The following is a 144,179-nucleotide window of genomic DNA, read 5'->3' on the forward strand; positions in this document are numbered from 1 at the left end:
TTCAACTTTTCCTCAAAAATATTTTTTGAAAACCTTGATTTTCAAGGAAAATTGATACTTTCAACTTTTCCTCAAAAACCCTTTTTTGAAAATTTATTTTTAAGGAAAATTGATACTTTCAACTTTTCCCCAAAAATATTTTTTTGAAACTTTTATTTTCAAGAAAAATTAATACTTTCAACTTTTCCTCAAAAACCTTTTTTTGAAATTTTATTTTTAAGGAAAATTGATACTTTCAACTTTTCCCCAAAAATATTTTTTTTGAAATTTTGATTTTCAAGGAAAATTGATACTTTCAACTTTTCCCCAAAAATATTCTTTGGAAACTTTGATTTTCAAGAAAAATTGATACTTTCAACTTTTCCTCAAAAACCCTTTTTTGAAATTTTATTTTTTTAAGGAAAAAAAATAAAACAAAATAAAAGTGAAAAGAAAAAAATAAAATAAAATAAAAAAATAAAAAAAAGTAAAAAAAAAAAATAAATATAAAAAGAATATTAAATAAACCTAATCTAATAAATAAATAAATAAATAAATAAAATAAATAAATAAACAAATAAATAAATAAATTCAAAAAAAAAAAAAACTTGGAGTGGCTCGGCTCGGCTCAAGGAAGAAAAAACGGCTCGGAGAAGCGGCTTTGGAGCTCGGCTTGGCTCGGCTCGGAAGGGGGCAGACACGAGCGTGTCAGGACGCGGGTCGATGCTCGGGTCGGGTCGATATCGGTAAAACGCGCAGATCCTCTGGGTCACTTAAGGCCAAAACGACGTCGTTTTGGGAGGGTATATAAGGCTCTTCCCTCTGTTTTTCGACAGAACGCTCCTCCCTTCTCTCTCTCTTCTTTCCTTTTTCTCCCGTTTCTCTCTAAAAAGCTGAAGAACTCCGGTTGAATATTCACCGGATTCTGGGATTTTTAGCCGAAATCTGGGTTTTTCGTCGGAATTTCACCGGAAGTTAGTCGGTTTCTGGGTTGCTTCGTCGGAAACTTCAAAGTTGACCGGAATTTTCGCCAAAAAATTCAAGTTTCGTCAAAAAATTCAATCGGAATCTAGAATTTTTCAGAAATTTCTAGAAAAAAACGCCAAAAATCTTCGAAAAATTTTTTGTTAATTCCCAGAACACTTCTAAACCTTTCTATACTCTTCTATCTCTCAGATCAATAGCTTTACTCACTGTTTTTTTTGTGTTCTGCTTCTGTTCTAGGAGGTCCCTTTTATAGGGATTGATCAGGAGTTTCTGATCAATCCCAATTTCTCTTTGGACGGGGATTCAATCTTTGAATCCAATCTGAACTCTTCTGATTGAATCCCCATTCCCAGTAGGATTCTTCAGCCTTCAATCTCAACCTTCCAAAATAAAAATCAAATAAAAAGAATAATAGATAATTAGAAAAGATAAATCAAAAAAAATATTATAGGATAAATAAAAAAATAATAATAATAACAGATATATAATTAGATAAATAAAAATACAAAAATAAATAAAATATAAAATAATAATAATAATAATAAATAAATTATAATATAATAATAAATATATAACTATATAAATAAAATACATATAAATATTAACAGAAAATAAATAAATAAATAAATAAATAAATAAATAAAGATATACATATATTAATACATAGTAATAAGAAATAAATAATAAAATACATAAAATACAAAAAAAAAAATAAAAATAATACAAAATAGAAACCGAATTGGGCTTACCCATTTGGGCCAGGCCCAATTGATCCGGGCCTGGACCAAATTGGGTGTCTACAATAATAATATATCAAATTATTTTTTTTAACTGATAATAAAATAGTTACATAAATTGATTATAATATAAAAGATAATAACATTTTTATACTAAAATAATTGTTATCTTTTATTTAAATCAGAGTTTTAAAAAATACAAAAGAGAGAAAATAATGAAAAAAAGGTTGTGTCTTATAGTTTCAAAGGAAAAAAAAAATTAAAGTAAGGGTGTTTTTGAAAAAAGGCCTGCGGTGTGAATGAAAAATCCCATCGAAATGGGGTGCTGGTGGGATCTAAATACAACCTTAGATAGCAGAAAATTAATGTTGTTCAAATTTTATTTGAAAAAAGTTTATAAAAAGTGTTTGGTATATGGAGATTCATTTAGAAATTACGATAATTTGTACTAGTAATTATATTATCTTATTATATAATAATTTAGAAATATTATATGACGATAATTTTAAATTACTGTGGTTATAAAATCACTATATCAGTGAGCAATCAAGTTCTCAACCTAAAATATGAAAAAAGTTTATTACCATGGGAAATTAATTCTTAATATTATTTTTTGACTAATTTACCTTTCTAAAAATTAGAGTTAACATTTGCCCCCAAAAAACTGGCCACTAAAAATTAAAAAAAAAAAAAAAACTAATTTTTTTAATCATTGATTCTAGAAAAGATTTTATGTTATAAATTATATTGATTTGAAAAAAGATAATTAATTTATTTAATATTTTTAGAAATTATTTTTATAAAATTTGATTTATATTTTGTAATTTTTTATAAATTAACGTTTAAGTATTTTATAAATTATTGATTTAATAAGTATTAAATATTTTACTTTTTTTGTAAGGTTATTTTGAATATTTTATACTATATAATTTATTTTTCATATAATACTAAGCATAGTAATATAAAAGTACTAATGATTTATAATATTATACAAAACATAATAATCTAAGATCGGTGATAATCAAATCATCTTAGTGACCTCATCACTATGATAATTAGATCATGGTGATGATATTAAAAATGATATCAAATGTTACCATAGTATTATTTAAATAAATGTATAAATTTTAGATAAATTCCATCGTTGTCTATCATTTTTTTATTCAATATATTTTTTGTCTTATTCACTAGTTTTATAAATTAGAGATCACAATAGACACAGCAATTTATTTTTTCATGTCGTGTCTTAGGTCATATTTGGTACATATAATGATATGAATTTTTAAAATATGAATATGATACGAATTATAAAACGTACTTCAATCTTAAACACGTATATGACATGTTTATTATATGTATTAAATACAATATGACACGACTAACATGTGTAAAATTAATCTATTCAAACGCGACACAAATAAATAAGAACAATACGGATATATATGAATAAAAATGACTAACATTGATATATATGAATAGGCACGACTAACATGAATATATACAAAAATATAACTAAAATAATAAATAATTATAAACTATTTATCATTTATAATTTAATAAGCTTGACATATTAATAATATAAAAAGTACTGCATATTAAAAAGAATAAAAAAAATTTGATACCCATTTAATAAGTATTTAATATATATTTAAAATTTAATATATATTACATAATTATATTTGTTTTTAGTTTCAAATTCAAAATGATAAACTACTAAAAATTAATAAATAAAATAATGATGTATAGGACTAATATTAATATTTATTAAATGAGTACCATATTTAAATGTTTTAAAAAAGTAATGTTGTATAGAACTAATATTATTAATATAAAAAATTTTATAATAATTATTAAATTAGTATCATAATTAAATGTTTTAAAAAATATTTATGTGATATGGAATGCTAAATAAGTATCATAATTAAAAACTACAAATTAAAACAATCTTTATATGTTTATATTAAATTAAAATAAATATAAAAATATGTTAAACGTGTTAAACATTTATTTGTATGACAAGATTAAATTAAATATATTTCTTGTTCATATCATGTGTTAAATATGTATCCATATGATACATTTTATTTAAACATATTTTTCATATCTTATACATATTTAGACGTATCAACATGTATAAAACATGAATAATATCGTGTCAAAATTTATGTCAATATGAATAAATATAAAACACGTTTTTTTAAAATTTATATATATATATTTTTATATCATTTTCATATCGTATCTAAAATTATTAGATTTAAATCACAAAAACATGATAAGCATTAACCATTGCTGCAACGTACTTATGTTTGTATCAATTTTTTCAATAATATTATGCACTGAAATATTTGATTTACACATGTTCGCTTTATGGGCAAGGATCGCATCAAGTTTAGATGGGTTATTATAAGATAAAATTAAAAATGAAATTTTAGAGAAAATTCATGAAGTTTTTTTTTAAAATTGATTTAAATAAAAATTTTAATAAAATTTTAAATTGATAGACTGATTGATTTTAATTAATATGTAAAAAAATTTATTAAAAATTATTTATAATTTAAAATTGATCAATATTTATTCAAAACTAAAAATTATATCAAAATTTTTTTAACAAATATTTATTAAAAATATATATCAATTTTTTTTTAAATTACACACTTAATCTATATAATAAAACCTCTCAATTTATCAATTTAATTTTTAATTTTTATTTAATTACTTTTACTAAAAATTTTACGAATTTCGTCTAAAAAATTTATCTAAATATTTCTCGAGTATTATTAGCTCAACATTCTTAAGAGTCAAACCTTGGCCTTTTCCTCTACTCATTTATTAGTACGAGGTTTATTCCTGAGGAATGCCGTAAGATAAGTTTAAAGGGTAATTAATATATTATTTATAATTATTTTTAATTATAAATAATATTAACAGTGAGATTAATTATTACAACAATGAAATTAAATTTATATCATTGAATTATCTTGAAAAAAATAGCAATGAAATTAAAATCATCATGAAAAAATATATGTTTAATAAAATAACTGTGATAATGAGGTGAAAATGAAAAATGATAGACAATAATTTAAAACTGTATAAATGAATCAATTATATATATATATATATATATTAATTTTATGTAACATTTAAAATCTTGAAAATTATGTTAAACAAAAATATTGACACATTATTTTATTTTAAAATTGATCATATATTTAATGGTAATTTATTCAATTATTTTTTGAGTTATATATGTATTTAACTATATAATTATATATTTTTATATTCTTATGATTTATAATGTGTAACTATTTATATTTACATACATATGTAATTACTATTATATATGTATAAATAATATATTAATTTATGTGTTTATTCAAAATTTTTATCATTTACTTATTTATTTGTTTACTGTATAATAATTTGGAAACCTTGTACCATCAGGATTATGATTTTCGAAAGCTACAAGGTGACCGACTTAGACAGAAAATCCTTGCCCTATATATTCTCCCAATTCTCGGCTGAAAGAAATTCTTCAATCCTGCATTCAAGAAAGATTAAAGTCTCTAGTCTTGCCATGGCTGATACAGACCAAGTTATGGAGCCCTCCATTGATAATCCTCTTATCAGTTCTCCAGCCCTCCATCCTCGTCCAACCCTTCAGAACGTGGTTTCCACGGTGAACTTTGGTTGCACGTTGGACCTCAAGGCCATCGTCCGCCATGCACGAAACACTGAATACAACCCCAAAAGGTTTGCTGCTGCAATGATGAGGATCAGGGAACCCAAAACCACTGCTCTCATATTTTCATCAGGGAAGATCGTTTGCACTGGAGCCAAAACCGAGAAACAATCGTTAACGGCTGCCCGCAAGTACGCTCGAATCATTCAAAAACTTGGTTTCGATATCACCTTCAATGATTTCAAGATTCAGAACATTGTTGCTTCATGTGATGTTGGATGCCCTTTAAGCCTTGTACGCATGTCAACTTTCCATGGTGAGTTTTCGGTGTACGAGCCAGAGCTGTTTCCAGGGTTGATTTATCGAATGAAAAAACCCAAAGTTGCGATCCTGGTTTTTCCTTCGGGAAAGATTGTTATTGCTGGAGCTCAGAAGACAGAAGAGATTTTTGAAGCCTTTAAGAATATATATCCAGTTCTTATGTCTTTCAGGAAAACCAAGTGAAAGAGTTCAAGAACAGCCTGATCAAGTTTCAATTCCTTCTAGCATTAGGGTCTAGTAATCAATTAATATGATTTTTTTTTGTTTTTAATTTGATGGTTAATTAATTGTACATTCTCATGGATGGAGATGATCATATGGTGCTTTGAATGTACTTGAACTCTCAGTAAGTTTCTTGCTTCTAATGAAAGCTATTTAATTTCGTAACATAGTTTGCTCTACTCTGCATTTTAAGGTTAAAGATTTAAATTGATATATTCCTATAGTTATTTGTCCGACTTCTTTGTGTTTATGAAAAATAAAATTAAAATTCTTAGTATGTTTCAATGTCTAAAAGTTGATTATTTTTGCTCAAAGGGGGGAATAAGATTATTGGAATTGTGGAAAGTACTCTGAAATGTAAAATTTTGAATTCATGGTATCGTGGAGAGTGAGCCTTTAAAATCGACTGAAAAGAAGATTAAGGCCCAGATAAAACTTGAAAAAATATTTTTGATCGTATTAAAATTTTTTTTTTTTGAGATAATCTTTGTTCACTTTAATTATTGAACTCATCCATATTTTGTAGACCTAATTTTATTTTAGAGTCTAGGATAACAAAATTAATTTTAGTAAAATTAAAAATAACGATGATGATAAAATAAGTTATTATAATAATGAGATTAAAAATCGTTGTTAAACTTGATTGAAGTGAATTGACTTTTTTTATTATTAAAGCCCACAAAGATCACAAGAATTTAAAGAAGTTGGAGTAATTCCATATTCGCCTGATTATTAAAATGATTGTTGAGCTTTTAAAATTATATATCAATTATATTGTAAAATAACTAGACTCAAAATAATATAAATGAGTATTTTTATTTTTGGTATTGCATTTTAGTTTTCCTTACAAATATATCATCCATATTTGGATGACAAAATTATTCTTTAATTTTAAATTATATTCAAAACTTTTAAACCTATATTCAAATATTTATTTTTAGGAAATTTATAATTTTATTTATTTAATTTATATAAATATTTTTATTAAATATTAATAATATAAAGATAAAAATATCACCCTTGCATGGAATTAAAGAGAGTTTATTTTAATAGTTAATAAAAACTACAAAATTTAATCTTAAGTTCAAGCAGCTCTTTTCCATGCTGCATTTGTTAGAGAATGATGTCTATCTGATGATTGGTGGAACATGCACATTAACTTTTGCTCACAGATCGATGATTTTAATTCTATATTTTTTTCCGCTTTCTCCTTTTATAATTTTGCAACTGAAATTCCTAAAGTAATTTCAAACGATGTGTCCTTGTATTGTTTTGTTTATTTATTCTTTGATGTCATCATTGTTTCTTTTTGTCAGATTCCCATAATTTGCCTATGTTGTTGAGTTACTTGAATATTGTTAGTTTTGTTTGACTTACTTTTAAAACAATTGGTATAGCTAGCTTTAAACTTGTAAACTGAATTTCCTAAAGTAGTTTGAAACTTGCTCTTTTCTATTGATTTTTCGTTTTGAGGTGATCAAGGTTCTGGTTTTCTTTTTCTCATATTTGCATAATTTGTTTGCGATGTTTTGAATTCTTAGCTAAGTTTGAATTCCTTTAAACAATTGGTACATCTAGTTTTAAATTTGTGATATTTGACATGGTAAAAGAAATAAATCAGTCATTTTTCCCTTGGTGCTTCATTTGCTTTTTCGTTTGTTGTTCTTGTGCATGTTGCAACTTTTTATGTAAATATAATAAACCAAAAAAAACCCTGTTCAGTAAGGGGTCAAAGCCTTGAAGATGAAGCAACTGATTCTCTATAGAGAAATTTGTCCTCTCTTCACTCTGAAAATAATAGAATCTTAACCAAATATTATTAAATTCAATCTTGTTGTCTCTAGTGTTAGTGTTCTTTAGCTTTATTATCTTTCCTGTAGTTGATTTTCTCTATAAATTTCATTGTTCTGACATATTATGAATTATATATCTCTCCAGGTAACCAAGCTTTAGACAGATTAGAAAATAACTCCCGCACAGTTAATGGCGCACAAATTATTGGTCAGGATACTGAAGCATTGGCATTTGTTTTGTTGCCAATCAAAAGATGGTCAGAAGGACCACAAAATGGTTGCAGGTAACCTTGAGTTTTATGGATCATTTCATTTGTATTTTCTAACTTGATTGCTTGTTGTTTGTTAGTTATTACTCAAATGCAACTTTATTTTCTTCTTTTTCCTATGTAGCAAAACATATTCAAAGTCGGTTGGCTATTTCCTTTGGGTTGCCTGCTGAGAATATGACCAGATTCCATTTCAAGACAATTTTTTGGCTTAGATATGAATGTGAAATTGCTAAGAATGGTTTATGATAAATCTAAACTGTTATATCTCTTTTTGTGAGTGTTCTATCACAAATTTATTATAGATTCACAAATTGGCTGTTTTCGAGGCCTTTATTTTGGACACAGTTTTGGTAACTAGTTTCTCTTTCATGTTGGCTGAGTTTTTTTTTTTTTTTTTTTAATCTTTTTTGCAGCAGTCCCTACCATGATTTAGAAACTAAGACTTATGTATGTATGCTAAGCAGTTAAAACTGAACCAGAAAAGGGGCAAAAGAGGTGGTACTTAGTGGAACATTTAACTAATAACAATCAGCATAAAAAAGAAAGTGTAACTAATTCCACTCTGGAAGTAAAATACTTAGTATTTGCAAGCATTATGTTAGATTTATTTCTCAATTTCTCATTTTCTCCAATTGGTGATTGTTGTAACCATCCTTACCAAGTTGTGTTGATAAGCACTAGATTCCAGGATGAAATTCACGCATTAAAATGGCATAGGATAAAACTGACAATGCATGTCCACGACTCCTAGGGATGCATTCATACATTATCAATGAAATAAAACAATTGGAAAAATATAGTTATTGCCAAGTCTTTAACCACAAAACTCAAAGATTTCAAGACCAAGAAGCAGGACTGGGAAGCTGGAATTATAATTCATGTTCATCATGGTGCAGTTAGGGCAATGGTTTGTTTCATGATGGTTCAGGTAGATTTTCTTGAAAGATAAAGCTTGTAATATTTTTATCAAATTTATTTACCAGAGTTATTATTTTGGGAGGTTGGGTATAATGTTGCTCTGCCATTTGGTCATTTTGTTTTACACTATTCAGTGTTGCTGAATTATTCTATACTCAATATAAAATTCCTTGAATTGAGTACCAGATATCTGTTGATGCTTTCTTGAAGTCAGTTCTCATTTTAACTTAGTTCTACAGGGGTCATGTTCTCCATTCAAGTCAGTCATTGAGAATTCTTTCAAATTTAGTTGCGGCTGGTGCCCTACATTCTGGAGGAATTATTGACGAAATAATGTGTGAACTTCTTAATTTCACTGTGATTTTAGTTGGTTTGATATCATCTGGTGTTAATGAGTTAGTAGCAAAGGTAAACAACAAATTTCTGACCCCATTTCTAGCACCGATGTATTATGTGCCATGCTAACTTCGCCTTTGGTTTTATGAATAAAATTAGCCATGCTCATGATTATTCTGATTTTGGAGATGCCCGTCCAATTTTTTGTAACTATAAGCATGCTGCTTCCTCCAGGCTCCAGTTTTCACATTGTTTTCTTTTCTGCAATTGTGTTGAACTTTCTCTACTGATTTTCTGAAAACTAATGACTTTATCATGAAAGTTATTGAAGAGCCATGCGAACATTGACCATTAAACCATTTACAAAGTCAAATGCTCCTTTCTATTATTATATCTAGCTGAAGCTTCTCTAGTAACTTTGCAGAGTTTTTCAGTTATTAAAATGCTGTTGGCAGAAAATAATGGAAGTGGTGTTGCCAATTCATATTTCAAGCACTGGTTTGTCCTGGTTGAAATTTTCCCACAGGTTTAATTTTCTGTGGTTTATATTGGTCTCTGCCAACAACTCAGAAACCTTATCCAAGCTCCCTCATTTTGTGTGTATAGGTTGTTGGCCACATTGAAGATGCCTCTGGGACAGTTTTCTCGGAGTCTTGTGCGTGCATCACAACTATTTTAGCTGGAGTAGCTCAGGGTCTTAGAGCATATACTTTGAATCAGGTTTCTAAGGGAATCTCTTTCCCTCTGTGGTGAATGAAACATCGAAACAGATTTTGGACCATACTGTGACGTCCTGTTTGGTGGACCATTTGTGTTTATGTTTGGCAACTTCGGGCTCAAATCTTAGTTCTGGATCCACATATATGCTGCATGCTGTTTGTGAAGCATGTAGGGCTATCTGGTCATTGATGGACGCTCTAGAAATTCTTTTTGTGAAGGAAAATCCCAATTTGTTTCCCTTGAATGCTTTGAGGAGTCATTCTTTGGTTTGACTTGACATCAGAGATCATGCTCGATGTTTGCTGGCTGGAGAATCAGCAAAAGTTCTGGATGCAGTAACTATGGCATTTGTCAGATCAAAAGCTGTGCAGTTTGCTTTAGTCCATTGCCTTCATGAACGTGTAGAGCCAGCACTATCTGCTGCTATTCTGGTATTTCTTCACGTTTCTGAAAATTCTTCCATGCTGAGGAGCAGCTAAAGACTTAATTATAATTTATTTATGTCCTGATTTGGTTGCCTAGTGTTGCATAATATATTACATATATTTATTTCTTAACTTGTTTCAGATTTGTCAAGATGTTGCCTCCACAATGGAATTATCCCGACTGTTCTATGTGGCCTTCCCAATTCCCTGCATGTTACTACTGTTGTTAGTGGTGGAGCGGATGGAACCATTGTTTCAGAGATATTCTCTATATTATCTTTATGTTCATCATTAATCAAAGATGCACAACCTGAGACATCTAACTTGAAGTGTAAAAAAAGCAATCCGCCTGTCTTGGTTCTGCATTCGTACCTTCTCCTTGCTACAAGTGCTCAATGTTTAAAGTCTACTGGAAGAAATTCTGCTTTATTTATGCTTACAACCTCCCCAAAGAAGCAACTCTCTCGACTTTCAATCCTTGCTCACCGTTGTTTCTTATAATGATACAACTATAACTTCATTACAGCCTCATTCTGCATCAGCCATGCTGGCTCTTGCTTCCATTCTTTCACTTGAAGGTGGACTGTCCGTTGAGTCTTCCATATCTGAAATTTCGATGCCCTTGATTCCTCAAACTAGCACACTTTGTGATCACCTTAAAATTTCATCAGACAGTGAAATTGAAGTTGGCCCTAAGAAGCCTAAAGTGGTTCTCTCATACTGGCATGGTCTTAGGGATGAATGTGTAGGCTTGTTATAATTCAAACTAAAATGGGGAGGACCATTGGCTGTAAAACAATTGATTTCAAGTGGTGTCCCTTTGCTTCTTATTAATTTGTTGGCCAGCAACCATTCAAGCGCTTCAAGTCAAGGAGTTGGTGGCCCAAATAGTGGAGTTGGCTTATCCCCTATAGGGGTTGTATGGGCAGTTTCATCAGTATGTCAGTGCCTTTCAGGTGTAGTTTTAACCTTTCGCCAAACTTTGCTCTGCAGTGAACATGTGAAACTCATCTACACTTTGATATCTGCTGTTCATCTCAAGCTTGTGAGGTCCTGGTTTGGGCCTGGTGGAGGGAAGGATGGAGTCAGAGATGTAATAAATGCAGTAATTGATTTCTTAGCGTTTCCTTTGGTTGCTGTACAAAATGCTACTGGGTTGCCACTTGCTACTACTTTGTAAATAGCGGGTTCATTCTCAACATGGGCTCAGCTGCTTGGAAAGTATGCGTGGAAGACAAGGACATGGTGAAAGCAATTGAGGAAGATATGGGGAAATATATTAAAATCCTCCTGGAGGTTAGATCCTATCCCTTTCTTTTCTGGACCATAGGTTGGCATCGGAAGGCTGTTCTCTTGCCTGCTTTCTTGTAATCAATGAGTTTTTCTAGCTGAATGGTTCTTGGTTAAAAGGAGGCAGTTTAGAACTGGCATCTGGCTGTTTAGTGCACAAGACTGTCTGCACTGCTTTAAATAAGCAACTTATTAACTTTCTAGAGATTGATTCTTTTATCTTTAAGTGCTCTTTGCGCTCTCAATCCAAAAAAAAAAAAAAAGATCATGTAAAACAGCACACCTTTGATGAGTATGTCTTCTTTTCCGGTCTTAGTTTTGATGTGAATGATGCTTAAGGCACCAAGATGGCCTCAAGGTATTGGAAGCCTATGCTTTCTCATCTATTATCTTCTGAAATTCTCAGGTGGGAGTACCTGGCATCATTATTCGTTGTTTGGAACAACTAAAGTCAAAGGATCTGGGAAGGCCTGTTGCCTTTCTTGCCAAAATGATAGGACATCGACCACTTGCAGTTCAACTTGTTAGAAAAGAGTTGTCGAATCCAAATAGAATGAGATGGTTGCTTGATTCTTCAAGTCCAAAAGAAGCCACGCTGGACACCCTGATGATTGTTTCTGATGTAGCTCGCATGGATAAGGTCAGGTTATGTTTTCATCAAATAGTTTCTGCTGCATCATGAGATGTGGAAGTTAACATAGGTCCCTTCAATAGTTAAATTTAGCTTTCTAAAACAGTGCTTGAAACTTGTTTTCCAGAATTCAATGAACGGCTCAGCTACCAACTTAACATGAAAACTTTTTTCATATTTGAGCAGTCTTATAAAGTTGATCTTGTAATTTTCTATTTGAAGCTTTGTTTTGATAATGGTGCCTTTTCTTGCCATGGCCGAGTTCTTAATCTTTCATTTCCTTCGCAATCATCATGTGTGATCTAAGTTTAATTCCTCAAATTATTTAATTGATTCCTTTCCTCCATTGTACCTTTTTTTTGTTTGATTTACGGCTTTTCTTCAACGAGATGGAAATGACTGTTGTCTCCCACGAAATTTGTGGTCTTTTAGATGCCCTTTAAAGAGAGATGAGCCAGTACTAAGCCCATGGTCTGACTAATGAATTTTGGATAATGTGATCATGCAGGGTTTCCATGAATTCATTAATGGAGCTTCGATTTTAGATAGTCTGCGGGGCTTTCTCACACATGAAGATCCCAAAGTCCGAGCCAAAGCTTCCAATGCTCTAGGCAACATGTGTCGCTATAGCGCATACTTTTATGCTGCACTGGTAAGTGCTAAACCATAGATTGTTTTGTGCCAGCTGAACTGAATAGGAACCATTATTCAATAATATTTTGTCAACGTTTTACAATTCATTACTTGGACTTTGGAAACTATGTTGGAGATAAACATCGTATGGTTGTTGGTCATTGAACACAAGCACCATCTGACAAATTATGTTGCAGGCTATATCAGTTATCTGATTCTCACTGACCGACATAATGCTGTAGGCAAGACATCAGATCATTGGGCTCCTTATTGATCGATGTGCTGATCCAGACGGACGAACAAGGAAATTTGCATGTTTAGGGGTAAGATCTGTTCTTAACTATTAGGAAATTGAGTCAATTACAAATTTTTTATGTGAATTTCAAGAAAATATATAAATTGATATTTAAAAAAGTAAAATGTAAAATTTTTATTTTGAATTTTTAAATTTTGTATCATGTTAATTTAAACTCTAATCTCGATAATTATATCAACTTATATATGAGGCATTTGATAAATATTATCAAGTTGTATTCACAATACATATTATCAACATCTTTTTTAATATAAATTTAAAAATATATATTTTCACTTAAACTGTAAGAATTGTTTACAATTGGTGAATTATTATTTATCCAATGGTATTCACATAAAGTTTTTACAAAATATTTAATACTTTTAGGCCATATTTAATGTATAAGATTGGCTTTTATCTAAAAAAAAGGATAGAATTAAAAAGAGTATTAATTATCTTCTTGATATAAGATGCTTTAATCCTTTCAAAGTGAAAAGGATAATTTTTAATCAATGGAATTGAACTTACATGTTTTATTATATTTTAAAAAATTACATCAATAATTTAAATTATATAAATTTTAAGAAAAGATAATTTTAATCAATAAATAAAATTATTTTATTATAATTTAATTCTATTTATAATATCATTTTATTTTATCATAATTTTATATATTAAATATACTCTTATTTAACAAATAATATGCAAATAATAAAATTATACTAGTCAGAAGTTATATAGGCAAATTAGTTAATAATATTAAATTTTAGTTTAAAATAATAATTATTTAAAAATTTAAGGTGCAAATTTTACATTTTATTTTTTTACATGATATTTTGTACATCTTCTCAAAATTCAAGTATTAAAATTATAATTAACTCTAAGAAATAGTAGCAGCACCATGTCTTTGGCTCTGTTGCTATGGCATAAATGCATGTAACTTGCAGCTGCCTATTAATTCTCTCCTCAGATTGGGAATGCGTCCTGCCATAATGATACGTTGTACGAACAACTCAGAAGATCCATACCTCAACTGGCAAAACTGTTGCTTTCAGCAGAGGAAGACAAGACTAAAGTAAATGCTGCAGGTGCACTGGGTAATCTTGTACGCAACTCGAACAAGCTGTGCGAAGAATCATCACCGGGGAAGCCATGCAGGTGTGTTGACGTAGTGCATTAATCATAGTTATTTGACAATAATACATCAAACAAACTCTGCGAAGCAGTGCCGAACTTTTAGATTAGACCCCCAAGAAGACATTTTTTAGTCATTTAAGTAACATTTGGTTTCAATGACGTGAATGCTTTTCAATTTTTTCTTGTGGAAAAACCGTTTTACATAACTTAATTTCTTAAATGGATATGGATGCAATGCCAAACATGGTTTATTATATATTGTGACTGCAATAGCAACAGAATTTACAATTTATTATCATGATTTAACAAGTCATATTTTTATATCGTATTTATTTTATATTAAATATATATAAAATATAAAAATTATTATATTAAATTTGTGTCGACGTATTAAAACAAAACACATTGTTTTTATGCCAAACTTATATACTGTTTTGGTTAAAATTCTAAATCATGTTGTTTTTATAATTTTTGTGTCATTTAACATTGCCATATAATACTGATTACGGATTTCTGCTTGCCTTTTTTTTTCTTCCTTCTTATTGGCAGGCTTTATTAAAACTGGTAGCTGACTGTTCCGTAGTTGCTTTAAACGCAAGCAATATTAATGAGTCACCTCTAGGAATAGCTCTTCTTTCCCTGGGAAAGATGTGTGCATATCCACATTGCCGACTGTTCCTCCGTTCATCAGGGTTGTTCCCTCCGGCAATCCCCAGAACCAAGCATTGCAAAGCTTGCCGTAGCAATCGTCAGCAAAATTACTGATACATGAAATCTGAAGGTAAAAACTATTGATGGTCATTTCTTTTGACCTCACCAACTTGATTTACACTAAATCAAGATTCCTATTTCTCCCTTTGGGCTTTCATTCTCGCATAAAATTCTCGTCTCTGTAATTCAAAATGTAGGAGAAGTTTTTACTAATGAATCCATAATCAAAATCATTCCATTATGAATCCCTTTTTCGATGAAGGCATCGGGTTTCTAAATTCTCATAGGGACCCTTGGAATTCCTTTAGTTTTTGGTCAGTAAAGTTGAGTCTTAAAGAGAACATTGAAAATGGTGAATAATCATAATCTTGTGATTGCAGAAATATTTTGAGCTATACATACTGCAAATATATATTAGAGCTAATTTGAATTGAGAAAAATATAAGAAAAAATCGTTTAAAATGATTTGGATGTGTAACATAAATCTATTTGTACGATAATTACAAGAAATGAATTTTTAAAATTTTTAGAGATAAATTACAAAAGATGTATTTTGGTATTTCATATAGGTAACCTCATAAATAAGAAATAAAAATTTAATTTGTTATTATTGTATATTCTGTATATACAAATCAACTGACATAAATTTTTTTAATTATTAATTTTAATGGATCTAAAAGTTAAGATTAAACTTTTTTTTTATTTTAACTTGCTTTCTCATCTTTGGATCTATTAAAATCTAGTAATCCCTCATTTATATACATATATATATATATATATATATATTAGTATTATAATGCATGAAGTTATTGTCCATTCAAGCTTGTAAGAATATGTATTTTTTTTTTTCCTAGAGAAAAACATGACTGTTTCATCTCACACTAACGTAGGTTTTCGGTACTGCCATCGCTTTGATGCATTCACCCGTCGGCAGGTTAGGGTCAGACAATCGTTTTTTGTGACCCTGAAGTCCTGTTCCCAACTGATGTTAGCTTAGCCAGAAAGCAATCCGCCTTGTTATGTCAAATTGCCAAATGACTTTGGCTTGGTGTTGTTTAATAAACCGAATAAAATTTAACTTTAAATGTTAAAATTTTAATCTTAAAATGTTTAAGTACGAATTTTTTATATATAATTAATTTATATTAAATAATAATAAGGTTAGGTAATGTTCAGTGCAATTTGTTTCTTATGCTTTTTTTTAGAAAAAAAGTGGATTATTAGCAGATTCGGCACTATACAGGATTATAATATCTATTGATCATGTGATTCAATTTCATTATAACTATTAGGTATATGGATTAGGTGTGTCAATTTTTTTTGGTACAAAATGTAAAGAGTTGTAGGTTTGAAAATTAAAATTAAAATTTATTAAATATTATTTTTTAAAATAATTGTATTAATTAATTAAATTAAGTTTTAAATTTAGGTATACGATTTGTCCATCATAATTATCATTTGATATCATGTTAACAAATTAGGTCTATGGTAATTAATAGAATGAAAATGTAAATATATTTAAAATATATTTTAATTTTAATTTTAATTAATGACAAGAAGGCAATCTAAAACATTCGGGTGAATTTGGGTTTTAAATTAGTTGATTCATTTAATTATTTTTTAAAAAGAATGATATTTAGTAACTTTAAAATTTAAATTTCAATATTTATAATTATTTATCTATTCCAGATTACGATCTCAATTATATAAAAAATATATATGTTTAGACATAATAAATTAATAATACATCATCTTAATTTTCCTTTTTTCTTTTACGTTATCAAAAATTTAATTTGATTACTAAAATTACAAGTCCAACACTTAATGGACAAATCAAATAATTGTTGGCATCTCAATTTTTGTATGCTTTCTTGATTATCAGCTTAATTCATTTGTAAATAATTTTCTTCCCAATGGATTATAAAATAACTGAGTTCATACTTAAGGTGTCTGAGCAATATTTGATGCATCAAAAATTAGCTATAACTATAAAGTTAAAGTTTTCACTTTATCAATTAGTTATGTAATTTACACAAGTTTAGGTGTTATCTTTCATTATTATTCTTGGACATCTACATCAACCCATTATCATTTTAAGGATATATGATGTTTTTAAACAAGGTGTGAATCCAAATCCAATGGATAAGTATAGAATCTTAAAATCTATTGAAAGAGTTGGTAAACCAAAAAAAATAAATAATAATAATAACCCACTAATCAAGATTCCTCATGAACATAATGCTTGCCACTAAATCCTTCACCTTCCATAATGCCTTCCACTGCATCTTTAGCCATTAACATCACCAATTCAAACTAGACTATAATCTAGATAAAGTTGAAAAGATTTAGGAAAAAAAACTAAATAATCCGACTTTTTTAAAATCAAAACAGCTTAAAATTTTATAATTTATATTAAAGTGATGTTATTCTATATTTATTTTTTTATGATTTATTTTATCTTTATTAAATATTAAATTTCTTACGATTTTATATTCAAATTGGATCTGTATACTTATTACTAATTGATTTTACATTAAATATTTAATATGATATTAAAATTAAAATTCTGTTCTATTGTTCTTTCTCAGTACTTTTACCTGTTATCCCTTTAGAATAGCATTGTGAAATGGATGGTTGGAATTTATAAAACGAGAGAAGACCTTTCTAGATTATGTAGCTAATATGACATGTAAAAAAAAATAAATTGATACTCCAAAATTGAACAATCTAGGCATCTCAACCTCTATAGAGATATGTAACTAAATCTTTGTGCAAAAATTAGTTAAGTGCTGAGTGGCTGTAATTCATTCAAAGAATAGTCTGAAATTGACTCATTGTATTTGGATCGATGAGTATAATGGGTAGAATGCCAAGACTGAAAGCAAATGGCAAGCAAGCATGATAGAAAATAGGGGCATATTGGTAGCCAAAGCAATGTAAAATGACAGTTGTCAACCTAACGTATATATATTAAGAAAGAGGACAATTCCACTACCTATTCTAAGAGAGGGGGAATTTGGGTAGGTGAGTTTGTGTGTGTATATATTTAAAGCCTTTGATTTTTAGGTATCCCAAAAATATAATGTATCGAATATGACCAACACCATGATATCATCATTCTTGATCCGCGTAGGGCTACAAGGTCTTGAAACATCCCTCTTTTCAATTTGGATTTTTTATAGGATTAAAATATTATTTGAAGTTTTGCCATTTATATATATATATATATAAAATACAGATAATTAATGGACGTTGAGTCAAGTGATAAGAGAGTTTATTTTTCTTTTATTGTTTCAAATTTAAATTTGTTAAAAAATTATAAAATAATAATTTTTTATGAATTCATTAAGTTTGACAAACATCCCTCTTTTCAATTTGGATTTTTTATAAGATTAAAATATTATTTGAAGTTTTGCCATTTATATATATATATATATATATATATATATAAAATACAGATAATTAATGGACGTTGGGTCAAGTGACAAGAGAGTTTATTTTTCTTTTATTGTTTCGAATTTAAATTCGTTAAAAAATTATAAAATAATAATATTTTTATGAATTCATTAAGTTTGACATAAATTAATTTATTTAAATCGATATAAAAAATGAAAAGATAACTCTATCATCAACAAGTGAGGGACCGAATATTCAAAAACTATACATATATATATATATACATATTTACATTCTAGAACGCCATGTGTTTATCATTTAGTTTTCAGTTTTAAACATGTTTTAGTGGCCATTATAATCATTTGTTTATCAAGATTATACTTGATCATTAACAGTTATTAGTGCCTGATTGATGAGGTTGTTAAAAACATCGAAATTACATTCTACATTACTTGATTTTTATATGTGGCACGACCATGACAAGTATAAATTGTTTAGCAAACTATGTAATGAGGTAAAACATGCTTTATTACTATTTAGAGCAAATTACATATTTGATCCTCTAATTTTTTTGATATTTTTTATTTGGGTAATTGAACTTTAGAAAACAACATTTTAGCCACTAACCTTTATGAGTTTTGTTGTTTTAATCATTCAGTATTTTAAAGACAATGAATCTTTAACCTGAAATTTCTTATCACTTCGTTGTCAAGTTTATAATGAATTTCTAGTCGATATGATGATGACATATATCAAGTGAAAGATCTATAATTTGAGTCACCAAAACTGCAATACTTGTAATGGTCAAAAAATTTTATTTTTAGAATTACATAACATAAAAAATTGACATATTGAGTGACCAAAATGTAATTTACTCAATTATGTACAACAAAAAAAAAAGGGAGTATCACGTTTTTGTACAATCTCATAGCCTCTTGTCTTACCATTTAGCCTATTAAGAGAAATAATAATAATAATAAAGGAGGGCAATTCTGGGATGTTAGAATGAGTCTAATTTTCTGTTAATCTAAGTGATAGCAAAATCATAACTTACAAAGACAACTTCACATTGTATTATTACAATTAATTATTTCATAATTTTACAGAAAAGATTGCAAAATATAAAAAGGAGTAATTCGTTGTGAATGTCACGATTTAAATTTTAAATTTGTTGGATAAAATTTTGATTGTATTAATCTTAAATTTTGAGCTCAAATTAATTATTTGATTGTTATGATGTAATTAAAGATTTGTGGTGCATAGGAAGTTCATGCACCCAACCCAATTCGGCATCCAAATATGAACAGAGAACAGAAGACAAAAAAAAAAAAAAGAAAAATGAAAAATAAATGCATCCTCAATTAGTGCAATTCCCAAAGTATATATTTTTATAGGACCTTAAGTCAAAAGTGGTATAGAATCAAAATTTAATACTGAAATTGCATGCAGAAACAAGACAGCAGTCCACCATCACTGCCAACTACACCACTAACAATCCCAAGAGCAAGAGCAGGAGACACGTTCTCCCAATCGTCATCATCATCTGATCTCTAACTTCTTTTAGTGATAGAAGCAGCTAGAATTTCAGTTTAAAGGTTTCTTTTTTTCTCCTTTGCTGTTGCAATGCCTATAAATAGAGACCCTGGCTTTTAGCCTTTTTTTCAACCAAAGCAAGGCTTGTTAATTTTTCTGGTATTGTGAGTGGGAATATATATGCATTGATTTTAAAGCTACATTAAGCGAGCTTCAAAATAATGAGGAGTTCAAGGGTTATCGGTGCTGCATTCTTGGTTTTGCTTCTTGTGGACTTGGCCTTTGCAACTAGGCCATTTAACGCTGTTGGAAAAGGAGGAGGAGGTGGTGGAGGAGGAGGAAGTGGTGGAGGTGGGGGTGGTGCCAATGGTTTGGGGTCAGGTTTTGGATATGGTTCAGGGTATGGTTCTGGAAGTGGCTCCGGGTATGGTTCAGGAGCTTATGGTAGTGGAGGTGGGGGTGGAGGTGGTGGTGGTGGCGGAGGAGGTGGTGGAGGTGGCTTTGGACCAGGCAGTGGGTCTGGGTCTGGATATGGGTCCGGACATGGGTCTGGTAGTGGGACAGGAGGTGGTGGAGGTGGCGGTGGTGGTAGAGGAGGTGGTGGTGGTGGAGGTGGAGGCAATGGAGGAGGAGGTGGGTCAGGCTATGGATCTGGATCTGGGTATGGAAGTGGGTCTGGATATGGAAACGGTGGTGGTAGAGGTGGAGGAGGTGGAGAAGGTGGAGGTGGTGGTGGTGGCAGTCGCAATGGTTCAGGCTATGGCAGTGGATCTGGCTATGGTTCAGGGTATGGCAGTGGTGGAGATGATGATTACTCACCATAAATATATTCTATTTAGGCAGAGGTATAGACAAAAAATCTGTCATTTGTAATTTTGAAAATAAAATTGCAATGTCACTGCAGGCATTTGCATGGAGTACGTTGCTACATAAAATGATTCGTTAAGAGTTCAAGTCTTTTGTAAGGCTAAATATGACATCATTTTATGTGTCATTATAATTATTATTATTATTAGTGTATCATCGTCAATATAATAATAACAATAATATTCTATTTAACTTCTTAAACCTAGTTTAAGATTGCCATTGAAAGTATTTTGTTTCATCTTCAATACTCAACAACAAAAAAATTGTAACTTTTCAATCTAAAAAATAATGTTCAAACCAAAATAAAAGAACTCTTGTTTTTTAGTGAAAAAGTGTGTTTAAGATAAAAAAAAGTATTATGTTATCTTATATTTTTAATAGTTTATTATTTTATAAATATTTTTTAGATATTTCAATTATTTTTAATATTTTTTCATATTAATATTAAACAATTAAATTTTTTAACCATAACTTTTTCACTTCACTTTTTAAATGAACTTTTTTCAATCCAAAATTTTTTAATCGCATCGGCAGTATTAGATTAATCCAAAATATGTTTAGGGATGTCTAATTGTAGAATCTTTCATTCCTAATCATTGTTTTCTTCCTATGACTTGACTTAAATTTAAAGATTCTTAAACCTTGATTTGAGATAAGCCCGTCCATTTAATTTACAAATATTATTAAAATATTTTATGTTCATATTTTAATATTTTAAAAGATATTTTAAACTAAAATTAAATAAAATAATTATAAATATTTTATGTTAACATTTCAACCTTTGGTGTTTCCTACCCTCCCCAAAGTTGTTTATGTAAAGGAAGAAAGAGATGCAATCCTCAATAATTGAGCATACACTTGGATCTAACTCAAAGTTTGCATAAATTTAATGTCAAAAAATGTATCATCCCAAAATTATAATAATTCAGATGTCCAATAACGAAGCACCCAACATGATGATATACCAGAACTAAACAGTTATCTGTTACAATTATATAATCAAAGGAAATGATGTTCATTTGAATTCTCATTCAAGAAATGATAGCCTATTCCAACATCTTTGTTCCATTTTTAAATCAATAAATTTAGTCTGTATGTTCCGAAGAATACCTCATAAGAGCTCCGCTTGATACAAATTTCCCGTTCTTGCTGCTACCATTGGTACTCTCAGCTTTGCCAATTCATGGCATGCCGATCAATGTGGATATGTTTCAAGTCAAATTGTATGAGGAAGTCATTCGCGGCTCCATCAAAAGACTCAACAAGAATGGTTCTGATAACCGGAAAACTAATCCATCACCCTCTCAGTGGCGTATGCTACCTTCTGCATTATCATGGATTCAGCTTGACGAATTGCTCTTTGTGATCCCGTGATAGTTACTTTCCTGCACACAAGGTAGAAGATAGAAAAGGGTTTTAAGAAAAGAAAAAAAAAATACCTTGGAACTCAATGCTTGGTAGCAGATTGATAAGATTGGGAATGTTATACCTATCGGTTGTTCCAGATATGAAATCACCTCTATCCGAGATTTTTATCCTGGCCCCACTTACCTGGAACGACAAAATGCTCAAATTCAGAACATAAGCAAAATGATGGAACCATACGGGATCTATTTATCATTTATAAACCTGACTAATTTCCATGATATTCCTTCCACCACGGCCAAGAACCAGCCCAATATGCCCATCTGAAACACCAATCGTGACAGAGTTGCTATGATCCTCCTGGATAGACATATGAAAGACTTCTGTCAAGCAAGACTTATTAACTACTGTCTACACGTATAGCATAAGTCCTTGAATTCAAAAAATCAGTCATCACTTGCTAAAATAAATAATAAGGGTTTAGGGAGATATTAAAAATGGATATGACACAATAAATACTGCAATACATCAATTCTAGAAGAAACATGATACAATTAGACAGAAATGAATTAATAATTATTGTATGTGTTTGCAAAAAATAAGCGAAACAAGCATATGACTGGCCTCAACAGATGCCAAAGTAAAACAACAAATTAATATATTTTGCTGAGCAGTGAACAAAGTAAATAGCATCTGTTAGTAGGCAGAATAGATAAAGCATATAGAAAGAGATGAACCTTCTGATTCTGAAACTTCTCTCCATTCCCATTTGGTGCATAGCTCATTGAGTAAGTCGCTGTTGCAACAGAAGGAAGCACATATGCATACGGAATACCATGAAAACCAGAGAAGAAAATACCTAAAATTTCAAGTTAAAGAAATCTTACTAGGACCAAATTAAAGAAATCTTACTAGTAATATATAGTAAGAACTCCACACAGGGCATAATACCAAGATAAATAACAATTGCATGTTAAGGACAACTCACATCATAAATGCACAAAGAAAAATGACCATTAAGAATCAGAGTACTTGACAACTGAAAATTTCGTTACAGCATTCCAAAAAAAACCCTTCCAAAGAAGTGAATGACTGGAATTTAAACACACAAAGGAACTTCAATAATATCTCATGTACAATGTTGCAAGAGGCATCGTGACTTTTTTGGCCACAGTTTCTTGAAGACTATGCTTACTTCCAATCATTTGACCACAATCAGGAGAAATCATTCTGCAGTTAGGATAAATTATATAGATGCAACACCTTCCAATTTGTTGTGTTCATTATGCGCCTTTGCTTTAAGGTTTGTGTGATCAGACTAAATGGATCAGGTCCAGTGAAGAATAATAATATAAGAACAGTCCTCTAAGCATTCAGCCTATCCCCCTCAAGAGCATAAAAAACTTTTCCAGAGAATAAATGTGATGGCAAAAGCATGTGAAAACATCAGAAAATGAGATGGAAGACTTCTGTCAGACTTGGGCTTAGTGATAGGTGCAATACTGCAAAAATGATTATTACAGAATTAAAATTGTGTTTTATTCAGAAAACAATGTTAGAAAAACATCATGCTGACAGCTAAGCTTTAATGTTTAATTCATAGCACGGCTGAAAGGCTTCAATAAGATAGAAGACCAGTGTCAGGCTTGGGCTTAGTGATAGATAGTATAAAAATAATAATAATGTATGACCCTCCCCTCCCCCCCCCCCCCCCCCAAAAAAAAAAAAAAAAAAAAGTTGGAAACACATCATGCCAACAGCTAAGCTTTAATGTTTAATATCACAGCACAGCTAAAAAGCTCTCTTTGCCAAATATGAAATGGCAAACAAACAACTGTTTGCATATCAGAATTATGATATAACTCTTAAGGAGATGGGGAGATAAAAAGCAATAACAGGGTTAATAAAGCAGAGAAAATTTATGCAAATGTGGGAGTTTCTTTAGCCTTGGTAGCCAAATAAGAAGAGAACACACCTGCATATGAAAATGGGGCATGCATAGCTTGTGAGTAATGAGGGTCTTCACAAAGCTTGGAAACAATCAAATCAATTGCTCGCATCTGCTCATCTAGAGTACCAGTAAGTGTCACTAGCCTATCATTCAAGCCATAAAAATTATTATCCTGTGGAGATATCTTAATGCCAGCTTGGGAGTCTTCAATAAATGACCTAAAACAGGCATAAATAATAAAGACTTGTCATCTGTTTAAGGCAGCCAATACTCAAATAAAGGACCAATAAAACTTCAATAGTAACTAACCACAGACCACACACATATAACATAAGACTATTTTTAACAACATTTTATGCATACATATTGTTTCCCATTTCCTATAATGCATTCACCAAAAACAATTATGTTGGCAATGACAGTGTTCTTACAAGGCAAGGAGGATGTTAAGGATATATGAGCTTCAAATAACCAATTATAACTTCTTGCAGGAATCAAGCCACAAGTAGCATCTATAATCCACTAAGGGAGCAGTCATACTTCCAGTTTCAGAATGACTTCTCAGTCAAATCGGGCTCACTTATGTGGAAGTAGTAGATAAGTGTAGAAAAGCACAGGCCTGTTAACAGCACCATTTTCCTGCATGTAAGTTACTTTTAAGAGGTTGGTCCACCTCAAAGAACATGTCCTCAATCCAATCAACACCCATGCACCAAATCAAGTTTTAAGGGACAATAATATTCAATTGTTTCTTTTCCATGATTCTAAGTTCATAGTAAAGGCTAAGTTACTTCAATTGAAAAAGAAAGCCAAATATAGCAGAATATTATGCAGTTCAGACATTCATGTCAGCTAGACCTTCACGTAAGAAAGCATTGTTCTCAAAGACCTAAGTCCACATCTTTAGATGTTATAATGAAACCAAATTGCAATGACCAAAGAAGCTGCTCCAAACAAATCGCCTCAAGTTTTTCTATTTTTTTTGGCCAAACAAGTTTTTAACTTTGCCAACCATTTAATAAACTAAAATTACTTGGTACTCTGTGTAGACACCCAATTGGGTCCGGGCTCAGATCAATTGGGCCTGACCCAAATGGGTAAGGCCCATTTCAATCCTGTATATTTTTTTTTTCTTTTCTTCTTTTGTATTTTATGTATTCTATTATTATTATTATTATTATGTATATCTTTATTTATTTATTTATTTATTTTTATTCAGATTAGATTTATATGTATTTTATTTATACAGTTATATATTATTATTATTTTTTTTGTGTAATATATTTTTGGGTTTATCTTATTTTATTTGTTATTATTATTTTTTTTAATCATCTGTTAATTCTATCTTCTTTTTCCCGAATTATCTGATATTATTTTTAATTTTTAATTTTTGATTTTCTTTTCTAATTATCTAGTTTTTTTATTTTGATTTTGGAGGGCTGAGATTGAAGGCTGAAGAATCCCATTGGAAGTGGGAATTCAATCAGAAGAGTCCAGTGGGATTCAAAGATTGAATTCCCGTCCAAGGAGGAATTGGGATTGATCAGAAACTCCTGATCAATCCCTATATAAAGCACCTCCTGGAACAGTTCAGAAACACAGAAAACAGTAAGCAAAGCTACTGATTTGAGAGAATAGGGATGTTTAGAGAGCTAAGGAAAAGTTTAGGAGTGTTCTGGCAGTGAGAAAAATTTTTTAGAAAAAATTTGGCGAAAAAATTTTCTGGAAATTTCTGGGAAATTTCCAGATTCCGGCGAAAATTCCGGCGACTTTTGAATTTTCCGGCGACAGACCCAGTTTCCGGCGGAGAATCCCAGAAACCGGCGACCATCCGGCCAACTTCCGGCCAACTTCCGGCGAAATTCCCAAATTCCGGCGAAATTTCCAGAATCCGGCACCGGCGTTCTTCAAATTCTAGAGAGAAGGCAGAGAAGAAGGGAAGAAGAGAGAGAGAGGGGAGGAACGGTCTGCCGAAAAACGGAGGAAGGTGCCTTTTATACCCTCCCAAAACGACGTCGTTTTGGCTTTAAGTTAATAAGAGGATCCGCGCGTTTTGCCGAACCCGACCCGACCCGAAGCGTCGACCCGCTTTCTGACCCGCGCGTTTCAGCCCTCCGAGCCGAGCCGAGCCGAGCCGAGCCGCACCAAGCCGAGCCGCTCCAGGTTTTTTTTTTTTTTTTTTGAATTTTTTTTTTATTTGACTTTGATTTTGATCTTGATTTTTTTTCTTTATTCTTTAATTAATCCGACGACGGAGCCTCTACAAGTAAAAACAGTAGTTTTTCTTGCATACTCCTGAGGTGAGGGAATTTTCTCAATTTTCTGCTAAAAGTATTAGAGTCAATTGAGAATAATTTTCGATAATTAATTAATTGGTTGATCTTGATTTTTCTTTAATTAATCCGACGACGGAGCCTCTGCAAGTGAAACAGTAGTTTTTCTTGCATACTCCTGAGGTGAGGGAATTTTCTCAATTTTCTGCTAAAAGTATTAGAGTCAATTGAGAATAATTTTCGATAATTAATTAATTGGTTGATCTTGATTTTTCTTTAATTAATCCGACGACGGAGCCTCTGCAAGTGAAACAGTAGTTTTTCTTGCATACTCCTGAGGTGAGGGAATTTTCTCAATTTTCTGCTAAAAGTATTAGAGTCAATTGAGAATAATTTTCGATAATTAATTAATTGGTTGATCTTGATTTTTCTTTAATTAATCCGACGACGGAGCCTCTGCAAGTGAAACAGTAGTTTTTCTTGCATACTCTTGAGGTGAGGGAATTTTCTCAATTTTCTGCTAAAAGTATTAGAGTCAATTGAGAATAATTTTCAACAACTAACTACTTGGTAAAATTTTAAGGCTTTTGGATAACACAAATTCAAGCTGGTACCATCTTTTGATGGGCGTTGTGAGGGTGCTATAACCTTCCTCACACGTAACCGAACTCCCGAACTCTGTTCTGGTTAAGCAGACCCGAACCTATTCTTTTAGGGACCCTTAAGCTTAGGTGTTCCCTAAAAGGGCAGATTCCTTAGGTGGCCAATCGCACCTAGATAAAAAAGATTGGTGGCGACTCCCTAAAAGTCAATGTCTGGCGATAGATCCCCGGATCTAGACGTTATGACACTCTGATCCAAGTCAATTCCACATAAGACTTAACCATGATCTAGGTTGAACTTTGGTCAGACAGGTCTTCTAGAAATGAAACCACTAGCAACGTACCACATTTTGCCACATATACCTGAACTAATTCATTTCCTAAAGCCATCACCATCTATTTAGTATAAGCAGGTTACGAATAGACAATCCTAGAAGTAACTTAGTATGATGCATCAAAATTTTACCACATGGTAATCTTTACTATGGTAATCAAAATTATCACTATGGTAATCTTTACTAAAATTTATTCCTATTGCCAAAATTTTCTCCTTTCCAACACGTCTCCCCAACTTAGCTCTCCAATTCATTGTAAATGGCTCTTTGTATGAGAAGCTGCTGAATCATCCCCAACTCAGTTGGTCAAGAACAACTCTAGTTTTACACATTCTCACACATGAACCAATTCTAAAATACGCAGTTCATTCACCACTCATGCCTATCTGAATATACTACAAATCAACCTGTAGGTTAAAATTTTTACGAAGTTTATCCCCAGCAAATGAACAGCATAATGGAAGAATAAATACACGTTCTCTATAAAACAAGCCTGCACAGTATGCTTCAATTTATAAACACTACTACAAAACATAAAATTCAAGTTAAAAAAAAATTCTTTGATTTCAAGCCTGCAAAAGTCATATTTCACCGGTGAATTTTCAAAACCATAGCAACAAAAACGTGTATAATAATCAGAATATCCAAGTAGAATTCTTACTTTATGATAGCCCCTCCTTTCCCAATTATGCTGCCACAAGAGCTATTGGGAACAATTAGCTTCACTTTCGTTCTTCGTTCAACATCATCATTATCTTCACTATTAAGCTGACCAAGAAAAACAAACTTAAGTTATTCTGAGAAATGCAGAGAATTTATAGAGTTAAAAGTCATAAAAAAAGATCACCTCATTCAATAATCTTGCAAGGATAAGTTCTATTGCTTTGAGTACATCATCAATTGTTCCAGAGACCATAATGATCCTGTCTGATGTTCCAGGGAAAAATTCATGACTGCGTGACAACTGAATTCGAGCTCCTGATTTAGACTGAAATTCAGTAATTGTTGAACCACCCTTTCCAATTACAGAACCAGCTGCAGCATTGGAGACAAGAAACCTGATATATGTAGGCTTCTCTGCATTTTCTGACAGAAGAAGCATGGGCGAAAAATTCATTACTTAGTTCTAAGATCATAAACGCATTTGTAGTCAATGAGGAAATTTGGAAGCAAACATGAAAATCTCAACCATTAGAGCAATCGTCATAGCCCAGAGAACAAATAAGGGGAAAAACTACCATAAGAATAAAATAGATGATATACAAGAGCAACTATGTATCACTTCACACAATATGTAATTGCTAATAAACAAATGATTGTAGTAAATGCATTAAATAAATACAAAACGCATGTGGTACTTTCAGTGCAACAAGCATAGTTTATTGAGACTTGCCACCTTGTATTTCTCATAATAGTTCAGATAGTAATAGTTCATCTTACACAGATGCAAGAAATAGAAAATTTGATCTTAAGGAAAGGAAATATCAGACTTACATTTTCAGTATTCATGCAAGTTTTATCAAAAATTAGATACAAATATGATTAGTCAATAGCAAGCAACTCAGATACCTAAAAACCCCTCCTCATTAGTGACACCAAAACAACTTAGATCCCTCTCATCCCATCACTTTGCATTTAAAGACCAATGGAGAATAAGTAGATGGTAATTGTAAAAGGATAGGTCACAAAACTGGAGAATATGACTTGGAGAAAACTACAGGAGTATGAAAGATAGAGCTCAAGCTGTAGATAAAAGGACATACTATTGATGTTCTACATTTTTATATTTAAATAAATTTGGACTATTTTACTAAGTATAGCATCTATGAAGTTAAATCAATGACTTTAATGATGTCCTCAAAAATACAAGAACCAACCAAATATTTAACATAGGCCTCTCCATCAAAGAACTCCAATTATTAGTCCTTAAAAACTGGTACATATAGAAATTTGCACAGAAAGATACCAAGAATAAATGAATAAAACAGCTATTGCACATCGTCCATGCAAGAAGGAAAGGGGGGGGGAATGCAAAACAATGTGTAACATGCACTGGGGCTAGCAAACTAGAAAATACTGGATGAGCACATCCCTAATCCAATAGTAGGCACGACTACAGTCTTAAATCTGAGCTTCAACTGTAAAATTAAAGAAAAGTCATTCCATTAGTTTTCTTTTCTTCCCCTTACTAGGCATCCCCTTTTATAGTCCATGAAAATAAAACCTTAAAGTCAAAGAATTCAATTCCCTCCTAATCTACTACGACAATAATTTAAGATTTTCCATTTTTGAATTCAAGTACATTATGACCTCCAAGAGCATTCTCATTAATGCCTACCATACAAGCTAACTGCTGTAACTAAACAATTCAAAAGATATATCTTCTTTGATTTCACATCTAATTTTTCAATTTTACTTTAAAGAAAAATTAACACCAACAACCATAACAGAAACAACCCTTACTCGCAGCAAAGCCCTCACACCATTGTTCACCTCGGAGTCAACTCCGCTTTTCTCAGTTACTATACAAATAAAAGCAGATAAAAAGATAATGCCACGCCAAACTCCATGATTTCTCAGCTTTCTACTCCCTTACCTTTCGCAGCATTCAACCATAAGCTAATGACTCAGAACACATTCCTCTTTTTCTCATTCTCCATTTTGCATTTCTCACCAACACACAATGCTAAGGTTAGGGTTTCAAATTCTATATTAAAATAAATAAATAAATAAACAACTCGAAATTCAAACAATTTCACACATTAATCTTTACATTAGGAAAAAAAAAAAAAAGGAAAAAGAAAAACACACAAAATTTAAGCCATTAACTCTAAAGCAGAAAACAAACAAAAAAAAAACTCAAACATGAAAAGCCTGACCGGAAAAAAAGAAGATCAGATAAAAAATTACCAGAAGTCGGCGATTTAGGTGGCGGTGGAGATCTCTTCCTCGCCGCCTCTGGTGATGACATGTAAGACGACTCCGTCGACTCCATTTCTCTCTTCTTCTGTCCTCTTCTAAACCAAAACCAAAAAACAAAATAAAAACAACATTACTAACAATAACACTACAGAAATAAGTAGACAAAAAAATGAAAGTAATAAAAAATTTCCCCATTGTCAAACAAAGAATTAAAAGAAGAGATTAATACCTTATTTCTAAATTTCCTTTTTTTTTTCTTATCAGTTCGCAGCTTGTTAATTCTTCTTCTTCTGTCTGAGCTGAAGGTTTCTGATTTTTTTTTTCTTTTTCTCGTTATCCATCCATGGCTCGCTGGCTTTGGTTAGTTCGCCTTTATTTTATTTTATTTTTATTTTATTTAAAGCAAGAAAACCGCATATGTTTTGTGAAAAATAATAATATTTAATTTTAAAAGATGAGTATAGGTTGGTTTGAATTAACTTGATCGATCAAAATTGACTTAATTCAATTAAATCAGTTTGATTCGATAATTTTTATTAAATAAAAAATTAATTAATTAATTTTATTCATTTCTAATTTTTAAAATTAATAATTAAATTGATAAATTAATCGATATTTTAAAAAAATTTAAACATATTCAATAGTATAAAGTTAATTAAAAAAAAAACAAGGGTTTTACTTGACTAAAAAATGTATGGAAAAAACGACAAAGAAAATTGATCTAACCATATGGCAGTTTTTGAAGAATTTATTACATTGATTTTTTAATATGGATAGATATAATAATTTATATATTTATTTTATTTATTTTGTATCAAATATATATTATATTATAATTAATATAAATATATTAAATATAAAATATATTTTATTTTTATAAATTTATATATAATTTTTATTAAAAGTATTAAATTATATGATTTTTTATCTTTTATTTATATTTCATTTATTTTTTTATTTTTGAGATGTGGTAAAATTATGTATTTTTTAAATATTTAAAATGTTTATTTTTTAATTTAAAATTATTTTTATATATTTTTTATTTTTAACATTTAAAATTATTAAAATTTTTAAATTTTATAAAAATTAATATCATCTAAATAATTTAAGACGGAAGAAATATATTTTTTTATTATATTATTATATCATGGTTAAAATTATTATGTAGTATAATATGCTTTGGAAAAATTAAAGAACTTTCAACCTTTACTAGTTTTATTCAACCTCACAACCTTTTTGATCCAACGGTTATAATAAAATTGTCACATCCAATGGCTAGTAAGCAGATACCTCACCCGACCGCACGACAAATTGATCGCATTGTAGTGTTCACTGCCAGTATTTGACTGATTTAGGTTTTCCCTTTTTTTTTTTGGGAAAATCCTTTCTCTCTAGGCGCATTTTAGCGGAGTCAGATTCGAAGCACGTGACTGACTCTAACGTGAGCCGATGTTTAGCGTTACACGATCACGGCACCACGCTAGCAAGTCTCTTATCCCTAAAAATTTCACTGTCCACAAACGCTTCTTCTCAAAATCTCTGCTCTCTACTTCGGACATGGCTTTAGGATCATCTTCATTCACTTCATCTCGGCTAACCTCTCTTACGTTCCCTTCAGAAAAGGCCTTTAAAATCTCGAAAAATCCGCTTCCTTTGAGCTCGGCGTCGGTTAAATTGTTTTGCGTTCAGGCCTCTGTCACCAACTCCACCCCGAAAGCCCGTTTCGTTGGGCGTCGAAAGGAGTCCGTTTCGGTTCGGCAGTTGAAACGCCCTCTAAGTAATGTTAGAGAACAAAAAAAAGTTTGAATTATTATATTTTTTTATTAATAGTTCCCTTTTATGTTTCTTTTTACTTGTTTGTTGCTGTTTATCTTGAAGTCTATGAGATTATATTTATGCATTTAATTATAAAAGAAAGAACAAGAGCTTAGATAAGTTGGTTCATGCAATTTTTATTTTTTTTAATTTTTAATTCGGTTTAGTGTTGTTTGTTTTTGTTTTTATTAGCAAAAGGTAAGTAGCAAAAGAAACAATCTAATGAAATCTTAATTGGGATTTTGTTTTGATGGTGCAGTTGAGTATATGAGCTTACCGGCGAGCCAATACTCGGTGCTGGACGCAGAGAGGATAGAGAGGATTGATGATAATACATTCAGGTGTTATGTATATAGGTTTAAGTTTTTCAATTTTGAGGTCTGCCCTGTTTTGCTTGTTAGAGTTGAAGAACAGCCTAATGGGTGCTGTATTAAGCTCTTGTCTTGTAAGGTAACTTCAAAGTTTCATTACATTATTTGTTCAGTTTCTCATATAACGGTTTGAGGAAGAGTTTGTCTAGGATTAGGACCAGGGATGGCGATGGATAAGGTACCCACTATTTTTGGTTACGCATTCACGAACCTGATTATTTATCAAGATACCCAAACATGATAAATATCTGATTTTTTTTTTTTATGTACAATCGGGTTAGAGTAGTGGGTACCCTAAGATCACTACCCGAACCCGTGACGGGTAGTAATTTTAGTACTCAAACACGATTATAGGATACCCTAATGTACTTAATCAGATCGGGTAGTACCCGTTTCTAGGTTACTCGTTGCCGTCCCTAGTCATTAGTTAACATGCTTGTAAAGTTAAACTGGTTGAAAAATAATTTTTATTTTATGTTGGTTTTTAATCATCTAGTTGCTTTCAAATTCAATTGGTAACTTTTTTGCATATTGAACATATAACATTTCTTGAAGTAGGATCTTAAGTTCTTAACCAGTGTCCTTAGGGTCCTTAGGGCACAGTGCTTCGAAAAACTCTTTGGATATGGAAGGAGAGAATTATGTTGATGTTGTGGATGTTTGTAGATAGTTGGTGGATTTTGATAATGTTATAATGTTCGGTCCACTGGTTGCAGCTGGAGGGCTCACCGATTGTGGTTGCACAGAATGATAAATTTGATGGTAAGCATCTTTCTGTGGCTTTTTCACCGTAGAGAATTTATATTTTAGTTTTGACAATGACATTTTATTTTTTTTGAATTTTTGTCTGGAAATTATCACATGCATTATCATACAGAAAAAAAATGTTATTATATGATATCTCCTGATAATTTTGCATCTGCAAGAACCAAAGAGACATGTTGAATTGATTGTGCTAGAGAGGTCTTCAGTTGGACAAATTCTGGTTCAGTTCCTTTTATGACTTCTGTAACTGGAAGTGCATCTTGAGTCTTTTAATATTATGTGCTAAGGCTGATCAGGAATAAATACATAGGTGTTCTCAATTGTTAGTGTCATTTAGTTGAATCTTGTTGTCTCCGTGTTTTCGATGCTATGTACATATATTATGAGCCATGGTTCATCAAAGAAGTATAGAATTGATTCATAGCCGAGGCAGTATCAGTCAGAGAACACGCTAGTACTATGTGCAAACTTTTTCTTACAATTATTTAGAAAGAAAAAGGGCACTGAGAATTTTCTGAAACTTGAGCATCTCAAAGTTATGTGTTGGAGCAATGCATTTTGATCCAATGTTCTTTTAATAGGATAAGTTGAATCTTGTAGGTGTCCTGCCACTTTTACCCTGATTTATTTTAATTTCTTTCGAAGCTAACTGATCATCTTAAGCTTCATTCTAACCCAATTCAAAATCAACAGATTCTGCAACTAGTTATTGCATGATGCGAACTACAAACCGTGGTTATGCTTACTCCATTGTACAAGAAATTTTTTTAGGGTGCAAAATATTTGATTTCATTTGTCTGCTTTTCATTAACAACTGATCATATATTGATTCTAGTTCCTCTTTTTCTATTAAATATAAAAAATGTTGTTCCTCTTGATCTCTTTTTGGCATTTTTTCCCTGGCATGCTCTAAATTTTTTTCTTACTAAAGCAAAAAATGATTGAAGGAAATTGAAATTGGCCATTTTGATATGATCGAAAACAAAAATTTTAAGCATAGTATTTGAGTTCTAACGTACCTCTTTTCCACTAATTATTCATTGTATATAGCTTTCATCTAGCTTTTGTCATTTGGTCACCATTTGTGCACTTGGACTTCACTTTGATGGACCTTTAGGTTGTATTCTTTCTCTGTCCCTGACTTCCAAAGGCTCATATGCAATGTTTTAATTATTAGAAATCACCTTATCCGCTTTCTTTGTCAAAAGCCTTTTTATGTGTGCGTGCATGTGTGTGTGTGTGTGTGTTGCAATACTTCTATCTTTGTTCTTACAAACATTCATCTAAAATTCTGAGAAAGGTATTTTACATTTGACATAATTAGCATAATAAAATCTCTTCTTTCTTCCACGATCCCATGCTTTCTCTGTTATTAGAATCCCACCTTGCAAATTGATTGGATACATCAGGCTCATTTTTACTTGTTTGACTGTTTCAGCTGCCTGGATGTGGTACATTTCTGATAAGCTTGGATATTAACTATTTTCTATAGCTAATAATATTTTTTTTCTTTATTGGCTTGGGGTTGTGGGGGTGGGTACTGGTGGTGATTATGGAACATTTAACAATGTTCTGCACCATGTGCTGAGGAAATGACATAACTTCCTTAGCATCATAATCTGTTTGAGTCCATTAGTCCTAAATTAAGACGCAATGGTTCTTTCAGGAGTGCTTTGACACTGATTTGATATGGAAATGCAGCTTCTATGATGAATAAAATATCTTGTGATACCAATCGAAGTAACTCATTTGTTCAAGAACTTACATCAGATGCAGTTATTGAGGTAGCCTTTGCAAATTATTCTTTTTCGATAGCACCACAGCATTTCATAGAAGGGCATATCTTTCTTACTGTAATTTGTGTTGTTCTGTTTAATCTAGGTAAACATCGAGGTTCCTTTTGCGTTTAGACCAATTCCATTGGGATTGATTGAATCAACTGGGACCCAAGTCCTTGAGCAAATACTTAGGCTAATGCTGCCCCGCTTTATGGCACAGGTTTGAAGAATATTAAATTTCTTTTGCGGTAGTTAAGAAAAAGCAGGCTAGTTTATGATTTTGTTTTCTACCCCTGCACTTAAATTGTGGTCAGATCCTACCATGTTATTTTGTATGTATTCCATAAGGTCTTACAAATCCCGAGTGATTTCATGCTTATTAAATTTGAAAGACCATGCCTTAGCTTTGATATGGAGAACTTCATTCACTTCTTTTAATCTCCCTAAGTTTTCTTATCATTATCAAGAATTTTTCAAGAGATATAATATATCGTAGATCTAAAAAATCACATTATTGCCTAGGAATTATGGGTGAAAAGTGAGGAAGATGGAAATCACAAATTTAGTTGCAATGTAATTGGCCTACATGAAGTGGAATGTGGATACACAAATTTACTCTGTGGGCAGATTGACATTTTGGGCAGTTTGAGTTTTTTCTCAGATAAGTTATATTAAAACTCATTGATGGTAGCCCCAGTTAGTTTTTTTTTGGAACGGATAAAGCAAATATTATTTGGCCATTTGGCAGCCATAGTCTGGTATGGTGGTATATATATTTGTCTCGGTGCAGCTGGTGGTAGACATAGTTCTTATATACTTTCATTGCTGGTGCAGCTTGTGAAAGACTATCAAGCGTGGGCTTCTGGTGATACCTCAAGGCAAGCTCTTGGAACCGGTGAGATTTGAAATCAAGAGAGCAAGATTTCTTTGAATTCTCTTTGAAATTTTCAACTTCTTCAATCTTGCCAGCGTATGTACTGTAAAATAGGCAGGTTAGTATTTTCTCTGCTCCAGGTGCACCAATTTATGTGGATTGTGTTCATTAGGGAGGGCAAAATCATTTAAGAAAATTCTTTATATTCATTCATGTCATTCAGACTCTTAACTCCAATTTATAGGTTCAGTTTCACTACAGTCTATTCCTCTTATGATTGAAATTCTAAGGGGTGCCAAGTTTTTTGTATTTTTGAAGAACTTTCTTTCCAAGAACTTTTTTATGATTGAATTTGAGATTTAGTTTAATTAATTCATGCAATTATCCTTAAAAGATGTCATTTAACGGTTTTAAAATTCAAATCTCATCACTTACAATTTCTTTTTTCTATTTTCAAACTATGGCCTCCTTTATAAAAAAAAACTTTCTTTATCTTGTCTTTTGATTTCTAAGTTGGATTAAATAATGAGAGATGTTCTTTTATCCCTTTATTTCTCTCATTTGTGCACTTAAAACAAGTAGTTTTTTAGTAAAAGAAGCAGTGTTGAGTCCCAGCCGATTGAACCGGTGGTCCATCCAGTTCTGAAAAATGAAAAAACTGTTCGGATATCAATTATCAAACCTGTCAACTTACCGGTCCGATTGGATTGATCCGGTTATTAAATTGGATTTTGACATTTTGAATCAGGTTTGATTATTTTAAATTATTATTTTATTAAAATTTTTTTTTTAAGTGATAAGATCTCATAGCCTTAATCACTTAGTCTAAGTAATTTTTTCTTTAATGTGTTTCAAAATTTAATATGTATTTAATACTAAATTTAAAGTCTTCAACTAATAAATTTGTGATTTGGGATTGATACAAAATCAGACCTTTGATCGGTTCAACAACAGGTCGGGTTATTAGGTTTCATATTCAACATTGATAAATTTCTTCAAGCGATCCATCAATTAAAGGATAGAGGAAATGAATTGAATATGTATGAATATGATTATGTTCAGGATCTGTTTGTTTAATTAATAAAATATAAAATATTATTTATAATTATTTATTAAATTTAATAAACAAATAGAAATCTATGTAAAGTTCTGTATGTTAGTTGAGTCTCCGGTTCTCCAATGGATTAACCTGCAATAATACCTATAGCTTCTTTCAGTTCAACTAGGTCACCATGAGTGGCATTTCGACCGTAACATTGACAAATCCAAAGTATACTCTTACAAGTAAAGGGAGTTTGAATGCATATTGGTTGTGTTGGAAAGGTTATGAATCGATCGACAAGCCTAAGTTTAATATCTTGACTTTGAATGGCAATGTACCACTGAATATATCAGCGAACTGTTTATTAAATATTTTATCAGTTTTCACAAACAAATCAAATATAAATAAATTTTATTATAGTTATGATTTATTCATTTAATTAACGAATTTTAAAATATTATTTATAATAATTTATTAAGTTTAGCAAAAAAATAAAAATTAAATATGTTCATGAACTTATCATCAAACATTTAGTTATTTACACCCTTATAAGGAAAAAAAAATAGTGCAAATGTTTAGGTGCGCACTGAATTGGTTGGAGCCAAGCCCTTAAAGACGGGAACAAAAGAAGCAAAAGACCCCAACTTGATTAATATAAAGGAAATAACAAATTCTTGGCCCTTCATTCTTTGTTTTACACAAAGGCCAGACCCCAAAATAGAGTTGGTGGGAGACATTGTTTCGACATAAGCAAAAGCCTAACATTGACGAATGCATTGTTGAGGTGGAGAGCAGAATGCTAGTTAAAACACAATGTTCCAACTTTACCTCAATTTTTCTGTCTTTCTTTGGATGCAATGGAACAAAGCCGAAAGAAAGTTGAGAGTTTTGTATATTTGGTTTTAACTTATCAAAAAGGTAACAATCACTGCACAATGCTTCATATTATTCAGCTATTATTTAGCTCACGCTAATTTTAAATAGACACGATAATATAATATAAAAATATATAAAATTAATATAATTTAAAATTTTAATAAAAATAAAATAATGTATTTTGAGTTTGATCGTATAAAGCTCGTTAGTAAAGATTAAAATTATTGTCAATATTTATGTGATTTATTAATAAATTATTGAACTCTTGGTTTTAATTAACAAAATTTGATCTGATTATTTTAAGTAAAAAAAGTTTAAAATTATTAATTATAGTAGTGATTTGAGATTGAAAAACTCGGTCTATTTTGTTGCATGGATAACATAAATGGAGATCGAGTCATAAAACTCTGGCAAAAGAAAAAGTCATAACCCAAATTTGACTTACCAAGATTATAGTAATTAAACAAGCTAGTACGCTAAGATTCAAGTTTGCCCGTGGCTTTACTTCGGATGCTATAATTTTTTTAAAAAAATTTTGTTTCGATAATTACCAATTTCATTTTAGCAAGAGAAATATTGGATCAAATCTCTAAAATCCCAACCACAAAAGAGTATGAATCAGAAAAATATTTTTAAACACGAAGACCCTTTTGAGATTTGGTTGAAAATATATTTTTGACTTCCATTAACTTGAAAAATCCTCTCTTACCCTCCTGAAATTTTTTAAAAAATTTGCTTTTTTTTTCTCTTGATGACATTAATTACTAAAGGAAGCTCATGACAGTGATCATTACCATTGATCCATTGAAGCATAAGCAAGGTTACTGAAACAATAAACTATAGTTTCATGAGAGTTAAGAGGATGCTTTGAGTTTTAAGCATTGATTATTATCCTTTATTGCGAATATTATTAGGGAAATCGATCCTGTAATTATCTTTACTTTCAATTTTAAAGGAAAAAAAATTATCATTTATTATTTAAAAAAAGGAAAAAAGAAAAAATAAATAAAGAAAAATAAGAGATAAATGGAACCATTTAGACTTCCACTAGAGTGATGAAGCAAGTGATTAAGCTCCATTAAGTAGGGCCAGAGATATCTTAGCAAATCCACGAAATGTTCTACTTTTAATCAGTAAAATGCCAAAAAAAAAAAAAAAAACAAATAGAGCAAGACAAATAGAGGCCTCCTAATGATCAAAAAGAAATAATTCCAAATCCTTTTATAAGTCTTTCAGTTCATATTAGTGAACAGTGATGGTGGGTAAGGCACAGTTTTGGGCAAATCCAGGACTTTCCAGCACAGTCTTGATTCTTTGAAAGCTTACTTTTCCAAGGAAAACTGTTTATGGACTTGAAAAAACCAAGAAGAAAATGCCATTGTCACAGGGAGGGGCCAGTCTTTTTCGTATATGGTGACCAGTGAGGCAATATTTAATAATGAAGTACGAGAATTTTCTTATTTCAATTTATTCTTTAATTGAATAAGATACAAAAATTATGTAAAATTTTTTAGAAATTTATAAACTTTTTTTAAAAACACAAAATATCATAAAAATTTTCTAAAAATCATAAAAATTAAAAACTATGAAAAATTTTATAAAAATTCTAAAAATATTAAAAACAATAAAATTAAATATTTTTTTAAATAAAAATGTTAAAATTTGAAAAATACAAAACTTTCAAAAAATAATATTAAAATATTAAAATATCAAATAAATAAATTTAATATTTTAAAAAATTATAAAATTATAAGAAAAACTCAAAATATTGAATTTTTATGCTGGAAGGATTAAATTTTAAACTTCATAAGAATATAAAACCTAATTTTTAAATTACATGTAAGTACAGAGATCATTTGTATAATTTAATAATAAGTTTTTTTTGTTTAAGTTATCACATCAATAAAGTTATCATTCACTTCATCAAATCAATGTTATGTTAGCATTTTTAATAACAAAATATTAATAGAGTTAGTAATTAGATTAAAATTATTAAATCAAAATAATATAAAGACTTTGTATAATATGGAGACCTTTAGTACAATTTGACCCTTATTTTTTGTTTTTTAAATTAATGAAGAAATTTAAAGAAAAAAATAGAAACAAAAAAGCCTTATCCACTGCCAGCTAAAATTTCCATTATAAGTAGGGAGGGCAAAATCACTCGAACCCGTCGGGTTTCGACCCGACCTGACCCTTTAGGGTCGGTTTTTTTTTTTGAAAATCGGGTATCGGATCGGGTAGGGTCGGGTAAAGTAAAAAAAATTTCGGGTTCGGGTCAGGGTTCGGGTCGGGGTCGGGTTTTAAGCAAACCCGACCTGATATATATAAAAAAATTATTTTTTAATTTTATATTTAATTATATATATTTTTATATATATTTAATTTTATATTTTTATTTAAAATAATATTTTATTAATTTCGGGTCGGATTTGATTTTATATAATATCGGGTCGGATCGGGTTCGGGTATTGTATACTTAAAATCGGGTCGGGTTCGGGGCGAGCAAAAACCCACCTCACCCCGACCCGTTGCCATCCCTAATCATAAGCCCAAATGTGGCATGAGAGGGTTTGGTCTTGGGACTTGGGCCATTGATTTAGTTCTTGTCGGACCTTTAAAAGAGAAAAGAAATAATTCTGTTCAAAATGTAGCCAAAACACTAAGTGCTAACCCTAAATCAAATTATGTATATAAATTCAACTAGCAAATAAACAAAACCGAAGAGCAATGAAATGCAAAAAAACAGAAAAAGAAGCACTTTTTTTCCTTTCCCTATATTTGCTAAAAGAAATGGCATATTCCTTCCACCAGTACCAGACAGTGGAAACTCCCAAGTGATATATGTTGCTTTGGACCCAATCATACAGTTTTTCTTCCATTTTCAATACTCTAAAAAAATTAAAGGTGATTTTGTCTCAATGATAAGTAGGATTTTTTGAATCTATGAGATCTTAGGTTCAATTATTAAGTCCAACTTTATGTTAAATTTTATCAAGTGATGTGCCAGTTTATTGATTTATTGATTTGATTTGTTTTCTGAGTGTCTTTTATATATATTGAAAGGTTGTTTAATTTTTTTTGATAATATGATCAAAGTTATTTTTAGGTTTTTTTATGCATAATTTCATTCTCAGACGATCTTAAGGGTGTAATTCCTATATCAGTTTGGTGCATTCAAGATTTTACTTTTAGATTATTTTTTACAAAGATCAAATCTTGGTTAACAAAAAAATATTGTTCAATTATGATTGTGATGCAATCTCATAAAAAAAATTAAAAACTCTATCAATAACTTAGGATTCTGATCTTGTTTTCAACACCTTTGAAACCCTAAAAACAAGTAAATAACCATCAAAGAGATAATGTGATCTCTTTCCAAAAAACAGCCATCAATTCTGACCCATATTATTGTCCAAGGTAGACCAACCCCAATGTAACTCCAAAGGGTGCAATTCCTTGTAGGTGAAATGATTTTCTGGCGTCTTGGGGATGGAGTTTTGCTAAAACCCTAGAGAATGATGGGAGAGAAGAAGAGGGAGACAAGTTGCATGGAGATGAAACTTATTTGAGTGACACTTAACCTAACATTGCTCGACTGTTTCTTTATCTCAATGCCTTTGTCTGGTTTCTAGTGGACATATACAAATAATTGTCCTTCAATTAGGGTTCAAAACACTTATTATTCCTACTGTAAGGTTAATATAATAAATGTATTGACACATACAATTTTAATATGGAACGGAAATTTTTCTTTTTTTACTTTTAGTACTATTTATAGTCAATTTACATAATATCATTACTAGTGATTTGTTGAAAATTTTAGAAAAAAGATAATTATATATATAGATATATATGTTATGTCATTTGGATTGAGTTCAAATTCGATATTGTACTAAGAGTTAATATTGAATTTTCCCACTGTGTTTCAATTTTTTTTTTTAAAAGATTTTGGATTGTACTGCAATTTTATTAAAGTTTGTCACTATACTTTCAATTTTATTAAATAATTTCTATATATACTATTAGATTATAATTTAGCGACAAATTTTACCTTAATTTCAAGTTGAGATGAGAGGAGCTGGACTTATGAGATGGGTGAGGATTATCATTCAATTATGTAGCAAAAGGCATACTGGTTTTCACTTAAAAAAAGATTTATATATTTTTAATTAATTTTGATAAAAATTAGTATTGAGAAATAAAAAGTAATTTTCAAAATACGTATAAATACAAACAAAATTAAAATTCCTTCCCAAAAGCCCTCTATGTCCATTTTTATAGAATGTGGATATTGATGATAATAATGTATGAGTGCTTTGCTTATTATTAATTTTCAAGTCTTACAAATATGAATAAAATTGCTATATATTGATTATTAGTATGCCCCATGTAATAATCAAAATACAGAATTTTCTATTTTAAATTTCCATTTTAATTTTTGATAACAATGGAAAGAAATTTTGCTTCACAAAATAAAATTTTAAATTACCAAAACATAACATGTAAACTTTAAACATTTTTATGTTATGTATAGAAGATAATATATATTTATTAACAAATCATTGTCCTATTGAAAAATTTGTATTTATATGTGTTGAAAAGAAAAGAAAAAACAGATAGAGACAAAGAGAGGAAGGGACGCAGCATGTCGCCATTTCTATTTAGTCAACTTTATTGATACAATGGATCACTCTTTTGCAAAATGCCAATTTGTGAGAGGACAATGCATATCACAAATAATTTCCAGCTAACTTTGGCAATGCTGTAGAAAAAAATGCTCCATGATTTGTTTTGGTTTTGTTTCTTTGGTCAAATTTATTGATGAAATATCTAACTTTTGTAAAAATATCGGATAAATTACATTTTTTTACCTATAAGAGATTAGTTTAATTGATAGAATTATTTTCTTTGACATAAATGATTTAAGTTCAGTCAGTGACTTCTTTTTAGATTTATCTTGAATGCATGATTTACAAATATCATTTTTTAAATTATCGGATATAACATATTTTATCTTAACCTGAAGATTAAACAATTTATCTACTTTTGAATTTTTTATTTTCAACAAAAAAAAATTAAGTTGCATATGGTTTGGTTATAAAAATAATTTATTAAGTTAACTTTAGGGTTAAGTGCCACTTAAGCAACACATGTTTGATAATGTGTACATAATTGTTTGGTTAAATTTTTTTTTATTTTTTTTATATGGAGGATATTTTCAAATTATTTTGGGTATTTATGGAATTTTTTGTATATTTTAAGGATATTATTGATATTTTAAAATAGTTTTTTTGGAGTATTAAAAATCATTAGAATTTATTTTTATTGTAATATGATTTATTAATCAAATATATATTTATTTTTTAAAATAGAAAATGCATTTTTTAAAAATTAAGATTAAATTAAATTTTTCAAAAAAAAAAAAAGCAATTATATTCACATTATCAAAAAGTGTTTGTGTGTGACATGGGTTTTCTAGGTGGCATTTAACCCAAAAGTTGATGAAAAAATTATCGAAAGGATCATTTTTTTTTATTTGTATTTGAGATTATTAAAATTTAAATTTTAATAATTAAAATTAAAAATTCAATATTTTATCAACAAATTATGCTACCAATAAATTACTTTTGAAAATTTAAAAAACAAAATGATATGTGATCCAAAATTTAAAAACAATGAATGTAATTTACGATAGCAAAAGGTGATCTCATTAATAATGATTAAGCAAACATAAGTTGAATAGGACAGCTTTTGATTCTAATATAGAGTTAAACAAGGCAAGTTTAAACCCTTCAATCAATGGGTCCACTATAAAAATAATTTTGCTTTGACATCAATGTTATGAGCATGCTCAAGAACTTAAGTACCTATCCATTTTTAAACCCCTTAATTAATAATTTACATAGAAAAAGATAAGCCAATGAGTTCTTTAATTAATTGATTAATTAATTTTTAATTTGCAATCAAATTATTATAATTTTTCATACTTTCTTGACTTTGAGAGAAAGCAAAGCTCTAAGGAGAATCTTGTTCTCCAATCACTTAAATTAGTTTCATCATAGCTTTTTTAGATTTCTTTTTCCACTTCAGCTCCAAACACAAAAGAAAAAGTTAAATTTAATAATTGTTGTATATTTATTTCATATTAAGTATATATAAAATTCGAAAATTATCATATTACAATTATATTAATACGTTAAATATAAAATACGTTTTTAATGTTTACTAAATTTATATATGATTTTAGTTAAAATTTTAAATTATATCAAATTCATATATTTTTTTATATCATATTTAAAGGTAAATTATTAATCAAATTTAAATTATAAATAATATTTTTAATATTTTTTGTACATATTATTAATCTTTATATCGAACTCTATCAATTTATCAATTTGAGTTTTTTATTAAAATTTTTATTTACTCATTTTTAATAAAAAATTTTACAAATTTTACTTCTGAAATTTTATGTAAATTTTGTTCTGAATCACCCAATTTTTAATTATCTTATCCTAAAATATTGCATCATCAAATCTTGGAATTCCTATTGGGAATATTATTTCATCCAATCAATAGTTTTTTTCCCTGCTGATATATTCTGATATCATAGAAATTTTTGTCAGATTTTGATGCATAAAAAATTTATTGTATATTCTATCAACCAATTCAAACAGTAGCTAGACCATTGCTATCTAAATTTTTTAGGTTCAACAACAAAAACAAAAGGCATATTCTGCAAGGGAAAAAAAAAATCAATGGTGCGCTAACCATCATTTTCAAAAAAAAAAAAAAAAAATTCAAAGGGAAGAAAATATTAAACATCAGCATCATTGAAAAAGGCAGTCCAACATAGAAGAATGAAGCACAAACTCAAATCCGCACCCACCAATGGCCGAAGAGTAAGACGATGCCCTGATTTCCCTCCCGCTAATTTCTAGACCATTACGAAATTAATGGTCCTTCTCTCTCGTTCACCTACTTATAAACCTTAAATTTAAAAGTTTTTTTTTCTTGTTTCTTTTTTTTTTTTATTTTTACAAATAATATTGCAGTCTAAAAATTAAAAAAAATTGTAAATGTTAAATTTTAAATTTTAAATGAAATAGATGTCATATCTTAAAAGCAAATTAATTAATTAATTAATTAATTAAATTATAAATTTGTTAATTTCTCTAACTTCGTTAGTTAGTCCGTACGTCGTCAAAATTGTTATTTTGTTCACTTGGAAATTGAAAGTTGAAAATTATGACTTAATTTAAAAGTGGTTATTACTATAGGGTTTTTGAAATTAAAATGTTCTATTACTCACTTTCTTCCAAGATTTAGAAGAATGAAATTCGAAATAAAACCCTTTAATTTAAAATTTTGTGCATGTACTCGAGATATGATGTATACTCAAATCTTTCTATTTCATTTTCTTTTTTTTTTTCTAGGATATGATTTTTTTTTTTGGCCAAAATACGTTGGGTTCTCAAATTTCATCTTTTGAAAAGTTAGGACTTAGAACTTCAATCTTCAAATTGGAGAACAATTATTTGTTCAATCTTCATTCATCTGATCTTTTTGAGATTATACCAAAAAAATAATATATATAACTCTTAATTTGCTGATAACTAATTGTGTGCCAAAAAGTTGTGTTCATGAAGAATTTCTACTTGGCATCAATGGAAGTCTTCCAATTTCAATCTTTTTTTTCATTATATTCCATTAAAGCTTGCATATTGCTATTTCAATTATAAAATTAACAAACAATATTATTAGATTATGTTTGATACACAAGATTATTATATAATAAGATAATATAATATTATAAATAAGATTAAAATAAATAATATCATTCTATCTTATATTTTATGTGTATAAAGATTAAGATGGAGTAATTTATTTATTGATCAAAACTGTCTTTTCTCAAAATTTATATAATTTAAATTATTAATATAATTTTTAAAGGCACAAAAAGACATGTAAATTTAATCCTATGAATTAGAAATGATCTTCTTCATTTTAGGATGATAGAATCATCTTATATTAGAGGATGATAATCATTCTTGTAATTTTATTCCTTTCATTTAGATACAAACCAAATATAATATAAAATAATTATTATATTATTCTATCCATTATCCTATTCACCAAACATGCCCTTAATTGCTTGAATAAGTTGTGTTTTTTTAGATATATATTCATAACATTATTTAACTATTTGCCTGGATAGAGATTATATCTTAAGCAATTAACTTTACAATTTTGTAAAACCTTGACAGCCTAGAAAGATACTTGCTGTTTGGACAGCAACAGATCTTCTTCCTTAAAACTATTTTTTTTAAATAGTATGTATTTTATAGTATAATTAAGGAGAATAAAGGGCATTGACTGGGACTTTTCAATAGAAATGTTCTTTGAACAATAGACCAATCATCACAACAACATATAGATTTTGTTAGATTTTTCCCTTAATGTTCTTTCGTACTCTACTTTCCTAATAAATGACTATTATAATAAACTAAAATTTTTTCGAACTCTTTGCTATAAGTTTACATGAAAGAATTGATTGCCTTGCAATTCACAAAGTCAAAATTTTGCAATATTTTAAGGTGAAGTAGCCTTTGATTTATTTTATTAGAGGAATATTTCATGGTTATAATTATTTTGCGATTATATTTTACTATAGTTATAGCTATTATATAAAATTAATATATATTATTTCTCTTGTATACAACTCATTAATGAGGTGAATCTGATGATAATACCTCATTAATGAATAGATTATTTTAATTTGTATACATTAATTTTAAAAGTTAATATTTACTCATTAATGAGTTGTTATCATCTTATTCATTAACGGTATATAACATTTATACACTAACAATATATTAAATATAAACTCATATAATATTTTTAGATTTTACAATAAAAAATATATTTCTCTTATCTCATAAATATTTCATAAATCTCACGCTAGTTATTTTAAGATGCGAATCTGAAATTTTTAAATGAAATCTTACATTATATGTTTTTTGGGAAATTAAAAGTTGTACCAATAACAACCTTTTAGGTTTTTTTTTTTTTTTATGTTTGAGATTATTATAAATTGAATTTGAATCATTAAAATTAAAAATCTAGTATTTTATTAATAATAATTATTGATAATAATTAAATGAAAAAAATTAATAAAAGAGAATAATAAGGGGAACAATGAGAGCTACCTCCTCTTTAACAAATAACAAATGTCAAAGAGGTCTAGATGACAAAATTTGTACATGACATATATCATGATGATAAAGATTGATCAAGGAAATATCAATATGTTTTAAAATTTTTATTTATAACCTTAAAATGTTCAAACATGTTTTTTTTTTTTTGGCTAAATAAACATGTTTATAACCTATGGAAATCTTATAATATTCTCATTGTGGAGATAGAGTTTAATAATTATATTACAAGCTATTGACTTCTAAGTTTTAATAATCAAAATATTTTTTAAATGTGTTTGATAAAAATATTAGAACTAATTAGGTGCAAAACAATACTTTCAAGTAACTTCAGTCATTTTATTGAATTAACTGAAAATTTTTTTCATGCAACTTGTTTTCTCTTTAGTGAGGCTTGATGATTAATTTTCATTTTTTTTTCTTTCTTTGAAAAAAGTTTGTATTATCTTTGATTGTTGTTTTTGCTGCTTGATTTTTATTTACAAAAATAAATAAATAAATAAATAAAAAGCTTGTTAATTTGGAAACAAAATCAAACAATATTATTGAATATTACAAATAAAAAATATATTTTCTTTAGATAATAAATGTGTATTAATTTTACTTTTATACAGATTAATCATGTCACATTTGAGGTTACATTTTAATTATTTTTATCAATTTTAAAATAATTATGATTTTGTTTTTTTACTTCACACTTTGCTTTATAACAATTTTTCAAAAAACAAATAACAAAGGAAATAATAAAAAAGACCCAAGAAGAAAAAAAAAAAAACCATATTTGGTTCCTAATGGTTAATGATGCTTTAGTTGTCTAATGCTCAAAGTTTGGAAATTGCTTGGTTCAATCATCAATATAATCTTGATTTTGGAGTTTTCAAAAACTATTTCATTATTATTGTTGATCATATATCATTTGACAAAAAACACTGCTTTTAGTAACAAAATAATAATAATAATAATAATAAAGCATTTAAATAATAAAAGTTCAGAAAATTTGCAATTAAAAGTTCTAATAACAAGGCATTTTATGGTGCATAAAAATATAAATATAAAACATTTGCAATGGTAAAATTAATTGATTTTGAACCCATAATTTAATTCAATTAATTTATAATGATATTCAAAAAATTTGTAATTCAAATCTCAATCATATTTTTTTTCATCCCAAATTATATTTTTTAATAAAAATTTAATTAATTTTTATTACATTTGATTTTATTTGAAAGATAGGAAAGAAAAAGTAATTATGACGTAAAAAATTTATTGGTTCTTTTGTTTTGCTAAATTCAAATTTATGGGTATAATTTAAAATTTTAAAAATTTTGATTATATATAAGATATACTTTCTCTGTTTTAATTTTTTTGTCTATATATATATATATTTGAAATGTCTTAAAATTATATATTTTTTGAATATCTAAAATTTTTATTTCTTTTATATTTTAAAATTATTTTTAAAATTTTTTACTTTTTAATATTAAAAATCATGAAATTTTAACTTTATAAAATTTTTTAAAAGTTTGTAAAATTCAATATCACTTAAATAATTTTGGTACGAAACAAGTATATTTTTAAATTTCTATCGTACATGGGACTTGTGACGGGCTAGTTTGCTCAGCAACTCTTTCATAAATCAAGTTTTTTTGAAAAAAAAAAATTACAATTATTACTATGGAAAAGATTGATAATATAAAAAAATGCAGAGTGGGGGTGTTATCATGCAAACAGAAGAAGGGTGACCAAGTACTTCCAAAATTTTATGACGTGGCGTAAAGTGATTGGTCTCCTAAAAGTTAAACAAAATTAATAAAATAAACAAATAAAAACAACAAAACAAACGAAAATAAAAAATAATTTTCTCTCTCTCTTTCATGTAATTATAAAATTCTCCATCGTTCTCTTCTTTGATCTCTCTCCTATTCTTTCACCATTTCTTTTCTTTTTTATTTTTTTTCTCTGAACAAACAGAATTTCTGTTACAGTTTCCTATTTTCATTTTGAAGAAAAAAAAAATCCCACATTTTAATACACGATAAAGAGCAATAGAAAGTTTGGGTTTTTGTTTTTCTTCTCAGATTGTTATTGTAAAAATTCACAGGTACGTCTATTTCACCTGAAATTTTCATTCACTTTCAACAAATTTCAATCAAATTCCCTTTTTTTTTTTTTTTCATCTCGTTTGATCCAATTTCTTTTGAATTTCTTTGTATAAAGTTTTTGCCTTTTGGAATTGTTGTCAGGTGAAGAAATGAATTGTAGCTCTGTTCGTTTCCAATTTGAGGGCATAGGGCATCGTTTTTTGGTGTAAATTTCTTCTTTTTTTTTTTGGGATAAATTTTGAAAGTTAAATTAGGGTTTGGTTTGTAATTTTTGGTATATTTATTACGAAGTTGTGATCTTGGGTACATTAGAAGGCAAATGAAGAAAATGAGTTATTTGCATTAGGAAAAAAAAATTAGGTGTAGAAAAAAATGACAGATTTTCAAGCTTTACAGCAAAAACCAGAATCCCCAAATGATGCCAGAGCTGAATTTGAAATGGGTTTGGAAGAATTAATGAGAGGGCATTTAGATGATTGTATGTCATTTGCACCATGTAGTTCTGATAGAAATCGTGATGATGAGGATGATGAGGGTGATCAACTTGTTAGGAGGAGGAGAAGGTCTGATCTTGAAGGTGATGACTTAGCTGAGTCATCTGCTGCTAGAAGGCGGCATTCTAGGATTTTGAGTAGGTGGGCTGCTAGGCAGGCTCAGGAAATGATAACGACAATGGAGAGGAGGAATAGGGAGTCTGAGTTGATGGCTTTAGCCGGTTTACATACTGTTTCAATGCTCGACTCTTCTTTCTTGAGAGAGTCACAGTCACCTACTTCTAGGCGACAAGGGGGGAATGTTGAGAGGCCCAGTACTCGGGCTTCTGCGATTTTGCAAATGTGGAGGGAGTTGGAGGATGAACATTTATTGAATAGGGCACGGGAGAGGGTTAGGGAAAGGTTGAGGCAGCAAAGGACTGCTGATGGTAATACGACAATGTCTAGTACGACTTTGTCTGAGAGTCGTGGGAGTGAGAATCATGGGAGTGTTGGGGATGTGAGTGAGAGTGAGAATGAGTATGGAACTTGGTTACATGATCAGAGTGTGTCACAGAACGATCGTAGGGATGATAATGGGTCTAGTAGGGAGCAGTCTCCTGATCTTGGCGAAGTCGAGAGGGAGAGGGTGAGACAGATTGTTCGGGGATGGATGGAGAGTGGAATTAGTGATCATTCATCCAATGTTACCCAAAGGGCTGGAAGTCCTAGAGCTGAGTGGCTTGGTGAAACAGAGCGTGAGAGAGTTAGAATTGTCCGGGAGTGGGTGCAAATGACAAGTCAGCAACGAGGAGTTCGTGGGGGTGGGGAGGAAGATCAGGCAGCTACAATTGGTGTGCAAGTTGATCAAGTTCGTGAAGGCTCAGGTGCTGACCATGATGAAGGCCAACCAGATCATATTCGGAGGGACTTGCTAAGGTTGCGTGGAAGACAAGCTGTAATTGACTTACTTGTGAGGATTGAAAGAGAAAGACAAAGGGAACTTCAGGGTTTGTTGGAGCACCGTGCTGTATCTGATTTTGCTCATCGTAACCGCATTCAGGTCAGTTGGCTATCATGAAGTTTGTTAAGTTTGTGCATCTCTAAGATTGTCTTGCTCAATGGAATTCCTTCTGTAGTCCTCTTTTTTTTTTTTTTTTTTTTTTTTTTGCATATGCGGCCATGCTTAACTAGCAATGCCTTTAACCTTGCAGTCACTACTCAGAGGTAGATTCTTACGAAATGAAAGACCTGTCGAGCAGGAGAGACCACCTTCAATGGCAGCAAGTGAATTAAGTCAATTAAGACAACGGCACACTGTATCTGGTTTGAGGTAGGAACGTTTTTCATTCACTTACATTAAAAATTTACTGAAGAATTTGTTACTGTTTTTCAAAATTTTTTGGTGATGATTTTTAGAAGGTTGATGTTTGAAAACAACGATGTTATGAGCTGAGGAATTTTGACATATGATGTATAGAAGAAGATGCATTGCTATAATACTTGGGATTTTGTGTTCAGGATTGACAATCTTGTTACTTTTTGTTGATGTATAATGCAGTTATACCCCTTGTAGGGATAAGGTTTTGTTTGTTCTACTATGCGGTTATGCATGGGTTTTTAACCTTCTGCTGTTCCTCTAAAATTGGAACAACTTATTTTGATTTTTGATTTCCATTTTTGTTTTTGTTTGAGAAACATAAATGTAGATCTTGCCTGTAAACAATGAAAGCTATGTAGTAGGTATGGGTTATATATATATATATATATATATGAGACATGGATCACAAGTGCAGAGTCCATCTACCTGTGTCTAGATTATGACTTGAACAATACTGTGCAATGCCTTTTTCAGCTCATTCAAGTTGTGCACTGATTTCCATAAAAACCTATTGTTTTTCTCATTCAGGGAAGGGTTCCGCAACAGATTAGAAACAATTGTCCGTGTTCAAGCAAGCAGCAATTCTGAAACCACAACTAGCAATGTCATCAATGATTCTAGAAATGAACTCACCCAAACAAACACGTCACTAGATGTCCAGGGTGAAAACAATGAACATACACAACCTAGGAGTTTGGAAAGTGACATTGGACAGTTGCCTAATCAAACTGGAGATATGGTTAGCAACATGGCTGTTGAGAGCATAAGTTGGCAAGAAAATGCTAACCAAGGTGGGAATGAGAGAGGACAATGGCAACAGCCAACATATGCTCAGTTCAATGAATGGAGGGAGGGCAACGCAGAAGAAATGGATACAAATTGGCAAGAAAGTTCAGTTATTGAGTATCACCAAGAAATTCCTGGAAATGTAAATGGAGAAGAAAGTCAGCCACCAGAAGCCCAGAGAGTTTGGCGGGAGGATGGCTCTCTGGAAGCTATTGATAATTGGTCAGAAGGGCCTTCTGATCCTCCAAGAGCACGCCGTGCAATCCCAGTTAGAAGGTTCAGTAGATTTCATCCACCTGAAGATGATAATGTGTACAGTATGGAACTTAGAGAACTTCTGAGCAGGTAGTTGATCATACTCTTATTAAAGTAAAATATGACTTCTTTGATGGATGTAATTTAATTTGTAGGAGGAGTGTCTCTAATCTTCTTCGAAGTGGTTTCCGGGAAAGTCTAGACCAATTAATACAGTCTTACGTGGACAGACAAGGTCGTTCTCCCATTGATTGGGATCTGCACAGAAACTTGCCGACTCCAGCCTCACCAGAGCGTTATCAAGAGCAGCAGAGGGAGGAAACAAATGATGATCAGAATGATGCTATTAACAGGCCTTCACTGGTGCTACCTTCTCCTCCAGTGCCACCACCACAGCCGCTGTGGCATCAGGATTTACATCACACCAGTTGGTCTAGGCACAGCATGCATAGATCAGAAATTGTGAGCCATCTTTCTTAGTCTTGCAGGCGCATATTACCATATAACTATTGAATCATATCGTTTCCATTCTTTTCTTTATAAAGTGTTGGTGTTAAATTTAAGTTTTATCTTGGAATTATTTTTAACATATAGAGGTGAGCCCTAGGAATTTTGACCGTGAGTTTCATACTGAAGGTAAAATCATTTGTGGAAATGGTCCCATTTGGAAAGACATTTGTTGGATAAGTAATTGAATTATGTATCAGGGATTTTATTTTCCTCCCTATAGTGATAACGATCAATTTTATATAAAACTCTTCGGGTGACTGCTGTGTTTAACTTCTTTTGTTTCATTATAGTTTTTCAGTCATGGCTAGTTGAATAGATGCTGAATGTTCTCCGGAAATAAGCCCAGATATCATATTTTGAGTCCCTGTACTGTGCTTTTTTGTTACTCTGCATCTTTTAAGTTATTTATGAGGCTGCTTAATTTTAGCAGGAATGGGAGATGTTTAATGATCTAAGAGCTGATATGGCAAGACTCCAGCAGGGCATGAGCCACATGCAGAGGATGTTGGAAGCCTGCATGGATATGCAGTTAGAGTTACAGCGATCTGTCAGGCAGGAAGTCTCTGCTGCTTTGAATCGCTCAGCAGGTGAAAAAGGTTCTTAAATCCTCCCAACTATTTTTTTTCTTTCCTGCAAAGCATTATTTTGGATTTATTTTTCTTTATCAGTGCCTTAAGGTAGTGTCAATTGTTTCTGTTTCTAATTTTTCACTCGCATTCCAGGTTTGAATGCAGAAACATCCGAGGATGGTTCTAAATGGGGTCATGTGAGGAAAGGGACATGCTGTGTTTGTTGTGATAGCCATATCGATTCACTTTTGTACAGGTTTACCTTAACTTTTCTAAATCTTTCCATGGTCAATATCATCTGCTAGTACTGGTGTACGCACATAACGGAAAGCATGATTTGATACTCCTTCGATGCTGATTATATATCACAATCGTATTTTCACATTAAAAAATTGGTTGCAGATGCGGACACATGTGCACTTGTTCAAAGTGCGCAAACGAGTTGGTTCGTGGCGGAGGAAAATGCCCTTTGTGTCGGGCGCCTATCGTGGAGGTAATCCGTGCATATTCAATACTGTAGACAGATGAAAGAACAGAATAAGAATTGAATAGAATGACTGGTAAGGTCTATAAAAGAGCCAATGTCAGTTAATGGCTCCAACCTGTAGAGTGTTCAGTTGTTGCCGGTGTTTTTCTGATTAGTTGTGGAACACTAAGCAGTGTATAATTGGAATAACAATTGGCATCATTGATTCATCGTTCATGCGTAAATAAAATGTGGTCCATAAATTATTTTTTCCTCGTCTCCTTTTCTTGATAATTAAAACGGTGACATAATACCAAAATGATACAAAAAAAAATTTAAAAATTTTATTAAAAATCTAATTAGTTTAGCAAAAATTAAAAAAAAAAAATTTAAAAATAGATATATAGCCAAACAAAGAAGAAAATTGGGTTTATCTTATTTTGGTTGTACGATTGTTTCTTATTTAAAATGGGCCTTTGAACTGACTGCAAAAAGTAGAACACTAAAACTTGAAATGAAAAATGTATCTCACTGGGTTTGGCTTACTAATTTTATAATTACTCTTTTCTCACGCTTACTTTTATTTTCATGCAAATCAATCACATTTAATGGTTTTTATTTTTTTTTTCCTTTATTTCATGTTAATATTTCATTATTTTTAAAAAAGCTTTTTCGCATTAGCCAATTGAATTTTAGCTGTATTACAATTAAAATTTCAAAATTTTATTTAACCAAAATCAATGCCTTCTTTTAATTTTCATACCAAGTCAAACTAAAACAAAATAAGGGGATGAAGAGAGTAGTCATCAATATCACATTTCATATCAAGTCAAATTCAGAAAAAAATAATGGTCCAAAAAGAGTAGTCATCGATATCACATTTACACTTGTACAGCAAAATATAATGGGAATATTTTATTTATAACTATTTTTATTATAATTTTATAATTATTGAATCAGAATCGAAAATTATGTACGTACTCATCACTTTTAAAAATAAATTTTATATAAAATTTATATAGATTTCATATAATTTCGAATTATAATTAGTTAAAATAGTATGATTATAGTTGATATGCTCCTAATAAATAAATACTTCGCTACTAAATTTGATTTTTCAAGCAACAAAAACATTTTTCGGGAGTTGGAAGGTACCAGTTCTAATTTCTAAAACTAGTTTTATGTGAACCTGAATGCTGCTAATGCTCATTCTCTTCACATGATATTTTTCTACTTTTAAGAAGGCTCAAATACTAATATCGAAATCATTTTTTTAGAAAAGATAATTATAATTCAAATATAAGTTCTATTCAAAATATCACCATTAATTTTTATCAATTTCTCCTAGCTCTCATGACTCCTTTTAAAATATATGATCTAGATTATAATTAGTGAGATTTGCTTCCAAATATTATTATTTATTCTGGATATGTGGACATTGAGATATTGGAGAAAACTTAAAGGCATATTAAGCACAAATGTTAGTATTGGTAATGATAATTTATTTTTATCATACTTTGTATCAGATGTCTGGTTAAATGAGGAGTTTTTACATAGAAATAATTACAGTAGTACCCAATGGTGGATCATAATATATTTGTTTTCCAAGTTAGTTCAAGTTGATCCTTCTTTCTATTCACTGTTTGCTTAACAAGAAAATATGAGGAAAAGAAAGTGAAAACAAAGTTTTTTTTTTTTTATAATTTTTTTAATTGAAGTTTGACAAATTGTGGTTTTAATAAGATTATACAGAGAACCCATTTTTGGTTTATCATTTCATTAATTGGTTTTGATATGGTATGAAACTTTTGGAATTAATTTGCCTTCAAAGTTACTCTTTCACTGTCTCTGCATTCTTGTTCATCTAAATTGTATCTACAACCTGGATTTTTTTTTTTTTTTATAATCATGTTCATCTAAATTGCATCTACAATGTGTATTTTTTTTCTAACAGAGCTCTAACTGGTTAATTACCTGGCTGCTTGCAGGTGTGCTTCATTAGAAGCCCTCTCTACATATCTATGGCATCGTGACATTGACTAGGACAAAAGAAAAACAAGAGGACTACGAGGATTTTATAACATTCCAATTTAACTCCAATAAAAGGATCAAATGAGCATTAGTTCATATGGAATGCATGTTGTGCATGTTGAACAGATTTTTTATGCAAGTTTGAGGAAATTTAGATGTGTAATTTTTTTAATCGAATTAATTAGTATATGAGTGTTAAAAATTTTGAATTAAAAAAAGCACATATAAAATATAAGATATGTTAGCTTATTTTTCCTACCAATCAAATCCAAGAAATCCAAGATATAAGGTAATAAACTTGTGTGGGTGTTGCCAAGAATATTGTTTTATTTATTGAAAAATAACAATTTTATAGAAATTATATATATTATTATATTATAACATATATAGACACTTAATAAGGTTTGTGATGTAGTTATGTGAACACTTTATTTAATTGACATATAGGATAAAATTTTTTTAAGAGTATAGCTTTTTTAAATTACAAATCGGATAATCTTGAATTTATTCAAATATTCAAATTATTCAAATTATAATTGAAAATCAAATTAATTTAATTATATTTTTTTAAAATTAAAATTTTAAAATATAAATTTTATCCAAATAATTTTTTTACCAAATAACCTTATTTTATAAATTATTTAATTACGAAAATATTTCACCATGTTTTAAAATTATAAAGATTAAATTTATCCAATTCTTTCCAAAACTCATTATATTCTTTTATCTTAATCTGCATCAAATAAAATTATCTTTTCATAATTTAAGTAAAATATTAAAAATCTAAATAATATTTTCATATTAAATCTCTAAATAATAAGACATATATCAATCTCAAGTGTAATTATCAATTTTATATTTGAAAAATAGGTAAAAAATTTGATTTGATTTTTATCACTTATTACAATTACCCACTCTATTCTAAATATCATCAAAAGAGTTATTTGACAAATTAAATACTATAAATATAAAGTGGCATATCATTTTTGTTTTTTGGTTTATAATTTTTTGAAATTCTATTGTTATTGCAATTTATTTTTTCAATTTGTATCTTTCTTTTTCCAAGATAAATTCTATTACTATTGCAAGTTTATTCTTATGAAAATTAATATTTTTTTAGTTTATTTTTTTTCACACATCTCGTAACATTTTTCATATTTTGTATAGTAATTTAAACAAAATTACAAAAGTGAAAGTATACCTATACTTTTTTTTATTATTTAATTCATCATTCAATAATATGTGTTTTTGTTCTTTTAAGAAAGACATATAATTTATTTTTTATTTAAAATAATTTTAGGTGTATAAATATTATTGCAAAACAAGATGATGGAAAGTGAAGATATTTTCTTTTTTTTTTAAATATATTTTTTATGACAAGTTAATCAGATATAAAATTTTATATATGTTATAAATTTTGAAATTTTGAATATAATTTAAAAAAAATACTAATTTATATTTATTTACGCATGGAATAAATAAAATTATTCCTTGCATCGCTGAATCACAATCTAATTATTATATATAATTACTAATAATTTGATACTCCCTTTTTATTTTTTCTTTGTCCATTCTTAACATGGATGTTTCAAAACTATGTTTTTTTTTCTTTATTCGAACACAAAAAATTTTTATTTTTTAAAATTTAGTATTTTAGTTTTGAATATTTAGTATTTTTTTTCCTTACAATATCAAAAGAATAATATGCATATATAGTGATTAAAGTACTAATTAGGTGAATCATAGCTTTACCTTTGTGAAAAGAAAGTTTCTGATTTCAAATATATATTTATTTCTTTGAAATTAAATATTAAAAAAAATTCCCTCTTCACAACTTCAAACAGTAATGAAAATTTTCATTACTTTTATCCAAAAATCATTAATATACTTTCAACTAAATCTAAACAGAAATTTTAATGATTGTAAATTAAGTAAGAACATAATTAAAAATTAATTAAAAAGAAAAATTATTTTAAAAAATATTAATCATTAATTAATTGAAAGTGCATTACTCACAGTGAAAACTTTTATTATTTTTTAAGTAATAGAGAGGATTTTTTTCCTGGAAAAAAGAAACTGTCTACCCAACTATTATATATAGCAAATTAATCACACTGACATTTATATATTCGTAACGTTTTTTAATTTATTAAATATTACATATTTACAAATATGAAAATAAATGATAAAATCTTAAAAATAATATAGTTTTGTTGTTTATGCCTATAAATTAAAGAGGTCCCTTAGTAAATTTTCGAAAGCAAGTGTTAGTATCTCTGTGCATAATTCAACAGCAAGTGTTGAGTTTCTCTGTGCAAAACAAATTTCTTTTGTTATTTTTGTGATTTGAAGTATTAGAGTTGGATGTTCTTCCAATGTAAAATGTTCACTTCCTCGTATATATTTTATTTGTTGGTTTTTATACTTTTAAAAAACCTATTAATTAATTATATTTCTAATATTTCTTTTTCTTTTTTTTTTTCCATTAAATGCTACAAAGATGGACTTGCTTATTATTCGCACTCCCAAAAAAAAAAAAAAAGCAAAATTTTTGAACAATTTTACAAAAAAAAAGATGATCGAATCAGTGATTTACCAAATATAGAAGAGGGGAGTTGGTGGGGGTGGAGTACAGGCTGAGGAGCTCGTTACTAGAATCACTAATTTCAGGTGGATGAAGGAGATGTTGAAAAATGAAAAGAAGTCATGGAAATTAAGTGATCAATGGCTTCCTTTTCATCCTAGTTGACATTTGTAATTTTAGTGTTTTTATTTGTATGTGTGAAAGTTAGATATGGCTCTAGGTTAGGTTAGAAAAACCTAGCTATCTCTTTCTCCTCCCATTAAACCTATACTCCCTCGACGAGGTTCAAATTCAATCCAATTCAAACTTTGAACAATTGGGGAGTCCTCTTATAAAAATATTTGTAATTTTACTAATAAATAGAGTTGTAACTAAAGAATTTATACATAGATTTTGAGATAAATTTATTTTATTACATTTTTTTCAAAAAAAAAATAAATGTGAAGATACATGCATTTACATATATTATTGAATCAAATACTCAATAAATATCAAATATCATATATCATATATTAACTTCATCCTTTGTCTAGAGACGAAGGCAAGAATTGGGTAAAACGATACCAAATAATAATTTCAAAGCCATGATAGAAACCTTTTTATATCATAGATTTGTAACCGACTATGCAATGCTAGTAATAAGTTTGGGTTTTTGTGATTCGGAGTGAGTTTAGGACGGAGAGCGAAGGGTGCTTGCTTTTTATATACAAACAAGGCCATTATAGGGCAATTTTTTGTCCAATTGTGATGTGGGAATCCATTTGGATTGCGTGGTGGTGGAGATATTGCGGCTCCAATTTTTTTTATTTTAGAAGTTTATTTACGTATAAACTAAAAGTTAATATTTTATTTGAAAATAAATTAAAGATTAAAGATTTATTTGCATATAATAAAAGTATTAAAAATTTATTTTAGTAAAGTGATAAAGTTCAAAAACTTTTTTATTATTTTAGCCATAAAAATATTTGCTTAAGCTTTTTTTATTTTGAATAAAAATAATTATTATTTTGATATAAAAATAATTATATAAATAAATACATAAAAATTAACTGAATATTACTTGTTAAGTTTAATTTTTGTTAATGAATTATTCTGAATTTTTAAAATATATATTATTTGATATACGGCCTATTTTATTAATTTTAATTATTTATTAACAAAACTATTTTATACAAAATTTAATCTAATTTTTTTAATGATTATCTTTAAAAAAATCTTTAATGATATATATTTTTTTCACTACACTTTATACCTAACATTATTTTTACATTCAAACACGTATGACTAGATTTTAATTTCACAAATACAATAATTAAACTTAACTCAACATTGTTTCAATATCCTTAAAAATGGTCATAAAATTTACTACAAACAAGAAATCAAACAACTAGATTATACAAAATTTAAACTCAAACAACAAAAACATTAGAAACATATCAATATCCACCAATGGCATTCAAGCTGAAAATCAGAACCAAGCTTTATGCCCTTTTTTTTTTTCGGGTACTAGCTTTATGCCTTTTTATGACAACCGTAGGCAGCATGAAAGCACTTAGCAAAATGACATCAAAATGCAAATCTACGAAGGAATTTATTCTCCATCTCATCTTGATGGACTCAAGAAACCCAAGAGTGACAATCATAGGCATGAACTTGTTTAATGGAGATCAACTCTTGGAAAAGCACAAGAAATAGGACATGATGTTCACCATGAATCAATGATCAAACACTCAAGAATATTATTCCCTACTCCATCTGTAAAGAAAATAAAAAAAATAGGGAAAGCCTTATACTTTTCATTTTCTGCATGCTTAACATTGTTATATTTTATGCTACAACTAGCCTTTACTAAACCGCAAAAAATCCCTATTCTCGACCTGGACTCCCAATGTAGGAACAATAAATTTCTTACCACTATTTTGTTCACAAGAAAATCTATAGGAAAAATGAATGGTGGAAGAGAAGTTGTCAGTGTTGAGGCCAGAGCCGGAGAAAGAATACGATCAAAGTTATCCTAGATTCATGAAAACCAGCTCTTTCGACCACTAGCAGCTTTAAGCTGCATGACAAGTTGCTCCCGTTCATCTTCTACCTCGGCATATTTGAGGCTCATTTCCAAATACCGTTCACGTAATTCTTTCAACTCTGTCTCGAACGCTGATGCCTTGCACTCACAACCATCTTGTCTTGCAGCCTCTTCACCTGTTGAATTCTCAGGAACATCTGGATGGATGCTTTCTTCTTTAGACAACAAACTGAACACGAGCAAAATATACAAAGATTGTTAGAGTAGAATCTGATGTCTTATTTATTCTAAATATTACGATAAGTTGGCACATGCACATTCTAAAGAATGAGTGAAGGGCAAAGTCATGTATAAAAGTATTTACTGATCATAATCAAGACTGCTAGTTCAATACCTTTGGCAGTCATATAAATATGATGATTATTTGTTTTTGTGGGAAAACACTTATTTACAGCTGGTTGTAATCTTGTAATCTGTATATTTATATTTGTATCTCTAGAATTAAGTATTTGTATCCCTAGAATTAAGGAAGATTTAGTTTCCTAGTTTAACCCCTAGTTAGTTGTATATAAACCTAAGATTCTTGTATAATTCATATAAGCAGTTTTTTCAATATACATTCAGTTTCCACATGGTATCAGAGCTTTAGGCTCTTCTTGGGAAGCAAAATTTTCAGCCTTCATTGCCGAATCCTGTTTAGGCCTTCATTGCCGAATCCTGTTTAGGCCTTCATTGCCGAACCCTTTCAAAGAAAGATATCACTACACCTCAATTTGAGAAAATGTTAACTGGGAAAATCACTAGAGTACTACAGATGTCTCAGAAACAAAGAGAGTTCAACAGGGAAGAGATTGAAAAGCTGAGAAACTTATTGAAAATCCTTGAAAAGCCTACTATGGTATGTTCTTTGGGTAAAGTTTCTAGTTCAGGTAAAGCTTCTGGTTCTCATGGATTAAATGTCTCGGCTAAGCCTATTACGAGTTCTTGGGTCATTGACTCAGGAGCCACAGACCACATGACACATTCTTCACAAAAGTTTAGTACATATAACCTGTGTCCTAGTAATAAGAAAATTGTTGTTGCTGATGGTTCACTTACCACAGTGGCAGGATTAGGAGATGTTCAAGTTAATCCCTCGTTTGTTCTAAAAAATGTTCTTCATGTTCCTGGATTATCTATTAATCTGATATCTATACAAAAACTTACCAGAGATATGAATTGCAAAGTAACTTTTTATCCCTCTTATTGTGAATTTCAGGACCAGAGTTCGGGGAAGATGATTGGACTTGCTAAGGAGAAGGATGGACTATACTATCTTGAGACATCAAATAGCACAAGTAGTATCAAAAATAGTTTACCTTTGTCATTTCTTTCTGAAAAATCTTCCAATAAAGACAAAATTTGGCTTTATCATTTTCGTCTTGGACATCCTTCTTTTGGAACCTTGAGAAACATGTTTCCCTCTTTGTTCAAAGGATTAAATGTTGAAGATTTTCATTGTGATATTTGTGAATTTGCAACACATAGACGTGTGTCTTTTCCAATCAGTAACAAAAGAAGTTCTACTCCCTTTTACTTGATTCATAGTGACATTTGGGGTCCCTCTACAATTCCTAATATTTCTGGTGCGAGATGGTTTGTTTCATTCATAGATGATTGTACTAGGGTCTCTTGGGTTTTTTTACTTAAATCCAAATCAGATGTGAATAGTGTGTTTTTAAGCTTCCAAAACATGATCCAAAATCAATTTGGAGTGAGAATCAAGAGATTTAGGTCTGATAATGCAAGAGACTACTTCAACCATAGTCTATCCACCTATTTTCAAAAAGAGGGGATTATCCATGAGTCATCTTGTGTTAATACTCCACAGCAGAATGGAGTGGCAGAAAGGAAAAACAGTCATTTACTAGCCATAACCCGAGCCTTTCTTTTTCAAGCAAATGTACCTAAATCTTATTGGGGGGAAGCTGTTCTCACTGCCACATACATTATAAATAGGTTACCTTTAAGAGTTTTGGGATTTAAAACTCCTATGGAACTACTCTCACAATTTTATCCCAACCTCAATACCACAAACAATCTCACACCTAGGATATTTGGTTGTACATCATTTGTTCATGTTCACAGTCATAACAGGAGAAAGTTGGATCCAAGAGCGATTAAGTGTATTTTTGTGGGGTATTCTTCAACTCAAAAAGGATATAAGTGCTATCATCCTCCTACCAAAAAATTCTATGTGTCTGCAGATGTCACTTTTGAAGAAAATAAATCATTTTTTACTCAACCTTATCTTCAGGGGGAGACTTCATTCATGGAAGATAAGGATAAAGACTTCTTTTTGCTTGATTTGCCCTCTTCTTCAACATTTACACCCATTAATTCTTCTGAGTCGAAACCTGTTTTTGCTGAGCCCAAGTCAAACACTGAATTTGAGTCTGAACCCATTCCAAATACAGAAGATGTGACAAAAGATAATATTATTCTTGATTCTATGAAGGAATTACAGGTGTACTCAAGAAGGAAAGTTCCAGATCCTGAACCAGTGCCAGTCCAAGAGCCTGATCCTAACTCTGGAAATGAGGTAACTACAGTTTTTGACTCTGTTTCTCAAAATGAGCATGAATCTCCTAAAACTATAACCAGTGATTATGATTTGCCTATTGCCATTAGGAAAGGAACCAGAGAATGTACCAAGCATCCACTATACCCAATATCTAATTTTGTGTCATTTGAAAAATTCTCACCATCCCACAAAAATTTTCTTGTGAGCCTAAACACTATTTCTGTTCCAACTACATTATCCGAGGCATTATCCAATGAGAAATGGAGGCAAGCCATGAAAATAGAAATGGAGGCCTTAGAGAAAAATCAGACATGGGAACTGGTAGAGTTGCCTAAAGGAAAAAATTCAGTGGGGTGTAAATGGGTTTTCACCGTAAAATACAAGGCAGATGGTACTGTTGAAAGGTATAAAGCCAGGTTAGTGGCTAAGGGCTACACTCAAACTTATGGAGTGGATTACCAGGAAACCTTTGCTCCAGTTGCCAAGATGAATACAATTAGAATTTTGTTATCATTGGCTGCAAATTACAATTGGCAGCTTCAACAATTTGATGTAAAGAATGCTTTTCTACATGGTGATTTGGAAGAAGAAATATATATGAAGGTTCCACCGGGATTTGAAGGTCATCTAGAAGCAAACAAAGTATGCAGGCTAAAAAAGGCTTTATATGGCCTTAAACAGTCTCCTAGAGCTTGGTTCGGGAGATTTGCCAAAGTGATGCTAGTAATGGGATATAAACAGAGTCAAGGAGATCACACATTGTTTATCAAGCACTCTGATTCAGGGAGAGTCACAGTTCTATTAGTGTATGTTGATGATATAATTGTAACTGGAGATGATGAAAAAGAGAGAGAATCTCTAAAACAGTGTTTGGCTAGAGAATTTGAGATAAAAGAGCTAGGGAGATTGAAGTACTTCCTAGGAATTGAAGTAGCTCACTCACGGCATGGTATTTTTATCTCACAACAGAAATATGTGATGGATCTTTTGAAGGAAACTGGGAAGCTTGCATGTAAACCTGCAAATACCCCTATGGATCCTAATCATAAAATTGGAGAAGCTAATGAAGATGCTGCTGTAAATAGAGAGATGTACCAAAGATTAGTTGGAAGACTCATTTATCTCTCACATACTAGACCTGATATAGCATATGCTGTGAGTGTGGTAAGTCAATTTATGCATAGTCCTAAAGAAGTGCACCTACAGGCTGTCTACCGTATATTGCACTATTTGAAGGCCAATCCTGGGAGAGGTATCTTATTCAAAAGAAATTCGGGGTTAGTTCTAGAAGCATATACAGATGCTGATTATGCAGGTTCAGTAACTGATAGAAGATCCACCTCAGGCTATTGTACTTTCTTAGGTGGTAATCTTGTGACTTGGAGGAGTAAAAAACAGAATGTGGTGGCAAGATCAAGTGCTGAAGCAGAGTTCAGAGCAATGGCTCAAGGGATTTGTGAACTACTATGGTTAAAGATTATCTTAGAAGACTTGAAGATCAAGTGGGATGGACCAATGAGACTCTACTGTGATAACAAGTCTGCAATAAGCATTGCTCACAATCCTGTACAACATGACAGAACAAAACACATTGAAGTAGACCGGCATTTCATAAAGGAGAAACTAGACAGTGGGTTGATTTGTACACCTTATGTATCAACCAAGGGTCAACTTGCAGATGTGTTGACTAAAGGTCTCAGCAGTGCAACATTTCAAGGAATTATTTCCAAGCTGGGAATGGAAAACACCTATTCACCAGCTTGAGGGGGAGTGTGGGAAAACACTTATTTACAGCTGGTTGTAATCTTGTAATCTGTATATTTATATTTGTATCTCTAGAATTAAGTATTTGTATCCCTAGAATTAAGGAAGATTTAGTTTCCTAGTTTAACCCCTAGTTAGTTGTATATAAACCTAAGATTCTTGTATAATTCATATAAGCAGTTTTTTCAATATACATTCAGTTTCCACAGTTTTTAATTCTTTTCCCCCTCCCTTTTCCATCCAAAGTGAAGAAAGAGCTTAGGAATAGTTTTTGGCTAGACTAATATTCCATTCCCAATAAGCAACTACAGTATAGAAGTAAATATTGTGATTTTAACTACAACCTGTGTAAGTAACTGCTTGCCAGCACTCCACTCATCATTTCATCATGACACAATCCATTAGACTGCAACAATAACTTACTGAGAAATTACATAGTTTTCAAGACACAATGGTAGTAGCACAACAATGAAACACGAAACAATATCTAAGAAATGGAACATGGAAAATTCATCGTTGGTAATTCCTTGTTAACTAAAATGTAAAGACTATATATCCTATTTCAGATGTTAGGTTTAATAAGTCAAATAACTATTGTGGATCATGAAATCTACCACTTGTACCCACCTTTTAATCTGGGCCTTATACATGTCATTTGCCTCTAAAGCTTCTGCAAGATCATTTTGAAGATTCTGAATCTTTGACAAAAGATGAACTCCTTTAACTTGAGAAGCTTCATTACTCCAGTTTTGATTGTTATCAACCTGGAAAAAAAAAATAAAAAAAATAAAAAGAAACACATCAGATAAGGTGTGAAAGCAGTTTATTACTTCTCCGTCATAGAGAACCTTTACATACAACTGATTGCCCAATCTAAAAGATTATGATCAACTAGCATGAATTAAAATAACAGTCAAAAGATTTACCTGCGCGTGATTTTCATCTAAACAATGTTGTCCTTGGTCCATTTCAGTGAACAGCTTCTCACAAGATAGCGGGTTATTGTTTTCTTCTATGCCCTGCTATTTCAGGATCAAAAAGTAAAAAATCACACATAATTTTTAAGCTGATTGTTAATGGAATCAAGTACATAGGAGAAAGGGAAATTCTTAATACAAACCATCTGATCATTATTGATAAAACTACTTCGATGCTTGGAATTAGGGTAAAGAAGAGACTTACATTCTGGGAATTGCATTGACCCTGTTTAAGTTGCTTCAGTTCCTCTTCCAGACATTGGGCTTTCTTCAGGCACTCGTCTTTCTCCTCCTCAAGGTGCTTTATCTTCCTCTGGAATTGGCTATTTTCTCTTCTAATTTGGGCTAGCTCGCTTTTAAGTGCAGCTTCCTGAGTTTCCAAGGCTTCTCTTGCAGTTAAATCACCCTGCAGCAGCCTCAGGACCTTTTCTTCAAGGGCAACTTTCCTACATCTGCAATCAGCTAATTCAGAAAGAGCTTGCTGACTATTAGAGATTTTCTGGACAAATAGGGTTCTTTCAACCTTAAGTTCTTCATGATCTCTGGTTAGAATTTGGAAAGAAGCTTCCAGCCTTTCATTTTCAAACTTCGTTTCACTAACTGTTCTTTTAAGAGCTAAAATTTCATCCTGTAGAAGTGCTGTTTTCTGCAATTGAACCTTAAGGCTGGAAATTTCTTCCGCTGATTGTTGATTCTCATACTCATAAACTTTAAGTTTCAGTTCAAGTCCCCTAACAGTGCCTTTCAGTTTTTCGTCATTGGATTTGACATCTTCCAACAAGTCTAGTAGCTTTTCATGGTCAGCCATCAAAATTTCCTGTTTTTGCTTTGCGGCAGCTAGCTCTTCCTTTAGCCCTTGTATCTCAGCTTCAGATTCCACCTGCAGGGCATTAAGCTTAGCCTCAGATATTTTAAGTTTCCCTTGAACATCTTGTAGAGCAGCTTCAAGCATCACTTTATCTGCACATAAATGAGAAACTTCAAGCACAGCTTCTGATGCTGTTTTCTCCTTTTCGTCCTGGGTTGCAGATATCTGTTCGGTGAGTTGTGCAACCTCTCTTTGGAGGTTGTCAACTTCAGTTGTCTTCTCCAAGTACTTCTGATTTAATAGGCCCTCTTCAAGAACTATTTTTTCTTTCTGTTTCATGTTCTCCTGAAGTACTTTTAGACCCAAATTAAAGGCTTTCTCTTTTGAGGCTATTTCTTCAAGCATCATGGAATACTTTTCTTCAAGAGCTTCAACTTCGTTAGCCATATTAGAAAAAAGTTTTTCAGATTCCTTCAGCTCTGCCTCCAAGACTGCACAATGCTTATGCAACTCCATCTTTTGCTTCCTTAATTCTCCATTTGCTTTCTGAAGCATACTACATTCTTCAATGAGACTTTCAGTAGTAGCTTTCAGTTTGGGATTCACAATTTTTAGATAATCATACTCCTCTTGAACTTCTAACCACTGCTTTTGTATCTCTTCCATCTCCTGTCTCATATCAACCCTCTGTGCCTCCATTTCATTTTCCAATCTTATTTTCTCTTCCTTGAAATTCATTGCTTGAGATTCTGAATTTTGTAGTTCCAGACGACAAGACTCTCTCTCATCAGTCAGATACCTTAATTGTGCTTCCAGACCACATATCCGTTCTGATAACTGAATGTTTTCTTCTTCTAGTTCAGATAAATGAACTTCCAGTTCCTGCTTACCACTTTCAAGTTCCGAAGACTTCTTTACAAGAATATTGTTGTCTGAAATCTGGTAATCCATATTGCTAGTAAGCACCATCATTTCACTGCATAAATCATCCAAGCATTTCGCCGTAAGAGCACTTTCTCTGAGCATGATTTCTATATTTTCCTCCAACTGTCTTTTATCCTTCAGAACAGAAGAAACCTGAGCTTCTAACTCTTTTTGGTGATGCCTTAAAGCCTCAAGCTCATCTTCCTTTAGCAAATTATCAGATTTAAGCTTCTCTATCTTGGAGATCTTCTCTGACAATTCCATTCCTAGATCACTGTCTTCTTTACAAGAACTTAACTCCTTTAATTTATAATCCTCCAATTTATCCAGGATGTCATCGGCACTCACTGCTGAGCCTGTGGCCTCTTTTCTATATTCTTCATCACCGAGAGCTCTTTTTTCTCCAAAGAATTGTTTTAGCAGGAAAAAATTGTTCAAGATAATCTCAACTTGCTGTGTTTGACTTATCAAATCAGTACTCTTCAAAATCTGTGAGTCATTGGAACCACAAATTCCCTCAGGATTTGCATGTGACTTAAGAGCATGCTGTTGCTTTAAGTCATCTAAAGAAAGTTGAATCTGTTCATCTAACTCAGCTAGCAATTTAGAGATTTCAACAGCAGCAGGTGATTCAGAAATCCTGGGTTCTCTAGCGGCAAGAGAAGGTTGGTTCTTACTCTCAATTTCTGTCTGTTGGTAATGCTCTAATTGCTGTTGCAGTGTCACAATTTCAATCTCCTGTTCTTCTTCTGTGGCACGACATTTGGAGAGTTCGCCATCAAGATAAGAAGCTTTGTCCTGGAAAGCTTCCAACTGCAGCTCAAGGTCCGCACATCTATTTCCAACAACTAAAGATTGAACCCATAACAGATCAGCAGAAGGTACTTCGGTAAGAGGTTTTTTGTTCAGCTCATCTTCATAGTTGCAAGAGGTTACTTCAGGTTCATGTCTAGAAAGAGAGTTCTCTCCTGGATGATCAGGTAAAAGAGAATTAGAGGTCGCACTGTGATCTTTTCTTGATTCTTTGAGCTTGAAAAGAAGTTCCAGATTTTCATCAGTAAGCTCAGTGCAATCACTCTCAAGTTCCTGCACCTTCAGTTTTAGAGCTTCAATTTCTTTGATTAGATTATAATTACCTTCTTTTTCCGAATCCACTTCCTTTGAACCTTGAACATCAAGAGCTTCAGACAATTTCATTTCCAAATTAATGATTTTTTCCTCTTTTTCAGCTAATTTGCCCCTCCATTCAGCCTCACAATCCATAAGAGATTGACTCCTTAGACCTTGTTCAATCTCCATCTCATGGTTCTTTTCTTCCAGAGATTTCTCCAGAAACTGAATGGTGCTTTCCAATTTCCCGTGTGATTCCTGCAGCAGCTGAAACTGGAGCTCCAGATTCCTGTTCTCTGCATGCAAACCTCGTCTTTGGTGTTCAACAACACCACTTTCTCCATCAGAATAAGAAGATTTTATGGTCTGCTTTGCTGAAACTTGCATGTCAGCATTTATTTGCCAACTGCCTTCAAATCCGAAGTCATCCTTTTCTAATTCTTCATATTCAGATTTCACACTAGAAAGGCTATCAATTTCTAGTTTCTGTTTTTCTATGGTTTCTTCCAGCTCCTGAAGAATGGAAACAAGCTCAATATTTGATTCTTGGGTTTTTTTCAACTGTAAGGCTAAATTAGCTTTCTCCTCTCTCTGAAACTTTATCTCATCTTCCATCTCCTTTTGAACATAGTCAGCATTTTTAGTCTGAAACTTCAAATTCTCAGCAGCGGCCTCTTTCATCTGTGACTCCAACAAGATCTTTACTTGTTCGACCTCCTGCTTCAAGCACTCACATTCTGCCCGTGATGTTGAAAGTGCCACCTCAAGACTTTTTTGGCATTTTGACTGGTCAAAAAATTCATTCTGCAAATTTTCCAGATCAATCATCAACTTTCGAGCATTTTGCTCCCACATCCTTGCTTCTGCCCGGAGCTCCCCAATTTTAATCTCAGCAGCTTCCAAGAGATGTTTAGATGAACCAGCATTACGTCGTGGAGAAGAGGGAACAAGATGTGGAACCCGATTGAAGTCTTCTCTATGATTTTGAGGATGGCTTCCGGAAGTGGAGACTTTTGGAGTAAAGGATGAGTGGTTTGACCTGGACGAATGATTAAAACAATAAGATCCACGAGAAGAACTAGTTTGAGAACCAGTTAAATCTTGTCTTCCAATTAGATTGCTCATAACCCCATTATAAAGGAAGTAATTTTCCCTGTTAAAGGAACCATCCAAGGAGTCAAAGCTATTACGTGAGTCTGATGCGGAGAAACTTGTTTCCTGCACAGACATGAGACGGTTTCATCAGCCTCATAAAAGACATTGCAGAGACACTTAATTGAGAATGCTTGAGCTGTCTTCCAGTCTACAAGAGACAAAGGTCCTTACGCAACTCTTTGCACACTACAAGCCAACTATTAGCGGTTTTGTAACTCATCTAGTTTCAGCAATATTAAAATTCTTTTTTAAAGTTTGGGTTGACACAATAGAAGTACTGGATATCTAAATGTTTCAACTAAACTTTAACAGTATTATGTTTCACAGCATGTGCTGCAGCCTACACCTTGATTAGATGGCATACTTTGTTGTCACCATGAAGCCCTGGGTTTGAATGCATGCAATCTAGAAAAATGCGTAGAAAGAAGTCAACTGTTCATAAAGTTCTTAAACAGTGAACACTATCTGCGTGGAACCATCAACAAGAATAGAAGCCTGGTCCTTAGATGAACAAAGTGTCATAATATCTAGAATTATATATTAGTAATCAATATATAATAATATTGAAATATATTAATAGTAAAGAATTTTAATTATATTCACACAAAATTACAGAATTAGTTAAAAGAAACATAATTGAAGAAAGGAAAGTTGACCAAAGAAAATAGTCTTTACATATCTCCAAAACAACTCGATATGAGATCAAGGGACCATACCCTACTAGACATTTTTCGAGGATGAAGGCTACCCTCTAAATGATTATTAGATGAGGATCCAACACTCCTGGTAAATGTACAATCAGAAACATCCGATTTGTTTTCCAATTCATCATATTCCAGAGACCCATTCTCCAAATACAAGTCTGTATCTTTCCATTGCTCATCCCTTTAAAAGATACAATAAGTTTATTCAAAATCATATAAAAACTGTGTTAAACAGTGTAAGATTTCACACATAATGGCAAACCTGAGTTTTTCTCTCGGTGTCAAACACTGAATTTTAACCTGCAGACAATCATAAGGCAGCAGATGTTAACAATTACATCAAAGAAAGGTGAATAATTGAGCATCTGTTCCAAATTGACATGTGATTTAGATAAAAAATAAATAAATTGTCCTGCAAAATCGAGTGCATTGACTGGAAACTATGGTTCAGGTATTAAAAGTCCAAAACCTAATGCACTGTCAACGAAATTATCTGAATAAGCTTTAGGGAACATTGAATCAGTTTCTACATACTAATTCCTCCCCCAAAAGTAACTCGACTTTAAACTATAACTAATTTTTTCTCCATGGATGAAGCACTGCTAATGTGTATCATCCACTACTCTTCAATTAGGTGTTAATATGGAATGGTAGCATATCGAACCTTTAAGTCACAATTTGGCAATGAAAACAACACACAATGGCACCAAGCAGTTCAAAAGCACAATTTATCTTTCACCTTCTATTTAAAAGAAAATTCTCTTTTTAAAATTAGGATAGAGGGTTTTTCAGAACTTTTATGTCACAGCAAAAAATGGTACAACTATTAGGCACTTAAAACAGGAAACAACTTTAGATCTCACCTGTAAGACTGTCCCATGGTTACATCTCTTTAATGGTAATGAAAGAGGAATAGAACTTTTTGAACTTATGTAGCTTGCAAGATTAATTGTTGCCTCTCCAAGGAAGCCAGATCTAGATGATCCCTACAATAATATCAGTTTAAGTTAATTATTTATAACCCTGACATAAATAAACCAAGTCCACAACAATAGACAAAGCTTTAGAAAAGATCAAGGTAAAGCACCATACCATGGCGACAACAAGCTTAAATAAGCATTCATCAATCACTTTCGAAGTATCACCTCGTGCAATCCAAATAGACTCTGAAAAGGTCTCTGTCCATCGACAATTTCCATTTTGCACTGATGCTTTGCTTGACTTGGTTATGGTTTTGCCAGTATCCACAGAAATAATTGACACGCTAAGCTTATCCCATCCTTTTGGAACCTTCAAGAATTCAATTGTCCAAAACTTTATCAAGAATCACCTAAGCAGAAGCAGCATTTAACTAGACAACAACAGGCCCTAAGATAAGAATAATTACAAAAAGACAAGCACACCATACAGTTAAATCAAACATCTAAAACTTTGGCCTGAAAAAAAAAATGTTAAAAGAAAAACCTAAACTTCAATTAAATTGTTACTTTTGCTACTTGCTTTTAAACTCTTTGATTATTGTTTCCTTAAAACTTGTTAAAGGCGTGAAAACAAAATAGAAATATATATAATTTTATTTTTATTAAAATAAGCGTGTAGCTAAAATCTAAAATACATTCAAACATAACTACTTCATATAAAACTAAAATGGCATATTTTGTTAGGGTGGGCCTATTTTCACACACATTTTTTCTTCTTACATGAATATCAATCACATTTACAGACATGTGAGTCCCAATCACCAACTTATGTGATAACTGACATTTGTGTGAAAGAAATCAAGCCATATTTGTAAATAGCATTTACAAATAACTCACCATTTTCTAATTCAAACTTTTCAAAATTTTATTATTATTTTTTTGGTGTCACAAATAGCAAAAGCAACGACCAAAGAGAGCCTAATAAAATGAATTTTTTTTCTCACATTTTATCTTTTTATAGCAACCAATATCATATCAAATCACTATTTCTTTTGAATAAAATTTTAGAAGAAACTTCAAATTATTTCCAAAAATTCCACAACAATTTGTATAATTATTTCAACTCAATAATTTCCGGTTCAAAATTAGGTAGTATTTGACTAGGTAAAATTGACAGTCCAACAGAAGAGAACACTGTAGTAGTCAAAGCTGAAACGCTAGCTGATCTGACTACAAACAAAACCTAAGCTGAAAATTTAGCCTTTTTTTCCAAAGTGCCAATAATAAATCTTCATATACGGAAATTAAATTTAAATTACATAACAATATCATCAAGAAATCAGAAAAAAAATTACAAAACAATATGTCTATTATTAGTAACGATCCACGAACTCAGAAAATAAAAAATACTAATGAAAAAGCACCGCTCAACCTAGCCTTGCAGCCATGATTAAGAAAATAAAAATAATTAAAATCGGCACAGTGAAAGCATAATTAAAGAAAAAGGAAAATGAAAAAGGTTGAATTTTGGCTGATTATAACAAAGAAATAATTCAGAACTGAAAATATTACGAAAAATTAGAGAAAAAAATTCAAAAAAGAAAAACAGAGTGCAAGAGAGACCTGGAGAGCTTGGAGGCTGGAGAACCTGAAATCGAGTCTGTTACCAGATTTATCAGACTTTTGCTTATGTAATCTGAACATTTTTCTCTTTTTTTCTCAGATTTTAATCTCTGTTTCAGACTTTCAGTTATTTATGGAAAAGTTTTCCTGGCTTTGAAGTGAATTTAGCAAAAAAAAAAAGCAGTTTCAGTTTTTCAGTCTCTACTCTCTGCAAGAAGAGAGTTATTTTGATTTAAATTTCTTTTTTTCAATGCTAACCTACTTTTATGCTTTATTTATGAATTTACCCCCTTAACTTTTTACAATTTTGGTTAGTTGTACCCTTCTTCTCTTAAGTACATTTTTAATTTTAAAAAACAAAATTGCATTTTTTGACAAAATAAATAATATTTTTAAATAATTACAATTTATAATCAAATGATTTATACAAATGAGTAATGAATGTACGATACATTTCATATTTAATTCAAACTCATCCAATTACCATTTTTCCTTATATTGACAAAGAGGGATTTTTTTTTTTTTTGTTGGAGATGATTATGAAACGAATTTTGGTTGAATTAATAACAATAATATTTTGTATTTAGTTTTTGAATTTTAGGTTTTTTTAATTAGTGCAAAAAAAAGCCTCGTTTTTTATTTTAATTTTATTTTTGCATTAAATTAAATTCTTTAGTACATTAAAGGAGAGTTAGGCCTAAGATCAAAGAAATCATGAGTTTTAATAAAATATCTAATTGAATTTCTAAATTAAAATTTTGAAATATTTAAACGTTATTGCATGTTTATATGTTAACTCCATATACGTTAATTTCAATATCTCTCCCACAAAAGAAAATTGTTGAGTTTGCATTAATTAATTAAGATAGCTAAAATCTAGCAAGGTTATCTCTGCGTGTGGAGTATACAGGCGTGAAGCAATCCAATTGACAAATGGCGTAGAAATAAGGAGAAAATCATTTTATTTGTCATGGGTTCGGAAGAATTTAAATTCATAATGTTCTTTTCAAAGGAATTAAACAGATAAAAATTAAAAAAATAATGGAATAATTATTTTACATATGCACATATCAATTAATTTGACATTTATATATAAATTATTATAAATATATTTTTAATTTTTTTATCGTAATATTTCACTAAAGCGTTGTTTGGTAAATTAAAAAATTGAACATTAAATTTTTAATTTTAAAAAATTAAACATTGAATTTATGAGATAAAAGTTGTTTGAGATAGTACCAAAAATTAAATGCTGGGTCAATATTATTGAATCTTTTGCAAAAAAAGAAAAACAATTTTATAAAAAAATTTAAATACAATTTTTATTAAAATTTTTGTAAAAGAGAAATACAATTAAATACTAAGTAGATTTTTTATAAATCTTTTGTAAAAGAGAGATAAAATTTTATACAAACTCATATACATTTTTTTCTTAATAGGGAGACATAATAAATTGATATAAAACTACTTTTTGGAATGTTAAACTATATATGAGTATTGGATATTAAAAAAAAAGAATATATCATTTAATTTTGAGACATTCAATAAATATATACGATCAAATTAATAAAATAGAAGGGTGTGGTGGGCTTAACCTAATTAATTAAATCAATGCCCCCACATAGAGGATACTCTCTTCATTGTTACGAATGAAGAAAGAACAAAAATACTTGTTATTATGAGAATTAGTTGATTAAATGAAATTGTAAAAAATAATTTTTTAATGCTAAAACCATAGTAATAATTGATAATGACATGTCTTTTGCTTCATTGTCTAGTGATTACAAAAGCTTTTAGAAAGACATTAAAATTTAATTTCGAACTAAACTTCTCCTCTTATAATATAATATGACTTTGCCCCCCTCTTCCCTTGAAACCAAAAAAAATAAAATAAAATTAATTGGCAATGACAAGTGCATCATAAAATGTACTGGATTTTATTTATTTTCTTTTTTTTTTCTTTTTGGAAATGTATCTTTAGGTAATAAAAGGAATAGACCCACCTCCCCTCTTGATTTTACTTACAATTTCCAACCAACAGCCCCATGTGGAGGGTTCAACAACCTTCCAAAGTAAGTTGGTCTTTTATTTTTAATTTAAACAACAGGATTTTTTTTAAATAGTATTTTACTCTCGTTTTGCACAGAGATTACATGAGCAAAAATTTTTCAATTTAAATAAAATTTAATTTATAAAAAATATTATTTATCAAAACAATTTTTAAAAAATTATATTGTTCTATAAATTTTAATAAATATATAAATGAATATCAATATGATTCTATTTTGTTAATAAGGATAATTCTATCAATAATGATAGTTCTAATAATGAAATAAAATTAAATATTAAATATATTGAAAGTAATTATACATAAATTATATAATTTATATCATGAACATATTTGTTAGTATAATTTATATATTTATATTTTTTAAAATATTACATTTTATTAATAATTAAAATTTTTATATTTATATAGCACTTTGTTTACATTGAACACGACTTAAATTTTTTTTATAAGAGATTGCAATTGAAAATAAAAATTGAGCCAAAAATGTTTGGATTTAAATTATGGACTATGAATTGGGAGAAGGGCTATAGGCACATTTTGCGCAAACTCGGATTCTTTTGGGGAGGAGGGAGTAAAGTAAGATATGCTTTAACTACTCTCAGCGAACAAATATGCCTATTCAAAGCTAATTGATAGTTATTGGATAGTCATTCATTTCAAGCATTTATATGGTTAGATTTGTTCACGGATTACTATAAAGTCAAATTCAGGTTGATCTTGAATAGGATTGAAATTTGATACACCAATACAACCTTTGATGTTATTATATTAATAAATAATTATTTTATATTTATAAAAATATATTTAAAATATTTCTATAAAATGTTTTTTATATTTAATAAATTAATTATGTATTAAAAAAATCAACAAAATTGAAGTATAATTAAAATTTTAATGAAATTAGATTATATTGATAAAATTCAACATTAAGGTCATAGTATGATGATTATTAATGATAAATTTGGTCTTAATCGTTTTTTAATAAAAACCGTCTTGCTCTTTGGTTCCTACTATTGAATAGTGAAAAATGCGCACCACAATTTTTTTTTTTGTCAGCAAATGGGAATCATAAGAATTATGAAATATAAATAAAATAAACTAGAAAATTTGCCAGGGTCAAAATTTTTTTAAAATTATATTAATTGTTTGAATTTAAGTGCATATATATTTTTTTATTTATGTACGAAGATATAAAAATTCTTAAATTTTAATTTTAAAAAAAAATTTCACTTTAAGATTTTTGTAAATAAATATGTTTATTTATCTTTTCAATTTAGTTTAGTGAAAAACAAGTAAATTAATATATTTTAGTAGGTTTTCTTTTAAAAACTCCAAATTTCTTTTTTTTTCATTAAATTCTTGATTATTTATTTATTGTTCAAAACATATTTCAAGAAAAACAAAAGTTGAGGCCTAATTGAATAACAATTGTCTTTTAATGATGCATTTAATTTCTAAAACAATTTAACTTATTTAAATTTAAGTGTATATATTTTGTTATTTATGTATGAAGATATAAATAAATATAAAGTACAATATTAATTAAAAAGAAATGTAGTCTTTTAACGGGTTAATTATTTGACGCTCGTCAAACAATTATTGATATTTTGTATTTTGTTTGCAATTTTTTCATAAAAAATATTTGTCAAAAAATATTTTTATTATTTTTAATTTTTTTTGTAATTTTTTTGTTAATGTTCCCAAAAGCTTCTTTCTTCTCACTTTTTCTTTTCATATTTGTCAAGCAATTATCGATGATTTTTTGTAATTTTTTCATAAAATACTTATCAAAAAATATTTTATTAATTTTATTAATTTTTTTTATAATTTTTTTTACCTAAAAGCATCTTTATCTAGAAGTTTCTCATTTTTTTTCATTTCTAAACAATTTAGTTTTACCTTCATTTTTAATTAATATAAAAAATATTGAACATTTAATTGTAAGATGACAAATATCATCAAAACGGATGCCTTTGATAAACAATAATAGATTTGGAGGCTACCTCTTTTTTTTTTTTTTTTCTTTAATGACAAAGGATTTTCGAATTTTCGTTCAGTATATCTCTTTTTAAATCAGTTCAAACAAATTTATTTATATCAAACCTAATAAATTAATAAAAAATTACTTTTTCATAACCTTTAAGTGAATTAGAATCCCAATAACAATGAAAGTATCACATTTTTTTTTATCACTTGAACCAACCAGCCATTAATAGATTTGAAGACTGATTTAAATGATAACAACAAATTTATTAAAATTTAAAAGAAAAATTAATTGAAGGATATCATTAAGTGATTAGGGTGAAAGCTGACTCCGCCCAAATTCTTTTAAGCTTTTTTTGGTTTGTAGTACAAAATATTTGAGCAGATAATAAAAAAATTGGTTGTTGGTTTAAGTTAAAATCATTGAAAGATACAATTTGTATTTTTTTGTATTGTACAAAATGGAAACGAAATGAGATTATAATAAAATAAAATTTAATTTAATTATAGATAAAATAGAGAATGCAATGTAAAAATAGTTAAGAAACAAAAGTATGAAATAAATAAAAAGTTCATACACGAGATGTTTATAATATAAACTTTTGCAATCATCGTCGAATTTTAAAATCCAAAAAAACAAAAGTAATAATAAAAAGTACCAAAAAAAAAAAAAAAAACAAATGAATCGTCCAAAACAATACAAATATTCAAGATCTCTCTCTTTTTTCTTATTTTTTTAAAAAGTAAAAGATAATAATTTTGATAAATTGAGATCAAATCAAGTTTTCATATAATTATAGGTAGTCTCCACATACAAGATTTCATTCTTTACCTAGTTATATAATACACCTTAAAATAATAATAATAATACACCTTCAAGCTCTTATCCCATTCAAGATACTTTTTATATAAAATTATATAGATATGTATATATAAAAATAATTTATTATTATTTATTTAATGTATATTTATATATATGTATTTTATTAATAAAATTATTATTTAATACTTCAGTTTAAGATATTAAGTATTAACTTAATAAAAATACTATAATTATATATAATTAAAATGTAATTTATATTAAAAAAATATTTTATAAATATTAGACTAAATTAAAGTTATTAAATTAATTCAGATAGAATCGACTACTGAATATACATCATATCAGATTGGATATAAAAAATAATATTTTAATATCTGTTCGAGTTAAAATCAAGTGTAAATATTAAGAGATTTAGTTGGAGTTGGAACGAGAAAAATCTATATCTACACATTGCCATCTTTACAAGCTCTCAACGGGGGTGCACAATCAGATTGGTGCCACTGATGTGGGCAATGGATGAAGCCCCATGAAAAGTGAAGCGGTAGTAGAGTTTTTGTATTCACCCATGGGCTGGAATATAATTAATCAATTCTAAGTTTTGAATTGGGCCCTAACCAAGAGTGAATATTTTCTCCCCTTTTTTTTTTTTTTTGGAAAATACAAAATGTGATAACAATTAAAATTACTTAAGTTTCAATTTTGAAAAGAAAATAAAAAATAAAATTGTCATTGTATTTTAATTGAGCAATTGATTTTATCATTGTATTAGAGTTATTTATAGACTTGAGTCCAACTTTAGACAAATATTTTCAAGATTGAATCTAACTACATTCAATCCAAAATATTATTTAATTATTAAAAAATATTTTTTTGGCATAAGTGTTCTAAAAATATTTGTGAACTTTAATTTTTCAATAACAATTTTCAATCCATTTATTATAACAAATACATTTTTTTTTCATTTCTGTTATTTCTATTGTTAAAGCCTAAAGGCTCTCTCGATAGGTAACTTTAACCTTAGTCTTTTGTTCACTCTTGTTTTGTTGGAATTGAACAAAGCCATGATAAAAAATACGTACTTACTAAAGGATTGTATACCTCATTACTTTTAGTCTTAAAAGAAATAACAAAGTAAAATAGTATATACATATATCTATATATATATTTATATATATTGTGACGTGATTTGTCAATAATTTTTTTTAGAGCATTCGCAAGAAGTTTTTTTTTTTTTTTTTTATTTTCAATCGTTGAATATATTTATGAATATTTCATCTAACAACATGAATCGACCTCTATTTTTACCCTTGTTTTAAAAATATAATTCTCAATTATGAATTTGTTATATATAATAGCATTATGTCAAATAGAATTGTGACAATGTACATGTCTTGGTACTTCGACCAATCCATGAAAATATTGTAAAGATTAATAACGAAAACATGATGGCACATTTATTCGAAAATCATGCTTTATCTTTTAAGGGTTTCTATTCAACCTAAAACGTGCGTTTTGTTCGTGGAATATGTCTCAATTTTGGCCCTTGCTTCGTTAACATAAAAGAAAGGATAATATAAATCTCAACTATTAATTTCTTCACTGAACATCAAAATTTTTTTTAAAGTTAAAACAAAACATGTTATTTGTTAAAATTGTAACAATTTTAACAAGCTCGAAATATTTTATAATTAATATTCGCACACTTTAACACGGTTTTAATTATCGTTTTGCATCATAAATCTATATGTTTAGGTAAGTTGTCTATGAAAATTCTTAAAAATTAAAGAAAATTTTTTTTTAAACACGTTAAGAATTGTTTTGCATCTAAAAGTGGATCTATATGTTTAGGTAAATTCTTCATGAAAATTCTTAAAATTTAAAAAAATTAAAGAAAAAAACTATAATCATTTAATGACTTCCGAGTTTTCATGTTTCAAGCGACTTTTTTCCTACCTTATCTCTTCTACTTGTCTATAAGTAAAGGAATGAAGAAAGCTACAATAATGAATAGGCAAACAAAATATTTTGATCTTCCAATTATTTATATAAAAAAAAACATTTTTACCCATCATTTTTTTTTATTTTGGTTAATTTGGCTCTTATTATTTTATTTTTCATCAAATTAATCAGATTTTAAGGGAGTTAATCACATGTGATCACATAACTTACAGTTTCATTAGGCCTACCATGTCATTTGCCATGTGGACCAATAGCACTCAATGCCATGTGTTAGTCCATGAGGTAGTAAAATGACATGTCTGTTAATATGGCAACCCAATAAAATGTTTTTCCTTCAGTTTTCCTTTCTCTTTACAATTTCTTTAAAACTTCAAATTTTCAAGAACAATCAGCTATCTGCTCAGAATTTGATGCCACACGACCGCACCGGCCATTGTATAGCCTTATCGATCACTGCCAATCGCAGCTTGACGTGCCGAAATTACTCCAAAGATTTTAAAAACTCTCTTTGATCTCCTTTACCTTTTATTCAAAGAGGTGGGTTGAAATCTTTTTTTCTCAAATAAAATAAGTAATCTTTTATTATATAATTATTTCATTATATATATTTATTCAAATATTTTAACTAGCCACTTATTTATTATATAATCATATAAATTTATTTATAACATTAAATGAATAAATAATTTGAAAAACATTAAATCCAAAAATTGAAAGTAAAGTAACAAATAAAAATAATAATGGGAGAGTTAGCAAAAATAAACAATTTTAATAAATTTAAGTAAAAAAATTGAAAAAGAAAACAAAATGAAAAAAATCAGCAACATAAAATTATTTATTTTATCACTTAAATCATTAAATAATTAAAAATCTCTAAAAAGTTAACCCAATGCAACGAAACAAATTCCAACTCCGTTTGCCAAATAACCATCTAGTCAAGTCGAGACCTTCAATTGCACCTCACCAAAGCCAAATGTGGTTCGGAACTTAATCTACTCTTCCTTGACCTTCCGATTCCAAACCCATACGGTAATATTTGACATATTTTGAAAAAGTAATCATCCATATATAAATAAATTCCATCTTTTATTAAAAGCTCCCTCAATAGGTTTTTTTAGATTGTTCATAATTTGATTTTAATTCAGGTAATTGAGCAAATTGATCTAATTTAGATAATCAATCATACACCGAACTAATTTTGATCAATTATTGAAATTATTTTAAAAGAAGTTGAATTTTCAATTAATTCAATTTTAGAAACCAAAATAATTAAAATTTTAACTGAAATATAATAAAATCCAAAAAATACATAAAATTGATCATTTCATTTTATATATTGTTAGAGTTTTTAACTTAATACTTTGATATTCAAATATTTTGTTGAATGATTTTATTTATTTTGTTTCAAAATTGAGAAATTAAGAATTTAAAATTTAATTTAATTTAAATATATTTTACTATTGGATTAATTCAAAAATTAATAGAATTAATCAAATTAAATTTGATTAATTAAATTTTTAAAATTAATAAATTTGATTCAATTAACAAAAATAAAATAAAATAATTTGATTAATTTACTTTTCAAATAATTCATTAAAATTTAATCAAATTGACCAAATACACTTAATTTTTTTAACTATTGTCTTCCTAATTCAGATTAACTCGTTCTTTTGGTGCAAAAGTTTAAACATAGTCAAACATTTGTTAGGAAAGCGGGATTCATCTTTAGGATTTTATATGATAATATATATATATATATATATACATCACATTCATAGCATTCATGAAAGACTTAGTCAAATTTTGGTATTAATTGTTTCCTTAACAAAAAAGGAAAAGTAGTACCAATCAAAATAAAATTCCTTGCTTGTTTTGGATATAAATGTATATATAGAAGAACAAAGTAAAATATATATGTTCCTTCCTTCTTTCTTTTTTTTTTGTTGCTTTTGTCACGTTCAAGCTAAAAGTTACATACAACTTGGCAAAAAAAAATCTTTATTAACATGAATGTTTATAAGAATAAGGGCATTAATAACTAGTGTCGGTGAACTAAAGTTTGAGTTGTTAATAAATATAAGAAAATAAAGGAAAGAAAAGAATAAAGCAAAATTTTTTTTTGGTTATAAATATTGATCAACAAATCTTTCTTTCTATCTCTATATTTCAAATTCTTTATTATTCTAGTATGGAAAATTATGGCTAAAAATTTATTTAGATTGATGGTAAGATTGATTTCGGTGATATTGAAAACAATAATGATAATGAGATTGATTATTGTAACAATGAGATTAAAATTACAACGATAAAATTAAAATCAACGATAAAAAAATATGTATTTTGTAAAAATAATGGTAGTTGTAAAATTAAAATAAAAAATAATTTTAAAAAATATTAGATTAAATTTACTTGTAATATATTTGATATTTACAAAACTTATTAAATTTAATAAAAATATTTTCCTATCAAAATAATAAATTTTTAAAATGTTAATCATAGTAATATATTTACAAATATTTAATATAAACAACATAATATTTAATTATTAATTTTTTTATCCATTTATTTAATTTATTATAAATATAATCGCTTTGTTTACTTACTAGTTGTCAATCTGATTGTACCTAGGCATTTTGCTCGGCATAGGTGTCTATACCACTGCTCAAAGAGCTGGTTTTGAATTTTTTTTCTCAAATATAAAGATATTTTGATTATATAATTATTAGTTTATAAATGTATTTATTGAAATATTTTAATTAGTTACTTATTTTTTTATTTATTATATAATCATATAAATTTATTTATTACATTAAATGAATAAATCATTTGAATAACTTAAAATAAAAAAATTGAAAGTAAAGTACCAAAATGGAAATAAAAAAATAATGGAAGAGTTAGCAAAATAAACAATTTTAATAAATTTAAGTAAAAATTTGAAAAAAAAACAAAATGAAAAAAAATCAGCAATATAAATTTATTCATTTTATCACTTAAATCATTAAATAATTAAAAATCTCTAAAAAGTTAGCCCAATGCAACGAACTAAATTCCAACTCCGTTTGCCAAATAATCATCTAGTCGAGTTAAGACCTTCAATTCCACCTCACCAAAGCCAAATATGGTTCAGACCTTAATCTACTCTTCCTTGACCTTCTGATTCCAAATCCATATGGTAATATTTGACATATTTTAAAAAAGTAATCATCAATACTAAAATAAATTCCGTCTTTTATTAAAAGCACCCTCAATAGGTTTCTTTTAAAGTATTCATAATTCGATTTTAATCTAATTAATTGAGCACATTGATTTAATTTAGATAATCGATTGGTCATTGAACTAATTTTGATTGATTTTTAAGTTATTTTAAAAGAATTTTAGTTTTCAGTTTGTTCTATTTGAAAATTGAATTAATTGAAGTTTTAATTGAAATATAACAAATCCAAAAAATACATAAAATTGATTATTTTATTTTATATATTGTTAGAGTTTTCAGCTTAATACTTTGATATTCGAATATTTTGTTGGATGAATTTATTTATTTTGTTTCAAAAATGAGAAATTTAAAATTTAAAATATAATTTAATTTAAATATATTTTATTATTTGATTAATTTAAAAATTAATCGAATTAACCAAATTAAATTTGATCAATTAAATTTTTAAAATTAATAAATTTAATTCGATTAATGAAAATAAAATAATATAATTTGATTAATATAATTTCAAATAATTCATTAAAATTTAATCAAATTGACTGAATATACTTAAATTTTTTTAACTACTGTCTTTCGAATTTGGATCAATTCATTGTTTTGGTGCAATAGTTTAAACATGGTTAAACATTTGTTAGAAAAGTGGGATTTATCTTTAGGATTTTATATGATAAAAAAAATGCATTGCGCTTATGGAAGATTTAGTCAAATTTTGATACTAATTGTTTCCTTAACGAAAAAGGAAAAGTAGTACCAATCAAAGTAAAATTCCTAACTTGTTTTAGATATAAATGTATATAAAGAGAACAAAGTAAAATATATATTCCTTCCTTCTTTCTTTCTTTCTTTCTTTCTTTCTTTCTTTTTTTCGGCTTTTGTCACGTTCAAGCTAAAAGCTGCATACAACTTGGCAAAATCATTATTAACATGAATGTTTATGAGAACAAAGTCATTAATAACTAGTGTGAGTGTACTAAAATTTGAGTTGTTAATAAATATAAGAAAATAAAGGAAAGAAAATAATAAAGCAGGTTTTTCTTTGGTTATAAATATTGATCAACAATTCTTTTTTTTCTTTCTCTATATTTCAAATTCTTTACTATTTTAGTATGGAAAAATGAAATTGTCAAAACTAATTTTTTTATGCTAAAACCATAGTAATAATTGATAATGACATGTCTTTTGCTTCATTATCTAGTGACTACAAAAGCTTTTAAGAAGATATTAAAACTTAATTTCGAACTAAGCTTCTCCTCTTATAATTTGACTTTGCCCCCTTCTTCCCTTGAAACCAAAAAAAAATAAAAGGAAAAGACCCACCTCCCCTCTTGATTTTACTTACAATTTCCAACCAACAGCCCCATGTGGAGGGTTCAACAACCTTCCAAAATAAGTTGGTTTTTTATTTTTAACTTAAACAACAGGATTGTTTAAAATAGTATTTTACTCTCGTTTTGCACAGAGATTACATGAGCAAAATTTTTTCGATTTAAATAAAATTTAATTTATAAAAAATATTATTTATCAAAATAATTTTTAAAATTATTATACTGTTCTATAAATTTTATTATATATATGAATATCAATATGATTATATTTTATCAATAATGATAATTCTATCAATAATGATAGTTCTAATAATGAAATAAAATTAAATATTAAATATATTGAAAGTAATTATACATAAATTATTTAATTTATATCATGAACATATTTGTTAGTATAATTTATATATTTTATATTTTTTTTAAAATATTATATTTTATTAATGACTAAAATATTTATATTTATAGACTACTTTGTTTACATTGAACATAATTTAATTTTTTTTATAAGAGATCATAGCTTAAAATATAAGAATGAATTACAAGTATTTGGATTTGAATTATTAACTAGAGAAAAGGGTAAAGTAAGATACGCGTTTAACTACTCTGAGCGAATAAATGTGCCTATTCAAAGCTAATTGACAGTTATTGGATAGTCATTCATTTTAAGCATTTATTTGGTTAGATCTGTTCACGGGCTACAATAAAGTCAAATTCAAGTTGAGTAGGATTGAAAATCGTTACACCAAGACAACCTTTGATGTTATTATATTAATAAATAATTATTTTATATTTAATTTTTTATAAAAATATATTTAAAATATTTCTATAAAATTTTTTATATTTAATAAATTTTATTATGTATTTAAAAAATCAACAAAATTGAAGTATAATTAAAAATTTAATAAAATTAGATTATATTGATAAAATTCAACATTAAGTCATAGTATAATGATTATTAATGATAAATTTGATCTTAATCTTTTTTTAATCAAAACTCTTTTGCTTTTTGGTTCCTACTATTGAATCGTGAAAAAATGCGCACCACAATTTTTTTTTTTGTCAGCAAATGGGAATCATAAAAATTATGAAATATAAATTAAATAAACTAGAAAATTTTCCCGCCTATGTCAGGATTAAAATTTTTTTATTTTAAAATAATATTAATTATTTCAATTTAACTGTATATATTTTCTTATTTATGTATGAAGGTATAAAAAAATCATAAAATTTAATTTTTTTTCAAATTTTCATTTTAGGATCTTTATAAATAAATATTTTTATCTATTCAATTTAATTTAGTTAAAAACAAGAAAATTGATATATTTTAGTAGGTTTTCTTTTAAAAACTTCAAATTTCTTTTTTTTTTATTATATTCTTGATTTTTTATTTCTTTTAAAAACTCCAAATATCTATTCAATATTTTTTATTTATCTATTCAATTTAATTTAGTTAAAATACAATTATTGATATTTTGTATTTTGTTAGTAATTTTTTCATAAAAATATTTATCAAAAAATATTTTTATTATTTTTAAATTTTTTCGTAATTTTTTTGTTAATGTTTCCAAAAGCTTCTTTCTTCTCCCTTTTTCTTTTCATACTTGACACTTGTCAAGCAAATATTGATAATTTTTTGTAATTTTTTTTCATTAAATATTTATCAAAAAATATTTTATTAATTTTATTAATTTTTTTATAATTTTGTACCAAAAAGCATCTTTATCTAGAAGTTTCTCACTTTTTTTTTCAATTCCAAACAATTTAGTTTTACCTTCACTTTTAATTAATATAAAAAATATTGAACATCCAATTATAAGATGATAAATATTATCAAAGCGGATGCCCTTCATAAATAATAATAGATTTGGAGGCTACCTTTTTTTTATTATTTTATTTAACGACGAGGGATTCTTGAGTTTTTGCTTATTATATCTCTCTTTAGATCAGTCCAAACAAATTTATTTACATCAGACCTAATAAATTTATAAAAAGTAATCTTTCCACAACCTTCAAGCAAATTCAAACCCAAATAAAAAAAAAAACACATTTTTTTATCACTTGAACCAACCATCCATTAATAGATTTGAAGACTACTTTAAATGATAACAACAAATTTATTAAAATTTAAAAGAAAATTTAATTGAAGGATATTATTAAGTGACTAGGGTGAAAGCTTGGCTCCGCCGGAATCTTTTAAGTTATTTTTGGTTTGTAGCACAAAATTTTTGAAGAGATAATAAAAAAACTGGTTGTTGGTTTAGGTAAACTGGTTTTATCATGTTCACTTAGATATTAGTTCAGTCTAGATTATTTCATATAATTCGTGATTTCATCCCAATCATTTATTTTTGATTTCGACTCAATCTCGATCGCTTGTGGTTTTGTCTCGGTCATTTGATATTGGTTCAATCCAGATCATTTCTTATGACTTGTGATTTAGTTTTGATCATTTTTACTCTTTGATTTGATTCAAACAGAATGAGTATCTAGGTCTTTGCACCATCTCTGTCTGACAGAGATGTGCAAAGAGAGGTAGCTATAGACACCTATATATAGCCGAGGCCAATAAGATTATTTTTAGGGTTATTTTTATTTAATTATATATTATTATAATATATCAACGTAGTACATTATATGGTAATATATTATGGTATTGTTGTTATATTATATATTGTTACTATTATTATTATTATTATTATTATTATTATTATTATTATTAGTTTTAAAAAAAAAAGGAGAAGAAGGAAATTGGTGATTCACTCTCGGATCCGTTTTATAGCATGATTCTTGGTGATTCAATCACGGATCTGTTGGAGCATGATTCATGGTGATTTAATCCCAAATTTGGTGGGCATAATTCATGCAAAGAATCAAGTATATAGAGCCGGCAATAAAGAGCAAAGGATGGAAAAATCAAGGGGAGAAAAGGAAGAGAAAAACCTATGAAAAGAGAAAACGCCAAAAAAAGGGTGGGGGGGGGGGACTCCTGCAGTAGTAGCAGAATATTCTTTGCTTCTTGGAAGGAATCAAATGCTAAGCCCATCTTCCTGGAATCAGATTCTTCTTCAAAAACCCATTTCTTTTAACTTCTGAGTTTGTCACGGAGAGCTTTGTTAAGCGCATAGTCATCTGAATACTTGGCATCAAGCACTCGTTGAAGGCGAACTAGTACTGGTTCAACTTCTTTCTTCTACAAATCCTCTTCGTGATGTTCGAGACGATAAAATGAATCTGCCAGCTTGTCTCTGTCTTCATCACCAGGACGTTCTAACGTCTCTGCATCCTTAACAATCAAACCCAACCAAAAAAAAAAAAAAAAAAGAACAACATAGGTGACTGTGGCTGGAGTGCCGATGAAGAGAACATTCAAGAAGTTTAGCTTCAGAGGCGCTAATTTGGATACCCTCCTTGATATGTCCACTGGTGAACTCGCCAAGCTCTTCCCTACTCGTAGTCGCAGAAGGTTCTAGAGGGGTATCAAGAGAAAGCCAATGGCTTTAATCAAGAAACTCTGCAAGGCGAAAAAAGAGGCCCTATCTGATGAGAAGCCCGAACCAATCAGAACCCATATGCACAATATGATCATTGTACCTGAAATGTAAGGAAGCATTTTCATCATCTATAACAGCAAGACATCTAATCAGATGAAAGTGCAAAATTCTGCACAAGGGCATATAATTGAAATACGTGGGGATGTGCTAGCCGCAGAAACAAGGCAGGGTGGAAATACGATTTGTGGAGGCGTAGCACGTGGGTTTTCTGATGCTCAAACCAGTTATAAAGAAGCAAAGGAAAGTGCAACCTCTATGCAAAAAACTTTTGATGGCAGTATTGCTTTGCATTGTCTTAGGAGTGTAGAAGTAGCTAGATGAATTAAAGTCAACAGTCTTGCAATCTTAACTGATGTAGCCCATCTCTTGTCAGACGTTGCAGCATTTACAATCCCCTTGTACTCTTTTTGGGCATCCAGGTGGGAGGCAATCCACGTCAATCTTAATGATCCTTTAGGATTGAAATTCCTGGTGCCTTTGTTTCCATCCAGCTGATATGGCTTCTAGCAGGCAGTCTTGTTTATGAAGCCATAGCTAGACTTATCCACGACTCAGGAAAAGGATGCAATTGCAACCTTCCGTTCTGCCCAATGATCTCTATTAACAGTCATGATGTCTCGCCAGTTGCAGATTTTTTTGAGAGTTGAATTTACAGAGTTCAGCATGTTCCTCTGACAGAGAAGTCTGGACGTATCCACTCTAGTATCAGTTGCTATTCTCCCTCAAGCTGATGAGTATCTATACAGGATGAACGATCCCAGCATATGAACAAAGCCAAAGCACTTAAATTCTCGGTGCAAAGCTGTATGAAAACGGAGAGGTCTTAACCCACGTGTGTTTCGGTTGATCCGTGCGTTTATTTGCTTTCAGATCTGATTCGTTTTGTAGGTAAATTTTTTTTTTCATTTTCATTTCATTTTATTTTATTTTTATTTTTATTCATTTTATAGTTTGAGTTTTTTTTTTTTTTTTTGTTCTTAGTTTTGTTTTCTTTCATTTGTTCTATTTATTTTACAAAATTTTCTTAGGAAACAACAAAAAAATATATAAATAAAAAAGCTTTTTAAATAAATTCATGAATCTTATTAAACTATTGAGACAATTTTAGAGTTAATTTTCAATATTAAATTATTTGGTAAAATCATAAAATGACCAAGCTTGGATAATTCAAAATCAAACTAGTACCATCTTTTGGATGACGTTGTGGGAGTGCTACAACATTCCCTAGACATAACCAACTCCCGAACCTAACATCTGTTTTGCATATTAAATTCAATTAGGTAGTCAATTACACATAGATAAAAAAGATTAGTGATAACTCCCTTTCATCCCTATTTAATGGTAGATCCACAGATCTATACATTATGACATTGACCAATTCAAGGTGAAAGATAAGGTTGCTTCCTCGGCAAAACTGAGATGGGTTTTGGTTTTAGGCCACTTCCATATAGAAGAAACCAAGCCTAACAAATCTTCCCCTTTCTGACTATGTGGAAGGGAATTGCCATTCCGGTAATCAAATGACAAATTTCAAGTTTCTCCCTTGGTAGTATCTTTGTCAACATATCAGAACCATTGTGATTGGAGTGAATATTCTCAAGTTCAAACAAGTTATCATTAAGAGCATACCTTAACCAGTGGTACCTCATATCAATATGCTTTGATCTTGAATGAAAGTAGAATACTTACCAAGATGAATTGTGCTTTGATTGTCATAAAATATCACATAACGTTGCTACTTGAAATCGAGTTCCTGTATGAACTTTTTCATCCATAACAACTCCTTATATGCTTTAGTGGTTACAACATACTCTGCCTTTATTATAGAAAGTGCAATATATTTTTGTAGTCTTGATTGCCAAGATACAGTCCCACCTAAGAATGCAATCAAATAACTTGAAGTGGACTTTTGAGAGTCCACAACTCTTGCCATATCTGAATCAATGTGGCCAACTAGCACTAGTTTTTCACTTTCAAAAGTAAGTCTCAAGTCGAAAGTACCTCATAGATATCTCATAATCCACTTAATTGCATTCCAATACTCTTTTCTTGAATTTGATAGAAAGCAACTAACAACACCAATTGTATGGGCTATGTTTGGCCTAGTACATACCATTACGTACATCAAACCTCCTACCATTAAATCATATGAAACTCTTCTCATGTCTTCTTTCTCCTTAGCTGTAAAAGGGCTTTGATTAATACATAGCTTAAAGTTTGTAGTAAGAAAAGAACTAACCACTTTAGCTTGATCCATATTGAACTTTTTAAGCATCATTTCAATATAGTGCTTTTATGACTTGTACAATTTCTTGGTTGCTCTCCCCAAGTCTTTCAAAGCAAAAGATTTACTCAATTGCTTTTTCAACTAACCAATTCTAGAAGCATTCTTGCTAACAATCAACATGTCATCAACATAAAGCAATAATATGATAAAATCATCATAAAAAATTTTTTACACAAACACATAATGGACAAAAGTAGTTTTCTGTAGCCTTACTCACCCATGATTGACTTAAACTTCTTGTACCACTGTCTTGGTCCCTACTTCAACCCATAAAGACTTTTGTTCAACTTGCACACAAAGTCCTCTTTTCTTTTTACTATGAAACCCTATCATAACGTATAGATCCGTGAATTTATCTCTAGACATAGATTAAAAAAGTCATCACAAATCTTTTTTGTTTAGGTGTGATTAGTTGCCTAACAGAATCTATCCCATTTAAAGAGGAGTCTCAAGATTGACTCATGTATATTTAAATAGTAAATTCTAGTCCATGAAGTCCAATTTTAGGTTCAAGAGTATAGTTATGCATAAGGAAGGTTCTAGCACACTCACAGTATCCATTCAAAGGATGGTACCGATTTAATTTCAAATTATCCATGCTTTAAAATATTCTTATAATTTTACCAAATCATTTAATTATTGGAAACTAATCCTAAGTTTGCTTAAATGGTTTGGTAACAATTTAAGATAATTTTCTCACCAAAAGAGTATTCATGAAAACTAGTGTCTTACTTTGAAAAGGTTCCGTCATCGGTTTGTTAAAATATTTTTATTTAAGAAAATAATTAGTAAAATCTTTTAATAATTTGGTAAGATTTATTTTAATGCAGATCTTCAAATAATTTTGTGAGATTTCTTTGTAAATTTATTTTTAAAAAATATATTAAATCTTTCAATAGTTTGATAAAACTTAATTTAAGATGTAAATCCTCTAATAATTTGGTTGGATCAAAACAAAATATTTTATTAGTAATAATTTTTTATAAAAATTGATTTATGAGATTCTTCAATAGTTTGGTAGAATTCATAAAAAATTTAAATTCATGAAAAATCTTCCAATAGTTTGGTAGGATTCATGAATTTATTTTAGAAATTTTTTTTTGTTGTCATTTTTAAATAAATAAATAAATAAAATGAAATTCATAAAGGCATTTTAAAAATAAATAATAAAATTTTCAATTTAAAGTAATGAGTAAAATAATAATTAAAGATGAAAATAATAATAAAAAATAAAAATAAAAAATTTGAAAATAAAATGAAAATAAAATAGAAAAAGTAAAATAAAACAAAATCAAAACAGAAAATACGATGAAAGAAAAAAAAGGAAAAACCTATGATAGGGTCGTGTTTAAAGCATGGATCTTCACGCGGGTCGCTGGGTTCACACAAAAACTTCAAACTTCAACTGAAAAGTTTATCCTAAACCCAAAAAAACCTAGAAAGGTGTTCAGATTCTTGAAAAACCAATAAAAATCTCAGAATCAAAAGTCAATAGAAAACCCTAGTAAAAATCTTATAAACTCAAGAAAATATAAAATCAAACTCAAAAATTAAAACCTAAATTCAAGAAACCTAAAAGCAAATCCAATCAAACTTAGAACATAATAAAATCATAAAACCAAAAGAAAAAAAATCCCAGAATTTGCTTAAAAGATTTCTCCTAAAAATTAAAAAAAAAAAAGAAAACTAAGATCCCTAGAATTTTTTTTCCTCTCCTTCCCTTTTGTGTGTGATTGATTGGTGTTTATATAGGGCCTTCTATTAGGAATTTTTAGGATTTACATTGAATGAAAAAGTTTATAGATCTGATTATGCTATAAATTGATTTTTTCCTTGATTATCTTTGAAACTTTAATTAACTTTTAGAATTATCTAAATTTTTCTTAATTTTTAGAATCTTTTAAAATTTTTCCAAATTAAATCTAACTTTGATTCCCTGATTTGCTTTCTTTTCAACCTTCATTTAATATCTGAAAAGATCATGTTTAAGTCTTAATTGCCAAGATCATTCTTAATTAGTGCTCAAATTGCTCCATTTGATTTATGATTTATGATGAAAATTTAGAACCAGATAAATAAAATATTAAAATATATAAAAAGATAAATAAATAAATAAATAAATAAGATAAATAAGATATAAAAAGAAATCTAGGAAATTGAACAATTAGGTTTGGATTGGATATGGGCACAATTGGTTTGAGCTCTAGACTAAATAAGGTGTCTACAAATGCTTTTCTTTATACAATTTATGTAAAACAGAAATTGCGCAAAGACAAAAGACATCTATTTTGTTCGAGTCTAGAAAAACTGAAAACTTTTAACTTGAAACACAAAGGTTCACAGTTTGGAAATTCAAGGGTTTGTCACAAAACTACAAAGATTTGCAAAGTTCCATAACAAAATTGAAAGAGTCCAATATTCTATGATTCATAAAAAATTTATAATGATTTCAAAATTTGTAAAGATTCAAGATTTGCAAAGGTTTTCAAATTCGTAAAGAATTTTAGATTCACAAAAATGGAAGATTCGTAAAATTTGAAGTTTCGTAGAGGTTTTAGATTCACAAAGGTTTCAAATTCATAAGGATTTTCATATTCACAAGAATGGAAAATTCATAAGATTTTAAATTTCGCAGAGGTTCTAAATTTGTAAAGGTTTCAGATTCACAAGGACTTTTAAATTCGTAAGAATGAATTGCAAGATTCCAAGTTTCGCAAAGGTTTTAGATTTACAAAGGTTTTAGGTTTGCAAAATATTCAAAGATTTGCAAGAAATTTAAGTTCGTAAGAAATTTAAATATTTGTAAGCAATTCAAAGATTCGCAAAAAATTTAGATTTGCAAGAAATTCATATTCGTAGGAACTTCAAAGATTCACAAGAGATTCAAGTTCACAAGAAATTTAAGTTTGCAAAAAATTTAAAGATTCGCATTCAAAAGATTCAAAATCTAAAGCTTTATGTTTGAAAAATTCAAGGATTCACATCAAAGATTTTAAGGTTCAAAGGTTCTTGTATGAAAAATTTCAGGGTCTCACATCCAAAAGTTAAAGATTTTCATTCAAAAATTTTAGGATTCACATTCAAAATTTCAAAGATTCACATTTAAAAAATTTTAGGGTTTTGCATCCAAAATTTTAAGAATCTCATTTAAAAAGCTCCAATAAACGAAGGCTCTATAACTTTAAAAGTTTGAAAAGTTCATTAACAAAACATCTCATTATGAAATATGTTCCTTATTTGTGGATTCAAAAGTAAAAAATTTTCCTTAATCACAATCAAATTCTTATACATGAAAAATGTCATACAAATGCCTTTTAAATGATGTAAATACCATAATCCAGATTCTCATTAAATGTTGCAAATGCCAATGTCCTACTATAATTCAAATGTTCTCTACATAATGCAAATGCATGTCCCAACAATGATGCAAATGCAATTATCACAATGTATGCAATGCAAATATTACTAAATCAATATCATGAAATTCTAATTGTGGTAACAAGGTTCTCAAGACTCTGCTATTCCTTTTTAGCTTCTTAATATTAACAATCTCAAAATAAATTCTATCAACAGATCTATGTCATTTTTCTCGTCTAGTCACAACTTATAGGTCATATCAACCAATATATCACTGTATTCACCATTAGGTCACCTTGTTTGCCCTTTTAAAATCATTTTCTCAAGCTTTTTTCACTTTTTTCATCTTGGATTTCTTTCAAAAATCTAGAAAAATCTTTTACGGACATTGTCATTCATTTATTTACCATCATTTTAATTCATGATAAATATGATACATTTCCTTGATTCTTTCAAAAGATGTACACTTGGTAAAAAATAAGAAAAATGGGTCATCATTATTGAAATGAAAAAAAAATTGTCAAGAACAACTCAAAGATAAATGAAAGCAAAATGTTGTGACTGTGTAAATGGGATATTAACATCTAGAATAATGGTTGTTCAAATAATTTTAAACTCAAACTTAGAATCCTCTTTCAAAAACACAATCCATCAACATCCCCGGTCTTTGAGCCAATCATCATCCTTATTCTTGGGATTTTCACATGAAGTTGTTTTTTCAAGTTTCTATCTTTACTTAAACTACCTTTTCAGGTTTTCAGTTTAAGTCTTTCTTTTTTCTCCATTTTTTTTTACTTTTTGGTTGTTTTGTTTTTCTTCATTTTTTCATTTTTTTTGCACATCCATTTTTCATCTTTTTTTTTTAAATATATTTCTCTTTTCCTTTTGATTCATCAATAATACTTTGATCAAAACTCCAAGCAATCTAATAAGAAATCTGCCTTAATTTAATTTATGATTTCTCAATTCAAGTATTCACATTCGATCAAAATGGACTTTTAAGAAATGTAACATAGGCTAAGGTGACGGGTTATGAAAGAAATGGACAAATTAGGCTCAAATTGTATTTGAAGAGTTATCAAACCAGAACCATTTCTTTTCATGTGGAGCACCTTGATATTTTGTCCTATCAATTTCTCCTTCATTATTTTTTTCTTTGATCATTTTTCAAGAAAATTTTGAGTACAAAAAGGTTTTACCCTTGAAATCACTTAAGATAAACAAGCTTCTCAAAGTTTGCCCCAATTGTAGGGTGATCCTTGGGTAAGGTCTCTTGAAAAAAAATTTTAACAGGCTCAAATAGGGTAGCAAAAGATAATTTTACTCTTTTTGTGAAAGATAAAAGAAAAATGACCATTTATCACTTCTACCATGAATCTTTCAATGAATAACATTGATTCACTAAGAATAGACTTGTGAATAAGCCATTGCAAAGATCATGTATTGTATCAATTTCAAAATTTTTTACCAGATTTATTTCCTTTTATTCAACAATCTTAATGAATCAACAATATTAATTTATCAATCATATCATCATGAATGATATTTTCAAAATCAAATTTTGAATTATTGTCATGATTGTCTAAACGTTCATTTTTCGGAATCCAAGAATGGATATAGTGAAAAGATGTGAGAAAGTTAAAGTATATAATGGTAATTCACACAAAAGAGGAAATATCATGAAAATGCACCAAATATGCTACTTTTATTAAAATAATAAAAAATAAGATGAAATCTAAATACAAAAAAAGAGATATATATTCTAAAAAATCTTAAGATTAAAAGTAGTTCTAATCAGCCTCCCCAAAATCATGCCCTTGGGTGATTTAGTAAAGGGCCTTTGTGGATATTCAGCTCCTCTGATTCATTAAAGGTCATCAAGCTTGCTTAAATCAAACTTTGTACCTTATGCTTGAAAGTAGGGTAGGTTTCTATGGAGTAACCCACATTCCCATTATGGTAGTCATATGTGATATTAACATTGTATCATTTGGGATAAAGTGGCTTCAATGATTCTAAAAAGATTAAGAATACTAGGTCAATCTTGACCCATTTTGAAAATAGCTTAGTATAGGTTATAGGGATAGGATCAATGTGAACTCTATCTTAATTATTCTTAGATCTTCCTAAACTACTCACTTGATTGTTAGGCTTTGAAACTGGTGTCATACCAGGATTAAGCCTATATGTTAGAGCTTGAAAAAGCTAGTTAATGAGGACTTGGAGCGATGTTGTTGATGGTTAGGAACTAAGGCTGGCAAGGAACTTGTGCAACATTATTGACTATCGAGTAGTAAGCAGGATGAACATGTAGTGAGCATGGAGTATACCTTCTTAATCGTTACCCCTCAAAACTCACCACTTGGGTTTCAACTTCTTTTTTTCTATGTAGTCCACCTTTTTTGGCACTACTGGCCTTTTCTTCCTTAAACTTGCCACCCTTGATGGCATTTTCAATAATCTTTTATGAGATCACAATTTTAGTAAAATTCTTTATTACGTTCCCTATCATTTTCTTATAATAGGGTAACTTTAAAGTACTTACAAACAAAACCATCATTTTTTTTTCAGTTAAAGGTGGCCGGACCTAAGTAGCTATATCCTGCCACCTTTAAGCATATTTTTTGAATGATTTCATTACCTTTTTTTTTCATACTCTGCAAAGAAAGGTAATTAGGAGCCATATCTATAATATGATGATATTGATTGATAAAGAAACGTGTCGAATCTTTTTATGATTGGATACGAGCTTGTCTAACTGAACATACCACTTTGTAGTAAAATTAGTTAAACTATCTTAAAATACATGCATAAGTAACCTTTCATTACTAGTATATACTGTCATCTTTCGATAGTATATAGTGATATGAGTTATTGGACATTTAGTATCATTATACTTTTCAAACTTTGAAACTTTAAATCTCGAAAGAATCACAATATTTGTGACCAAACAAAGTTCTACAGCATCTATAAAGCCATAAAAATCTATTCTTTCAATAGTTCACAACCTCTCATCGAGCATGTTCATATTGTAATTAGCTTTTGAATCTTCCAAAGCCTCAACCATTTTCAATCTCTTTTGGGATGTCTAAATTAGGAACCTCGATGGGTTTAACTACCTTTTCAGCAAGGGCAAGGTTGTTGGGATGTTGTAGCTTTTGACATTCCTTTTGTTGGGTGCAGGCGGCATTTTTGAGTAAGTATAGCCTATCAAAAAAGCAAACTATTGTGATGAAAGACTTTGAATGGATTAGGCTTGATATGGACCATAACTCGAAGGATATAAAGGATCAGCAATGTCATATGAAACATCTTTTTCTATTGTGTTTCCTTTATTTAACTTGCCCAATATCTCAAGGATTTTGCTTAGCTTTCTTTTAATCTCCTCTTGGGTCTTTTCTAATTTCTCACATGGCTTGCATTATTTTGTTCCATTCTTCCAGCTTGAGTTAGTGTATTGTACTTATGGTGAGTTAGTCGAGCTATCTTTGAACCTTAATTTTCTATAATTAAGGTATAGTTTTAGAGTGATATTTATACAACCATCAAATTATACATAAGATTGAATGCAAAAATGCATGAATGCAACAAAGAAGATTTAATGATATAAATGTATCCTATAGAATATAAAAAAATGGCTACTACAAAAAAAATTATACATATAAAGAATAATATATACAAAAAACAACATAAAGGATTAGTATGCAAATACAAAGAAAATATATAAGTTTACAAATAGAATAAATATCCCATCGTATGTCCTATTTGGGATGTTCTAATACAAGGAAAGACATGGCTTTAACCTAGGTTTGGACCCTTAGGGTTTATTTACATGCTAGGTTTAAAAATTTGACAATCTAAGGGTTCTTAAATTGTTCCTTACATCATTGTCCATTATAGACTAATAAAGCACCATAATCTTTACTCATTATAGGTTACAAGTAGAAAGGGTTCAATTTGAGTGAGAGTTTTTCACTAGCAAATGCGGAGACATAAAATCTCACGAAGGCATAAGGTAGAGTTCATGTTATGCATGTGCAAATGAATGATATATTTATAAAACAAATAAAACAAATAAAATACAAACAAAAAAGAAAAAAATCTTAAATTAATTAGGTTAGGTTTGGATAACAAGAAATCATTTATTGGCCTGACTCTCTTACATCTCCAATGAAGTCACCAAACTATCATAATGTATAGATCTATGGACCTATTGCTAGACATAGATTAAATAAGTCACCACCAATCTTTTTTGTTTAGGTATGATTAGCCACCTAACAAAATCTGTCTTATTTAAAAAGGAGTCCTAAGATTGATTTAGGTATCTTTAAATAATAGATTCTAGTCCATGAAATCATATTTTAGGTTTGAGAGTGCAATTATACGTGGAGAAGTTTATAACACTCTCATAACACCCATCTTAAGGATGGTATCAGTTTGATTTCAAGTTATCTAAGTCTTAAAATATTTTTATAATTTTACCAAATCATTTAATTATTGGAAACTAATCCTAAGTTTGCTCTAATAGTTTGGTAGCAATTTAAGATAATTTTCTCACCTCATAATTATTCATGGAGACTAGTGTCCCATTCTAAAGAAGCTCCATCATTGGTTTTGTTAATATATTTTTATTCAAAAGAATAATTAGTAAAATCTTTCAATAATTTGGCAAGATTTACTTTGATGTAGATCTTTCAATAGTTCGATTAGATTTCTTGGTAAATTTTTTTTTAGAAAATGTATTAAATCTTCCAATAGTTTAGTAAGACTTAATTTAAGATGTAAATCTTTCAATAGTTTGGTAGGATCAAAATAAAATATTTTATTAGTAATAATTTTTTTTATAAAAATTGATTTATGAGATTCTCAAATAGTTTGATAGAATTCATAAAAAATTTAAATTCATGAAAAATCTTCTAATAGTTTGGTAGGATTCATGAATTTATTTTAGAAACATTTTTTTGTTGTTATTTTAAATAAATAAATAAATAAAATGAAATTCATAAAGGCATTTTAAAAAATAAATAATAAAATTTTCAATTTAAATCAATGAGTAAAACAATAATTAAAGATGAAAATAATAATAATAAGTAAAAATAAAAAAATTTGAAAATAAAATAGAAAAAGTAAAATCAAATCAAATCAAAACAAAAAATAGGATGACAGAAAAAAAAAAGGAAAACTTGCAATCAGGTAGGGCTTGAAGCGCGGATCTTCACGTAAGTCACCGAGTTCATGTAAAAACTTCAAACTTCAACTGAAAAGTTCATCTTAAACCTAGAAAAACCCAAAAAGGTTTTCTGAAAACCCAACAAAAATCTCAGAATAAAAAGTCAACAAAAAACCCCAGCAAAAATGTTAGAAACTTAATAGCATATGAAATCAAACTCAGAAATTAAAATCTAAATTTAGGAAACCTAAAAGCAAATTAAATCAAACTCAAAATGAAATAAAACTATAGAACCTAAAGAAAAAAATTCTAGAATTTGCTTGAATGATTTCTCCCCAAAATTAAAAAAAAATTTAAGATCCCTAGAATTTTTTTTCCTTTTTCCCCTTTTGTGTGTGGTTGATTGGTGTTTATATAAGGACTTCTGCTAGGAATTTTAAGGATTTGCATTTAATGGAAAAGATTGCAGATTTGATTATACTCTGAATTTATTTTTTTCTTGATTTTCTTGAAAACTGATTTAATTAATTTATGAAATTATCTCAATTTTTCTTGATTTTTAGAATCCTTCAAAATTTTTCTAAATTAAATTTGACTTTGATTCCCTGATTTGCTTTCGTTTCAACCTTCCTTTAATATCTGGAGAGATTATATTTAAGTCTTAATTGCTAAGATCATCCTTGATTATTTCTCAAATTACTTCAAATGATTTATCATTTATGATTAAAATTTAGAACAAGATAAATAAAAGATTGAAATATATAAAAAGATAAATAAATAAATAAATAAGACAAACAAGGTATAAAAAAAATGTATAAGAAAATATACAATTGGGCTTGAATCGAATCTGGGTCAATTGGTTTAAGCTCTAGACTAAATAGGGTATCTATAAATCCTATAGCTGCTCTATGTAAATCTCTTTGTCCAAATTACCATGGAAAAAGCAGTTTTGACATCCGTCAATTCAATTTTCAAATCAAGATTAGTTTTTAAACCTAAAACCACATGAATAGATGACAAAATTAATAGGAAAAAAAATTTTATCAAAGTCAATACCTTTCTTATGATTGAATACTTTAACAACAAATCCAGCTTTAAAACATGGTTGTGAAGTATGTTCTTCTTTTTCACTCTATATACCCATATATTCTTTAAAGCTCTTTTTCTTTTATTGAGCTTTACCAACTCAAAAGCATTAATCTTATGCAAAGACTTCATCTTGTCTGACATGGCATTAACCACTCTTTTTTATGTTCATCTTCTATAGCTTCTACATAACATTTAGGTTCTTCTTTATCAGTTAGTAGAGCATACTCTTCAACAAAATATTGTGTGAAAGGCTATCGATCTCTAGAAGATCTTTTGAGTAGAACTTCTAGTAAAACCTTTGGTAGAACCTTTGATATTGGTGACTATTCATGAGTATCATTATCTACTTCAATCGTGTAAAACTAGTAACAACATCACATGTATGATGTTGGTTATCTTGAACATCTTTAACCTTTATACGCACATATGTTAAAGGAACTAGATCCAAGTTCATCAAACCATCACTGCATCATAAAATTGATGTATCAGTCTTTTAAGTATCTTGTATGGTCTGGTCTTTAATAAAAATAACAATCCTACTTTTTAAAAGTTTATTCTACACTGGATCATAAAACTTGTAGCCAAAGTCATCCTAGCCATAACTGAGAAGCACACATTATTTAGTTTTGACATTAAGTTTAGACCTCTCATCTTTTAGAATAAAAACAAAGGCCTATATCCAAAAGTGTGCAAGTAATCATAAGACACATCCTTGCTTGACCAAACTCTATCCGGAATATCAAAATTTAAAGGAACATATGGTGAGAAATTCAAAATGTGTACAACTATATTCAAAACCTCACCCCAAAAGGATTTTGATAATTGTGCTTGTGAAAACAAGTATCTTACTCTTTCCATTAATGTCCTGTTTATCCTTTCAACTAACCCATTCAACTAAAAAATTTTAAGAGGTGACCTTTGATGTCTAATACCCTACTATCTACAATAGTCATAAAAAAGTCCAATGTACTCATCTCCATTATCAATCTTTATGCATTTCAATTTCAACCCTATTTGTCTTTCAACTAAGGCATGAAATTGTATAAACACATCTAAGACTTGGTATTTTGATTTCAAGGTATAAGCTCATATCTTTCTTGAATGATCATTTATAAAATTTACAAAATAGATGAAACTACCAAGTGTTTTTCTTCTCATAGGACTACAAACATTAGAATATACTAAGTTAAGTATACCTTGCTTTCTTAATGGATGGAATGTTTTGAATGCAACTTTGGTTTGTTTCCTTACCAAGCAATGAGCACACTTATTCAAGGATGTATTCTTCACTCTAGAAAAAAGATATTTCTTGGTCAAAACCTGAAAACCCTTCTTACTCATATGACTAAGTCCCTTGTGCCAAAACTTACTTGTATCATCATTATCTACTGCATTGATAATAGAATCAAATGCCATTGCATGCATTAAATATAATGAAGAACATTTCGTAACCCTAGCTACAACTATAGAACTATTAGTGAGCTTCCATTGACCATCACCATCACAAAAGGTCTTGTAAAACCTTCTATCATTAAGCTTCCCTGCAAAAATCAAATTTATGCATACATCAAGAATATGTTTAATAGACCAATGTAGTGCAACTATTAGTCTTTAATAACACATCTCCTATACCAATGGCTTTAGTTGAGTGATCATTATTCATTCTAACACTCTCAAAATCACCAAGTGTGTAAGATGCAAAGTTATTTTTTGAGATGTAAGATGAATTGTAGCACCACTATCAATCACCCAACTAGTCTTATGGCATTCAAGATTAATAACATCACCATCATATAATATAAAGAAGTCATTTGTGATAGTAGTAACTTTATTAGCATCATTATCATCACAATTCTTCTTTTCCTTATTCGTGTCACTATTGTTGTCTCTTTTTAACTTTTGGCAATATTTTCTTATGTGCCCCTTTAGACCATAATATGACACTCAACATTGGCAAATCTATTGGACTTACTTTTGCTTTTGTCTTTGTTCTTTAGACTTTTACTTTTACTCTTCCTCTTATTTTTTAAGACTCAAACCTTTAACTGTGAAGAGGAATCTTGTGACTTTTTTTTCATTTCTTTATTCAAAACACCACTTTTAGCCAAATTCATAGTGATAATACCATTTGGGGCTGAGTTAGATAACATTGTTCTAAACGTCTTTCATGAGTTTGATAATGTATCAAGAAGCTATAAGCCCTATATTTTATATTCAAACTTGAGATTCATGCCAGCTAACTGATTAATAATACCTTGATATGCATTCAAGTGATCTATCTTATGAGTTCCATCTTTATATTTCAAACTCATCAACTACTTAATTAAAAATAGTTTATTATTCTCATTTTTTTAAGCATACAACTCTTAAGCTTACTTTACAAAATGTGTGTATGTGTCTCTTCATTAACATGGCTCAAAATATTATCATCTATCCACTACTTAATATAACCACATACTTGTTAATGAAACAAAATTTATTTTACATCTATTTTATTTTCAAGCTTTTCAATGATAAACATTGGTAAATAATAATCCTTCACATAAAGCAAGTCTTCCATCTTTATTTTTCATACATGGTAATTTGAGCCATTCAAAATAATCATGCTACTTGTATTGGCTTCCATTATTCAACACAAGGCATAAATCAAATAGCTTGAGCTCTGATAGCACTTTGATAGGATAAAATAACCTTAAACAATATTCATACCAAATATGTCACATAGTGAAAAATCACGTTATCCCTTTCTTGTGTGAATCTAGTAGAAATCAAATAAATAAACTAATAAACAAATCATTAAATCACAAGCACAAGATATAAGCAATTTACATGAAAAATTTTCCCAAATTAAGGAATAAAAACCATGGATGACAATAGATTATCTCCATTATCAAAACAATAGGAATACAAAATTCTTTCTAGCTAAAACTAGAGATGTACAACCACAATATCTTAAGATTAAACAATATTGCAAAAGAAAATTGAAAAAGTTTCACCAAATTTAGGGTGAAAACTCAAAACCAATCTTCATCCTTTAGATTGAAGAACAATAAGTCATGAACAAATTGATAAAATTTTAGCCTAATTGGATCACGAATTGACTTCAATCAGACTACTTAATCGAAATTGCACAAACACCATTTTTCTCTTTTTTTTTTCCCTATTTTGGCGCCACACCTCTTATCTTTTTTTTTAGCCATATAATGTTATTTTAGAAGCATTTAAAACCCTGTAACCAAGCATGAAGGGAATAAAAAGTTCTTGGTGAATGGACTTTGGTTTTAAGCCACCTCCATATGAAAGAAACCAAGCCCAACAACATGTTCCCTTTTGACGTTGTCTCATTGATAGGGAAAACATTACTTGCCAAAACCTTGGCTTGCTTTGTGAATGTTCATTTTCTTATTGTAAATGCAACTACCTTCACTCAAGCAAGTTGTTGACTATTGATTGTTGTGATTAAATGTCTTTGTTACTTACATGCTTAAATGAATTTATTTCCTATTTTGGCACTTTTCACTTTCTTTTAATTAGCTGTGCAATGAATTAGTTGTGTTTTATTAAGTGTAATAACCTTCATAGCCATCTGTTTTCTCTTTTTCTAATGTACTTTTAGGATTTTTTTGTCTTATTAGTGTAAATAAGCATCATTTAGATGAAACTTAGTTAACAAAGATTATCAAATTGCTCAATGGAGCATATAAACATTGAAAGCAAACAATGTTTTCCCTTTAATTGTACTTCTCCCCCAACCCTAGCTTAAGGATATTTTTGAAGTACTATTTAACACCAAAGTTCAATGCTCTAGGTATCTCATTGCCCACATCAACCACAGACAATCATAATAAAATTTGAATTTCTTTGGTATGTTCTATTTGATAAAATTAAGAGTGAATATATGTTTTATTTAATTCATTGTTATTATTCTTCATATGTTTTATAAAAATATTTCATCATTGATTATACCTTTCCATTTAGAATTTGGTTATTTATATTCATGTTACTTGGAACTCAGTTGTGTTTTTCATATACTATGTGTGGGCAAGGTATGTAGGTGAAGATGTTGAATCTATATTATACAAGCTCCATTTGTTTTTATTCTTGTAGCTTGAACCTATAGTTGTAGTTGGTTATAATTTTAATAGAATTATAGGATCTTGTTCTAACCTCATTTCTTTTGTCTTTTTTAAGGTATGAATGTCTTAACATTGTTAGCTTTTATAGTGCAAACATAATTTGTGTCTTTCATGCTTTTACACTTATTCCTAGCTATTAAGGATGTAAAAATATGTTAAATATTAGTTGATTAACTTGTTTTCAATCTTGATTTTGTAGGTATTTAATTTGCCTTAATTTTTTTCAATTTATATTCTAATTTTTTATATATTTTGTAATTATTTTTATTATTGTATATTGGAAGTACTTGTTTATTTGACTTGCATGTATTACCAAATGTTTGTACAGAATTTGTAACATAAAAGTATTTTTTGTATTTTTATTTAATAGAATTCATAAACAATTTTGTAAAATATTTTATATTCTTTTATAAATAAAATGGAGCATTTTTTTTATTTATTTTTTCTATTTATGTAATTACTTTAAAAGTAAATTTAAAAAATAAAATAAAATGACAAAAATTATAAATAAAATATATTAAATATAATTAAAAATAAATATTATCGAGGGATTACCGATGGATTTACTGACAGAAAGCATCCTTCGATGACCAATTATCAATTAATTATCAATAAAATATCAAGGGATTATTGATGGATTTTACCGATAGATTACCGATCAAATTACTGATGGAATTTATCAATAAAAAATTTCGTTGGTAATTATTGACAGAATAGTATTATTGATTTATCTATAATTGATGGAAAATTTTGTCGATAAATTCTATTGATAATATTATTACCGATAGAATAGTATTATCAACTTGTCTATCACTGAAGAAAATTTTCATCGGTAATAATACATCGATGAAAAATTCGATCGATAAAAGTAAATTTCCTGATAATGTCACTTTATTCCCAATATTTTGATATATAACCAAATTTCCAAATAATTTTAAAGGAAAATCTCCAACAAACTTCTTCGGAAACAATACGACTTCCTAAAGTAACAAGCATCTCATGATTTGGGGTCTTGGTATGAAGGCAGGCTTGAAGGCATCTTGCTGTTGAGGAAGATTGAGAAGCTTGAGAAAGTGCCGTAGACCATTCTTTTAGAGTGGTAGGAAATTGAAATGGAATCCAAGTTGGCTTATAGCGACCAAATATGGGCTTGTCAATAAGAAAGAAACATTCCTTTTCTAATATTTTCATCCTCCTCAAAGAGAATTACAAGATAATTTTTGTGGTCCTTAAAATACACCATGATCAGAGCCTGAAAAAAATAAATTAAATTCATACATGGCATTTTTTTAACATCTCGGGGATTGTATCACAAATAGGCGGCGAAGGATTATGCAACGAGGGGATGGGTGATTTAAACATACCGGGACAGGGTGCGTTAATTATCAAAATTTCGTTGGCAATGGAAGAAACAAGGAAGTCCGTCAACGCAAGGTGTCTAGCATTCATACTATGCCGTGGGAAGTACACAAGTGTCAATATGCATGAGTGTGTCTTCTACTGTGGCAAAAAAAAGAAAAAATTTACATGCACAAGATTTAATAAATTGTTGTCGAGATATAGTAGTTGAAGCATGAAAGACTTTGTTTCTTCTACTCGGGAGATGCAAACAGCCAAGTCATGTCCAAATTAACAAGTGTCGACATGCATGAAATATCTTAGGCATCAAAATTAAAGAAAAAGAAAATGAATCAGTGACAAGTGGAACTAGAAGTTAAGGGGTTAATTGCAAGATTTATCTCGGCTTCCAACGTGTTTTGCATGCATATTTTATTTGACAAGATAAAGAAATTGAAGCTTTGAAAGAACATAACGTGAAAGCCACCTAGAGCACGCTGCAAGGCATTAATTGTTGGTTTTCGATCTATTGAAATAAAACAAGCGGCGGTTAGCGAAGCAAAGAAAAAAAGTGCGCAAATCCAAGCAAAAATAAAAGCAACACAAGTGGTGATTAAAACTTTATCTGATGAATTAAAGCTAAGCCGTGGTGTAGGCAATCTTGCATGAAATACTTGACACAATTTTGATATTAATTGAAGGAAATCAGCAAGAGGAATCATGTTTTTATAAGGCAATAATCCTTTTTCTAAGCGATCTAGAAGTACTTATTTCTTTGACATTATAATTCTAATTAATCGATTGGATTGTTATTAGGATTGTAGTTTAATTTTGCCAAAAATAGGTCATTTGAGTTTCAAATTGTAATTCTCTTAACTTGGTGACACTAGAATTATAATTTGAGCTGATTAACGAGAATAAAGGTTAATTGGATTTCAAAGTTTACTCCAAGTGCAAAGTGTATGTAGAAATTGGTTCCAAATCAAGTTATATTTCAAAACTTTCTCACTTGTTACAAGTAAAACCATAAGTGACCAAGTTTTGAAGGGCCATTTATAGAAAGAGAAAAGTTTCATCTAGTTACGAAGTGTTATTTGTTTAGTGAATTTTTTTTAATTAATTAATTTAAGAATTTTCAAGTAGAAATCAGTTACCATTATGTAAATCAATGACATTATTTAATTCAATCATATAATTAATTAATTAATTTTATGATTAATTAAATATATCAGTTGGCAATTGACGATGAAACATTTGGTTTGACCACTCAAAGTTCACACTACCATAAAACAGAGCATCATCCATGGAATTTTAAAGATAGAATTTTTTTATCAGTAATTATCAATAGATTACTAACAAAACATAATTATAAAAAAATCTGATCATCACTAACAGAATTTACCAACGGATTTAATTCCGTTGGTAATCTATAGGTACAAATTTGGCTTGAATTACCACAAAATTATTGATGAAAAAATTTTGTTAGTAAAAAAATTTTTTGAAAGAATTTTTATAAGGTAGCCAATTACAGATGGAATTTCCATTGGTAATTTGTCAAAAAATGAAAAAAAAAAATTTAAACCCCTATTCCCAAATTTGTGAAACCCAAGTTCCCGTAAAATCAAAATCCCGAAACTTAATTCTCTCTCATTCTTCTCCTTCTCTCCCTTTGTCTCTTACCGTGAATCTCACTCTCTCTGACTGCCCCTCTTTTTCACTGATAGTTTGGTCATCATCAGTTCCATGCTCCATTGCCATCCTCTCCCTGACCGTTCTCCACTATGGGCAATATCTACAATTAGTATAATACATTTGATTTTTCAAGTTTTTTGTTATCTTGTTTGATTGAGATTATTGTTTAATTTTTTTTTTGTAATCTTGTTTGAATGGGATTAAGGTTGTGCCATGATTCAAAAGGAATTTTCAACTCATAGATTTTTTTTGTAACTTTTTATATAGGAATTTGATTTTTTTTTTGAAGTTTTTATGTTTAGTATTTTTTTTTTCAAGATTGATAATGATTGTTGAATAATCAAATTATTGTATTAGTAGGCTTTTTGGTTTTTTTTTTTTTTTTTTGGTTATAGATTTGTTGAGTATTATTGATTTTTATATGTGTAATTGTTATTTTGATTTTATGATAAATTCAGGTTTGATGTGTATTAAGATTTATATTTGTTTTGAAAATTTTTTATATTTGATTTTTTTAAAATTTAATTATAATTATTGAAATAAAAAAATTATTGTATTATAAAAGGTTGGTAAAACTCATAATATTGAATAATATTATGAGTTAATGTACCTGAATTTTTTTTTAATTTTAAGGTGTTGAATCAAAAAATATTATGAAGGTTAAATGGTAAAAAAAAAATTTTAAATGTTGTTATGATTTATGAGTTAGTGTATAATAGTTGTTGAGTTTATTTTTTATTTTTTATTTAATAACTCTCAATATGAATGATTGATCAAACTTAATTTAAAAAAAAATTTAAATTTGATATTCCATAATTATTTTATTTTACATGTAATTTACAAACCTTTTTATACATATTAAAATATAAAATACATTTAGATCTCCTAATCATATAAAAATAAGTGGATAAATTTAAGAAAGGAGATTGTAAGAAAATAAAAAAGAGTTGTTATATGTTCAATTACATTTATATGGCATTAAAGGGAGCATCAATGTTTTTTTTTTCTTTCTTCTTTCTCATAATTTATCTGTAAAAGTGTATTTTGAATATAGGTTTAGGTTGGATGTATATTCTATAATGAATATGCTTTTTTATTCATTTTTATGATACTAACTTTTATTATTTTTCATTCTATTCACTTTGAAAAGAGAACAAGCTCCGTACATAGAAATGCCTTAGAGAAAGTCTCCTACAACACCTTGAACTGTTCTACGAAGCCCAAGATCTAAAGTATTCTTCAATCATTGAAACCAATAATATATTGTTGTGAAGGTGTTGTTTTGTAATATGCATCATGAATTTTTGCAAGGCTTTTTATGCCCTTGATAAACTATTTGTTAAAGTAGACCAATAATTATCTCATATTATCATTTAAATAATTTTGTATAGTATAGCAATAATTGCTCATATGGTCAACTAATAAAAAGGATGAACACTTTATAGGACTTTAATTGCTCTTATTTCAATATAAGATACTAAGCATTATATTTTTTTAGACCTTTATAATGATTTAATTAGGTTTAAAAAATGGACAAAGATCACTCTTGGATGTACATTTGTTTAGATGTAAATGGATAAATGAGTCAAAACTTTTGCAATGGTGTGAAAGAATTTATAGGATATTTTATTCTCAACCATACATTGTAAGTAATGTGAAAAGTAGGTGTCCTTGTGCCGATGTGAGAATAAAAGGTTTTTAAAAGTGGATACTATACATATGCACCTTTATTATAAAGGGTTTACTCTTGGTTATATGAGTTGGGTCTCATATGAAGAGTTAGACGTAAGATAATAATCAATAAACAGAGATACCTTTAAACCATTGAGTGAAACAAGAATAGAAAATTCATATACTAGAATTGTTATGGATGATGTCTATCATGATTTTGGGTTGGATGGTTTTTATGCCAGTGAGGTACGAGTTGATGAGGAAGATCTAAGCGTAGACATGGCAAGTTTCTATTATTTGTTGAATGATACAGATGAATTGTTGTGGTAAGGCTATACGAAACACACAATCCTCTTGTTATGTTGTAACTTTTAAATTGTAAATCAGAGTTTAACATTATTGAATCTTGTTTTAATCATCATATGAGCATAGTGAAAGATATGTTGCTAGTGGATCATAAATTACCAAAAAAAAGTCTACAAAATGAAAAAAAAGATTACGAAACTAGGACTTGGTTATAAAAAAATTCATGTATGCAAAAACAATTGCATGTTGTTTTATAAGAAAGCAACAAATTTGATATATTGTTTGATTTATGGTCATTTTCGATATATAAGGAATAAGTTTGGTGATGAGATGAAAAAAAATTCTTTATAAAATTTTACGTTCTATACCACAAATACTAAGATTTTAAAGACTTTATATGTTAGCTAAAACTACTGAATATATAACATGACATGCCTTTGTAACATGCCTATAGCCAAAGTCATGACGGTATGCTTCGAGATCCTGTTGACGGCGAAGCTTGGAAGCATTTCAATTGTAACCATGAATCATTTGCACTTGAACTTTGAAATGTACAATTAAGATTATGTGCAAATGGTTTTTATCCATTTGGTCCAAGTGCAAAACCATAATCTTGTTGGCCAGTAATGATAATGGTATACAATTTGTCACCATTGTTGTGTATGAAATGAGAATATATCTTGTTGAATATTGGTATTCCAAGAAAGAGTAGTCTGGATCAAAATATTGATGTTTTCTTGAGACCTTTAATAGATGAGTTAAAAATATTGTGGTTAAATAATGTTGTGACTTATGATGCTTACAGAAAATAAAATTTTTGTTTGAGGGTAGTTCTTTTATGGATAATTAATGATTTTTTTTTTTTGTATATGGTATGTTTTCTAGTTTGAGCACTAATGGAAATATTGCATGGGATAAGGAAAGTTTTCTCAATTGGTTCATGATAATAAGCCTTTCCTTTTTTTATTGTCATCATCAATTTTTGCCTCTTAACCATCATTTTTAAAGGGAAAGAGATAAATTTCAAAAAAAAAAAGTTGAATGTGACACCTTCATTGTTCCATTATCAGGTGAAGAATTTTTGGCTTAGTTAGATAGCTTTCTTGATATCACATTTGGCAAGAAATATATGATCAGAAGTTAGATGGTATTAGGAAATCATAATTGGGTCAAGAAAAGTATATTTTGGGAGTTGCCTTATTAAAATAGCAATATGATTTGGCACAATCTTGATGTGATGCATATTGAGAATAATGTCTTTGACAATAACTTTAACACAATGATAGATGTTATGGGTCAAACCAAAGACAACATAAAGGCTAGACTAGATCTTAAGGTGTATTGCAAGTGATCCGAGTTAGAATTGATTAAAATGAAAAGGAAAGTTTTCATATCTAAAGCTTTTTACACTTTAAGCAAAAAGTAGTGCTATAATGTTTAAGTTCGAGAATTCACCCATTAGACATAAAAACCATAGAGTCACTACCAATCATTTTTACTTAAGTTTGATGGTCACCTATGTGAATCTATTATTTTTAAGGTTATCTTAAGCTTAAACTAAAGGTCTTTAAAAAGAATAGCGTTTGGTCTACATCAATAGAACCAAAGTTTAGGAGTCAGTTATGTGTAAAGAAAGTTTTGGCACCCCATTACCCCTAAAATTGGTACCAAATTAATTATATGTTATCTTACCTAAGTCTTAATAAAAGATGGTTTTTATCATCAAATAAATTAATTTCAATCCTTTTATTTATTTACACAATATTGTCATACAAAAATTCTATAAAAAATATCAAGCAATCATGCAATTATGCAAATATTAGAAATGTCATGCCAATGTAAAAAATCATACTAGAAATCAAGTCATGACATCATGCAATAATATTAAATTCATACAAAATCATGAAATAAATATAAAATCATTACCTAAATCATGCAGTAAATATAAAATCATTACCTAAATCATGCAATAAATATAAAATCTTACCATGCAAATAATAAATAATAAATAATCATGCAAATAAATATATTAATAATCATATAAATAAATATATCATAAAAATATTAAATCACGCAGATTAAATCATGCAAATATTAAATCACACAAATAAATTACTAATCAACCCATGCAATTATGTATTATATATTATCCATGAAAAGCCATGCAATTGAATAACATATAAAAAACTAAATTCATAAAAACATCAAGCAAATAAACTTAAAATCTTACCAATCTTTTTCTTTTCCTCATCATATTGATTCAATCACAAAATTAAAATAATAAGCAAAAAATAAAAACAAACAAAAAAATAGATCAAAAATAAAATAAAGATAAAATTTTCCTACCCTTTTGTATGAGAATTAAATCACTCTCTAAGATAATGATCTGATCACTTTTGGTGATTTTAAATCATTGTCACATAGGATTACCAAGTGCTTATCATATACAGTGATCTAATTATTATGTGTAGATCACCATGATTTTTAGAGTGATCACTCTATACCATATACTACCTATATTGCATGTAATATATAAGGATATTTCTATTGCAGCTCCAACAAATCTCTATAACATTTTGATCATGGTAAAACAAACAAAAACAAAAGCAACTTGATTCGAGACTGCCTAAATGCAAAATAAAACATAGGCTTGTCTGGTTGGGTATAACAGATACATGACAACAGCGGAATCACCAATAAAATCAAAATTATAGCTTTTTTCTACTAAAATAAATAATATTATTATTTTACTAAAGTAAAAAAAAAAAACCAATTTTTTAATAGTATTATTTAAAGTTAAATAAAGGATTAAATACAAAAATAGCCTATAAACTATAAATTGTTTGTTAGTTTGGTATTTGAATGAATAAAATCGTCAATTTAGTATTTGAACTTTCATTTCATTATTACATTAGTTTTTTGAACTAATATTGTTAGTCTACTTGCTAACATGGCATTACCATCCAATAAGATGTTAACATGTGTTAAAAATATTCAATCAGTACCACGTCATTAATTACCATGTCAGCATTAAAAGAAAACTTTTAAAAATTCAAAAAAAATTTTAAAAACTTTTAAAAATCTAAAATATTATAAAAAATTAAAAATATATGAAATATTTTTAAAATTATAAAAATTAAAAATATATAAGAAACTTTTAAAAATTCAAAAACCTCAGAATTTTAATAAAAAATCCAAAAAATTCAAAAAAAAAATCTTAAAATTAAAAAATACGAAATTTTAATAAAAATATAATTTCTTTAAAATTAAAAAAAGATTGATAAAAAACTTTAAAAATTGAAAATAAAAAAGCTAAAATGTTTTGAAAAATTTTAAAAATTAAAAAATCTAAATTCTTTTTAAAAATTTGAAATTTTAAAAAAATTCTTAAAGAATTAAAAAGTGTGAAAGATAAAAAATTTAAAAAAAATGAAGAATTCAGTAAAAAATAAAAAATCTAAAAAAGTCATAAAATATTTAAAAATTAAAATTGTAAAATTAAAAAATATTTTCATAATTTGTAAAAACTTTTTTACAAATATTTTAAATTTTTAGAGTTTTTTTAAAAAAATTTATTGTTGATTTTTTAAGTTTTTTTGAATTTTTTTTTGAATTTAAAGAAAAATATTTTTATTACAATTTTTATTTTTTAAAATTTTTAGATTTTTTTTTTGAATTTTTAGGGATCTTTAGTAAAATTTTGAATTTTTTTTTAAATTTTTTAAGTTTTAATAATTGTTTTAATTTTTTAAAATATTTTAGTTTGTAATTTTATAATTTCTAAAATATTCAAAATTTTTAAAATTTGTTTAGAAATTTTTAAAAATTTTTTTGCAAGTTTTTAGAAAATTTCTTTTAATGCTTACAATGTAATTAATGACGTGGTATTAATTGTACTTTTTTTACTTATGTTAATATTTTATTGGATGTATTGTCTTGGTAACTAGTTGATTGGCAACATTAGTTTTAGGAATCAAAATAGATAGATAGAATTAAAGTTGAAGTACAAACTGATAATTTTATCTCTTTAAGTATCAAACTAATAGAAAATATATAATTAATGAGTCATTTTTGTATTTAACACTTAAATAAATGGGGTTTTGAGAGATTGATTTTGGAATTTGGATATATGCTAAGTTTTAGGACAATTGGGAATAAAAGTCCCACCAATACAAAAGCACTTATACTTTCACTAGCCCTAGCACTAATTATAGGACAAATAAAATTTTTCTATGTAACGTTTATAAATTTTTTTAAAATAATATAATAAAAATTTTAAATTAATAAATTGATAGAGTTAAATCTAAAAATTAATAATATATAAAAAATATTAAAAATAGTATTTATAACTAAAATTTGATAAGTATTTATTTAACAGGTAAAAATTTTATCAAAATTTTTACTAATAAACCCTATTTAAAAAATATATCAAAATTTATTAAATTTTTTTTCAAAATTTGCAGACTTGATTTATATAACAAGATCTTTCAATTTATAAGCTTTTATTTTTTATTTTATTTTTATTTAACATTTTTAATAAGAAACTTAACAAACTTTATCTAAATTTTTCTCTTTACTATTAACTAAAGCTTTGTTAGGAGTAGGGGCATATTTGAATCATTTGGAGTTGATATATTATCATGTTTGTAATGGACTTCATTTAAAAATTTGAGATTTAAGCTTGATTTGAGTTTGGTTGAATTATATTTTTTATATTCAAATTCGACATATAATTTAATTGAGTTACTCAAACTTGACTTAATAAATTTAATAAATTATAAATACTAACACTGAATACTATATTTTTTAAATATATTATTTACTTATATATACATACATATACATATATTAAATATATTAAAAAATAAAAAATAAATTAAATTTGATTCGATTTGCTAATTTCTTGAATCAGATATTAAACTACTCAAATTCAACTCGATTTGTTACTTAAATAACTTGAGCTCGGTTTGACAATAAACATGTTAAACTCAAGTTTTTTTTTAAATCAAACTTGGATAACTCACGAGTAGTTTAGCTTATTTATACTACTAAGTAGGTGAAAGCCAATAAGTTCGATGGCTATTTAATTTTATTGTTATTTTGAAAAATAATTTTAATTTTAATTTTTCAATTAGAAAATGCATAAATTTAAAAAAAATCCAAGAAATTTTTTTATGAATATTTAAAAATATAATTTTATTATTTTCAAAGTATAAGCCATAGTAAACATATGTACACCAATATTTAGCTCAACAATCAATAAAGTATAATTAAAGTTTTAAATTCGAAATTCTCTTTTCTAGATCAAACAGTAGCAACAATATTATTATTATTTTTATCAATTTATCTATTTTTATTATTATACAACATAAAGAGAAAACTTAATATTTTTTTCAAAAAAATTAAGAGATAAATAATTAAATTTATTTGTTCTAATTAAATTTTTTTTTGTAAGCCAAAATTTATTAATGTAACCCAAAGGTTACGAAGCTATTGGCAATTAGCAAAAAGAAATCCATAAGTCTAGTATCACCCACATGAATCATCAAAGAGAACCTGAATGTGAACATTAGAACAAAAAACCTAACATAAAGGTACTACAACAACAATTACGCCAACACTTCATAATATGAACGCCTATGATAAAACCCACCCACTATGCATATGAAAAAAATTTGGAGAAACACTCGTAAAAAGTACGGGTTACTAATATGCTTCATGCTAATAGTAAAAACAGCAATTACAAATACCCTATTTGATCCGCGACCTAAATCAGTTGGCCCGGATCAGATCCAAACTCAATTGTCTAATTTTTTATATTTTTTTCTATGTTTTCATGTTTTTATTATTATTATTTTATGTTTTACCGTTATTTTATTTATCTATATGAATATATATCTTATTGATCTTATCTATTTATTTTTTTTTATTTTTTGCCTTTTATTTATCTGGATAAGTCTTTATTATGATTTATCTTTAATTTTAATTTCATTTATCTTTAACATTTTTATTTTCTTATATTTTGTCGGATTAGTTTTCTTAAAAAAAAAAAAAGAAACAAAATAAATGATCGAAAATCGATTGACAAAAAAGATTGGTGAGGATCCGATGATGAAATTTTAAAAAAAAGGAGATAATTGATATTTTTTGTTTTCAAAATTGAAATTGAGTCCAAAAAAATTTAGAGATAAATCTATTTGTTTCTCTGGTGATAAAGATAGAATTGTTTTTGAAGAATCCAATCTCTATTCAATTCAGAAGACTAATCAAAGACTCTATCAATTTTCCTTATAAATAGATAGCAAATTAGCAATAGCAAGGCACACAGTAAACAGGGCAAACATAGCAATTAGAGAGAAAAAGTGAGATTGAACAAAAAAAGAGGAAAGAGCAGTGAAAAATTTTCTGGTAGAAAGGTTTTGCTTGAAGAAATTTTTGGAAATTTGGGAAGTTATGAGGGTTTGATTGGTTTGAAGGATTGGAGTTGAAGGAAAAGAAAAGAATTGAAATTCGGTATTTTTTCTAGAAATTTCTGAAAAAGTTGAATTTTTTGATTGAATTTCTTGATGAACCTTTGTATTTTTTTGGTGACATTCTGGTAAAAATCCCAGATTCTGGTGTGATTTCCAATTTTTGGCGACCATTCCTATAATCCAATGATGAGACTCAGATTTAGACTGAAACTCCGGTGAGTTTCCGGCATTGAAACCTAGATCCCGATGAATATCCCAACATTTGACCACTAGTTTTTGCTTTTAGAGAGAGAAGCTGTGGAAGAGAGAGAAAGACCAAAAGATTTACCTGTTTTGGGGTTTTTCAACTTGCTAAGATCTACCTGTTTTCCCACTTTCAGACCCGACTTGCTACTTGACCCGACTCGCTACCAAGTTCCTAACAGTCATAGCTCAAGCTGAGCTGAACCGCTCTAACCATAAATTGTTCCTACAATCGAGTTGTGAAATAAGCTAAGCCTAGTTGTTCTCATTTTGGTAATTTTTTTTATTTTTTATTTGTTTTATCTTATTTTATTTATTTAAAATTTGATTTTTTTAAATAAATTTATGAGTCATACTAAACTATTAAAAGATTTTCATATGTTTAATTTTTTTACTTATAACTTCTACCAAATTATTGGAGAATTTTATAACATAATTTTTTTATAAAATAAAAATTTTCAATTCTATCAAACTATTAAAAGATTTAAATATTGAATTAAGTCTTACTGTAATATTTGAGGACTTAATGAATTTTTTTAAAAATACATATTTTTAATCATTTCAAACTATTGGAGGATTTAAATTTCAAGTTAAATCTTACCAAATTATTGGAAGATTCAATGAATTTTTTTTTCTAAATCTAATAGAAAGATTTTCAAATAAAAAATCCTACCAAACTATTAAGGATGTGCATTAATGAATTTGACGATGGAGCTCCTTTAGAGTAGAACAATAATCTCTATGAATATTCTTGGGGTAAAAAAAATATCTTAAAGTATCAATTGAAGTAATTTTAAGATCAATTTTCAATAATTAAATTATTGGGTAAATTATTAACATGTTTTAAGGCTAGGATAACATGAAATCAAACCGATACCATTCTTTGGATAAACATTTGAAGGTACTATGACCTTTTTCATATGTAATTGTACTTTTAGAGCTAGTTTTGGTTTCATAGAATAGCATCCACCTTTTAAAGATACTTAAGTCAAGCTTGGGATTTCTTTTTAAAATGGTACAGATTCAGTTAGGTGACTAGTTATACCTAAATTAAAAAGATTGGTGGTGACTCCTAAAATTAGGTCTAGCGATAAGTTCACAGATCTATACGTTATGATAGCTTGATGACTCTACTGGAGACACTAAGAGTTAGGCCAATAAATGATTTCGTGTCATTGAAGCTTAATTTAATAAATTTACAAATTTTTGATTTGTCTCTTGTGTTTTATATTTAAATCATGTTATATATTCTCATCCATTTGCATATGCTTAATATGAGCTCTATACTCGAGCTCTGTTTCTTATGAGCTCTACATTCGAGCCCAAAGGTTTTTTAAAATCACTTAAAAATCTAAGATTTTACCCGAAGATCTTTGAAAATCATTAAAAAATCTAAAATTTTGCCTCGAAGCATTAAAGATCATTCAAAGTTTTAAGATTTTGCCTGGAAGTCTTTTGAAATCATTTAAAAATATGAGATTTTTCCTTGAGATCTTTTTAAATCATTTAAAAATCTAAGATTTTGCCTGGAGGTCTTTTGAAATCATTTAAAAATATGAGATTTTTCCTTGAGATCTTTTTAAAGGTCTTTGAAAATCATGTACTCATTTAATCCTAGTCACTTTTAGAGTTTGAAATCTTTTTACTTCAAAATTTTTACTTTTCATTTTAAACATTTTTCACTCTTTATTTCAAAATATCTTATCTTTTAGATTTGAGAATGCCAAATATTTCAATTTTATCTTTTTGAAGTGTTCCACTCCATTTCTTAAGTGTTTTTAATTTCAAAAGAACAAAATTTCTCTTTCTTGCTTTATTATCTAAACTTTGGCAAACATAACCAAAACGCAAAGATGCAAATGAATGTTCTATACGAATATGCAAATATCTCCTCTCAAATGCAAATGCAAATGCCTTTTTCCTAATGCAAATGTTCCATTCAAATGTGAATTCTATCCTAGTTATGTAGATGTATTGCAATGATGCAAGTGTCAATACCTTTTTTCATAATGCAAATGCAAATATAAAGATGCACATGAAAAGATCCTTTTTCTCATTTCATTTTTTTAGATTTTATTTTTGCTCATCCAATTAGCTTTTCAACTTTCCATCGAAAAGGTCCTTTTTTTAATTTTCTCATTTTTTTTATAACTTCACTTATCTTCTTTGTGGTTTATTTACCAATTTCTACTTCTTTATTTTTCCAACATGTTTGTCTTGATTTTCCTTTCATTTTCAATAAGCTTTCATACAATCATGCAACATGTACCACTCAATATGCAATATGTGTGGACTTAACAATAAGACACATCACCATTTTTAAAAACATTTTTTTTTCTTTTTTTTCTTTTTTTATTTCTTTTCAACATCATTAATTATTTTGAAAAAAAAAAACCTTTTTATTTCTTGAATACAAACTAGTCTAAAGATTCTCATATTTCAATAATTTCTCAAACATGATTTCTTCATTTTTCGTAAAAAGTGTGACTGGTTATTCAAAAAATTTTAAAAAATATTAACAAAATTTGTTCCACATAATTAAATTCTTTAATCAAAGAGAATGAAATATTTGAACAAATGTCACTTTGGGAGTCTTTTGAAAGTTGCCACTCTCAATTAGAAATGAGAAAGGTTTTTTTATTTTTTTCTTCAAATGGGTTAGATGGTTTAGCATATGAAGGCTTCAATTTTTTTTTGAAAGAAAGTTTTATGCCTAGAAATGCATAAAATAGGTGTATACTTTTTCATCTAGGCTCACAAATGAAACATAATAATTTTTCCTAAGAACATTAGTCCTTTGAAAATCAAACAAGTTTGACATTTTCTTTAGTATCTAAATGTGACATTTTGATAGATGTTAAGGCCAATTATGGTGGGTTTAAAATTTTGTGAAGATGAGCAAAAAAACTTAAATTTTCAAAATCAATCCCTCTTATGCATCTCAATCTTTCAAAAGGTCTAGGTTGCCTTTGGTTAGTACCAAAAGTGGCCTTGAAGGTTTAAGATTTGATCTAAACTATCATTTTGTAGGGTTTTTACCTTAGAGTCTTATTCATCTATTTCTTTTCTTTTCTTTTTTCTTGTTTTTCTTTGTTGATTATCACACCATACACCTAAGAACTCAAACTTATCCAAAATGAACTAATGATTCAAATGGGTAATTAGGTGATAAAGGGAAGTAAAAAAGGTTTATGAGTTTAATGGTTATTTTTTCAAGAAAAGCTCTTCAATTTTTTAGCATCTATACTTGATTTAATATGAACTTTTCATACGATGTAATGTAGGCTAAGGTTCAGGTTTCTGAAGAAAGGGATAGATAGGCCAAAAACAAGTGTTTGAGGATAATTAAAACCAATGATCATTCTTTCACTTGAATGATTCACTTTAGGATATATTCCCTTTCATTTCCATGTGCTTTCCACTTATTCATTTTTTTTCTTTTTCTTTCTTTTGTTTCATTTTTTCTTTTTCTTTTTCTCTTTACCTTTTTCTTTATCATTCTTTCAGTTTTTCTTTTCTCTGAGTGGATTCAAAAATTTTAGGAACTTTTATATTGAGTTTTTACCCCAACACACAATATTCATTTTGGACATTACATTTTTAACCCTTAAATGCATCATTTTTGCTCCCTAATATGGGGGGTGATCCTTAGCTAGGATTCATTTTTAAAAGACTTTTTTCAGGCTGAAAGGAGTAGCAAGAGATAAATTTCTACATTTGTGAAAAGATAATGAAAGACAGTCATTTATCATTTCAAGCTTGATTACTTAAATTGATGAGTGGTTCTCTTTGGGAAAATGATCTTGAAAAAAGGTTTTTCATTTCAAAAGTTTTGTTTTCTCTCTTTTCTTTTTTCTTTTTCTTTTCAGATTTTTCATTGTTTTTTTTACAAAATATTTAGATTTGTCAAGTCTTTATTTTGATTTATTTAAATTTCTTAAATGCGTGATGTCAAAACTATTTTTTTTATCATTTTTCTTTCCTTTTTTTCTTTTTCTTTCTTTTTCTTTATTTTTGATATGTCTCCCATAACTCATACATAAATCCACTTTGCTAATAATGTGATTCATGGAAGACGTCCTATTTTAAAAAACTACATGATAATTTTATTTTTTTATAGAACTATTGTAAGATTTTTACGCTTAATTATAATACATCCCTACTTAATTTTCACTTATTTGTTGTGAATTAATCCATATTTCCACCTAATGTTGTAATTTTCTCAATTTTAGGGCAAAGTTAAAAAGGTGAAGAAATTTTAAGAACTTAAAGGCAATTGGTGCATGGTGTGCTTGGAAGAAAAAATGCATGGAATTTATACCTTGCTTACCTGTGTTTGAAGTCCCTTGATGCTTGCTTGTTTTCCTTTTTCATGTACATGGTTTTGGCCTTCTTGAAAAATATAGACAACTTGGTAGCTTGATCTAAATTGTCAAAGAAGATTGGCCCACTTAAGATGTCATCCATGCAGGAAAGGAAGAAGAAAAAATCCAACAAAATTATGGCTTTTTGTCAAGATTTTCTTGCCTCCTCCAATTCTTCAATTGATGTTTGGTGATTATAGTGTGCAAAAAGTAAAAAAAAGCTACATGATTTGGTTTGGGTTTTTCAAATTTGTTTTTCAACTTTGACAGCTAGCATGGCTCCACCTTGTAAGACCATTTGGCCATAAAAATATCCTAAGAAGTTGCAATAAGGGGAGGTTGCTACTGTAAAAAAAGGGAGAAGAACCAAACCAAGAAGTTACTCCATTTTCCTACTCTGTTCTTTTTCAAGTAGTAGTAGCAATTTAGCTATTGTTTTACCATCTTTCTCTGAGATTTTTTCCTTTGTATTTGGTCCCAATTCTGTCCTCTTTTATTACCTTTTCTAATATATAATTTTAGATTAAAGGTTGATGAATTAAACCGTAATGAGCTAAGCTCTCCATGGGACTTCATTTCCTTTATTTTTATTAGTAGGTTTTGTTTTCTAGATTCATGTTTTACTTCTTATTTTGTAACTTATTCCAACTTTAAATTTGAAACTTAAGTATGTGTGTTTATGTTTTTATGTTTTATTTTTGTTCATATCATTTCTTCTAAATGTGACACCAAATCTATTGTTTTTCATAGCAGTCACGGTTTTGCTGCATTTTATGCTTTTTAATTTCTTTTCTAGTTGCTGTTTTTACTTATTTTAATCCAATGCTCTTTAGGTTCAAATTTTAATTTAAATTTTTAGTTAATTTTCAAGTCCAATTCCCTTAAATTTCATGATGTTTTGTTCTTATATATACATTAGTTTGTTGCTTATGTCCCTTTTAGATTAAGTTTCCTTGTGTGCTTTTTAATTTTCTTGTAATTTAAATTTCATATGCAATTTGTGTTTCAAGCATTTTAATTTTCTATGTTATTTAAATTTTATTTAATTTTAATTATTGATATTATTTAAATTTATGCAATTTACTTTTCTTGTAATTTAATTTTAACTGTTTAAATTTCATGCCCTCATTTACTTTTTATGCAGTTTATTTTTTATGCACTTTAAATTTATATAATTTAATATTTTCATGCACTTTAATTATTTGCAATTTAAATTTAATGTTTATTTAAATTTTCAAGCTCTTTAATTTTTATTAGATTTGAATATATCTAGGGTGTCCAATTTTAGTACTTAGCTTTAGGTACCATTGCCATCGTCAAGAAATGATATTTGGAGTTAATACTTCTATTTTATTACTTGTATGATCTGTATACTTGCGATGTGTACAACACTACCCTTAATGAAAGTTATTGTGAGAAAAAGGGCCATGTGGAACAAATGAGAAAAAGGGCAATGTAGATTAAACCCGTTTAAAGTATCAAGCGGTTCATGTCACTCCACAAAAAGAAAACAAATGGTTTATCATAACTCAAGTTGTCTTAAGGGTAATGAGGTCTTTTTTTTTATCAATGTGCTTCTAAAATGCTCGACCAGGCTAATTTTAAGGTAAAGAGCTGAAAGGTTGGTATGTTTGAAGTTATTTTAGAGGACTTGGGGTGGCTTTGATTTTGAAAATTTTGTAGCTACAGTGTAACATTGATACATTAAATTACCATATATGAATTCTTAAAAAATGGTGATGTTTGCTTGATCTCTTAAAAACCACATTTTTTTAATTGGTTATTTTATTGTTCATTATCTTGAGTGATTTAAAAATGACATAAATGCATTTGGTGAGTTTGTTTCTAATAGAAATTACCAATTCTTTTGAGACTCTTTCTATCTTTTATTACAAAAAAAATTCTTTTTTTTCTTTATTTTTTCTTCACTTTTTTTTCTCTCCTTTTTGCAATGCATTTCTCATTTTATGATTTCAGAAATTAATTATGTGGGGCTATTATTTATAAAGACAAAATTTCATAGAAAACTCCAAAGCATCGATTTCTTCCAAATTAAATTCTAACAAGATTAATCCAAATAACTCTTAAGGAAACCATACAAATGTCACACACAAAATAACAGGTTAAAGATTCAAAAGAAAATCATCCTATCTTGATCTTTCAGAACTCGAAACCTCCTTTTACATTTCAACTTCTCACACTTTGCAATTAGATAGAGTCAAATTTCATTGTTCCATAAGTTTTAGAGTTAAAAGTATCATTCTTGATGAGATCTTCAAACTTTTTTTCATCTATTTGCATTTTTTAATCAAGTGACCAATTGCCTCCATATGATAATCACACTTGACATTAAGATCATAACTTTTTACTGATGGATTTGGAGTTATTTTTTGAGACACGTGAATAAGGTATCGACCTTCTATTAGCAAAGGCAAAAGGTGAAAAATAGAGATTAAAAGTTTCTCTTGGTCATTTCTTGGTCTTTTTTGGGTTTTTTTTTGGTTGGGTAATAGGCTTAAGTGTAGAGTAAGGATCATGAATGATCATTTGAGGATGGGGATTTGCTTGAAAGCCTCAATGCTGACCTAGTTAACAAAGATATAGGCTTTGAGAGATATTGTCTATGACAAAGAAGTAGGGTAAATGCCCCTCTAATATGATTACTTGTACCCATTTTTCATTCTTTTTTTATGTATTTTCCACATAAGTTGTATATTTCAACTTAATCTTGCCATTCTTGATTGCATTTTTTATCATTTCCCTGTAAATTACCATGTCAAAAAAACTTTTGAAAATATTCCTGATCATTCTTTCATAATAGGGAGTGTTTAGGGAATCGATAAACAAAATAGTGATTTGTTTCTCTATTAGGGGTGGTTATACTTGTGCCTCTATGTCCATTTGTGTGCATACTCATTGAAAGTTTTGGTTAACCTTTTCTCTATGTTTTGCAAGGACAACCTATTTGATGCCAAATCTTTAACATGATTGTATTATGCTAGGAAGGCTCTAGCTAAATCTTTCTAAGAGTGAATCTTACTTCAATCTAATTGGGTGTACCCCATTATTACAGATCCAATGAGATTATCTTGAAAGTAATGAATCAATAATTTGTCATTATGAATGTCACCTGCCATCTTTTGACAGTACTTGATGATATGAGTTGAAGGGCATTAGGTCCAATCATAATTTTCAAAGTTTGAAACCTTAAACTTTGTCAAATTGACTAGATCAAGCATCAAACTCAACTCATTAGCATCAAAATTTTCTTATACATCGTAACCCTTGATGGCCTTTAACTTCTCCTCCAATAGGTCATACTTATTTTTCATCTCTATATCTTCTACCAACTTTTGTACCCCTTTCAGCTTATTTTGTTCTTTGGAGTCACTTAGGTTGGGTATTACAATGAAATCATAGTGAATAGATCTAGGATTAACATTTATTTAAACCGAAGATGGTTTAGCAAAAATACCAATATAAGAGTAAGGCTGGTGATTTGCTAATAATGCTTATGTAGTGTGAGAATTCTGAACATAGGGATGTGGGAACCCAAGTGGGTACAATAATTCCTTAACAGTAACTTCTTCCCTCTTCTCTGATGTTTTAACAATTCCCTATCCTTTCGAGAGCCTTGACATTATCTGCTTTAATTATATTAATTGTCTTTCTAAATCCTATCGTATGTCCATAACCCTTTCTCTTATCTCTTCTTATGCCTTCTTAACCTTTTCAAACCTGGTTGTATTCTTTCCTTCCATGATTTAAGAATTGGATTGTGTATTATGCTTATGCAGACTTAATTTCCTTAGCTTCGCTATCCTTGAATCTCTATTCCTTTTTCATGAATTAGAACACATGGTATAATAATAATAATAATAATAATAATTTATTATTATTATTATATTATTATGAAATGAATGTAATGTAATGCAAATGTGATGCTTATATGATGTATGTAATAAAATTAAAGATCATAAAAATAAAATGAATCAATAATCTAAAACAAATAAATAATAGAAATAACATAACAACAATATAATACAACATAATATATATACTATCCTAGCTTTTGGTGATTTTTTAAAAGGAGGCATGGCTTTACCCTAAACAAGCTTCTTATGGCTCACTGTGTGTTGGGTCGGGATCTTATTTATCTAAAGTTTCTCATATCAAACCTTACATCATCATCTATTAGAGACTAATAAGGCACATTAATCCTCACCCATTATAGGCAACAAACGGAAAGGGTTTGATCTGGTTGAAAGTGTTTAGATAGCAAATACAAAAGTTATAACCTCATGAAGCGTAGCTACTTCACTTCCTTCTAATAAGGGTGGAGCCCAGGTTTAGAGCTCATACATGTATGTGAATATACAAAAGTGTGCAAAACAATATATTCATCAAAACAAAATAAATAAATTACAAATAACAAAATCAAAACAGGATAATAAATAACATGCAATTTTTTTTTGAAAAACTTAAAATAAAGTGAATTAAATTAAATATCAAATAAAACCAATTAAATCCAAAACTTTTGATAGCGCATAATAAAATTTTTTAGCCTAACTCTCAAAATGTCTCCAGTGAAGTCGCCAAGCTATCATAACTTATTGGTCTAGAGACTTGATCGCTAGATGTAAACATTTAAAATTATAAAAACATGGGGAATCACCATTTTTGGGGTGTAATTTGTCATTCAAAATTTTACCTCTTTATTAAAACAATAAAATGGGTTTAAAGTTTATTAAAAAGATAATTTTGTTATATGAAAATAGGAAAATAACTAACATACATTTTTAAAAAAACTTAAAATAAAGAAAATTAAATTAAATATAAAAAAACTAATTAAATCCAAAACTTTTGATATCACATAATTAAAGTTTTTGGCTTAACTCTCAAAATATCTCCAGTGGAGTCACCAAGCTACATAATGTATTGGTTTAGATACTTGATCAATAGATGTAAACATTTAAAAATGTGAAAACACGAAGAGTCACCACCAATATTTTTCAAGATGTAATTGATCACCCAAAAATTTTACCTCTTTAATAAAACAATAAAAAGAATTTAAAATTTATTAAAAATATAATTTTGGCATATGAAACAAGATTGGGTTTGGGAGTCAATTATGCATGAAAATGATTAGCACCCTCATAGTACCCATAAAATTAATACCAATTAATTATGTGCGATCTATAATTTTGGACAAAAATAGTTTTTATATGAAATTTAATTATAATTCCCTTCATTTTTAAGAAATAAAATCAATTAAAAATATTTATTTAGAAATGCTGTGAAAATATTTAAATTAAAAAAATACCTTAAAATTCTCCCACATAAATGTAGAATTTGAAGATAATTCTTTTCTTCTAAGATTTACCACAACAATTTCATAAAAATAAAAATAATATTTTTTGAAAATGATAATTATTGATGATTCTCCAACATCTAGGTAAAGTACCAAAAATTATATTTCTAGAAATATTATTTTGAATTTATTTATTTTTTTTTGAAATTAATTTTTTTTTTAAAATAATTAAATAACTAACAATAAACATAAATATTTGAAATAAAAATATATATAAGCAACAAATGCAAATTTGGATGTAAATATGTGACTTAAATGACGGTGATATGCGAATTTAAGATTGAGTTCTTAAATATAAAAAAAAACTACCTGGACTTTCTATCCTCTAGGTAGAGCTTGGGTGTGACTTTTTATAATTAAATTTATTATTATTTATTTAATTTTATTATTTAAAAATATAAAATTATATGAAAATTCTTAATAAAATAAAATTTCTTAAATACCCCATTATCTAAGCAGTATTTGGGAATAGATTATTGCAAAAAATTTTCACAGAAATCTTCAAATTTTATAATGGTTTTGGGGTTTTGGGTAGACTTATAGTTTCAAGGTTTTATTTAGGGTTATAATTAGGATTTTGAGATTTCACTTAGGGTTTAGAGTTGGTTTTCAACTAGGATTTAGGGTTACACATAAAGTTTTAAGGTTTAGGTTCTCACTTAAGGTTTTAGTATCTCTTTTAGGGTTTTAGGATTTACCTAAGTTTTAAGGTTTCATTTAAGGTTTCTTTTTAGGGTTTCAAAATTTTATGAACCTCTTTAAAAATTTTCATCTTTTAGGCATACTTTTGGAAGAAGCTCATTTTTTATACTTTTTCTAAAAAATGAATTTTTATATTTTTATTTTCCTTTTCATTAAAAATTTTATTATTATTATTATTATTATTATTATTATTTAATTTTTAACATCTAGATGAAATTATTATTTTTTTAAACACACGTTATTAAAATTCCTTCAATATCTAGATAGGGATTTAAATATTATTTTATTATTATTATTATTATTATATTTTTTAAAAACAGCATTTAATTTTATTTAAACCTTTTTTATATTTATTATTATCTACATTATTATTACTATTATCATTATTTATTTTTATTTTATATTATCCTATATATATTTTGTATTTTTTTTTTTTTAGGATCCTAATCAAACCCATGCAATAGAGATCAACAGACGTGAACCAAAAGATGCAGTTTAAAACTTCCATAAACAACTAACACGCAAAAAAGGAGAAAGGTGGAGTCATTGACTCCTCCAAGAATCAATACGCAGGGACAATAAACATGAAATAAATAAAAAAAATGAAAAACAAGCTTTAAGTCTTTCATGTAGCAAAAACGTGACTGGTTTAAAAGAGAGGGAAAGTAAAAAACCTTTAACTCTTATAGCTGTTGTGGACCTTTCCTTCCTAAGTTTCCATGAGAGTTTCAATTTTAAAATGAACTCCTCTTTCTTACAACTAAACACCAATAGAAAGAGTACGAGTGGAAAGACAAAACCAGCATTTGCAAGTAAACTTCATACAAAATCAAGAACAGAACAGGAAAACAAAAACTCTGAACATTTACAAACTATGTACTGAAACGAAATAGCATATGCAACCAAAAACTTCAAATTTTCAAAGCTTTTTTTGTTTGCTACTATCTTCTCGTATTTCTTTCTTGCTGTTGCGTGTCCAGCTTCTATTTTTATTTTCTGTTTCTTTTCCCTGGTGTTCTTGAATCTTGCTACTGCCACTGCCCTTCTTTCCTTTCTGCTAATTTTTTTTTGTTTCCAATTTTGCTTCCTCTCTTCGCTACTGCCTAGTTTTCCTCTTCTAGTATTTTGCTAAGTTTTCTCCCTTTTTTTTCGCTTGCTTTTTCCACTACTCTTCCCTAGTTTTTCTGCTCCAGTTTGCTACCTCTTTTCTGCTCCTTTTTTAGTTTTTCTTTGCTGGTTTCTTCTGTCAGTTTTTCATTTTTTTCTGCTACTTCCGTTCTTCTCTTCTGCTCTCTTTTTTGCAGCACCTTTTTTGTTTTCTTTGACTGCTGAATGCCTCCCTCTCCCTTACCGTTTTTTGCCTTCTTTTCTTTTTCTGCTGAATGCTTCATTTTCTGGTTCGTTACTGCCCGTCTTTTCGCTACTGCCAGTTCCCTCTTCATGTAGTTTCTCCCATGACACGCCCCACGTCCCATGCCACTTTTTGCATCATGTTTTTACGTGTATGGTTCTCCTCCATGCAATTGACTTTTCATCATTTTTTAATTTTGTTTATGCATGCTGTAAGGCTAGGCCGAATGGCCACATTTAGGCCATACCCTGGGCCTTCAACAAATTTTCATGGTTTGGGGCCTTGGGCCCTTTGCTCAGGTTTTATTTATTTCATTTAGAGCTTCATTTGGGCTTTCCAAGTTTCTTTTCTTTTTTTGGCCAAGCTTTTTTTTTTTATATTTATATTTATTATATTTTATATTTGGTTTCTTTGTTTAATAGTCAACAATGGCCCATTAAAGGACTTTTAAAAATGGGTTTTTATTGGGTCATTTTGGAATTTTTTGAGCCAATGCAATGGACTTTTCTGCGAAACCATTAAAAATGGGCCATGCAATGAACTTGAAAATTGATGATCGATGCCCAATTACAAAAAAAAAAGCCCAGATTAAAAGATAAAATATTATAAACAAAATTAGATATCTATAATTATCTTTTTTTGTATATTTCTGAGAATTAAGAATAATGCAAAGACATAAACAACAATTTTATCCAGATGCTATTTCCTATGGCAAAAAAGTTTTTTTTTGGGTTTTTTTCTTCTTGTTTTTGTTTTTTGTTTTTTGTTTTTCGTTTTTGCTTTGTAGCTTTTGTTTTTGTCTTTGGAAGACTCAAAAGCTGATGAAAAGATGAACATGCTCAATAAGAAGTTACGAGTCGTGGAAGGAATTGATTTTTATGATTCTGTGGATGCTGCTAGGCTTTGCTTAGTCTTGGACATTGTTATTTTTCCAAAATTTAAAGTTTTAGAGTTTGAAAAGCACAACGATAGAAACTGTCTTATCACACATGTTATTATGTACTGTCAAAAGATGATAGCTTACACCAGTAATGAGAAATTGCTAATCCATGTGTTCCAACATAACTTGACTGGTTCTGCCGTAAGGTGGTATGTCTGGTTGGACCAAATATGCATATATTCATGGAAAAAACTAGCATGTACTTTCATCAATCAATACCACCACATCATAGACTTAGCTTTTAATCGCTTGTCTTTGTAGAGTATGAGAATAAGGTAATAGAATCATTCAAAAAGTATGCTTAAAGGTGGAAAGATGTAATTGTCCAAGTCCAAGCACCTTTGACTAAAAACGAAACAGCTGCTTTGTTCGTAAGCACTCTGAAGTCCCCTTATTTGAGAAATTAATAAGGAACATGATAAAATATTTTGTTGATATGGTGATCTTGAACAAGATCATTAAAAATAACATCAAGAATGGCAAGCTCGAAAGATAAGAGCCTCCATTGCTAAAAAAATACCTCAAAAAAAATAAGAGTGAAGTTCAAGCTATGAGCTTTGAAAGGCAATAGTTTAGAAATTATCCCCTTTATCCACACTAGTCTACCTTATGTACTACCCAACTATAAATAATTCATCTTTCGCATATCAACCCATTCCACAATCATCCTATCTACCCACTTACCAAACAATATTTAGACTATCGACTAATATGTGCAATCCAATACCTAACCTATTGTAAGACCTCTAATACACCAAACTAACCTAACAAGCGGTCTGCAAAAGCCACAAAATAATAGAGAGAAGCTTTTCTTTGACCTCTTCCCTATGACCTATACCAAGTTATTCCAAGAACTCGTTAAAAGTCATTTCATTCCTGTTCACAAAGAGCCATTAAAGCCCCCTTATCTTAAGTGGTAAGATCTTATTATCTATTTTGATTACCACTTCAACAATGTTGAACATTCCACTAAGAATTGAATTACCCTAAAAGACAAGGTGCAATGTTTGATAAAAGTTAGGGTAGTTAATTTTTATACCAATGAATGTGCAACACCCATGTTAATGGTAATTCATTGCCTAACCATATTGTGAATGCTTTGAAAAAGGACATAAAACACCATGTGAAGAAAAAGATGGAAGAAATTAAGACTCTATTCAATCAATTATTTGATGCCTTGTATGAAACTAATATGATACACTAGGTAGTCCTATGCACTTATCGTGGAAAATGTATGTCGAACAAGAGATACAAATACCATAATATGGCTTTTGGCCACTTTATTAAAACTTATGAACAGTTTCCTTATGAGGTACAGAAGTTTATGGATTCTTACCAACTAAATTTTATGAAAAGGTTGAAACTTCGAAAAGTGTCGACTGATAAACCATCAAAGTTGGTACCAAAACCAATAACAATTTACTACAGTGAGAAGCTAAAGTTAGTTATAGGCAATATCATTCCCAAACCAATGACTTTTAAGGTACATAACCTTTTTCATTATAATGATAAGAAGGTAGTGCCACAGAGATATGGTTGTGATGTTACAATCTAAGGGCAAAAGGAGACCACGTATATGACAAATGTTGACAATATAATTGGTGTGGGTGGCATAATTCAAAGTAAAAGATGTTATGCTTTAAAAATGTAAGAGAAAGCAAGAAAAGAGAAAGCAAAAGTTATGAAAGAGCATAATGAACTTGTAGTAGTTTTTGAGAAAAAGTGCTAAAAACTAGTGTTTGAGAAAGAGGTTTGCAAATTTTTAAAGTTAATAAAACATAGTGAATACTATATGGTAGAGTAGTTAAACAAGATGTAGGCCAGAATCTCATTGTTATTATTGCTACTAAATTCTGAACCTCATTGTAACATCTTGTTAAATGTGTTAGATCAAGTTTATGTGAAATAAACATATCCATGGAGTACGTCAATCATTGGCTAAAAATTTGGTTGTGCCATACTACATAGCCTTCAATGATGAGATCCCCTCTGAAGGAAAATGAAACACCAAGACTTTATAGATCACTGTTAAATACAAAAGTCATAGCATAGCCAAGGTCCTAATTGACAATGGCTTTGCCATTAATGTTATGCCTATGTCAACCTTAGCAATGCTACATATTGATTTGTCACACATACGAAGTAGCCATATGGTTATATGAGCTTTTAATAGGATCATATGTGAAGTTTTAAGAGATATTGAGATGCTCTTACAGATTGAGCCATGCACATTTAATGTGAAAAATTCACATTTAATGTGAAATTTCAAGTGATGGATATCTCTTCATCTTCTATTTACTTGTTGGTAAGGCCATAAATCCATATGGTAGGTGTTGTTCTTTCTTCCTTTTATTAAAAGGTCAAGTTTAACATGAAAGGACAACTAGTGATTATGTTTGGCAAAGAGGATTTGTTAATAACCTAACCCATGAATGCCTCGTACGTAGAAGTTGCTAAAAAGGCATTAGAATGCTCTTATAAATCCTTCAAACTCATCAACATCACTTGTATAGCCATAGGAACCAAATTATACCAATCAGATTTCACTAAGATCATGGTCAATCATATCATAAAAAATGGTTGGTGTCCAAAAGCTGGGCTAGGCAACAATTTACAAAGAATAATGAAGCTTTTGACAATAGTGGACAATAGTGAGAGGCTGGGTTTAGGATATAAAGCAAAAAGTTGGGAGAGGAAAAGAATTCAAGTAAATAGGAAAAAGAAAAGAATAGTGAGGCTCAAAGGTTATGAACCATAAATGATGCAGATGGCTATCCTGCACTTTTACGATGTTTTCAAACTAAAAGGGTACATGTACCCAAATTTAGATAAAGACTTTGAAAAAGTCTCAGAGTTGAGTATAGAGAAAGCTTTCATTGAGTTGTACATCCAAGTAATTTGCAAAGAATGAAAGGGGTTAAGAGCAAGAGGTGTTGGTCTGCCCATGTCCTCTAGGCTATGAGCTAGACAATTTGAATGTCATCGAGATGCCTACTATCTTTGAGACTAACCTAATGTAATTCTTACCCCAATTGCTTATACATAAAAGCATTGGGATGGTATTTTATGAATGGTTCATTTATTTTTTTATTATTTTAATAAAAGAATAGGAAAATGCATTTTCTTTCACTTTTTCTATTACTTTCATCTTTCATTTTTTTTTCTTTTTTCAAGCCAAAACATCTCTCCATTATTTTCCATTTTATTCAATTTCAAGTCTTTAAATGAATATAGAGATAATAATGATAATAATCAAGGGTTTAATTTTGAAAATTCAGTTAACGCTAATAGACTTGACAAGAAAGATGACTCTAAAGAATATATTCTACCTTCGAACTTAATAAGACTAATTGAACAAGAAAATAAACCGATTTAGTCTAATCAAGAAATCATTAAACTAGTAAATTTAGGCGATAATGAGAATAAAAAAGAGGTTAAGCATGGCATATTGCTTCCATTGGCAAATAGCAAAGGTTGAACTATTTGCTTTAAGAATTTGTGGATGTATTTGGTTAGTCCTATTAGGATATTTCTAGGCTTAGTACCCAAAGAGTAGAATAAAGGTTACCCCTAAAACCAGAATGTAGATTGGTCCAACAAAAACTGAAAGGAATGAAACCTGAGAGGCTGCTAAAGATTAAAAAAGATGTGAAGTAATAGTTTTATGTAAGTTTCTTGCAAGTGGCCAATATCTGAAATGGGTAGCGAATATAGTACCTATCTCTAAAAAAGATAGAAAGGTACAGATGTGTGTTGTTTACTATGACCTAAATAAAGCTAGCCAAAAAGATTACTTTCCTTTGCCTCACATCGACATGTTGGTGGATAACATGGCAAAAAATTATATGTTTTCTTTCATAGATGGATTTTTAAGATACAACTAGATAAAGATGGCCCAAGATGACATAAAAAAAACTACTTTTGTAACCATGTGGGTTATCATCATTACAAAGTTATGCCTTTTAGTTTGAAAAAAAGCTGAAGCCACTTATGAAAGAGTTACGGTGATGCTCTTTTATGACATGATGCACAAGGAGATTGAAGTGCACATGGATGATCTAATTGCAAAATCTAATAAAGGAGAAGATCATGTCACCAACTTCAAAAAATTATTTGTAGGGTTAAGAAAATTTCAATTTAAGCTAAATCTATCCAAATGTACATTTGATGCTAACTTAGGGAAAGTGCTAGGTTTCATGGTTAATGAAAGAGGGATTAAAATCTATCCCAAAAAAATATGTGCTATCCAAAATTTGTCTTCTCTAAGCATGCTGAAAAAAGTTTAAGATTTTTTGAGTAGATTGAACTACATTTCCCATTTCATTTCCCAGTTTACCTTCAAATATGACTTTATCTTTAAGCTTTTTCATTAAAAAAAAAAAAAACCTAATGAATGGAACAAAGATTTCTAAAAGGCTTTTGATAAGGTTAAGTAGTACTTGTTAAATCCTCTAATGTTGATGTCGCTTGTTCTAAGGAGACCATTAATCCTATATTTGATGGTATACGAGAAGTCAATCGAATGTATGCTAGGACAGTAAGATGAATTGATAAAAAAATGAGCTATCTATTATTTAAGCAAGAAGTTCACATAATATGTGTTATATTTTAGCTCTGGTAGCAAAAATCTAAAGTTATTTATGCTCTATCATTCCACCTAGCTTATAGCAAAATTAAACCCAATCAAATACATATTTAAGAAGTCTTCATTGTCTAAAAGGATTACGAGATGGCAAGTGATGCTTTCAGAATACAAAATTATGTATGTAAGCTAGAAAGTAATCAAAAGAAGTGCTATAGTCAAATTTATCATAGACCATATTACTGAAAACTATGAACCGATAAGGCTTGATTTTTTAAACTTGGATTTAATGACAGTCTCTAAATTGGAAAAGAAAGATGATAATGAGAAGTCTTGGAAAATGTATTTCGATAGAGCTGTTAATGCCTTAAGGCATGGAATTAGGGCAATTCTAATATCTTTTAAGAATAGTATTATCCTATTACAGCAAGGTTGAACTTTAATTACACTAACATGTGGCTAAATATGAGACCTATTTACAAGTTGTTATAGATAGAAAAATTAAGTTATTGAAGGTGTTTAGGGATTCAACTTGGTAATCTATCAATTTTGGTATACAAGAGACTTGAAACTTATCCTATATCATAAGTATATCTCATAGCTAGTCAAATAGTTTGAAGCAATCTAGTTTGAGCATTTGCCTCATAAAGAGAATCAGATTACTAATGCTTAGGCTACTTTAGCTGGAATGATCTTGATTGATAATAATACCAAAATTTAGCCTATCAAACTAAGCATCAAGGACATTCCAGTACATTACACTAATATGGAAGAGGAAAAAAATGGAAAACTATGGTATTATGATATCCTAGGATATATTAAGAATCAACAATATCCAGATTAAGCAATAGAGAATGATAAAAGTGTTATACAAAGATTGGCTATGGGTTTTTTCCTAAATGATGACGTGAAAAGCCGAGATCAAATGTTATTAAGATGTGTAAATGCAATTGAGGCAAAAAAAATTATTGAAGATATGCATAATGAGGCATGTGAAACACATGTGAATAGACATATAATAGCAAGATAGATTATGAAGGCTGGGTACTATTGGTTAACAATGAAAAATAACTACATTACTATGCTAAAAAATGTCATAAATGCCAAATCTATGTTAATAAGATCCATGTTCCACCTATGCTTTACAAGTTTTAGCACTACTATCGCCATTCTCTATGTGGGGCATGGATATTATTGGTTTCATCACTTCGAAGGCTTCAAACTGAAATAGATGCATTTTTGTAATGATAAACTACTTAATAAAATGGGTTGAGATAGCCTCATATGGAAGTGTAACACAATTTGTGGTCTGCAAGTATATAAAGAGGGAGATAATTTGTAGATAAGAACTTCTAGAGAGGATTATCTCAGATAATGCCAAGAACCTAAATAATAAAATGATAAAGGAGATATGTTCTTAAGTTAACATTAAGTATCATAATTTAGCACCATATCGTCTAAAGATAAATGGGGCAGTGGAAGCTATAAACAAAAACATTAAAAGGATTCTAGAAAAGATTATCGAAACCTATAAAGATTAGCATGAGAAGTTACCTTTTCAATTTCATGTTTATCAAACATCAGTTGCACCTCTACTGGGGCAACTCCATTTTTTTTTATTTATGGGATGGAAGCCTTGTAGTCAATCGAAATGGAAATCATATCTTTGAGGGTCCTAAAAGAAATTGCATTAGAACAAGTCAAGTAGATCCAATAGTACTATGTGCAATTGAATTTCATTGAATAGAAGAGATTGATAGCATTATGCCATAGTTAACTATATCAAAAAAAGATGATGAGAGCTTATGGCAAGAACATCCAACCTCATCATTTTCGAAAAAAAAGAGTTGGTTTTGAAACAAATTCTCCTGAATCAATATGATAATAAAGGAAAGTGGACTTCAAATTGGGAAAGGTTATATTTTGTGAAAAGGGCTTTTTCTATAAGAGCATTAATATTAACAAAGATGCATAGAGATGATTTGCCAAACCCCATAAATTTTGATACTGTAAAAAAGTACTTTGCTTAAAAAAATAAAAAAACAAAACATAAGAGAAAAAAAAAAAGAAAAAGGATGACTCAAATCGAAAATCCAAAAGGACGATTTGAGTCAAAATAGGGTTCATCAAAGTTGAAAACTATAAAGGTGACTTAGAGAAGGGGACTATAGTATCAGTTAGGGAATTCACCAATGTCGAGGCTAGCCTATTTTGATGAGTTTTGAGGTGTTAAGTGCACCATGTGGTTAAGTTTTTTAGAAAGAATTTAAAATATGTTGTCATGATTATCTGATTGTTCATTTTAGGCATTGTTGTCTCAAATATTCATCTATGTAATTTTAACGTTTTACATTATTTAGTTGCTAAAGTTATTCTTTCATTCCATTATATATAAAAGATATTCCATTCTCATTTTATTCCTCGTTTTTTCTTTTCTGATGCCTATATCTCATTTTCAATCCACTTTTTTTCCTTTCCTTTTAAATGTTTTGCAATAAATAGAAGAAGTGTGTGATTGCATTTTTATATATCTTGAAATTGAAATAATAATTAATGAATGAATAATGGCGCAAAAGATTCTTACATTACTTTAGGAAAGTTTAAAGTGATAATAGCAAAAAGATGAAATATCAAAGGCTTGATAATGTCCTTGATTGTGGAAATGAAAAGGCTTCTGAAAAAGAAAGATATGGCTACCAACCTTGAATAGGAAAAATGATTAAAAATTGATCTGGTTTTGTTCTTGTTGCCCAAGACTTGAAAATTTTGGAATCCAAAAGAAAACAATATTAAGAACCTATGTACCACATATGAAAATGCATTAATTGACATCTGCATTACATGTATTGTATGTATAAAGCATCTAGTGCATACACCTAAGAAATAGAGATATTGCAAGATCCAACTTGAAAAATGAAAGTATGAAGATGAAAGGAAATTTATGAAGTAAGATTCATAATTTTAAAAAGAAAAAAAACATTTCAAGAAAATTAGTTATGGTTAAGAAAGATATTTTAATTTTTAAAGTTGTGTAGCCTTTGTTCTAAAGGAGCATTTTTCAATGTAAATGATGATTTGTAAGACCTTCAGGTCTAATCTCTTAATTCTTCGGGTGTGATTTATAAGACCTCTCGATATTATCATTAAAACCTTCAGGTGTAACCATTATTTTTAAAGTCATGTGCTTTCGTGTTGAAAAAGCCTTTATCTTTAAAGTTGTTTGTCTTGATGTTGAAAGAGTCCTTATTTTTAAAGATATGTGCCTTTTTGTTGAAGAAGTCCTTATTTTTGTGAAAGTTGCTTGCCTCTATTTTTTAAGAGCTTGTCACCAAAAAAAAAAAAAAGGTGAATAATTTGGACCTAGACATGATAGTGTGTCTATGTCATAACTTGCTCTCTTTAGTATTGCACATAATCTAATTGGAAATAAATTTTTGCATTTGTACATACGTTTCTTTTCATCCATGTAAAGCTCATTGTACATACATTCAGGACACGAACCAATTAGGCCCAAATTCGATCCAAACCTAATTGTCCAATTTCCTATATTTCTTTTTTTTTTATGTTTTTATGTTTTTCTTATTATTTTATGTTTTTACCTGTATTTAATTTATCTATATGAATATATATATCTTATTTATCTTATCTATTTTTTTTATTTTTAGTCTTTTATTTACCTTGTTAAGTTTTCATTATGGCTTATCTTTAATATTAATTCCATTTATCTTTAAGCATTTTTATTTTATTTTATTTTATCTTATTAGTTTTTCTTAAACAAATCAAATGGTCGAGAATTGATTGACAAAATAGGCTGGTCATGATCATATAATGAAACTGAGAAAAAGAATGAGATAATTGATAATTTTCGTTTTCAAAATTGAAATTGAGAAAAAAAATAAAGATAAATTTTATTTGTTTCTCTGGTGATAAGATAGATTTTTTTTTTGAAGAATTCAATCTTTATTAAATTTAGAAGACTGATCAAGGACTATGTCAGTTTCCCTTACAAATAGATAGCAAATCATCAACAGCAAGGCACATAGCAAACAGGGCAAACAAAGCAATTAGAGAGAAAAAATGAGAAACAAAAAAGGAACAAGCAATAAGAATTTTCTAGTAGAAAGGTTTTGTTTGAAGAAATTTTATGAAATTTGGGAAGTTGTGAAGGTTTGATTTATCTAGTTAGCGTGTTTAAAGGATTGGAGTTGAAAGAAAAGAAAAGAACTGAAATTTGACCTTTTTTCTAGAAATATCCAAAAAAATTTGAATTTTTTGGTTAAAATTTCAAGTGAACCTTTGAATTTTTCGACAACTAGTTAAAATCCAAAATTTTGGCATGATTTCTAGTTTTCGACGACCGTTCTTAGAATTCAATGATGAGACCTAGATTCTAACCAAAACCTTGGTGTTGAAATCCATATCCCCAATAGAGTTCCCAATTTCTGGCCATTGATGTTTGCTTTTAAAAAGAGAAGCTATGGTAAGAGAGAGACCAAAAGGATTTTGAGTAAGGAAAAAGACTTTGGCCTTATATACCAAGTGGAAAATGACACTGTTGCAGGGGTTTCCAACTTGCTAAGATTTGCATGTTTTCCCACTTTGAAACCTAACCCATTGTGTGACTGGACTAGTAACCTAGTTCCCAACAGCCATAATCCAAGCTAAGTCAAGTTGTTCCAGTTGTAAATTGTTCCTGTAGCCAAGCCATGAAATAAGTTGAGCTGAGCTGATCCTATTTTGGTAATTTTTTATTTTTTATCTTATTTTATTTATTTAAATTTTGAATTTTTCTAAGAAAAAGGTTTTCAAAATAAATTCATGAGTCCTACCAAACTATTGGAGGATTTCCATGGGCTTAAATTTTTTTAATTATGAATTCTACTAAATTATTAGAGAATTTCATAATAAAATTTTTTAATGAAATAAAAATTTTCAATACTACCAAACTATTGGAAGATTTAAATATTAAATTAAGTCTTACTAAATTATTGGAGTACTTAATGAATTTTCTTAATATATATATATATATATATATTTAGTCCTATCAAACTATTAGAGAATTTAAATCTCTAGTTAAATCATACCAAACTATTGATTTAATTATTTTTTTAAAATCTCATAGAAAGATTTTCAAATAAAAAATCCCACCAAACTATTGGGGGATGTGCATCAAAATAAAATCCTACCAAATTATTAGAGGATTTTATTGATTGTTTTTTATTAACTTCCGAAGAAAATACGTTAATGAATCCAACTATGGATTTTTTTCAAAGTGGGACACTAATGTCCATAAATACTCCTAAGGTGAGAAAATTATCTTAAATTACTATCAAACTGTTGGAGTAATTTTAAGATCAATTTGTAATAATTAAATTATTTAGTAAATTACTAACATGTTTTAAGGCTTGTATAACACAAAATCAAACCAATACCATCATTTAGATAAGCCTTATATGGGTGCTATAAACTTCTTCACACGTAATCGTACTCCTGGACTTAATTCTGGTTTCATAGACTTGAATCTACCTTTTAAGGATACTTAAGTCAAGTTTGAAACTTCTCTTTAAAATGGGATAAATTTATTTAGGTGACCAATCGCACATAAACAAAAAAGATTAATGGCAACTCTTAAATTCAAGTCTAGCAATTGGTCCATGGATCTATAAGTTATGACAACAATCCAAGTTATGAAAATTGGTCATAAAGCCCCAATAACAAAATGTAGACCACATCTTTCTTACAACACCTATAAGACATTAATTGTTATCATTGTCATCCAGATCCTTTAATTCCAATTCCATCAATTTTTCAGTAATGACTTCTTCATCACCTGCAAAGCAAAACCCAAGACTTTTTACTCTCTTAAGTTTTGATAGCCTTATATCTTTGCACAGAATTTCTCCTTTGGATATCATTATCTGAAATGCAATTATCACTTTCCAAAATCATTAAAGGAGTAGGAATACAAGCTCTAGTATTTGAATGACCCTTATTTCTACTCCATTTGTAGTTCTTACATTTCTTTTTCTTAATTTTTGAAATATTAATTTTTTCTTACAAGAGTAATCTAAAGTGTCTTCAATAACTTCATAAATAATGTCATTTTCTTCAAATTTATTAACAAAGTCAGTCACATCATTTTCAAAACATTTCATATCTTTCTCTTCTTTGACTTCTATATTTAAGCTCACAAACTTGAAACTCAAACTATCTTCTAATGGCTCACTCTCCCCCATGTACCCCCTTGCCAATTCCATTTTCAACCATTTTTAAACAACCACCATTACTACTAGGTTCACTCGATACTACATTAGAATTAGGAAACACAGCAAAACCACCAGAATTACTTTCAAGAGAATATCATAGACTTCCATCATTCAAAGGAAAATGACAAGCTTATGTCAATTCATTGCACAACTCCTTGGATTCAATAGAAATAGGCATATTTACTATAAGACTTTGATGAGACTTTTCCTTCTCAAAATTTTGCATATAATCCTTTAAACTTTTTGAAGCATAAGCTTTTAGTATCTTATCAAGATTAATCTTGACAAAAAAAAAGCCATTATTCAAATAGAATTTTATATAATCAAATGAAATTGCATAAAAGATAGAAATTGATTGCATTTAAATTTTAGCATTTTAGCATATTTTTTTAGGGCATTTTCTAGTGAATATTTGTTTATTCTTCAAGAATTTATGGCAAAAATATTCCTAATTACTTATATATTTAATATGTAGGTAAAAATATGAGAAAAAAAAAAAGAGGAAATATACAATTTTGGAGTCATTTTGGATGCATTTTGGTTCAAAAACTTACCATTTGGCCGAACTACTGTGAAGCTTATGCAAATGCCAATTTCAGGAGAAATTTCCTAACCTTTTTTCATTACTTCCCTTGATTTTTTAAGCTTTAATGAAATTCAATTCAATTTTTATTCCTTCTAATTTTTCTTGTTTAATTAGCCTTTTTAGCTTATTAAGTGTTTGCCATCATTGTAGTAAAGTTGAATGAGTTAAATAGGAGGAAAAGCAATAAAAGTTGTTTTGGAGCAACCATTTGAGCTAGAAGTTTTTGGAATTTTTCATGGATGAATTTGCATTCAGAAGGTTTCTCATTGGTTGGAACTTCAAGGAAGAATTTAAGCAAAATTTGGTGCCTAAAATTTCATAAAGAGTGTTTGCTAGCCAATTGGATACATCAAGTGGAGATCAAAGGAGTTGGTGCCTCTTATTGGACTTAATTGTAGAGACAATAACCAGCAGCTAATGTGGTGTTTTGGAAGCTTCTTATTGGTCTTAATTTTGACTTGTTAGAGCTCAAAAGATCAAAAGAAGAGAGCTTGAAGAGTATTAAAGAAAAGAGAAGCAAAATAAGAAGTTATGAAGCACGCTTAGATGACATGGAAATATCTTTTACAAGTGGCATCCTAACTGAATTTTTATTTTTAATTTGATTGGTTGGAACATATTATCCTTGGCCTATATATAGGACTAGTGGCCAGCTAAAGAGGGAAAGTTAGATTAGAGTTAGTTTTACATTTTTCATTTCTTGTGATTTATATTTCTTCTTCATTTTCTCTCTAGCAATTTCTTCCTTGTTCATTTAAAGGGCTCATTGGAGAGAAAATTCCTTCAATTTTCCAGCAAAATTTGCTTTTCGTGCATTTACTTTTCATGCACTTTAAGCTTCTTACAATGTAATTTAATTTTTTTAAGGTTTTCTTGTACATTTACAAGCTTTTCCTTTACAATTTCAATATTGTTTGGTAGTTTTCTAATCTAAACACTTTCGGTTTTCATAGCTTTTCTCCTTCAAATCTTACTTGTTTTGCTTCAAAAATTTTTTTGCAAACTTTGAACTCATAGAACTTTATATCTAAAATTTTTCATTGTCAAATACAGTCTACATTATTTTGCTAAAAATCATCCAAATTTTGGCTAAAAATTTAGCAGCAGAGAAGGCAAGAGGTGGCGACAATACTTGTGGTGGCTTTTCTCCATACTAGGCAGCTGGTTGATTCTTGATCTCTTCTACACTTGTTATTTTACTTGTTTACTTGAAGTTTTATGATTCCTAGTCTTTAATTTCATATTTTTAAATGTTGTTTGGCTAATTTCTTTTCAATTGATATGTTTTTACAACTTCCAGCACTTGATTTTTGTTGAAGTTGATTGAGCTTATTACTGCATTATTTTGATTGATTTCTTTATTTGATTTTGTAGTTAACTTGTAGATCTAGGTTGCCTTAGCTCATTTTATGTTCAATTGCCTTCTAGGATTATAGATCTAGCTTTTACTTCTAGCATTTCTACACTTCCAACTTTAGATCTAGGTTGCGGTTTGTGATGTTCTTTACCTTTCTTTGTATTTTCCTTTAAGCAACTTCAATTCCTTTACATTTTAATGTATGTTTCATTATTGTTTTTGCATTTATAATTCTGTTTTAAATTGAGTTCATTTAGAAGTAAGTTGCAATTACTTTTTGAGTTTACTTGCTTAGTAATTTTGGTTCTAGGTTGCATTTAATATTCAAGCATTTCCTTTGTTGTTTTGTTTTTTTAATCCAAGTTTATGTTTTATATTCATCAGTTTAGAAATGTTTTTCTTTGTTGTTTGATTTCAATATATGTCATTTGCCTACTGTTTTGCTTATGATTTAGGTTATGTTTTCTTTACAAATGCTTTAGTGTATTTTCAGTTTGTGCATTTTAATTTCTTGATTCATGTTTTTCCTTCAATTTTAGCATAGTGATGCGTACTATTTTCGAAGGAATTAACATTAGATAGAGTATGTCAATAATAGGTAATTACCTAGGATTTCTTCATTAGTTCTCATGAGAATGATACTTTACTCTATCATTTTATTACTTGAATGGCCTATGTTTTTACAAAATTGTGCAATTAGAAATTAAACTCTTTTTAGCCTTTTCCCCATTTTCCATGCATGAAACATCCTTTTTCTCTAACCTAGGATCCAACAAGTTTTTATGGGTGTTTGAGGTATTTTGTTTTTCTGATCATCGACCTTTTACCACCTCCGCATAAGATTTACAATTACAATTATTATAAGGAACCTTAGACTTACTACTAGATTCTTTAGGCTTAGGAAACGTTACATGTTAAACTCCGGATTCTTAGCTTTGAAGAAACTAAGTTTAAAACTACCAATCCAAATACAATCCAAAGATGCTAGCAAGCTTTCAACATCATACACATTCTAAAAGCTGATAAAACCATATCTTTCACCCTAACATTTCTCTTAGCAGGAATGTACACATTAGCAATATCACCACAGCACTTGAACAATTCCAAAAAATGTTTTGCATACCATAATTCGAGAAAATTAGTAAAATGAAAAACACATCATTTTACCTTCACTTTGGGAACTTGCATTAGTTTGATGCTGCCTGATCTCTATGAAGAGTAAGATGCTGCCGACGAGTTGCATAAGGGGTTCTCCTTAATTCCCCTAGAGAACATCTTAGAATAAACCTCGGTTTAGCCAAGCATGACTCCTGGACATATAATTTGAAAGGACTAGCAACTAAATAATATTAGACCTTCGAAAAAAACAGTTCATAACAATGGAGGGAAACTTATAATGGTTGACTACTGGTTTGGAAGCGTTTGAACTTTTTTTTTTTTTTTTTTGCAGAGAGGAAAGAGGGAAGCTTCTCGAGTAAAAGAAAAAAGGGGTTAAGGGATTGTGCTTTTGATTTTGTCTTAAAGAAATTTCCCATTGCTATTATGCAAGGATAGTAGGAGAATGAGGATTTGGTCGTAAAGCTAGTTTAAGGTCAAGAAGCTAGAAGGACAATGAAGAGAGAGTACTGAGCTCCTGTATCAAAAAGTGGTGTATGAATGGAGGTGAAATAGGGTTTCAGTGGTAATGGAGTTTCACTTAGGAATTTTATCAAACAGGTGGTTGTTGGTAGACTGGGAATGCTAGTGATGGGGTCAATCTCGGCAATGATTTGCTTTGACGATTTAAAAATTAGAAAGATTGATTACATAAATGATACCTCAAGGTTTCACTAATAATTTTGAGTATCTATATATATATATATGTGTGTGTATATATTAATCTTAGGATGTATGTAATACAACTGTATATGTCTGAAGGTATGTTTACAGATGATTCAAATTTTATGTTTGATTGGGAAAAACATGTGTAAGCAACCCGATTTTTATCCAAAAGTTAATTTTGTAAAATGTGGACTACCCAAGCTGATTCAATTTTAAAAATTAGAATGACTTCAATATAAAGCTATTAGCAATTTTAAAATTAACAATTCTAACTTGAATCATTTATATCTAAAATGACTTGAATATAAAGTTATTCAAATTCAAAATGCTTCGACTTAAAATAACTTAAAATAACATAACCCAACTCGCTTAATCGCCGCCGTTGTATTCATCTCTTATTATGTAAGAAAATTTAGTTATAGGAGTCAATAAAATTTGTTCATTGAGGACGTCATTAACCAATGATATTACTAGCTACCTTTGGGAATAGATCAAAGGAGGAAAGTTAACTAGAAACGTTCTTTGTCATTGTAATCTATAATGTTAACGGAGTTTATTGATCTATTAAAAATTCCTATTTTGGCTGAGCACAAAAAAAAAAAAAGATTAATATATATATACTTAGTTGACCAAAGCCAACTTTTAATTGCCCAATATATTGAAGAATTTGATCCACAAATGTGTTCGCAATTTTAACAATTAAGAAGGGTTACTGCAACTATACAAAGATAAAAACTAGAATAGTGAGTACTTACGTGAAAAACCTTTAACTTCTTATAAGTGACGGCTCCAAATGACACCAAACATGAAATGAGTATCTTTTACAATCACAATCTACATCTCCTATGGGAAATCATAAAATTACAGCCATTTCCTCACTTTCCTATCAAAGATCCCAGGTCCATAAGTTGACATGGTAATCGTAACAAGAAGTGGAAACTGTAACCACACGAAGAGACAAATCGGAATGGTTGCTAGCAAAACGATAGGAATAACTATCTCTAGTTGTCCCTTTAGCAGGATAATAACCGTGGACGAAAAAGCTACCATCATTGTTGCAATAGAAATGAACAAGGCAGAAAGTCCGATAATCAATTTCTTGGGCAACGACGTGAGGAAATCATCCTTTGAATATCGTGATGTTAGGATGCCAACGAATATCAACACGGAAGTGGAGGAAGCAAAGAGAGAAATAGCATCCGAGATTATGAATAGCTTGAAAAGTTTTTTGCTTAAGAGTAAGGGAATACCAGTGTCTTGATTGTAGCCTCCTGGAACAGTGAAAAGAGCTGCAAACATAATGGTGATGATAAGAGTGCCAACAATCGTAGATGATTGTGCTATATCCTTC

The 144,179-nt window shown here is 29.1% G+C and overlaps 8 protein-coding genes and 1 pseudogene across 17 annotated transcripts in view; 6 read left to right on the forward strand and 3 right to left on the reverse strand.

The window, feature by feature from the left end:
- The first annotated feature begins 5,220 nt into the window (after positions 1-5,220).
- On the forward strand, positions 5,221-6,064 carry LOC111296815 (TATA-box-binding protein 1 pseudogene; annotated as a pseudogene).
- Positions 6,065-7,911: 1,847 nt separating this feature from the next.
- On the forward strand, positions 7,912-11,572 carry LOC111297658 (serine/threonine-protein kinase TIO-like). The gene is made up of 10 exons (XM_022892308.2): positions 7,912-8,005; positions 8,794-8,921; positions 9,143-9,319; positions 9,672-9,773; positions 9,854-9,967; positions 10,018-10,199; positions 10,251-10,438; positions 10,535-10,749; positions 10,919-11,145; positions 11,239-11,572. The coding sequence occupies exons 1-10, from the start codon at positions 7,912-7,914 to the stop codon at positions 11,570-11,572; spliced, it is 1,761 nt and encodes a 586-aa protein (XP_022748043.2).
- Positions 11,573-11,592: 20 nt separating this feature from the next.
- On the forward strand, positions 11,593-15,143 carry LOC149515786 (serine/threonine-protein kinase TIO-like). The gene is made up of 7 exons (XM_089741793.1): positions 11,593-11,688; positions 11,781-11,846; positions 12,089-12,322; positions 12,822-12,965; positions 13,189-13,269; positions 14,212-14,409; positions 14,928-15,143. Exons 1-7 carry the CDS (start codon positions 11,593-11,595, stop codon positions 15,141-15,143), a joined length of 1,035 nt encoding a protein of 344 aa, XP_089597919.1.
- Positions 15,144-20,092: 4,949 nt separating this feature from the next.
- LOC111297659 (uncharacterized) lies at positions 20,093-20,975 on the forward strand. Its single transcript, XM_089740907.1, has one exon. The coding sequence runs from the start codon at positions 20,240-20,242 to the stop codon at positions 20,840-20,842; it is 603 nt and encodes a 200-aa protein (XP_089597033.1). The 5' UTR covers positions 20,093-20,239; the 3' UTR covers positions 20,843-20,975.
- A 768-nt stretch (positions 20,976-21,743) lies between these two features.
- Positions 21,744-30,805, reverse strand: LOC111296921 (protein BTR1-like). Of its 5 annotated transcripts, none has more exons than XM_089740902.1 (9): positions 30,563-30,805; positions 30,322-30,428; positions 28,259-28,497; positions 28,073-28,179; positions 24,226-24,419; positions 22,988-23,109; positions 22,515-22,610; positions 22,375-22,436; positions 21,744-22,270 (listed from the first exon to the last, which is right to left on the reverse strand). In XM_089740902.1, exons 2-9 carry the CDS (start codon positions 30,404-30,406, stop codon positions 22,174-22,176), a joined length of 1,002 nt encoding a protein of 333 aa, XP_089597028.1. In that variant the 5' UTR covers positions 30,407-30,428; positions 30,563-30,805; the 3' UTR covers positions 21,744-22,173. The 5 variants fall into 5 exon arrangements, with proteins under 5 accessions (XP_089597028.1, XP_089597029.1, XP_089597032.1 ...); XM_089740903.1 differs by having other exon boundaries at positions 30,322-30,425; positions 30,563-30,728; XM_089740906.1 differs by having other exon boundaries at positions 24,226-24,344; positions 30,563-30,704.
- A 916-nt stretch (positions 30,806-31,721) lies between these two features.
- Positions 31,722-36,287, forward strand: LOC111296663 (RAP release 2, galactose-binding-like domain protein, putative (DUF1997)). 2 transcript variants are annotated; one of them, XM_089740908.1, is made up of 6 exons: positions 31,722-32,110; positions 32,408-32,598; positions 33,236-33,281; positions 34,986-35,068; positions 35,166-35,282; positions 35,585-36,196. In XM_089740908.1, the coding sequence occupies exons 1-6, from the start codon at positions 31,783-31,785 to the stop codon at positions 35,735-35,737; spliced, it is 918 nt and encodes a 305-aa protein (XP_089597034.1). In that variant the 5' UTR covers positions 31,722-31,782; the 3' UTR covers positions 35,738-36,196. The 2 variants fall into 2 exon arrangements, with proteins under 2 accessions (XP_089597034.1, XP_022746815.1); XM_022891080.2 differs by having other exon boundaries at positions 31,730-32,110; positions 35,897-36,287.
- A 12,616-nt stretch (positions 36,288-48,903) lies between these two features.
- On the forward strand, positions 48,904-53,883 carry LOC111296594 (uncharacterized). 4 transcript variants are annotated; one of them, XM_022890981.2, is made up of 8 exons: positions 48,904-49,170; positions 49,313-50,707; positions 50,859-50,977; positions 51,554-52,156; positions 52,222-52,528; positions 53,007-53,172; positions 53,299-53,401; positions 53,548-53,883. In XM_022890981.2, the coding sequence occupies exons 2-8, from the start codon at positions 49,544-49,546 to the stop codon at positions 53,663-53,665; spliced, it is 2,580 nt and encodes an 859-aa protein (XP_022746716.1). In that variant the 5' UTR covers positions 48,904-49,170; positions 49,313-49,543; the 3' UTR covers positions 53,666-53,883. The 4 variants fall into 4 exon arrangements, with proteins under 4 accessions (XP_022746716.1, XP_022746715.1, XP_022746717.1 ...); XM_022890980.2 differs by having other exon boundaries at positions 48,908-49,170; positions 53,004-53,172; XM_022890982.2 differs by having other exon boundaries at positions 48,912-49,170; positions 53,004-53,163.
- A 5,904-nt stretch (positions 53,884-59,787) lies between these two features.
- LOC111295873 (uncharacterized) lies at positions 59,788-73,049 on the reverse strand. Of its 2 annotated transcripts, none has more exons than XM_022889648.2 (9): positions 72,801-73,049; positions 71,350-71,547; positions 71,121-71,243; positions 70,520-70,557; positions 70,270-70,438; positions 65,762-69,616; positions 65,506-65,598; positions 65,207-65,343; positions 59,788-60,481 (listed from the first exon to the last, which is right to left on the reverse strand). In XM_022889648.2, exons 1-9 carry the CDS (start codon positions 72,879-72,881, stop codon positions 60,247-60,249), a joined length of 4,929 nt encoding a protein of 1,642 aa, XP_022745383.2. In that variant the 5' UTR covers positions 72,882-73,049; the 3' UTR covers positions 59,788-60,246. The 2 variants fall into 2 exon arrangements, with proteins under 2 accessions (XP_022745383.2, XP_022745382.2); XM_022889647.2 differs by having other exon boundaries at positions 59,946-60,481; positions 65,506-65,601.
- Positions 73,050-143,453: 70,404 nt separating this feature from the next.
- LOC111297661 (uncharacterized) overlaps positions 143,454-144,179 on the reverse strand; it is a 10,973-nt gene continuing 10,247 nt past the window's right edge. Inside the window, exon 7 of the mRNA XM_089740910.1 lies at positions 143,454-144,179. This exon is cut by the window's right edge and continues 119 nt beyond it. Within this exon, the coding sequence (XP_089597036.1) occupies positions 143,690-144,179 (490 nt within the window). The 3' untranslated portion in view covers positions 143,454-143,689.

Source organism: Durio zibethinus, chromosome 12, assembly GCF_047325235.1.
Source record: "Durio zibethinus cultivar Kanyao isolate XHJ-2024 chromosome 12, ASM4732523v1, whole genome shotgun sequence".
Classification (NCBI taxonomy): Eukaryota; Viridiplantae; Streptophyta; class Magnoliopsida; order Malvales; family Malvaceae; genus Durio; species Durio zibethinus.

Coding starts and splice junctions, on each gene's coding strand:
- LOC111297658 (XM_022892308.2), top strand. CDS start 7,912: ATGGCGCACAAATTATTGGTCAGGATACTGAAGCATTGGCATTTGTTT. Junction 8,922..9,142: donor TTTGTTTCATGATGGTTCAG/GTAGATTTTCTT, acceptor ATTTTAACTTAG/TTCTACAGGGGTCATGTTCT. Junction 10,750..10,918: donor AAAGCAATCCGCCTGTCTTG/GTTCTGCATTCG, acceptor ACTTCATTACAG/CCTCATTCTGCATCAGCCAT.
- LOC149515786 (XM_089741793.1), top strand. CDS start 11,593: ATGGGCTCAGCTGCTTGGAAAGTATGCGTGGAAGACAAGGACATGGTG. Junction 11,689..11,780: donor ATATTAAAATCCTCCTGGAG/GTTAGATCCTAT, acceptor GAGTTTTTCTAG/CTGAATGGTTCTTGGTTAAA. Junction 11,847..12,088: donor GCTGTTTAGTGCACAAGACT/GTCTGCACTGCT, acceptor TGAAATTCTCAG/GTGGGAGTACCTGGCATCAT.
- LOC111297659 (XM_089740907.1), top strand. CDS start 20,240: ATGAGGAGTTCAAGGGTTATCGGTGCTGCATTCTTGGTTTTGCTTCTT.
- LOC111296921 (XM_089740902.1), bottom strand. CDS start 30,406: ATGGAGTCGACGGAGTCGTCTTACATGTCATCACCAGAGGCGGCGAGG. Junction 23,110..24,225: donor TGCCCCATTTTCATATGCAG/GTGTGTTCTCTT, acceptor TTGAAATTTTAG/GTATTTTCTTCTCTGGTTTT. Junction 22,437..22,514: donor ATATCATGGAAATTAGTCAG/GTTTATAAATGA, acceptor TTGTCGTTCCAG/GTAAGTGGGGCCAGGATAAA.
- LOC111296663 (XM_089740908.1), top strand. CDS start 31,783: ATGTTTAGCGTTACACGATCACGGCACCACGCTAGCAAGTCTCTTATC. Junction 35,069..35,165: donor CATCAGATGCAGTTATTGAG/GTAGCCTTTGCA, acceptor TGTTTAATCTAG/GTAAACATCGAGGTTCCTTT. Junction 35,283..35,584: donor TGCCCCGCTTTATGGCACAG/GTTTGAAGAATA, acceptor ATTATTGCCTAG/GAATTATGGGTGAAAAGTGA.
- LOC111296594 (XM_022890980.2), top strand. CDS start 49,544: ATGACAGATTTTCAAGCTTTACAGCAAAAACCAGAATCCCCAAATGAT. Junction 50,978..51,553: donor CACACTGTATCTGGTTTGAG/GTAGGAACGTTT, acceptor TTTCTCATTCAG/GGAAGGGTTCCGCAACAGAT. Junction 53,402..53,547: donor ATCGATTCACTTTTGTACAG/GTTTACCTTAAC, acceptor AATTGGTTGCAG/ATGCGGACACATGTGCACTT.
- LOC111295873 (XM_022889647.2), bottom strand. CDS start 72,881: ATGTTCAGATTACATAAGCAAAAGTCTGATAAATCTGGTAACAGACTC. Junction 71,244..71,349: donor TTAAGCTTGTTGTCGCCATG/GTATGGTGCTTT, acceptor ATATTATTGTAG/GGATCATCTAGATCTGGCTT. Junction 60,482..65,206: donor TATAAGGCCCAGATTAAAAG/GTGGGTACAAGT, acceptor GCTCGTGTTCAG/TTTGTTGTCTAAAGAAGAAA.